Genomic DNA, 144179 nt, shown 5'->3' with positions numbered 1-144179 from the left:
ACAGAAGCCTCATGTAGGAGATGGACCTTGACAGTCAGCCTGGCTAGAGATTCTAAGTGTCCTTCAAATCTTTGCGCTTGTCCAAACTGCTGTCTTTGTTCTTAGTGTCCCTCAGGAGATTAGGGTGTTCCAAATATTGTCAGTTCCCCAAGACAGGAAAGATAGAAGCCAGTCTTTCAAGATGCAGTAGGAAAAGTTGTAGTGTTAGATGTGTGTTCCTTCTCTTTCTATCCTCAGGAAAAAGTTAGGATCTGCAGTTTACCTCCCTTTTGCTCTGCAGTAAGCTGGAGAGAGTATCTGTGGCAAATACCTATATACTCATTCAGTCCATACACTATCTCAACCTGTTGCTTTATTCTTTGCAATAAGCTGGAGAGAGTATCCGTGACAAATACCTATATACTCATTCAGACCACACACTATCTCAACCTGTTGCTTTGTTATTTGCTGTCCCTCAGGGCTTAGTGAATGCCAACACCCATCTGCTCTCAGAGACTGGTCAATGAGCTGTAGGGTTGGCTTTATCTCTGGAGTGGTTCAGCAGAGGAGATATGGAAGGTGCCCATGTACCAATTTAGGCTCTAAGTGGACTAACTGCCTACTCTTTCAGCTCCCAGATGCAGACTAATTAAGGGTAAGGCTCACAGGAAGCAGCTAGGAAAGTCAGGATGTTAGGTTTGTAGTCAAACCCCTTCCAGGGAGAAACCTGGAGCTGTGTGTTTTTACTTGCTTGGTCTGTGCTGAGCCAGGGGAAATAGCTACTGGAAGTGCTCATGCTCACATTTAAAATCATCTCTCTGTTCTCTGTGGTTCGTGAAGACTCATGAATGCAGAGCTCCCATCAACTCCCAGAGCTAGGTGAGTTAGGACCCTGTCTCTCAGGTGAGAGCTGTAAAATTTGGGGTGCTCAAAGTATGGACAAACTTCTTTCAGGAAGAAGTTGAAGACCTGGTTTTATCACTGGAGTGAGCTGGGATGGGGAGAAGGCATGGGAAGTGCCCATGTACCTATTCAGGCTCCAAGAGGTCTATCTTTTACCTGCCCCATTAACTCTCAGATGCCGGCTAGTCAGAAGCCTGATCTTCAGGCACCAGCTGGGAAAATGTTTAGACATACTCCCTTTCAGGGATAAACAGAGCTAGGCATTTTTGCCTGCTTGCTCTGCACTGAACCTGTGCCACTTTCATTTGATTCCTTTTCTATGTGTTTCCTTTGTTATTTGCCTGTCATTTATCTGTCCCTGCCACAGTGTTAGCAAGTACCGCTAATCTGTTTTTTATGTCTTCTCAGAAGAGAGAGAAAATATTAAATGTGTTTTTGTACAGCAGGTGACTAAACAGCATGATATATAAAAACATACACAAGAATATTAAACAAAATGCTAATGCAGCTGTTTAAAACATTTAGGTCGAATTCCATATATGTATATATGCATATAAAATATATCTGAATAGTTAAACATCATAGAATTAGCAATTAGCAATGGATTATGGATATTTTTATTATGACTATGGATGTTATGGATGTTTTCATTACTACTTTATTACTTTATATTTTCTGTAATAATCATGCACTGTATTGATAGTATAAAATTTAGTAATTAAATACTAAGAGAATAATTTTTTAAAACAAGTAGGCTGAACTCTGTTAAATAATATGGAATTATGACATGTTACATAAAATAATTTAATTGCAGAAATGTATATGTGGAACGAATCTTTTGTACAAAAAAAATCACAACTGTAAAATAGCATCATTCCTTAATTTAAATATACATTGCTTCTCATCTTTAACTAAGGGTAACAGAACATCTCGTGCACTTAAGAAAGTCTGCATAGAGACATAGTAAGTATAGAGTGATGATGCAGAACTTAAATTCTTGTCTGCTAGGAATACAGGCTGCAGTTCTTTCTTTCACACGCAGTTGTATTCTCTACTGTTTTTGAAGGAAAATTGTGTGAGAGAGGTTTAATATTTAAAATGCTTCTCTTTGAACAGTATGGAGCATGATTTATAGCCTCTGACCTGATTCTGAATCCATGAAGCAATGGTGACTGGTGGAGAGAGTACACTCACCAGATGTGAAGGCAAACAAACCTGCATTCTGATTTTGATTTCACAGCTTCCCAGTCATGTGGCTCATTTCCTCATACCCTTGCAAACACTCTGTTGTATCCTTTATCTTTTACTCTGCAACTCTGAATAGATGGAAAAGGGAAATATAATTGTTTATATTTGCCCTTTATTATTATTGAAGAGGAATACCATTTTATTACTATGAGTGTGTTGAGGATATGAGTGGGCCCAATGAACACCATTTCATCCTCACTATGGTCATGAACAAATTTAGATATAGCACAATGTGAAATATTAGAGGCTACAATATTTCATCTAATGTGCCAATAAACCATGCGCATTTATGGATCCTCTGAGGTAAATTTTGATTTCTGTGTTTCTATCTCCCCTCTTTTCTATGTCTCCATGTTACCTCTTGCTATAAACTAAAGCTGGTACCAAATTCTTTTATTGGTGATAGCTCTATAATATATCTTAACGTATTGTGGTGCTGGTTTTCTCACTTTAAATACATTATTGCTGGTCTATTTTCCCACATTTACATTTCCAGATGAGCTACAGTATTGCATGTGCTTGTTCCTTTTATAACCTATGAGGAAGGCTCTACTACTACTACCCTTATTTGACATTTGAGGAAACTTATGACACAGAAGGCTTAGAAACGTTCTTAGACTCATACAATAAGTAAGTGGCAAGACTTGGACTCAAAACCGCACATCTTTCTGAATTTCTATCTGAATAGAAAGCTCAAATATGAAAATGCTCCAAATTATTTCTCCATGACAAACTATGAGAGATTTAGACTTATTTCTTGAGATATGACTCTCACCACTCCCCACTAGGAAAAGGATGGAAGGCTTTGTTCAGAGTTATAACAAGAATGATTCCACTTAATCCTGGCCCTTTTTCCATGGATCTCTTGAGATTTGTGGTTGTTTTATCTTGCTTTACAGTAATGCAATTGGACCATAGAGAGTGACTTACTCTGCTTATTAATCCCTGGATAAGCATCTCTGTTCTCTGACTTTATTATCATGGGTGTGTAATGTGGTGATGTGTTTGGGAGGTCCTCTTCACCCTTTTAAAAAAATTATTGTTTAATCTTAGCTTTATACCATCCTAAAAGTCTAATTCCTAGCGTCCTTTTGGAAGATGTATCAATTTAGCATTGCATTTCATATCGGTTACATATTGCCATAATAATGGTGCATTAAAAAGACCTCAGTAGCCATTTAGACCATAAGTCTGTAGCAGAGTATTTTAGTCTGGATTCAGTGGGGCAATTTTTCTGATTGTGGCTGGATTCACCTGGATGTATGTGTGTCATTTGGTTGTTGGCTGACCTGGGCAGGATTCCTTCAAGAGGCCTGGGGTAACTTGATGATGGTCCAGTTGACTTTTGTACTTCAGGAGGTTAGTCTGGGCCCATTGAAAGGGTTCTCTGACCTGATAATTTCTACAATGGGGAAATGAGAACTCAAGGCAGATTTATAGATTCCCCTACATTTTGGGGAAATTCCTGGTGGGGTGTGGGGAGCAGTTTTGTCTCACCTTTTGAAGAACACTGGGGATATCTTTAGGGTTAGACAACCTGGGGTCAGCTAGAAACAAAGAAGGAAAGCGGGGCTCAGAGTGACCAGCACACAAATCTTAGTTCTGACACCAGGCTCTTGCTAGCAAAGAGCCCAGCCAGCAGCTGTACCTACCTACAAAGCTGAGCCAGTGGCCCTATCTGACCAAGGAGCACAACTGGCAGTTTTTCCCAGCTTGAGTTTCTACCCAGAGGTCTGGCCTGGCCACAGAACCCATTGCATAGACTTACACAGGCAGAGAGGCAAGTAAAAGACCCTGCTTAACTACAGAGCATAGCCTCCAGCCTACCTGACCAAGAAGGATGAACAAGAGCACTGCCCAGACTCAGAGCTGAGTGTATGGCCCACATGGGCAGAGTCAAGCTGGCAATACCACCTAAATGGGGAGCATAGCCTATAGCCATATTTAACCATGGAGCCAGAACAGTGAGCCTGCCTAGCTGCAGAGCCTCTCCTATGGCCCTACCCTTTCCAGAAGCCAAGCCAGCAGTCCTATCCAACTGAGGAACATAGCATGGCTCCATTCAACCATAGAGGCTGGCCAGCAGCCCCAGCCAGCCACAGAGCCCAGCTTACAGCACCACCCAGTCATGAAACCTAGTCTATAGTCTTGCCCAGTGATGAAGCCCATTCTACACCCCTGTCTGATTGTTGAACACAGCCTGTGGCCATGCCCAAGCAAGGATTCCATTCAGTGATGATTTCGCCTAATTGCATACAAATCCCTGTACAACCAGGGAGCCCAGTCAGTGATCTCAATCAAATACAGAGCCCAGTCTGCACCCCTGCCTTATTGCAGATACCAGCATTTAGCCCAACTCAACTGACGGGTACAACTGGTGGTCTTAACTGACCATGCAGCCTTTTCAGCATCCCTGCCCAACTGCGGAGCCCAACCAGCAGTCCCATGTGATTGTGGAGTGCAGCCTGCAGCCCTGCCCAGCTGTGAAGTATAGCCTATGGCCTTGTCCTGACCAATCTGATGCCTGGTAGCAACCTAAACCAACTGTGGAGCATAGCCAGAACATTTCCAGCATAGGGAAACCAGCCAGTGAACTTGCCCAACTGTGGGGCACAGCCTACAGCCCTGCCCAAATGTAGAGCTCAGCCTGTGTCTTTGCCTAACTGCAGAGCGCAGACTGAGGCCCTTTCTGAATGATGTGTCTATCCAGGGGTATCATCTGATAGGGAGTACAGTCTCAGGCCTTTCCCAGATACTGGTATTGTGAATCCCAGCCTGCAGCTCTATCTAATCACAAAATTCAGTCAATGAGAACACCTGGCCAAGGAGCACTGCCTTGACTTCAGAGCCCATCTAGCAAGTTTATTTGACTACAGAGCCTAGCAAGTGGCCCCCACCTAACCTCAGACATTGGTCAGCAGCCACACCAAACTAAACAACCCAAGAGCAAGGCCTGTCTACCCACAGACTCTATCAGCTGGATTATCCGAAAACTTAGACTAGACTGACTAGTGAAGGTCTTTCCCTGCCAATGAAAACCTTTAAAGAATGGAAGAAGTGACTGTTCCCAAAAATGCACAGACACAAATGTAAGGATAAAAGGATCATAAAGAATCAGGTAGACATGACACCATCAAGAGAAACAAATAAATCTTTAATAACTGACACTAAAGAAATGTAGTTCTATGACCTGATTTAGAATAATCGTCTTAGAAAAATTCAGTGAACTGCAAGAAGATATAGATAAACAACTAAACAAAATTAAGATATAAATACACAGATGAAATGAAAAGCTCAAAAAGAGACAAATCATAGCAAAACCAAATAATTCAAATGCTGCCATTTCATTTTATTGATTTTTTTCCTCTGGCTGTACATTTACACATTACTTTTCCACTCATTTGGGTAAATACCAAGGAGCACTACTGTTGGATCACATGATATGAGTACATTTAGCTTTGTAAGAAACTGCCAACTGTCTTCCAAAATGGCTTTCTCAATTTGCACTTACCAGCAAGTAAGGGGAATTCCTATTGCTTTACATTCTCATCAGCTTTTGGTGTTTTCAGTGTTTTGAATTTTGGCCATTATAATAAGAGCGTAGTGATAACTCACTGTTGTTTTACTTTGCAATTCCCTAATGACATGGTGATGTTGAGCATCTTTTCATATGCTTATTTTCCATCTGTATTTCTTCTTTGGTGAGGTATCTGTTTAGGTCTTTTGCCGATTTTTTAATCAGCTTGCTCATTTTCTTATTGTTGAGCTTTAAGAGTTGGTTATTTTGGAGAACAGTCTTTTCTCACATGTCTTTTGCAAACATATTTTGCCAGTCTGTTCCGAGATTTTTCTTCTTATTCTATTGACAGTGTCATTCACAAAGCAGATTTTTTAAATTTTAATGAAGTCCAGTTTATCAATTATTTCTTTCATAGATTGTGCCTTTAGTATCTGTATAGTAGTTTCCACACCCCAGTCACTTTTATTTTCTCCTGTTATCTTCCAGGAGTTGTAGTTTTGTGATTTACATTTAGGTCTTCATGCATTTTGAGTTAACTTTTGTGAAAGGTATAAGGTTTCAATTTAAATTCTTTTTTTTTTTTTTTTTTTTTTGTATTTGGTTGTCTAGTTATTGTAGCATCAGTTGTTCTCTCAATTGTATTGCCTTTGCTTCTCTGTCAAAATTCAGTTGATTACATTTATGTGGGTCTATTTCTGGGCTCTCTACTGTGTTCTGTTGATCTATTTATCTGTTCTTTCACCAATACCACACTGTTTTGATTATTGTAGCTTTATAGTGAGTCTTGGAGTCAGGTAGAGTAAGTCCTTTCACTTTGTTGTCTCCTTCAATACTGTATTGGCTATTCAGAGGCCTTTTGCTTCTCCATATAAACTTTAGAGTCAGTTTATCAATAACCACACAATTATTTACTGGGATTTTTATTTAGGATCTCATGTGTTTTTTAATCTCAAACATGGTAATTTTCATCTCTAGCACTACAAGATATTTTTGAAATAGCCTTCTGTACTGCTGTATTACTGTTTGGACATATGGAATGTAGTTATAATAACTCTTCTAATGTCAGTTGTAAGTCAGTTTTGATTGATTGAATATTCTCCCTATTATGGATTATGTTTTTCTTGTACAATAAATGCCTATTAATTATTAAAGGGATGTGTCAGTTGTCGTGAATTTTGCTTCTTTGGGTGCTGGATATTTTTGTATTTTCATGCATATTCTTGATTTTGTTCTGAGATGCATTTAAGTTACTTAAAAATAGTTTGATTCTTTTAGGTATTGCTTTGTTGATTGTGTTAGGCAGGTTTGGATTTATATTCCATCTAGAGTTAATTATTCTGTTATTGAGGCAAGACCATCCTGTGTATTCAACCAAATATTCAGTGAATTATGAGTTTTTCCAGTCTGGCTAGTGGGAATAAGCATAAATTTTATTCTTAATATTTGAGGGAACTCTAACGACCTAGGAGGTTTTCTTTAGTGTTCTGTCCTACAAGCTCTAGCCACCTTGATTTTTCTCAGATTCTTAGTTCCAACTTTTCTACTCATGTAGTCTGCTAGGCTTCACCTCAATGTTTCTTCTTGCACCATGACCAGAATATTCTGTATAACTGCCAAGTTGGAACAATATAGGACTCACCTTGTTGGTTTATATGCTGTAAGTTACCACTGCCCTTTGTTGCTTTTCTAAAGTGTATTAAATAATAATAATTCATATTTTTCTGATTATTATGGTTGTTTCACAGGAAATTGACGTAGGATGAGTTATGAACAATCCTTCCCAAATCTCCACATCCTAATGCTAGAATCTGTGAATATGTTACCTTATAAAGATTCCTTATAAAAGGAACTTTACAGTTGTGATTAACTTAAGGGTCTTGAGTGAGGAAATTATCCTGCAATATCTTTATTGACCCAGTGTAATTTCAAATATTCTTGGAATAGAGAAGGGAGAGAGATTTGAAGACGCCACCTTGCTGGCTTTGATGATGGAAGAAGGAGCCATGAGCCAATGGATGAAAAGTATTAAGCTGTAGATGCTGGACAAGACATGGAAATGTATTCTCTCTTAGAGCTTCTAAAGAAACGTGATCCTGCTGATATCTTGTTTCTTTCCCAGTGAAATACATTTCAGACTTCTGAATTCCAGAACTGTGGCATGATAAATATGCATTGTTTTAAACCACTACATTTGTGGTTATTTGTTGCAGCAGCAATAGGACACCAATACACAAGGTAAATTTTTTTCTTGTTACTCCATCATAGGTGAAAACAAAAAACAATACTGTTCACTGTATGTAAATTATTCCTTAGGAAAAAAGGAACAATTCTCTACTAATTAATGGAGCCAGCATTACCCTGAAATAAAAAAAAAATAATAATAATCACATGAAATGAAAACTACAGCTCAATATGCCTCACTATTTTAAAAATATTTTAGCAGATTAAACCAGCAATATATAAGAAGAATAATACAGTGTTATCAAATGGAGTTCATCTCAGGAATGGACATATGGTAGACTTACTTCCCTTCCTCCAGATATACGTCTCCCTCTGACACTTCCTATAAACACAATATAACAAAGAACCAGTTGGCAAAGCAAAAGAGTTAGCAGAGATAAAGCTTAAGTGTCACAGAGCACAAGGAGGAATCTGAGGCTTAGAGACTTAGATATAATTTATTTACCAACTACTTACTGAAACATATTTCCTACATAGTAAACAATAATAAAGACTAATGAGTGAATAAGAAAACTATTACATCAATAAAAATCACAACTAAAATTCAACCCCTGAGACCGGAAGTTTTATTAAGGAGCTTGTATTTTATGCTTATAGTAAAGGGGAGCCACTTACAGATTTTAATTAGTGATGTAATAAGTTGAAAGTTTTCCTTTGGAGCAGCAATTTTCAAAGTGGAGTTCTGATACCTAGGAAGCACTCAAATGATTCATGGAGTCCGGAAAAAAGGTATTAGTATTCCCATTATATCCATTACATTTCACAACGTATTTGTTTCAAAATTTATGCATAGCCAGAGCAACAAAGTAAGACCCCATATCTACATTTTTTTTTAAAAAAATTAGTCAAGCATGGTGGCATGCACCTGTAATCATAAATACTCAGGAGGCTAGGGAGGGAGGATCACTTAAGCCTTGGAGGTTGAGGCTGCAATGAGACACAACCACGCCACTGCACTCCAGCCTGGGCAATAGAGCAAAACCCTATCTCAAAAATTTTGCACATTCATAATTTACCCTCCTCACATTTCCATATATATATATATATATATATACATATATATATATATATATGTGTGTGTGTAGTATAAATGAACATATATGTTTTAGCGATTCAGCAAAAAATATTTCTTGAGAGAGATGCATACTCAAAAAGTATGCAAACTTCCACTTTACAGGTTCAAAGATTACAGAGCTTGCACACTACAGGTGTCATCTGAGGACACAGAAACAATGAAGGAAATGGAATAACTGATGACTCAGCCACTTTAGTTTCTTTGCAGCAGTAGCTGCCAGCCTCCCTTTATCATTGAAGTAATCAGCCCCTAGATTTGCAACCATATATTCAATTATTAACTTCCCCCTCATATGCACATACATTCATAGTGATGGTAGACATCCAAATAATCTTATTTTAATGCATTTATCATACACTTTCTGCCTGTAGACATTCAAGTTCAATATTTTGCCTCCCAGGATAAGATGACATAGTTCAGTTGTTATAGAAACCAGAAGTACATCATGTTATTATGGTTAACGGCAGTTTTCTATGGCAACTGGATAGTGCAAATTCATTCTCAGAGGTCAAATTCTAATCTCTGCCTCGGAAACTTGAACCCCTCAATCCAATAAATGAGTGAATACTAGAAACTCACCAAGTGATATGCCTTAAAGGAAAAATCTTTCTACACAGTGGTTTAGAGAATCAGTTTAGATAGAAGGATTGACAATTCTGGCTTTCTTGTCAGACAAATATCTGTGTTCCAGTCCCAGCATGGCATATTCTTGTATGATGTCCGTAATACATGCTGGTCTGAAAGAGGTCTCAGAAGTCACTCAGTCCTGATTCTGCCCTCACTTCCACATGGCATCTAACAACACAAATTCTCAAAGAGAGAGGGAAAATGAAGGTATGTCTGAAATACTCCACTTCCCTTCAGTAAGTGCCTCAGATGTGAATCATAGAAGAAGTTAGAACTCTTCTGTCTACCTGCAACCAGCAACTCACAAACTCACAAAGACAAGGGTCATTTAGAATGCCAGATACAGAAGCTGGTTTTCAGAAGCACCTGTCAGCACGTGCCTTTGCTGAAGATCTCTCTGTGCAATATGTAGTGCATCTCAGTCATCACAGAAATTGTACTTTCACCTAAGTCATAAGGTAACCTTCTCCTTCCTATGGTACTCTAAAATTATCTGTAGAGCCAGAGTCAGAAACCATACTTCTGTCATTCAAAAAAGTTCATAGTCTTAAGGAAATAATTACAAGATTTGTTATTACATTAAATTATGTTATGACAAATTGCCTGACAAAATCAAAGCTACCAAAAGTAGGGGGGAATAACAAAATAGACAAAAATGATCTATTCAAAAATTAAATATTTCTCTTGAGAATGTTTTAATCTACATTCAATAGGGACATTGTTCTGTAGTTTCCCTTTCTGATTTTGCTTGTGTGCATGTTTCGTATTATGGTAATCCTGGCCTATTAAAATGAATTGGGAAATGATTCTTTCTCTTCTCTTTTTTGAAAGTGTATGTGAAAAATTTATATTAATTGCTCATTAAAAATTGGTAGACTGCATCAGTGACACCATCTGGATCTGGAAGATTCTTTGCATAAAGATTTTTAATTAATTTAATATCTTTAATTGTTCTAAGTTTATTAATTTATTTATTTTTGAGTTGATTTTAACAATTTTTGTCCGTATATAAATTTGCTTGTAATTTGTAGTATTTCATGTTTCCAAATTGCCATGGCAACTGACATATAAAAATAGTGTGGAAGAATAAAGCTTTGAAGCAATCTATTATTAAAAAACAAAATTAAATGCTATGTATCCATTATTAAAATGAAGCAAATTTAAATATATTAACATAGAAAAATAGTAAAATAAAATCAAGTAATGGGCCAATAAGTAACAAATTGTGCCATGCACTATAAAACAGGCATATTGAAAAAGATGCTATATTTCTTCTTAAGACATAATTACAGACAAATACATAGGTAAAAGGACTTGAATGATGTACACCAAACTGTTGAAATCATTGCATATGAAGTTAGGGGAGTAGCATTATGAGAGATTTGCTGAAATAAAGTTTTAGAATTCCTTTAATTTTAAAATTTTTACAAGGAAAACCAATTGTTATTTTTACCTATGCACTAAATATTAAATTTAATAATACTATACAGATACAGGAAATGATAAATCTAGCATGAGTGAAAAAAGTAACCAGACAAATATAGCAATTTTAACATTAGATAAAGCAAAATTCTAAGACACTAGCTTGAAGAAAACTTAAAGGGATACTTTATAAATACAATGCTAGAATAATCAAGAAAATTGGCTGAGGTGACACTGAGGAAAAAATAAAAACACACGGAATGGAAGAAACTTCCAACCCCTCTGTCAGACTTCCATTCGCCTCACAACTGCTAATGTCACAGACAGGGAGCCCTCTGGAAAAGGAAAGATGTAGACACAATATCAAAATGCAAAGAACAGAATGTTGAAGGTTTCATGAGCAACACAGTTCACTTTTTGCCTGCTAAGACCATACACACACACACACACACACACACACACACTCACACACATGTCCATGCATTTTAATGAATTTTTAAATTTCCATACATCAGTAAAACCTAATTACTACTTACGCCTAAGAAAATAAGTGTCCTTTATACAAAAAAAAAAAAAAAAAAAAAAAAAAAAAAAAAAAAAACAGTCTCACCATCTTCCCTCATCCACTCCCCACCAAAAGAGACAAAGTCCCAACAGTAATCCTATCCAAATATGGATACCAGTCATTTTTTGAATGAATGTTACTCCTCAAATTCATTCACTGTGCAAGCTGAATATTTCGTACGATAAAGTTTATACGGCAAGTTTAACCAATCAGCTTCTAAAACAATGGGAAGTATTATAAAAGCGATAGAAGAGAAAAGTAATTTTTATATACAAATATATATAAATAAGAAAGAAAGAAAATATATATATTGCTGATAAACTCCTCATTTCTTTAACTATCCACAGAGTTATAGTTAATATTTATATAACTATTTATAACTATCTTATTGTACAGACTATTCCCCATTTCCTTTGCCTTCAGGCAGGACTTCATATCATCAGAGTTCTACATCTCATGGTCTAACCCATTCATTCCTGAAGGGTCAGAATCTTGCTTTTTATTTTGGTTATTACAGCTTTGCATTAGTGTTTGCTGCTACATATGGAATTACTAAAATTATTCCCAGAGAAACCCCTAATTTATACACATGCCTCCATTATGAAACTGCAACATGATCTCTCCTTGGTACAGTACAGTGATACCATTATTTTCCTGTTGTTTCAGTGGCATGAAAAACTTACAAGAGCCAGGAGCCAGAGTCTACTTCCAATATAATTAATATCAGCATAAAACAGTATCTTCAAGAAAAAAGCAGTGAGACATCAACAGCTTCTTGAAACAAAAAAAAAAAGTGAAATTGGAAACAATGGACTGATCTCTTAAAGTTTCTGAAAAAATATTATTGGAAGCTTAGAATTTTATGCATAGTGAGCCTAACCTTCAAAATTGAAGGCAGATTTTAGAGTCTGTCTATAAGAAGCTGAGCAACTGGCATAAAACTATCCCCCTTTTCATAAGCAACCATAAACCTAGACAAAATAAATCAGAGACATTTGGAGAAAACCATATGCAAGAAATGCAAAATTCATATTTCTTTCGAGTATATATGGAATATTTACAAAACATACCATGTGCTAGCCATAAAACAAAAACAACATGTTTATATTTTATGGCCATAAAACAAAAACCATTTCAAAATATTTGAATACCAGATAGTTTGCTATCCAAACAAAAATGAACCTAGAAATCAAATACAAGAAGAAATCTGAAAATTTCCAAAATTTATGTGTATATATATATATGCTCTCTCTCTCGCTCGCTTTCTCTCTCTCTCTCTCTCTCTCTCTTTAAATACCCTGTTGGTCAACAATAATCTACAAGGGTGATAACAAAGGGCTTCAAACCGATGAAAATTAAAAGATGCTACATAAAAATGTGTGAAATTCAGCTTTTAGAAAAATGTATAGGCATAAATAGCTACATTAAGAAAAAACAAATATTCAACAACCTACGTTTTTACTCGAATAGAAAAATTGAGCCAATTTAAGCACAGTTTATGGAGAAATAAAGAAATAATGGGGTCAATACCATAGAAGACAAACTATAGAGGAAATTAACAAAGGCAAAATTAAGAAAATATTTATAAAATTGACGAATTACATGCCGGAATAATCAAGAAAGAGGGAAAACACAATAAGCCAATACCAGAAAACAAAGAAAGTCTATCACTAGAGATTCTATAGACATTAAAATAATTTTTAAAATTTATAAAACTTATATGCCAATGCATTTCAAAACAGATGAAATTGGCAAAGTTATTTGAAAGGACAATATACCAACACTACAACAAGGAGAAACAGAAAATTTGGATAGCTTGATAACTATGGAAGAAATTCAACTCAAAATAAAAAAAATTTCCCAGAGGATGGGAGGAAGCCTCAGACCCAAATGATCGCAATATGAAATCTATCAAACATTGAAGTAAGAAATAAGACCAATCTTCCACGGAAAACTCTGTTAACAAAGGAGAAAAATGCTTTCAAATCATTTCATGAGACCAGCATAATAATTGGCACCACGATTATTGTCTATTTTTCCCTGCAATTAAGAAAAAGACACAAGTAAAGAAATATGAAGGCAATGAAGGCAAGTATCCTTCATGAATATAGACATAAAAATCTTCACCATGATATTTGCAAATCTATACATATATAAAAATAATTATACATCTTGATGAAGTGAGGTTCATCTCAAGAATGGAAGGTTGTTTCAACATTCAAAAATCAATAATTGTAAGTCACCACATGTTAAGTCAAAAGGAGATAAACATGAAGACATATGATAATTTCAATAGATATCAAAAAATTTGAGAAATTCATCACCAGCTTCATGATTTTTTTATTACATTTTAGGTTTTGGGGTACATGTGAAGAACATGCAAGATTGTTGCATAGGTACACACATGGCAGTGTGATTTGCTGCCTTCCTTCCCCTCAGCTATATCTGTCATTTCTCCCCATGCTATCTCTCCCCACCTCCCCACCCCCCGTCCCTCCCCCATTTCCCCCCAATGGACCCCAGTGTGTAGTGCTCCCCTCCCCTTTACAAAAGAAGACATACAGGAGGCCAACAAACCTATGAAAAAATGCTCATCATCACTGGTCATTAGAGAAATGCAAATCAAATCAAAACTACATTGAGATACCATCTCACACCAGTTAGAATGGCGATCATTAAAAAATCTGGAGACAACAGATGCTGGAGAGGATGTGGAGAAATAGGAACATTTTACACTGTTGGTGGGAGTGTAAATTAGTTCAACCATTGTGGAAGACAGTGTGGCAATTCCTCAATGACTTAAAAATAGAAATCCCATTTGACCCAGCGATCCCATTACTGGGTATATATCCAAAGGATTATAAATCATTCTACTATAAGGACACATGCACACGAATGTTCATTGCAGCTTCATGATTTTTAAGAAAACCCTCTTCGCAAACGATGTAAAAAAGAATCTATTGCAAAATGATAAAGAATATCCACAAAAATTTCACAGCTAACACTGTATTTAATGTTGAAATAGTAAATGCTTTATCCTAAGACGAGGATTAAGGCAGGATACCCAATTTTATCACTTCTATGAAATATTGTAGTAGACATTCTAGCCATTACACAAAAAGAAAACATTAATCTTTCTTGATTAATATGATATATGACATAATTGTTGCTGTAGAAAAATTTAAAACTATAAAAGAACCAGTAGAATTAATACCTGAAGTTAGCAAAGATGAAGGATATAGAGTTAGTATAAAAATCAGATTTATTTTTAATAGTAACAATAAATAATTCAAAAAAATATGTTTAAAAATACCATGCAAAACAAGCTGGGCATGGTGGCTCATGCTGGTAATCCCAGCACTTTGGAAGGCTGAAGTGGGTAGATCACCTGAGGTCAGGAGTTCAAAACCAGCCTAGCCAACATGGTGAAATTACGTCTCTATTAAAAATGCAAAAATTAGTCAGGTACAGTGGTATGCACCTATAATCCCAGCTGCTTGGGAGGCTGAGGCAGGAGAGATACTTGAATCCAGTATACAGAGATTGCAGTGAACAGAGAGAATGCCCCTGCACTCCAGTCTGGGCTACAGAGTGAGACTCTGTCTCAAAAAAAAAAAAAAAAAAAAAAAAAAAAAAAAATATATATATATATATATATATATATATATGTGTGTGTGTGTGTGTGTGTGTGTATTATGTGTGTGTATATATGTCTGTATATATGTGTATATATGTCTGTATATGTGTGTGTGTATATATACATACCATACAAAACAATCAATATAATACAATGCTTAGAAATAAATTTAATAAAATATAGTTAAGACCACATCATTGAAAACTACAAAACATAACTGGAAGAATGTTTAAAAGGTCTATATATTAAATGGAAAAATATCCCATGTGCATGGATTGGAAGACTCACTACTTTTGTTTTGTTTGGTGTGGTTTTCTTTTGTTTTGCTTGAGACAGGGTCTCATTCTGTCGCCGGAGTGCAGTGGCGAGATCGTGCCTCACTGCAGCCTCAACCTCCTGGTCTCAGGTGATCCTCCCGCCCCTGCCTCCCAAGTACCTGGGATTACAGGTATGCACCATCATGCTGGCTAATTTTTTTATTTATTTATTTATTGTAGAGACGGAGTTTTGGCATATTGCCCATACTGGTCTTGAACTCCTAAGCTCAAGGGATATGCCTGTCTCAGCCTCTTAAAATGCTAGGATTACAGGTGTGAGTCGCCATGCCCAGCCTCAATACTTTTAAAATAGCCATGTGCAGAAAGCAGAAACTGGACCCCTTCCTTAAACCTTACACTAAAATTAACTCCAGATAGATTAAAGACTTAAACATAAGACCTAACACCATAAAAACCCTAGGAGAAAACCTAGGCAAAACCATTCAGGACATAGGCATAGGCAAGGACTTTATGACTAAAACACCAAAAGCATTGGCAACAAAAGCCAAAATAGACAAATGAGACCTAATTAAACTCCAGAACTTCTGTACAGCAAAAGAAACGATCATTAGAGTGAACCAGCAATTGACAGAACGGGAAAAAATTTTTGCACTCTACCCATTGGACAAAGGGCTAATATCCAGAATCTACAAAGAACTAAAACAGAATTACGAGACAAACAAACAAACAAACCCATTCAAAAGTGGGCAAAGGATACGAACAGACACTTTTCAAAAGAAGACATACAGGAAGCCAACAAACATATGAAAAAATGCTCATCATCACTGGTTATTAAAGAAATGCAAATCAAAACCACATTGAGATACCACCTCACACCAGTTAGAATGGCAGTAATTAAAAAATCTGGAGACAACAGATGCTGGAGAGGATGTGGAGAAATAGGAACATTTTTACACTGTTGGTGGGCGTGTAAATTAGTTCAACCATTGTGGAAGACAGTGTGGCGCTTCCTCAAGGACCTAGAAATAGAAATTCCATTTGACCCAGCAATCCCATTACTGGATGTATCCCCAAAGGATTATAAATCATTCTATTATAAAGAACGCATGCACATGTATGTCATTGTAGTACTGTTTACAATAGCAAAGACTCGCAACCAACCCAAATGCCCATCGACGATAGACTCGACAAGGAAAATGTGGCACTTATACACCATGGAATACTATGCAGCCATAAAAAACAATGAGTTTGTGTTGTTTGTAGGGACATAGATGAACCTGGAAACCATCATTCTCAGCAAACCGACACAAGAACAGAAAATCAAACACCACATGTTCTCACTCATAGGTGGATGTTGAACAATGAGAACACATGGACACAGGGAGGGGAGCTTCACACACTGGGGTCTGTTGGGAGGGGCCGGAGAGGGACAGTTGGGGGATGGGGAGGTTGGGGAGGGATAACATGGGGAGAAATGCCAGATATAGGTATCGGGGGAATGGAGGCAGCAAACCACATTGCCATTTATGTACCCGTGTAACAATCCTGCGTATTCTGCACATGCACCACCGAACCTAAAGTACAATTTAGAAAAAGAGAAGAAAAAAAAAGAGTCAAGGTTAGAAAATTTAAAAAAAAAAAAGATGTTAATTATCTTTAAAGTGTTCTACAGAATCAGTGCAATCTCAGTCAAAATCACAGAAAGCTTTTTTGAAAAATTGAAGCACTGCTTCTAACATGCATATGTAAATACAAACTTTGCATAACAAAACAATTACAAAGTTCGAGGACTTACTCAATCTTAAATTGTAAGGCTTACCACAAAGCTGCAGTGATCAGTACAGTGCTTAAAGAAAGATGCACAGATTAAAAAAGGCAGAATAGAGTCCAGAAACAGACCTGCACTTTGATGATCAATTGATTTTTAGGCAAAGGAATGAATACAATTCAATGAAAGGATAGTCTTCTCAACAAATGGTATCAGGAGAACTAGGTATCCATATGAAAAGTGAATCTCAAACCCTAAATCACATCATTCACAAAAATTAATTAGAATTATAAACCTAAATGCAAGAGATATTTTTTTTTCTAGGAAACAGCATAGGAGAAAATTTTCATCAACTTGGGTTAGGTAAGGATTTCTGAAAGATAACACAAAATTCGCCAATAATAGAAAAAATATTTTAAAATTGGACTTCACTTATATTAAACCTTTCTTTAATGTCTTTAATAGACATTAAAAATTAAAAGGCAAGCCAATTCAATGAGATAAAATATTTGCAATAAATTAATCTGACAATTGACTAGACCCCAGGATATATAAATAACTCTTTCATGCTGGGTACAGTGACTCACACCTGTAATCCCAGCACTTTGGGAGGCCAAGGCAGGCAAATCCCTTGAGGTCAACCTGGCCAACATGGTGAAACCCCGTTTCTACTAAAAATATAAAAATTAGCCTTATGTGGTGGGGGGCACCTGTAGTCCCAACTACTTAGGAGGGTCAGGCATGAGAATTGCCTGAACCCAGGAGGGGAATGGCAGTGAGCTGAGATCCCACCACTGCACTCCAGTCTGGGTGACAGAGCAAGACTCCTCTGTTTCAATAAATAAATAGATTGATAAATAACTCTTTCAACACAATAATGGAAATACAACCCAATAAAAAAATAGACACAAAGCTTGAACAGAAGCTCAGAGAAAACATATGAAAGGTCAATAAATGTATAAAAGGTTGCCCAACATAATTAGTCCTCAGAGTAACAGAAACCACAAAAAAGTACTACTAATGAACTATTAGAATTACTAAAATAATTTTTAATATCATAATGCAAAGTTCTGAAAACTAGAAAATATTTTGGACTGAATGATAATTAAAATACAATACATAAAGTTTGTTGGATACAACTCAAGTAGTGAATAGAGGGAAATGTATAGCTACAAATGCATATTTTAGAAAATAAAATTTTAAAACAATATTCTAAGATTCCACTTGAAGAAATTAGAAAAAGAAAAGCAAGGAGAGTAGAGAAGGAGGGAAATAATAAAAATAATGGCAGATACCATTAAAATAGTCTACAACCGTTAAAATAGGGAAAATCAACAAAGCCAACAGTTAGTTCTCTGAATATCTTAATAAAATTGATAAGCCACAAGGAAAACTAATTATAATAAATTAAATTAAACATATCATTAAAATATATCACAACAGAGTCTATAGACATTAAAATAATAATAATAGAATATTATGGCGATCATGTAAATAAATGTGACAAATTAAATGCACACAATCCTTGAAAAATATGAATTAGAAAATAAGAGCTAGATAATCTCTGTAATCCTATGTTTGCTAAATAAAACAGTTCCATAATTAAAAACCTACCCCCCAAAAACAAAACACTTCAGATCCAGATGGCTTCCCTGATGTATTGCTGCAGATACTGTATCAACCTCAAACTGACAATAGAAAAAGGAAAAACAACTCCAGACTTTTTTGATGAGGCCAGAATAACCTTGAAAGCAAGTCCTGACAGGTATATACCAAGAAAATTCAATTACAAAGCAATGAACCTCATGAAAATAAACATACAGATACAAAAGTTAAAAGAGCCAAATAAGATCCAAAATTATATTCATCTTCACTCATCATCAAAGAAATACAAATATAAATAGCAAAGAAATTCTATGCCTTAATCTATTAGAATTTGCAAAATAGAAAAAGAATAACACTATACACTGTTAGTAAGGGTGTGAGAAGATGGGCAACCTCAGACACAAGCTCCAGGTCACACAGTTGAGAAGTGACGGAGACCGAATCTGAACCTGGGTCTTTCTGTGTCCTTAACAGATGAATGTGCTCTTTCTCCCTCTTATCACCCACCCTTGTGTTTGGAATCCTATCTTGGTAATGTTATATGTTACATTTTTAAAATGAAACAGCATTTTGAGATACTTGTAGATTTACATGTCGTCATAGGAAATAATACAAAGAGATCTCTTGTGCCGTTTCCCCAGTTTCCCTGTTGCTAAATAGTAGCTCATGGTATGGATGTACCAAAGTTTGTTTAACCATTGCTCACTGAAAGATATTTGAATTAACTCAAGGTTTGGGCTATTATGAATAAAGCTGCTATAAACTTTAAAGTACAGGTATTTGTGTGTGTATATGTAAAGTCTTTTTCTCTGAGATAAATGCCCAGGAATACAATTGGTAGATAGTACAATAGTTGCATGTTTAGTTTTATAAGAAACTGCCAAACTATTTTCCATAGTGGAAGTAACATTTTACATTCCCTGAGCAAAATATGAGCAATCCAGTTTTTCTGCATCATTGTCAGCATTTGATATTGTCACTCTTTTTTATTTAGGAATTCTTATAGGTTTGTAGTGGTATCTCAATGGGGCTTTAACTCTCTAAAAGCTAATGATGTTGAACATCTTTTCATGCATGGGCTTGTCATTTGTATATCCAGTTTTGAAAAAAAGGTCTCTTTATGTACTTTGTCCATTTCCCATTATATTGTCTTGATTTAACTGTTGAGATTTGAGAGTTCCTTATATATTCTTATACTAGTCAGTTGTCATACATACGGTTTACAAATATTTTCTTACCCTCTGTAGCATATTTTAAAATTCTCTTTACAGGATGTTTTTCAGAGCAAAAGTTTTTAATTTTGAGGAGGTCTAATTTGTCAGTTTTTCCTTGTATAGATCATACTTTTATGTCAAGTCTAAGAACTCTTTGCCTAGACATAGCTAGGCCAAAAAAAAAAAAATTCCTGTTTTCTTCTAAAATGTTTAAAATTGTACATGTCACATTTGAGTCTGTGGTCCAAAATGGCTAATTTTTTATAAAGTATAATAATTGGACCAAGCTTCATTTGGTGACCTATGTATATTCAATTGCTCTAGCATCAGTTGTTTACAAAGCTATATTTACTCTATTAAATTGCTTTTGCAACTGTGTTAAAAATCAGTTGGGCATATTTCAGCAGTTATATTTCTGGATTCTCTGTTGTATTCCATTGATCTATGTATCTGATTACTGTCGTTACATAGTAAGTCTTGAGATCATGTAGACTGATTTCCTTCCACTTTATTCTTTCTCAAAATGTATTTATCTACATTTGTGAGTTTCTCCCACTTACTATATGAATTTTTAAAACTATTCATATATATCTACAAAATATTTCTGATATTTTGATAGAAAGTGAATTAAATCCACATAATAATTTGGATAGAATTGAAAGTTTTTCTATGCTGATTCTTTCAATCCATCAACACAATTTGCTTTTCCATCTATGGGTGGGTCTTCTTTCATTTCTTTCATCAGTGTTGTGTAGTTTGTAGTATACAACGCCTATACGTGTTTTAATACATTTACATGCAAGTATTTCATTTTCAAGCAATTGTAAGCGATATAGTATTTTTAATTTTGGGATCCATATGTTCATTGTGAATACATAGAAACTCAATGTATTTTGGTAGAGGTTTTTTTTTTTTTTTTTTTTTTTTTGCCTCTCAGCTTTATTGGGGTATACTTAACAAATAAAAATTGTATACATCTACCATAATTTAAAAGTTGTGTATAGCTAAGTTGTACAATGTGATGTTTTGATATACATAGACATTGTGAAATGATTATCACAATCAAGCAAATTAACATGCTTATCACATCACATAGTTACGTTGTGTGTGTGTGTGTGTGTGTGTGTGTGTGCGTGCGTGTGTGTGGTGAAAACACTTGAGATCAACTCTCTTAGCAAATTTCAAGTACCTAGTACAGTGTTAGCTATAATCACAATGCTGCACATTAGAGCTCCCAAATTTATTCATCCCACATAGCTGAACCTTTGTGCTGTTTGACCAACACCTCCTAATTTCTTGCACACCCCAGCCCCTGGCCACTGCCATTATACTCTGCTTTTATGAGTTTGACTTTTTTAGACTCCACATATAAGTGAGATCGTGCAGTATTTGTTTTTCTGTGTCTGACTTATTTCACTTAACATAATGTCCTCCAGATTCATCCATGTTGTTGCAAATCGCAGGTTTCCTTCTTTTTTAAGAGTGAATAATATAACATTGTCTGGATGCATCACTGTTTATTAATCCATTAACCTACTGAAAGACAGGGCGATGGATGCAACAAACCGCCACCATGGCACGTGTATACCTATGTAACAAACATGTACCCCAGAACTTAAAGTATAATAAATAATTTTTTTAAAAGACAGCCTTAGTTGCTTCCAAGCTTTAGCAATTATGAATAAAGCTGCTAAAAATATCCATGTGCAGGTTTTTGTACGAATGTTAGTTTTGAATTCACTTGGTTAAATACCAAGGAACACTATTGCTGGATCATATAGGAAGAATATGTTTAGCCTTGTAAGAAACTGCCAAACTGTTTTCCAACTTGGCTGTACCATTTTGCCTTTCCACCAGCAGTGAGTGAGAGTTTCTGTTGCTCGATATCCTTGCCTGCATTTGGTGTTTTGGTGTTCTGGATTTTGGTCTTTCTAATAGATGTAGTGGTATCTCATAATTGTTTTAATTTTCACATCCCTGATGGCCTATGAGGAGAAGCATCTTTTCACATGCTTATAAGCCTTTGGTGAGGTGTCTGCCTAAATCTTTTGCCCGTTTTTTTTTTTTTTTTTTTTTTTTTTTGAGACGGAGTTTCGCTCTTGTTACCCAGGCTGGAGTGCAATGGCGCGATCTCGGCGCACCGTAACCTCCACCTCCTGGGCTCAGGCAATTCTCCTGCCTCAGCCTCCTAAGTAGCTGGGATTACAGGCACGCTAGTTTTTTGTATTTTTAGTATAGACGGGGTTTCACCATGTTGACCAGGATGGTCTCGATCTGTGGACCTCGTGATCCACCTGCCTCGGCCTCCCAAAGTGCTGGGATTACAGGCTTGAGCCACTGCGCCCGACCTCTTTTGCCCGTTTTTAATTGAGTTTTTTCTTTTCTTATTGTTGAATTTTAAGAGATCTTTGTATATTTTGGATAACAGTCCTTTCTCAGGTATGTTTCTTGCAAACATTTTCTCCTAGTCTGTGGCTTGTTTTATTCTCATGGCAATGTCTTTCACAGAGCACAAGTATTTAATTCTAATGAAGCTTAGATTATCAATTGTTTCCTTCCTGGACCATGCCTTTGGTGTTGTATCAAAAAAGCTATTGTGAAACCCAAGATCATCTAGATTTTCTTCTGTTATCCTCTAGAATTGTTTTATAGTTTGTAATTTTACATTTAGGTCTATCATCTACTTTAATTTTTCTGAAGGTTATAAAGTCTGTGTTTAGGTTTATTATTTTGCACATGGATGCCTAGTAGTTCCAGCACCATTTGTTGAAAAGATTATCTTCTCTCCATTGTAACACCTTTGTTAAAGATCAACTGACTATGTTCTCATGGTATCTTTTTCCCCTTTGAAGTATAATTTCATAGAGTATAACACTCTAGGTTGGTGGATTTTTCTTTCAACATTTTATGAATTTCACTCTACTATTATATAGCTTACATGGTATCTGGTGAGAAGTCTGCTAAGATTTATATCCTTTTTCCTCTATAGGTAAGCTATTTTTCCCTCTTGTTTCTTTCAAGATTTTTACTTTGTCTTTTCTGCAATTTATGTTATCATATTTATCCTGATTGGTTTTTCTCTGGGATTCCTAGGTCTCTGATTTGTTGTCTAGCACAAATTGTGTAAATTTGTTCATTGTTATTTCTGTTATGTCTTCCTTTCCATTCTCTCCTCTGGTATTCCAATTACATATATGTTACACCTTTTGAAATTATCCCACGGTACTTGGATATTCTGTTTTTTTTTTTTAATTTATTTTTTTCTCTTAATATTTCAATTTGGGATGTTTCTACTAACCTATCTTCAAGCTCACTGACTTTCCTTGTCCTCATCATCTATTAATGAGCCCATGAAAAGTATTCTTCATTTCTGTTATACTGTTTTTTTTTTCTAGCATTTTAAAAAATTCTTGCTTAGAGTTTCCAACTCTGCTTACATTACCCTTCTGTTCTTGCATGGGATCTACATATTTCCCTCTAGAGCCCTTAACATATTAATGATATTTATTTTATTTTTCCTGACTGATCATTCCAAAATCTGTGTCATATCTGAGTATATTTGTAATACTTGCTTGCTTGTTTTATATTTTTTTGCTGACTTTCAGCTAGCATGACTTACCATTTTTTGCTGAAGCCAGACATGACATACACAATATGAACGGAAATAAGTATGACATTAGCATGAGTTTTTATATTAGTTTAACTAGGAGTTAGGTTGTATTTAATGTTTGCTGTTTTTGTAGGTGCCAGAGCTTCAAATTCCTCTAGTGCCCTTAGTTTTGTCTTCCCTGTTGCTTAGAGATTTCCGAAGAACTCTTCCTTAGATAGAGACAGCTCTTTCATTTGTAATCCACTGTTATTATATCGGAGCCCTGTTTAAGTGGTGGTAAGGGGTCGGGGAGTGAAAGTATTCTATAATGATAACAATAATTGTATTAATAATTATTATATTCTCAATAATAGTCATTATTATTAGCAAGATCATTATTATTAAATCATAGCCTTTTATTGGGTCTCTGTCCCTAGGTTATTTTCTTCACAAGTGTTTCTTAATTTTTTTCTTTTGTTTAGTTGCAACAGGAAGGATAAACGTGGCTGGAGTTCCGTGACTGTTTTTCCCTGTAAGTTGGATAAGTTTGTGGTAAAGTCTTATCACTTATCAAGTATGCCTTTGTTAAACAGAAGTTCCAAATGTATTTCAAAATTATTACTTTCCACTCCTCTGTCAGAAACAAGAGGGGATATTTCTTGGCTCTTCACCATGAGAATATGGTAACAATTCTAGAGGTAAAACCCAGGAAACTTTGCTCTTCCACAGGATTTGAACCCTAAGAGCTGTGTTTCATTGGAAAGCTAGTCCACATTCAGCCTTCATTAATGTGTCAAAGTTACTATTTCAGTGTTCCCAGGAGCTTATTGCCCCAGCAGCTTCTGTACCAGATAAAGTGATCTTGGCTATTTTTCTCTGTATTAGCCTATTTCTTCAGATCTCAGGGTTGTGGCCTTAATTCTCTGGTGGAACTAAGAAAGGCCACAGATTTTCAGTTTGTTCAGCTTTTTTCTTGTTGTGATGATGAGAATAATCACTGCCAAGTTCTTTATGTATTAGACTTTCCTATTCGACTATCTTGGTGACTTCACCCCAATAACATTCTCTTTTAAAACAAATTTGGAGGCCGGGCGTGGTGGCTCAAGCCTGTAATCCCAGCACTTTGGGAGGCCGAGGTGGGTGGATCACGAGGTCAAGAGATCGAGACCATCCTGGTCAACATGGTGAAACCCCGCCTCTACTAAAAATACAAAAAATTAGCTGGGCGTGGTGGCGCGTGCCTGTAATCCCAGCTACTCAGGAGGCTGAGGCAGGAGAATTGCCTGAACCCAGGAGGCGGAGGTTGCGGTGAGCCGAAATCGCACCATTGCACTCCAGCCTGGGTAACAAGAGTGAAACTCCGTCTCAAAAAAAAAAAAACAAAAAACAAATTTGGTTGCTCTGGCTAGGACTTTGGTACTATGTTGAATACAAGAAGTGAAAGGGGGTATCCTTCTATTGTTCCAGTCCTAGCCAGAGCAATCAGAAAAGAGAAAGAAATAAAGGGAATCCAAAATGATAAAGAAGAACTCAAACTCTCACTGTTTGCTGATGACATGATTGTATACCTAGAAAACCCTAAAGACTCATGAGAAAAGCTCATAGAACCGGTAAATAAATTGAGCAAAGTTTCAGGATACAAAATTAAGGTACACAAATCAAATCAGTAGCCCTGCTATGCACCAACAGCAACCAAGTTGCGAATCAAATCGAGACCTCAACCCCTTTTATAACAGCCGTTAAAAAAAAAAATACTTAGGAATATACTTCACCACTGAGGTGAAAGACCTCTACAATGAAAACCACAAGACACTGCTGAAAAAAATCACAAACAACAGAAACAAATGGAAACATATCCCATGCTCATGTAGTGGTAGAATCAATATTGTGAAAATGACCATACTGTCAAAAGCAATCTACAAATTCAGTGCAATTCCCATCAAAATACAACCGCCATTCTTCACAGAACTAAAGAAAACAATTTTAAAATTCATGTGGAACAAAAAAGGGCCCACACAGGCAAAGCAAGACTAAGCAAAAAGAGCAAACCTGGAGGCATGACATTTTCCAACTTCAAACTGTGCTATAAGGCCATAGTCACCAAAACAGAATGGTACTGGTATAAAAACAGGCATATAAACCAATGGAACATGACAGAGAACCCAGAAATAAAGCCAAATACTTTCAGTCAACTGATCTTTGACAAAGCAAACAAAAACATAAAGTGGGGAAAGGGCACCCTATTAAACAAATGGTGGTTAAAACATTGAAAAGCCACAGAAAGAAGAATGAAACTGGATCTTCATCTCTCACCTTATACAAAAATCAAATCGAGATGGATCAAAGGTTTAAATCTAAGACCTGAAACCATAAAAATTCTGGAAGATAACATTGAAAAACCCTTCTAGACGCTGGCTTAGGCAAAGACTTCATGACCAAGAATCCAAAAGCAAACATAACAAAAACAAAGATAAATAGATGGGACTTAACTAAACTAAAAAGCTTCTGCACAGCAAAAATAATAGTAATAATAATCAGCAGAGTAAACAGACAACCCACAGAGTTGGAGAAAAGCTTTGCAATCTATACCTCCAACAAAGGACTAATATCCAGAATCTACAAGGAACTCAAATAAGTCAGCAAGAAAAAAACAATCTCATCAAAAAGTGGGCTAAGGGCATGAATAGACAATTCTTAAAAGAGGATATGTAAATGGCCAATGAACATAGGAAAAAATGCTTACCATCACTGATGATCAGGGAAATGCAAATCAAAACAACAATGTGATACCACCTTAGTCCTGTAAAAATGGCCATAATCAAAAAAAATTTTTAAAAAATAGATGTTGGTGTGGATGTGGTGAAAAAGGAATACTTTTACACTCAGTGTGAGGATTCCTTAAAGAACTAAAAATGGATCTACCATTTTTGTTCCAGCAATCTCACTCCTGGGTATCTACCCAGAGGAAAAGAAGTCATTATACACAAAAGATACTTGCACATGTATGTTTATAGCAGCACAATTAGCAATCACAAAAATGTGAAACCAACACAAACGCCCACCAATCAACAAGTGGTTAAAGAAAATGTGATATGTATATCATGGAATAATATTCAGCCATAAAAAGGAATGAAATGATGGCATTTACAGCAACGTGGATGTAATTGGAGACCATTATTCTAAGTGGAGTAACTCAGGAATAGAAAACTAAATATCATATGTTCTCACTCATCAGTGGGAGCTAAGATATGAATATGTAGAGGCATAAGAATGTTACAATGGACTTTTGGGGACTCATGGAAAATGGTGGGGGAGGTGAAGGACAAAAGGCTACACATGGGGTGTAGTGTACACTGCTTGAGTGATGGGTGCACCAAAATCTCAGAAATCACCACTGAAGAACTTTTTCATGTAACCAAACACCATCTGTTCCCCCCAAACCTATTGATCAATAAATAAGTCAACTGAAAATACAAAACACAAAAAGATAATAACAGAAAACTTTCCAAAACTTGAGAAAGACAGAAATGTTCTGATGCAGGAAGATCTGAGCACACAAGGCATATAATAATTAAATTCTCAAAGGTCAAGACCAAAGAGAGGATTCTAAAAACAGTAGGGAAAAGAAACAAATAACACATAAAGTAGCTCCGATTTATCTGGAAACAGACTTCTCAAAGGAAACCATACAGGCCAGGAGAGGGTGGAATGGTGTTTCAGATTGCTTGAAGAGAAATAAACAAAACAAAAAAACCCTGCCATCCAAGATTATTTTATCTGACAAAATTATTATTCAAATATAAGGGAGAGATACAATCTTTCCCAGACAAACAAAAGCTCAGATAATTCACTAAGACTAGATACATCTTGCAAGAAATGCTAAAAGCAGTTATTGAATCTAAAAGAAAAACACCAATGAGCAAATGAAAGCTTTACAAAGTATAAAACCCAGTGGTGGCTGGGTGTGCTGGCTCCCTCACCTTAGGGAGGCTAAGGCGGGTGGATGACCTGAGGTCACCACTTCAAGAACAGCCATGGTGAAACCTTGTCTCTACTAAAAAAAACAAAAATTAGCTGGGCACGGTGACGCATGCCTGTAATCCCAGCTACTTGGGAGGCTGAGGCAGGAAAATCATTTGAGCCCTGGAAGTGGAGATTGCAGTGAGCCAAGATTGTGTTGTTGTACTCCAGCCTGAGTGACAGAGTGAGACTTCATTTCACACACAAACACATAAAAAAAAGAAAAAGAAAAAGAAAGAAAAGAAAGAAAATTTTAAAACCCAGTGGTAAAATCAAGTACATGGACAAACTCAAAATACTCTATACTGTATTTTGGGTATGCAATCTACTCATAACTCTAGTATGATGCTCAAAACACATGAGCCAATGATTGCAAAGAGTCTCAAGAGGCTAGAAAGGAAAGAAAATGGATTTGCCCGAGAAATTCCAAAAGGGAATGCAACCCTCCTGATATGGATTGGCTGTGTCCCCACCCAAATCTCACCTTGAAATGTGATAGTCACCATGTGTCAAGGGTGGAGCAGGTGGAGATAATTGAATCAAGGGGGTGGTTTCCCCCATACTGTTGTCGTGGTAGTGAATAAATTTTATGAGATCTGATAGTTTTAAAGATGGGAGTTCCCATGCTCAAGCTCTCTTGCCTGCTGCCATATAAGACATACTTTTGCTTCTCCTTTGCCTTCTGCCATGATTGTGAGGCCTCCATAGCCATGTGGAACTGTGAGTCCATTAAACCTCTTTTCTTTATAAATAACCCAGTCTCAGATACGTCTTTATTACCACCATGAGAACAGACTAATACACCTCCCAACACCTTGACTTTAGCCTAGTGAGACCTTCATCAGACTTCTAACCTGTAGAATTGTGCAATAATAAATTTTTATTGTTTAAGCTGCTAAAAAAAGATTTGGGGATCTTTATTGGTATTCCATTGAATATACAGATTATTTGGGGGAGAATGCATATGTTTATAGGTTTTCTTTTCTCATGTCCTTCATCATATCTTCATAATTTTATTGATAATACTTAAATGGCAATTATTTTAACCTTAAAAATTGTGAAACTGCCCTCTCATTTCTTAAAGGAATGGAACAGTTTAGTCTTATTCCTTATGTTCTAAATATAAATCTATCAACAAATATAAGCAACTAACCCAATTAGCAAGCTGTTCACAACTGAAGCCCAATTTTCCCATCCTTCCTTTAAAAATAAATTATTACAGAGTTTTCCAAGTAGCCCCCCTCATCCCAGGACGAGCCTCTTACAACTGAAATCTCAGGATGTAACAGAATAACAACAACAAAAATAGACACTGAAAGAAAGAAAGAGACAGAAGAAAGAGAGAAAGAAAGAAAGAGGAAAAGAAAGAAAGAAAGAGGGAAAGGAAGGAAGGCAGGCTGCAAAAAGACCTCCAGTCTTGAAGAACAACACAACAGTGAATTTTAAGGGTTTTCTTATTGCCTCCCATTTATCCTGTACAGGGCAAGGCAGAAGATTTCAAAACTACTAAGTGGCATACTATAAAAAGTTCAACGAAATGCTTGTTCTGCCTAGTGAAGGGACTAGGAAAATAGTGGCGTAAAAATATAAGACCTTTTGGGCAATACTTACCCTATTTTAACCAAACACCAATGGCAAAACAACACCCCTCCCCTCTTGGTTTCAGTTAGAATAAGAAGCTGATCTTCCATTCTACCCTGCCTCTGCCCACAGAAGCAGGCATCAATACTCCAGTTTTCCCACCTGTTTCTGACACTATCAGAGAGTCACATCAGAGAGCTAGTCTTCCATCCCCAACCTAGCAGAAGCAGGCAGTGCTTTGATTCTCTTGCCACGATAATGTCAGCAGGTTCCTGCAGTGATCTAAGCCTCCACCCTACTCAACATCAATGAGACTGGACAAAGTGGTACAAGTTGAGACTACTTGGCTCACCACTTTACTCCTTCACCCCATGTCAGTGGGACCCAGTAGGGAGCTGAGCATTTACCCTTATCCCTTCAATCACATCTAGCATCACCAAGACTGCATGAAGTTAGGTGATGAAAGATGTGGCTAGTAAGTATTCTTCCATCATCTGTTAGTATCAGGGAGACCTGTCAAGAACTGAGCTCCACCCCCAGCAACATCAATGCAGCAGGCTGAGAAAAAATGAACAGAGCCCCAGAAGCCTGTGTGACAATAAGAAAATTAAAATGCATAAACAATAATCATTATAAGAGTATATGGATAAGAACACAATTTATCAATATATAATTTGTTTTAATAACATAAAGAGGGAGACATATAAATATATAGTAGCAGAGTTTTATATTCTGTTGCAGCTAAATTGGTATTAATTCAATATATGTAGTTATAAGTTTAAAATGTTAAATGCAGTATCCAAAGTAACCATTAAGAAAATAACTTTAAAAATACACAAAAGAGAAGGGTGTCAAAATGTTACACTACAAAAAAAATCAAGTACTCAAGAAGGCAGTAATTAAGGAACTGAGGAATAAATGAGACATAAGACATATTAAAAACTAATAGTAAAATGGCTGAAGTAACTCACCCATTGTCAGTAATTAGTATATATATAACAGATTGAACTCTCCAATTAAAAGACTGAGATTACCAAATAGATTTTTTGAAACTGATCCCCAGAGCAAGATGGCAGAATAGAAGGCTTCACCAATCATCCCCAATAAGGACACCAATTTAAAAACTAACTACACAATAAAAGCACCTTCATAAGAACCAAAAATCAGGTGAGTCCTTATGGTACCTGATTTTATCTTAGTATCACTGAAGGAAGGATTGAAGACAGAAAAAACAGCCTTTCTTTTTTTTTAAGCTTTAGTTATTTTCATTGCTGTATGGTATTCCATTTTATTTAAAGTACCACAATGTTTTTTATCCATTTTTCTATTTACGGTTACATTCAAGTTTTCAATATGACAAACAACATTCTTTTCCATGTTTCCATGTTTCTTTATAAACACATCAGTTACTTTATGGTATACTTACTAACTAAGCCCTATAAGCACGCCTTACATTTTAGAAGGCTTTGACAAATGTTCCTCAAATGTGGTTATATCAATTTACAATGTAGAGTAATGGGAGCACCAATACATTGTAATAAACAGTCTCGAATCATTGACATCACCCCTCCCCAACCCCTGGAAGCAATGGTCTGGTGAGAAGAGCATCTCTAGGCAATTGGGGAGGGAGAACACGGCAATTATGAAGCATTGAACACATTGCTGTCCTGCTGCAGTAGAAAAGAACACCTGACCAAACTCAGTTGATGCCAACCCACAGAGCATTTAAACCAGCCCTAGCCAGAAGGGAATCACGGATCCCAGTGGTCCAAACTTGAGTTCCCACAAACGTCAACTGAGGGCTAAACGGCTCTGTGTCTCTAAGTAAAAACTTGAAAAGAAATCTAGGCCATAAGGACTGGAAATCTTAGGTCAGTCCTAGTGTTGATCTGGGCCCAGAGACAGTGGACTGGAGGAACACATGACCCACTGAGACACCAGCCAGGGAGACCTAGTGGAATCCTGGCATCACACCTCCCCTCACTGCAGGCTGCACAGCTCATGCCTCAAAAAGAGACCCCTTCCTTCTGCTTGAAGAGTGGAGAGGGAAGAGCAGGGTGGATTTTGTCTTAGATCTTGGATACCAGCTAGGCTACAGAAGGATAGGGCACCTGTCAAAGGCACAAAGCCCCTTTCCAGGCCCTTGCTCATGGACAAAGTTTCTAGACACACCCTAGACCAGAAAGAAACCCATAGCCATGAAGGGAAGGACCCAGTTCTGGAAGCATTCATCATCTGCTAACTGAAGAGCTCCTGGGCCCTGAAAAACTAGTAGTGATACCCAGGTACTAAATCAAGAGCCTTGTGTGAGCCTCTGAGATTTGCTGGCTTCAGGTAGAACACCAACAAGACTCTTAGGTTCCCCAGTTCTAGGACCTGACTCTTAGACAACATTTCTGGACCTGCCCTGGGCCAGAGAAGAGCCCACTGTTCTGAAGAGTGAGTCTCAGGTCCTTAATTTTGATGCTCAAACAATATTCGCAAAACTTTTGGTGCTCAAAAATTCCAAAGATGATGAAATCTTTCCAAGACGTACTGAGGAGCTGCAATTTCTTTTTTCCATGAAGATTTTGCCAATTCTGGCAGAGGGTAGCTGATGGGGAATAAACAAACCAGATGAGATTTCGGTGGCTACAGGAAAACAGAGTGACACATTTGAAAATTTGAGAGGACTCACACACATAATCAGAACCCCTCTCAAGACATTTGCTAAATTCCAAAACTGAAAAAAAGGAGCCTAAAATGCTAAGTTGAAATCCCTCTGGAAAGTAGAATGGAATTTCCAATCGTTTCTCAAGACCTAGGAGACAAAAACACCCCAAGTGGAGTGATGCTGAGAATATTTCACCATATTCAAGGGGTAGGAGTTGGACACAGAGAATAATTGACTTTAATAACGTGCAAGAGCTTTTCCTGGAGATACCTGTCAATATGAATCAGCAATCTGCTGACAATTAAGGTTCTGGCCTAGGCAGAAGGATGCCTCTGGAAACTGATTATATGCACATGCGATGTCCCAGCAATTTCACTCCTCTTTTTATATACAACAGAAAAGTATATACTTACTCACCAAAAAACCTGTACAATAATGTTCAGAGAGGCCCTATTCATAATAGCCCAAAACTGAAAATTACCCAAATGTCCATCAGCAGTAGAATGGATCAATAAAATGTGGTATTATTATACAACAAAATACCATACAATGATGAGACTGAACAATCTATAACTACATGCAAAAATATAAATGAATATCATAAACATAGTGCTGAGTGGAAAGATAAAGCCAGACACCAAATAGTATAAACTGTATGATTCTATTTATGTAAGTTTTAAAACACCACAGATAAAGCTAATTTGTGGTGTTAGAAGTCAAGACAATGGTTTTTGGGTGATGATAGTAAGGGGACATAAATGTGGCCTCTAGGGTATAGATAATATCCTCTTGCTGCTGGTTACATCAGTATGTGCCCTTCATTAAAATTTGTTGATCCAAATATTTATGATTTGTGTACTTTTAATATGTGTGTTTTACTGCAATTTAAAAAATAAAAAGTTTAATATAAGAAAAGCAAAAAAAAAAAAAAATGTGCACACAGGTCCCACCTCAAGGGATTTGTTTTTTATAAAGCTGTGATAGGTCCTGGAACAGCATTTTTCATACATAAGATTACTGGACAATCTTTTTTCTCCTTACCAGATACAGGAGAGAATGTGGAGAAATAGGAACACTTTTACACTGTTGGTGGGAGTGTAAATTAGTTCAACCATTGTGGAAGACAGTGTGAAAATTGATTTTTTTAAAAAAAATTTGCCTCCTTTATGGATTATATGTCATTGTCTTCTAACTTTGTAGACATTATTATGTCATTGTGTCTGGTGGTATATTTATTGCAAATAACTTATTCCTATCTATTATTTTATTTTCACTTTGCTTAAGATGTACTTTTTCAATCATAAGACTTTATTCTTGTGGTCAAATTTTCTAATATATTCCTGTATGTATTTAATGTTATTATTTCAAAAATCCTTCCCATCTCTTGTAGCATAAAATATCCTGCTTTTAAGGTTTTCAGGGTTTTTTACACTTTAATCTTTAGTCTAACTGGAATTTTTTTATATTGTGAAATGTAGGGTTCTTGTAGTTTTTTTTTTTTTTTTTCCACATGGTGAGTGTATTGTCCCACCTCCAGTACTGATGCAATCATCATTTCCCCTTATATTTACTATTCCACCTATCAAATACCAAATTCTCATTCATGTTTGGTTTGTTTCTGAGGTTTCTACTTGACTACACTAATACATATGTATACTAATATTTCACTTCTCTAATTTCTATAACTTTATCATAAATTCCCATTTTTTATCTTGCTTTTTCCCCAAATTTTCTTGTCTCCTAATGCATTTTTATTTTATCCGTGTGGATTTTAGAATCATTTTATTTGGTCTACTAGAATTCCTACTAGGAGTTTGATTGAAATTACACTAGATTTATGGATAGATTTAGAGAGAAGTGATACTTTATAATATCAATCTTTTAATCCAAAAAACGTGGTATAGCTCTCCATTTATTTCAGTTTTATTTTAATTATCTCAATTTTTAAATTCCTTCCATAAATATCTTGACATCTGTTTTAGATATTTATGTATTTGCTGCTATTGTAAATTAACATATGGTGTAAAAACACTATTAGTATTTGTACGTTTATTTGTATCTAACAATTTTACCAAACTCTCATTTTAGTTATATTAATGTATCTGTAGATTTACTGGATTTTCAATGTAGTCAGTGACGTTGAACACAGGCATACCTCAGAGATACTGTGGTTCAGTTCCTGACCACTGAAATAAAGCAAATACTACAGTCAAGAAAATCACATAATTTTGGGCAGTTCCCAGTGCATATAAAAGTTATGTTTATGGCTGGACATGGTGGCTCACACCTGTAATTGCAGCACTTAGGGAAGTTGAGGTGAGTAGATCACCTGAGGTCAGTTCAAGACCAGCCTGGCCAACATGGCAAAACCTCATCTCTACTAAAAATACAAAAGATAGCCTGGCGTGGTTGTGGGCACCTGTAACCCCAACTGCTCTGGAGGCTGAAAGGGGAGAATTGCTTGAACCTGGGAGGCAGAGGTTTCAGTGAGGCGAGATTGCACTATTGTACTCCAGCCTGGGTGACAGAGTGAGACTCTGCCTAAAAAAAAAAAAAAAAAAAAAAGTTATGTTTACACTATACTGTAATTTATTAAGTGTGAAATACCATTACATCTTTAAAAAGTATAAACCTTAATTTAAAATATTTCACTTAAAATGTTAACAATCATCTGAGCCTTCATCAAGTTGTAATATTTTTGCCACTAGAAGGTTTTGTCTTGATGTCGATAGTTACTAACTGATCAGGCTGGTGGTTGCTGAAGCTTGGAGTGACTGTGGCAGTTTCTTAAAATAACACAACAATGAAGTTTACTGTATAGATTTTCTCTTCCTTTCATGAAAAATCTCTCTGTAGCATGAAATGTTGTTTGATATTATAGCATTTTACTCACAGCAGAACTTCTTTCTAAATTGGAGACAATCCTCTCAAACCCTTCTGTTGCTTTATTAACTAAGTTTATGTAATATTCTAAATCCTTTGTTGTCATTTCAACACTGTTCACAGCATCTTTACCAGGAATAGATTCCATCTCAAGAAACCACTTTCTTTTCTCATTCACAAGAAGCAACTCCTCATTTGTTCAAGTTTTATCATGAGATTGCAGCAATTCAGTCACATCTTCAGGCTCCACTTCTAATTCTAGTTCTCTCGCTATTCCTACTACATCTGAAATTACTTCCTGTCCTGAACTTTTCAACCCCTCAAAGTCATCCATGATGGTTGGAATCAACTTCTTCCAAACTCCTGTTACTGTTGATATTTTGGCCTCCTCCCATGAGTCACAAATGTTCTTAATGGTATCTAGGATGGTGAATCTTTTCCAGAAATTTCTCTGTTTGCCTTGCCCAGATGCATCAGTAGACTCACAACCTATGATAGCTATATCCTTATTAAATGTATTTCATAAGAAATAAGACTTGAAAGTAGAAATTACCCCTTGATAAATGGGCTGCAGAATGGATGTTGTATTAGCAGGCATGAAAAAAGATGGCACAATTCCTTGAAGAGAATAACTGGCCACCTCGAGGCAAGCTGACTACTTTGAATCTTTCCACTCTAGAAACAACAGTGATTTCTCTCTGACATGAATAGATATATATTTTGCTTTTTGTGCATGTAGAGCCTTAACTAATACTACTATTGAAAGGCTATTCATAGGACCTCACATAATATTGTGTCAAAACATGGGACCCATTTTACATCAAAAGTATTATGAAAGTGGGCCAATGACTATGAAATTCACTAATCACAAGACATATAGTAGCACTTGGAAGCTTCTGTCATGAAAGAGCATTGGGAAAGCCTGCTTAAGGCTTACTGAAGTGCCAATTCAAAGGTGAAACTTTAGAGAATGTGTTGCTTCCTCCAGGACGGTATACACTTGACCCTTTGTATCCATGAATCTTGCATCCATGGAATCAACCAGCCATGGACCGAAAATATTCAGAAAAAAACTCATCTTTACTGAACACATATAGACTTTTTTCTTGTCATGATTCCCTACACAACACAGTAAAGCAACTATTTACATAGAATTTTATTGTATCAGGTATTATAAGTAATCTAGAGATGATTTAAAGTATACAGAAGGATGTGTATAGGTTATATGCAAATAGTATGCCATTTTATATAAGGGACTTGAATATCCATAAATTTTGGTATCTGCGGGAGGTCATGGAATCAATACTCCATGGATACCAAGGGATGACTGCACTACCTTGAATCAGAGACCTTTATGTAGTGGTGTGTCCCTCAATAGGATGAAATCATGGGTCGAGGAAACAATGGATGGAATTCGGAGTAGCCCCAATCATATTATTCCCAATGACACAGTGGAGAATGTTTTAATTCCTGTCCATCTGAGAACAGTGGAGTTGTGGGTTAGGATCCCAAAAGGGCAAAGACTTCTGCCATGAAAATCAGAAAGAATCACATTAAACTGTAAGTCGTGGAAGCTGCCTGGAAACTTCATGATCTTCATGTTCAGGGCATAGTAGGTAAGAAGAGGAATTACCATCTGTTTTGGACTTCCTGCAGACATTAGATGGAAGTCACCCAAAATTTGATTCAGACAACAAAGCTGGATGACATCACACATACATGAAGATGGTTACTTACATAATGAGGCTTTCTAGACCAGGGCTGGCCTGCCAAATTGATCAAAAAAAAAAGAAAAAAAATAGCTTGAGAGAATAGGTGAAGGAGATTGGCTTGGGGTTCTTGCAATGGCTAGGGGGTGGAGCTAGGGTGAAGATCTCTTTGCATAAACAAGGGCTTGTGTGGTTTGAACCTCCCAACGGTGCCACAGATGGGGAGACTTTGGTTTTCTTACCCATTAGCCCATGTGTCAAGCATAAGGGACAGAGGGAGAAGTGAGGATTAAAAGATGTCAGCAGTCAAACATCAATGTCAGACTCTACTACACATTGTAGAGAGGGGCAACTGACCCTGATCATTAGGAGTAGGAAGGCATGTTTTTAAACAATGAGAGCAAGCAGAATATGCTTAATACCCAGTGATTAAATGGGCGCCTTTTGGTACTTCCTTGCCAAATTTTGATGATAAATGGACAAGAGCAATGACTTTGGCCAAAGATAAACGTAGTAGCCAATGGTTTAAGGCTCATCAGGAATGTCATCAAGTAAATTACAGAGACCATGTGAGGGGAAGGAAAATCTCAAATGAATAGTGGAAGAGGGAAATTATCAGTATGAGTTATCATCATGAGACCAGCCTCTGCAGCGAAAGCTGTAGTACATTCCACAAATTTTCTTTCTCTGTTTTCCCCCCACAAAGAAAGATGCACCAGAACCCTGGAGGAGCTATTTCCCAGACTTACATGAAGAAGTTAATTTGATCAGCAAAAGGGGTGAACAGTGTTGGACATGGAGGTGCCCCATACAGATTCTTTTCAAGAAAGGATGTATTGTCTGAGATATCAGGAGTCCTGTCAGCAGACAGTGTTCAGCTTTTAGCCCATCAAAGACAGCCTCAGTTGCAGGAAACATCTCACTCTGATACAGTGAGTGATCAAGGAGTGTGTGTGGAGGCCCAGACATTTTGACTTGATGCAAGACAACTCGGGCCACTTTTACTCCAGATCTCTTCATGCAGTCAGCCAAGAGACTGTTGCTATTTGGGCCTGCATTTCACCTGGACTTCTGCCCCTGCCTAATTCTGCTTTCTTCCATTTTTTCCCCACAGGTATCTATCTCAAGAGCTCTCCCACATAAACATCCTGTACGATAAACACTGTTTCAGAGTCTGCTTTCAGAAGAGGGGATGGCATATACAGACAAAAGGAGGTTGTCAAAGGATATGTGCAGAGAGAGGTAACACACTTCAGTAACAATACAGACAAAAATACAGACTAACCAGGCAATTCCTACTTGAACAAGTGGAACATGGGTGCAACATTTAGAAAAGAGTGAGTCTGATTAGAATACAGAAAAAGAAGAGTATACAAAATATTGTGTGAATAAATGACACTAACAATCTGAAAAGGAAATTAAGAAAATAATTCTATTTACAAAAGCATCATAAAAAGTAAAATCCTTAGGACTGAAATAAGAAGGAAAAATATTTATACACTGGAAAATATGAAGTGTTGCTGAAAAAGTAACAAATACACAAATAAAGGAAAAGACATCCCTTTCTCATAGATAGGAAGACAATATTGTTAAGATGTACACACTACATAAACAATTTACAGATTCAATGCTATCCTTACCAAATCATAACAATATTTTTTGCAGATATACAGAAACTTATCTTAAAATTCATACATATTTTCAAAGGCCCCCAAATATTCAAAATAATATTGAAAAAGAACAAGGTTCAAGGTTTCACATTTTCTGATTTCAAAACATACAACAAAGCTGCAGTAATCAAAACAATATGTTACTGACATAAGGACAGACATACTAAAACAATAAAATAGGACAGAAAGCCCCGAAATAAACCCTCACATACATGGTCAAATGATTTTCAACAGATGTGCCAAGACAATTCAATGGGGAAAGGACACACTTTTCAACAAATTATATTACAAAACAATGGGTATCCAAAAGCAAAGGAATTAAGATGGACCAATATCTTCCTCCACACTAAAAAAAATCAACTGAAAAAGGATCAGAGTCCTAAATGTAAGAGCTAGAATCATCAAACTCTTAGAAGAAAACATAATAATAAATTTTCATGACATTAAATTTGTCAATGATTTATTGGATATGACATCAAAAGTCTAGGGAACAGAAAAATAAAGTGGACTACATCAAAATTAAAATTTTTGTGCATAGTACATGTATTATGAACTGAATTATGTTTCCTCAAGCTTCACACATTGAAGCTCCAACTCCCAATGTGACTGTATTTGGAAAGAGGGTTTTTAGGAGATAGTATAAAAAAAAATTAAACAATAAGGGCAGAGATCTAATCTGATAGGATCCAGGGACTTATTAGAAGTGGAGGAGAGGGAAAGATTTCTCCCTTCACATGCAAGGATCCAAGCCAAGCCCGTGTGAGGATACAGCAAAAAGGCAGCCATGAGCAATCAAGGAAGAGAGTCTTCACTGGAAGCTAAATGAGTTGGTACCTTGCCTCCAGAACTGTAAGAAATTAATTTATATTGTTTAAGCCACTCAGTCAATATTTGTATGACAGACTGAGAAAACTAATGCAACTTGATAGAAGAATGTATGTAATTTGCTTCAGAGTGCACAAAAAGTGATGGTCATGTGGGAGTCTAAGCCCAAGTCTGAGACCTGCCAAATGCAGGCTTTTCCCATTTCACCAAATTTCTTTAGAAAAGCTTATGCTCTAAAGAGGTGTGAGAAGAATATTTATGACATTGTCACCTATCTCTCTGAAAGTACCCTCTCCATTGAAATTTCCTGCAATAACTCACAGGTATGACCCATACCTCCCCCATCAGAGATGTCCTTGCAATATGCAGCAGTGGCGAGGGGGAGCATGTCATTGTGGTATGAGGAGACCTGTTTATGCCAGTGAGAAGAGAGCCTGAGCTTCCTCTTCTATTTTCAAATGATCTTAACATTGATCTTTAAATTGACACTAGGGCTTTACCTTTAAAGCAAATCTACTTCACTGAAACCTTGCTGAAGCTCAGTTTGAGGGTGTGGATAAGGCATACAACTTTTCCTTTGACTCATCTTTCCATATTACCTTTCATCTCCTACTGGAGTGCAGAAACCCTGAGGAAGCAGGTCTCAGAAAGGATTTTGACAAATGTTTACATCACCCAATAACTTTGCCAGTGGTTCCAGCCATTTTCCAATGAAGAGAATATTTCCCGTTTGCAACTCTAGCTGCTTCTTTGGTAAATTCAGTGAATAGATAAGGTGCTGGAAGCCATGCAAGATCTCTATCATTGACGTGTCTGTGAGGTGGAATCCCAAGCACTCCAGGATCTGAGTTTGGGTTCTGGGGTAGGCCACAAGGGAAAGCATTGCCCAAACTCTAAAAATGCTCACACGAGAAAAGATGGTGTTTCTATGTGGGGTATCCACAATGAACTTCCAATACAGGCTGATTGCAAAGTCAGAATTAATGAATGACATCTTATATAGAGCAGCATTTTGTTGGGACAAATGGTAGGTGGTTACTTCGCCTTCAGAGCTGTTATGTGATGTACAGTGAATTGTAGCATGAAGCTCAATTACCATGAGAACCAGATAGAGGGACAATGACATTTTGGAAAAAAAGGTATACTCTATAAGAGATGAAATAAGAGAATCATTAGGAGAGCTTTGTTGGATGAAACACTCCTAGCCAGCGAAACAAAATTATCTCCTACCTTGATTTTAAAAAGAATAGCAAATTTTGATGGTGCATTCATCAGGGGCTCGGTGGAGGTCTCTCTTCCTTGAAAAACTGATGATTCATCTAATGTGGGCAAGGCGTAGAAGTGGCTTGCTAGGGCACAGAAATAATGCCATGGCCTCTCATTTAGATGTAATAGCGAAATTATGAAAATGCTGTGAGTAAATTAAATTCATGGTAATTGAAACACTTTTTATTTAAATCAGAGGCAGCCTTTTGAAGAAAAAGGAATCTTTGAGTAAAACTAGTATTTCCTCGGCATATACTATTATCTGTAGATTAGAATGTTGGATTGTGTTTTTCTTTAATTTGGCTTTTTCTTAAGACAAAATCTATAAGAGATGAGATGAGAGAACATTCATACTTTCTCTGACTAAAAGAAAATGGAGAATAATTTTTGCATTATATGTTTTGTTGGGAAGGAAGGGTGTGAGTTTGTGGAGCCATGTGCAAGATCACGTGTTGAAATCCATGCATTTGTGCAATGCATGGAAGCCACAGAAGTATTTTTGAACAAAAATAACATAAAGATGTAACTGTTTACATTTTACATTGTTTTTATCATCATTATCATCTAAAGAGTCATTTTAAGTTGCAAGGCATTTAACACTATTAACCTTAATATCTATGTGTATTATTTCTAAATTGCTAGAGAGGAAGCCAGAATATGGTCTTACATACTCTGAACTTGGAAGAGTACAAGGCAATGGAATAAGGGGGTCAGCTGTGGAATCACCAATGATCACAGACATGAGCGGTCAGAGGGAAGAAATTCATGGAGTCAGTACAGGGCTCCTTCCTTAGACCTCCATCCTGCTACTGGGTGATATAATCCACTGCCAGAAACTCAGCTTCTACCTCACAAAATTACATATCTCTAACCCAGATTGCCCTCCTGTGTTCCTAGCTATTTATCCAGCTGCCTATTAGATATATCTACCAGGATGGTCCACACATATCTCAGTCTCAAAGTTTCCAAAAGCAAACTCATCATACCCTCAAGTCTTCTGGTTCTCCTTCATTCCACATTTTAAATCTATCATATCACTCTCTACTGAAACCCCCATGCCAAAAATCTGGGCATTGCCCTAGGGGTTTCCTTCATTCTTATTGCCCACATTTAATAAGTCTTGATTTCCTGTGAATGTTATCTTCCAAATACCTCTCAAAACTTCTCACTTCTTTGCATTCCTGCTGCCATTGCATCAAGTCCAAGGCCTGAACTACTGCATCAGCTCCAAACAAGCCACACTGCCTTCCATCTCCTCTATCTCAACCTCTCTTCTTTCATGCTTTATTAAATCTCTATATTGTAATAATAGTCCTCTTTCTGTAAAAGTCTCTGAGATAGGTAAGAAGCCAGTGATCAGATGGTCACACTTAGACCTTGGCTCCTGGAGCTAGCAGTTCAGATCTCACAGTGATTTGGAACTCTGACTTGCTAATAGAGATTTTAAAAGTTCCCCAAAAGAAAAAAAGTACTTATAAAGCATGTCCAAGAAGCCATTTGCATGTCTTGGAAAGAAAAATCTTTTCAGCTCTATAATATATTCTGTATTGCAAAACTAGGTATTCCTAGCTACTCATTAACCCCAGCATTAATGGCAAAATGATATTTTCAAAGCCAATTATCAAAACCAAGGCCAAAAGGAACAGAGTGAAAAATGATAAGGATGGAAATTTGTGTGATGGTTTTGACTGCCAGATCCCTCATGTAAAGCAAAAGAGAAAGAGGATTGTCAGAGCTGGAAAGCAGCAGTCCCTGCTAGGAAAGTGTCTTTTCATTACGCAGAATGAGGCAAAAGCATCAAAAGGCACCAGGAGAAAGTTCTCACTATTGGGCTAAACAATGCTGGGACTGGTAGCCTTTTTTTGTTTGTTTGTTTTTTTGAGACGGAGTTTTGCTCTTGTTACCCAGGCTGAAGTGCAATGGTGCCATCTCGGCTCACCGGAACCTCCGCCTCCTGGGTTCAGGCAATTCTCCTGCCTCAGCCTCCTGAGTAGCTGACATTACAGGCACGTGCCACCATGCCCAGCTAATTTTTTGTATTTTTAGTAGAGACGGGGTTTCACCATGTTGACCAGGACGGTCTCGATCTCCTGACCTTGTGATCCACCTGCCTCGGCCTCCCAAAGTGCTGGGATTACAGACCTGAGCCACCGCGTGGTGGGACTGGCAGCCTTTTGAGGGAGAAAGTTGTATATACGCAGAGGCTGGGTGAGGCTCCTAACGGTGCTGTAGAAATTATTTTGCAGAGGAAATGATGTCAAAGGTAGCTTCCCATACTAGACTTCTGGTGCTGCATACATATAGGTCTGCTGAGGGTAAAAATCAGTCCTGTCTTTTGCTCACTAAAATCCCCTATGCCCTCCCTTGGCCATGTTACTCCAAAAGAGGATGCAGAAGGAGGCAAAGATAGTGGAATAAAATATTCCACTGTCCACTATTAACTAGGTACTTATTATATGCAAAGAAGCAATGGGAACAAAGAGAACTGGGCTCAGTCAGGAGACCTGAGCTCAACCTTGCCTCCAACGATTTCTAGCTCTAGTAGTAGTATTAGTAGCAGGAGTAGTAGGAGGAATAGCAGTAACAATAGCAGCAGCAGTAGTAGAAGTAGTAACAGAAATTCCTGTATTTGAATATTTACCACGTGCATGGCATTTTGTGAAGCATCTGTTTACTGCCAGCTTCTGTACTACACTAAAAATGTATATGGGTTTCTCATTGCAGCCAGAGCTCCAGGTCTCATCTTCACTGCTCTGTGTCTTCTGCTCCTAGAGGTCTAGCCTCTGTGGCCCTGTGTCCTGCAGGCACTGTTGACATTCAGGGATGTGGCCATATAATTTTCTCTGGAGGAGTGGCAATGCCTGGACTCTGCTCAGCAGAATTTGTATAGGCATGTCATGTTAGAGAACTTCAGAAACCTTATCTCCCTGAATCTCTCCAAAATGGCTGACTAGACACAGCAAGGAGGAATATTGGCCACCAAGGGACTGAGACATCAGGACGACTGGCACACGCCTAGCAGATTTTCAGAGGGAAGACATTAAGAGCAAATGGTGGGAAGCCACAAATGCTGGACTAAAGAGGAAGAAAGCTGGGAACACTGCATGGGGCTACTATGCACAGGGACTCATTCCTGGCCCCAAACGACTCTTGCAGAAGGGGAGAGTTGAACAGGCAAGGAGAAACCTACTCTTGCCATAGGCCTCAAGAATCCTGGCAGAACCCTTGGCCACCACAGACACTTGAGTCGGCAGAGGGAGTTGCTTAGAGAAATAATAGGGGCAGAATTCCAGCCAGCGCAAAAGTCCAGAGTATTTAATACCAGAGCATCTGTAGTAAAGTACAGCCAGGGACAACCATCCCACTAGGCTCAATTTGCTCCCATAGGAGACTTCAGCCCTAGAAGAAGTATTGGTCCTGAATTCTGCAGGGTGGTCTTGCCTATGAGATGGACCCAGTCTGACCTAAGCACATCTCAGACTGCTGGCCTCTGTTGGGGCACAAGCCTGGCCATGCCTGCCTACAGTGCAGCCCCCAAGACCCTCCTGGGGGCCGAAATCATAGCTCCTCCACTAATGGACTGTGCTTGACTGGTAGAGTGCTCCAGCAAAGTGGCCTCTGCAGACATGCACCAGCCCCCTCCACTCTACCCTCTCACTACTGCATCCTCCCCTGTGCTACCTTACCTGAACGTGCTCACCCACAGCCACCCCCATGTAGCTTTGCCAGCATCTGTGTGCACAATTGGACCTTGCCTTGCCTTCCGTGACAGTGCACATGTGCATATGCACCTTGCTGTGCCACTGTTGCTAGAGTCATTGCATCCTGTACCACTTCCCGGCCACACCATCATTGTCATCCGGAGCCTGCCAACCTCACCCCTGCTAGAGCCCTGCCCTGTGCCAACACTGCCTTCACTGAGAATCAAGGCATGGAGAATAGTGGATCCTTTCTCATCCTAAGTGGCCACTGCTTCCTGAATGAATGAGCATAGAGGGTCCACAAAGTCCTAGGCCCAAGAGCACCCTACTCCCATGTTAACACCACCACCAATGTGCATGCATTCACAGTCACTAGCGAAAGCCACCTGCCTCCCCAAGCTGTGTTGCCACTGCCACTGCTCCGAATGCCCACATGGATATCAGTACCCCAGCACCCACTAGCACCCTGCAGCAGCCAAGGAGCATGCACCTTGTCACACTGCTGCTGCTGCTGACACATACAAACAAGGATGAATTCCACTGTCACTGCCCTACAAATTGCTTTGGCTGGCACCACCCATTGGAGTGTTGTGACCAACAGTCCAGGAGCACCTTGGCCTCTCCAGTGCAGCAGATTCCTACTCACAAGGAGCCAGACAACAAAGCTAGTGTCTGGTACCAGTCTACCAGAGTTAGAATACGCAGTCCAGGAGTTCTGAGCTAAGCATTGGCCCCCTAAAATCTTCCAGAAAAGAAGCCAGTCGACTGAGTCCATGAAATACCACAATCAAACCCCAAAGGTCATCAAATAAGATAAAAGAAAAAAATACCCATCCAAAGGAGAGTAACTTCAATGATTGAAGTACAATCAGTTCACAAAGATGACAAAGAACCAGTGCAAGAACTCTGACAACTCAAAAACCCAGAGTGACTTCTTTCCCCTCAACAACCACACTAATTCTCCAGCATGGGTTCTTAAGTAGGCTGAGATAGCTGAAATGACAGAAGCAGAATAAAGAATATGGGTAGGAATTAAGATCATCCAGATGCAGGAGAACATTGAAATTCAATCCAAGGAAGCTAAGAATTACAATAAAATGATATAGGAGCTAACACGCAAAATAGGCAGTATAGAAAAGAATGTAACTGACCTGATAGAGCTTAAAAACACACTACAAGAATTTGATAATGCAATTGCAAGCATTAATAGATCAAAGTGAGGAAAAAATCTCAGAATTTGACGTCTGGCTTTCTGAAATATAACAGTTAAATGAGAATAAAGAAAAAAGATGAAAAAGGAATAAACAAAATGGCCAATAATTATTGTAACATGTAAAAAGACCAAATATGTGACTGATCAATGGTCCTGAAAGAGATGGGGTGAAAGGAAGCAACTTGGAAAACATATTTCGGGGTATCATCCATAAGAACAGCCCCAACCTAGCTAGCCAGGCCAACATTCAATTAAGAAAATGCAGAGAACCCCTACAAGGTATTTCCCAAGATAATCATCCCCAGGACATATAATCATATTTTCCAAGGTCAAAATAAAAAAAATAAATAAATAAAGGCAGCTAGAGAGAAAGGACAGGTGACCTACAAGGAGAAGTCCATCAGACTAAGACAGATCTCTCAGCAGAAAACCTACAAGCCAGAAGAGACTGGGGGCTAATATTCAACATTGTTAAAGAAGAGAAATTCCAACCAAGAATTTCGTATCTGGCCAAACTAAGCTTCATAAGTGAAGGAGAAATAAGATCCTTTTCAAACAAGCAAATGCTAAGGGAATTCATTACCACTAGACCTGCCTTACAAAAGCTCCTGCAAGAAGCACTAATTATGGAAAGAAAAGAGTATTATCAGCCACTATAAAAACACAGTTAAGTACACAGACCAGTAATACTATAAAGCAACCACACAAACAAGTCTTCAAAATAACCAACTAATGACATGATGACAGGATCAAACCCACACATATCACTACTAACCTTGAAGGTAAACAGGCTATATGCCCCAATTAAAAGCAGAGTGGCAAGCTGGATAAATAATTAAGACCCAAATGTATACTGTCTTCAAGAGAACCATCTCACATGCAATGACACATATTGGCTCAAAATGAAGGGATGAAGAAAAATCTACCGAGCAAATGGAAAACAGAAGAAAAGCAGAGATTACAATCCTAACTTCAGACAAAACGGACTTTAAACCAACAAAGATCAAAAAAGGTCATTACATAATGGTAAAGGGTTCAATTCAACAAGAAGACATAACTATCCTAAATATATATGCACCCAATACAGGAGTGCCCAGATTCATAAAGCAAATTCTTAGAGACCTTCAAAGAGACTTAGACTCTCACACAATAATAATGAGAAGCTTCAACACCCACTGACAGTACTAGACATATCATTGATGCAGAAAATTGACAAAGATATTCAGGACCTAAACTAAACACTGGACCAAATGGATCTGATAGACATCTACAGAACTCTGCAACCCCAAACAACAGAATATACATTCTTCTCATTGCCACATGGCACATAAAATTGACCACACAATTGGACATGAAACAATCCTTGACAAATGCAAAAGAGCTGGAATCATAGCAGCTACAGTGTCAGATCACAGCAGAATAAAAATAGAATTTGGACTAACAAAATCGTACAAAGCATGGAAATTAACCTGTTTCTGAATGACTTTTGGGTAAATTATGAAATTAAGGAAGAAATTAGGAAGTTTTTTTTTTTAATTAATGAACAGAAATTAGGAAGGTTTTTTTTTTTCTTTGTGTGTGTGTGTGTGTGTGTGTGTGTGTGTGTGTGTGTGTGTTAATGAGAGCAAAGATAATACCATACCATTATCTCTGGGACACAGGTAAAGTAGTGTTAAAAGGGAAATTTAAAGCAGTAAATGCCCACATAAAAAAGTTAGAAAGATCCCAAATTAAAGACCCAACATCACAACTGAAAGAACTAGAGAAGCAAGAGAAGACCAACCCCAAAGCTAGCAGAAGACAAGAAATTACCAAAATCAGAGCTGAACTGAAGGAGATTGAGACACAGAGAAATATTAAAAAGATAAACAAATCCAGGAGTTTATTTTTTTTAAATAATAAGATAGACCATTAGCTAGACTAATGAAGAAAAGAGAGAAGATCCAAATAAAGATAATTGGAAACAGCAGAGGGGACATTAGCACTTACCTCACAGAAATACAAATAATCATCAGAGAATGTTATGAATCCCTCTATGTACACAATCTAGAAGATTTAGAATAAGTGGATAAATTTCTGGACACATACACTCTCTGAAGACTGAAACACAGGAAGAAAGTTAATCCCCGAACAGACCAATAATGACCTCTGAAACTGAATCAGTAATAAACAGTTCATCAACCGAAAAAGTTCAGGACCAGAAGGATTCACATTTGAATTCCACCAGATGTACAAAGAAGAGCTTGTACCATTCCTACTGAAACTATTCCAAGAAATTGAGGAAGAGGGACCCCTCTCCATCTCATTCTTTGAAGCCAGCATCATCCTGATAACAAAACCTGGAAGAGACACAACAAAAAAAGAAAACCTCAGGCCAATATTCTTGATGAAAATTGATGCACGAATCCTCAACACAAACTGAGTCCAGCAGCACATCAAAAAGCTTACCCGCCATAATCAAGTAGGCTTTATTCCTGGGGTGCAGGGTCAGTTTAACATATACCAATCAACAAATGTGATTCATCTCATAAACAGAACTAAAGACAAAAACCACATGATTATCTCAATAGATGCAGAAAAGCTTTTTGATAAAATTCAACATCCCTTTATGTTAAAAACTCTCAATAAACTAGGTATTGAAGGAACATAACTCAAAATAATAAGAGCTATCTATGGCAAATCCACAGCAAACATCATACCGAAGGGGAGAAAGATGGAAAAATTCCCTTTTAAACTTGGCACAAGGCAAGGATGCCCTCTCTCACTACTCCTGTTAAACACAGTATTGGAAGTTTTGTCCAGAGAAATCAGGCAAAAGAAAGAAATAAAGACCATCTAAATACAAAGAGAGGAATTCAAACTATTCCTGTTTGTAAGCAACATGATCCTACATCTAGAAAATGCCATTGGGTTGGCCGAAAAGCTCTTTAAGCTGATAAACAACTTCAGCAAAGTTTCGGGTATAAAATAAATATACAAAAATTACTAGATTTCTGTATACCAACAACAATCAAGCCAAGAGCCAAATCAGAAATACAGTCCCATTCACAATTGCTACAAAAAGCACAAAATACCAAGGAATTCAGCTAACCAGGGAGGTGAAAGATCTCTGCAAGAACTACAAAACACTGCACGAATAAATCAGAGTTAACACACACAAAAAAATGGAAAACCTTTCCATGCTCAGGGATAGAAAGAAACAATATTATTAAAATGGCCATATTGCCCAAAGCAATTTTTAGATTCAATGCTCTTCCTATCAAACTACCTATGACATTCTTCATATAACTAGAAAAAGTATTTTAAAATTCATATGGAACAAAAAAGGAGCCTGAATTGCCAAGGTAATACTAAGGAAAAAAAAAAAAACTGCTGATGGCATCACATTACCTGACTTTGACTTATACTACAGGGGTATAGTAACCAAAACAGCATGATACTGATACAAAAACAGACACATAGACTAATGAAACAGAATAAAGAGACCAGAAATAAGGCCACACACCTATAACCATCTGATCTTCAACAAAGCTGACAAAAACAAGCAATGGGCAATGGACCCTCTATTCAATACATGGGACTGGAATAACTTGCTAGCTGTATGCAGAAGATTGAAGCTAGAGCCCTTCCTTACACAATATACAAAAATAAACTCAAGATGGATTCACGACTTAAGTGTGAAACCCAAAACTATAAAAACCCTGAAAGACAACCTGGGTAATACCATCCTGGATATAGGAACTGGCAAAGATTTCATGTCAAAGACATGAAAGCATGTAGCAAACGCAAAAATTGACAAATGGTATCTAAGTAAACTAAAGAGCTTCTTTACAGCAAAAGAAACTATCAACAATGTAAACAGACAAACTACAGAATGGGAGAAATTTATTGCAAACTATGCATCTGAGAAAGGTCTAACGTCCAGCATGTATAAGGAACTTTAAACAAATTTACAAGATAAAAACGACCCCATTAAAAAGTGAGCAAAGGACATGAACAGACATTTTTCAAAAGAAGACATACATGCACCCAAAAAACATGTGAAAAAAAAGCTCAACATCACCAATCATTGGAGAAATACAAATCAAAACAACAATGAAATACCATCTTACATCCATCAGAATGGCTATTATTAAAAAGGCAATAAATGATAGATGCTGGTGAGGTTGTGAAGAAAAGCAAATGCCTATACACTGTTAGTGGGAGTGTAAATTATTTTAACTCTTGTGGAAAGCAGTGTGGCTATTCTTCCAAGAGCTAAAAATTGAAATATCATTTGACCCAGCAATCCAGTAACTATATATTTATCCAAAGAAATATAAATCATTTTATCATAAAGACATATGCACACTTATGTTCACTGAAGCACTATTCACAACAGCAAAGACATGGAATATACATAAATGCCCATCAATGGTAGACTGGATAAAGAAAATGTGGCACAAGGCCTGGGGTGCAGTGGCTCATGCCTATGACTTCAGCACTTTGGGAGGTGAAGGGTGTTCAAGATCAGCCTGGCAAAACTCTGTCTCTACAAAAATTAGCCAGACATGGTGGTGGATGCCTGTAGTCCCAGCTACTTGGGAGGCTGAGGCAGGAGGATCATTTGAGCCTAGAATACAGAGGTTGCAGTGAGTTGAGATCACACCCAGCCTGGGTGACAGAGTGATACCCTGTCTCAAAAAAAGAAAAAGAAAAGAAAAGAAAGGAAGAAAGGAAAGAAGGAAGCAAAGAAGGAAGGAAGAAAGGAAGGAAAGAAGGAAGGAAGAAAAGAGAGAAAATGTGGTACATATACACCATGGAATACTGTACAGCCATTGAAAGAACAAGATCATGTTCTTTGCTGGAACATGAATGAAGCTGGAGGCCATTATCCTTAGCAAACTAACAAAGAAACAGAAAAACAAATACTGCATGTTCTCACTTATAAGTGGAAGCTGAAAGATGAGAACACATAGACACAAAGAGGGAAACCACAGACACTGGGGCCTACCTGAGGGTAGAGGGTAGGGAAAATAACTATTGGGTACTAGGTTTAAAACCTGGGTGATGAAATTATTTACAACAAAACCCTATGGCATTAGTTTATCTATATAACAAACCTGCACATGTACCTCTGAACTTAAAATACAAGATTTTTTAAAAAGAAAGAGCAGACCAAGAAATAAGACACTTGTAGACGACATATAGTCTAAAGAAATTCATTTTAAAATATAAAAATACATATAGATTAAAAGTACATAGATGGAAGAAGATACATCATGCCAACAGTAATTAAAAAAAACAACTTATGTTAATGTCATATAGAGCTGACTTTAGACCAAAGAAAATTATCAGGGATAAAGATGGGTATAACATAATGATGAAGAGATCAAGTTTGAAAATAGATGAAGTGGGTCAATTCCTTGAAAGACACAATCTGCCCAAACTCACACAAGAAGAAATAGACAATCTGAATAGGCTTATATCTATTAAATAAGTTGAATCAATAATTAATAATCTTCTAAAACAGAAAGCACCAGGCCCAGATGGGTTCACTAGAGAATCCTACCAAACATTTAATTACCAATTATACTAATTCTTTATAATCGCCATTAAAAGATAAAAGCAGGGGACATACTTCTTAAGTCTTTCTACAAAGCCAACCTCATCCTAATACGAAGGCAAACACAGACAATATTAGAAAACAACTACACAGCGACATGTCTCTTAGACACTGTGGCAAAATATTCAACAAAATATTAGCAAATCAAACCCAAAAATGTATAAAAAGAAGTATACACCACCACCAAGTGGGATTTACCCAGTTATGCAAAGCTGGTTCAACATTTGAAAATCACTTCAGTATAATGTATCACATCAATAAGATGCAGTAAAGAAGAAAAATCATGTGATCACATCAATAGATGCAGTAAAAGCATTTGACAAATGTTTTTCATAATAAAAACTCTCACTAAACTAGGAACAGAGGGGAATTTTCAACTTGATAAAGAATATGTACAAAAATCTACAGCTAACATTATACTTAATGGTAAAATACTAGAAGGTTTCCCACTAAGTTTAGGAACAAAGCAAGGATAGCTCCTCTTGGCACTCCTTGTCAACATCATACTGGAAGCTCTAGCCAATGCAATAAGACAAGAAAAGGAAATTAAGATATGCTGATTAGGAAGTAAGAAATAAAACTATATTTATTCATAGATGACATTATTGTCTATGGTTAAAACCTGAAATGCTCAACAAAAATCTCCTGGAACTAACAAGCAATTATAGTGAAATTCCAAGGCACAGGGTTAATATATAATACAAAAATAAATCAGTTTTTTATATACCAGTGATAAACAAGTGGAATTTGAAATTAAAAATACAATACTACTTACATTAGCACCCCCAAAATAAAATAGTTATAAAACTAACAAAATATGTATAAGCTCTATATGAGGAAAACTCTTAAATGAAATTAAATAACTAAATAAATGGAGCAATATTCTATGCTCATGGATAGGCACACTCAATATTGTTTTGATGTCAGTTTTTCCCAGCTTGATCTACAGATTCAATGCAATCACATTCAAGATTCTAGGAAGTTATTTTGTATATTTTGACAGACTGATTCCAACATTTATAGAGAGAAACAAAAGATCCAGGGTAGCCAACACAATATTAAAAGAGAAGAACAAAGGTGGAGAACTAACACTAACCAACTTCAAGATGCATTATAAAGCTGCAGCAATCAACACAGTGTGGTATTGGTGGAAGAATAAACAAACAGAACAATGGAGCAGAATAGAGAGCCCAGAAATAGACTCACATAAATATATTAATAATAAACTAATCTTTGACAAAGGAACAAAGGCAATACAAATGGAGGGGGAAAAGATAGTCTTTTCAACAAATAATGCTGGAAGAACTGGATACTCAAATACAAAATAAATAAATTCAGACATAGACCTTAAACCTTTCACAAAAACTGACTCAAAATGGATCATAGATTTAAATGCAAAATGAACAACTATAAAATTCCTAAAAATGTACAAGAAAAAATCAAGATAACCTTAGGCTTGGCAATGGCTTTTTGGATTTGGAGAGCTCTAATGCAAAGTATGGACTCTGGGCAATAATAATGCATTAAAGTCAGTTTGTCAATTTAACAAATATGCCACTCTGGTGGAAGATGTTGATAAAAAGGGAGGTTATACGTGTATAGGGAATGGGGTATATGGGAATCTTCTGTACTTTCCACTCAGTTTTTCTATGAATCTTTAACTGCTCTTAAAAATAGTTTAATTTTAAAAAATTTAAACACTACTGTTCCATAACCAAATGTACAGTCCATGAAAGAAAGAATTGATAAGGTAGAATTTATTAAAATTGAAATTTTCTGCTCTGTGAATAATACTGTCGAGAATGAAAAGCAAGCCAGAGGCTGGGAAAAATATTTGCAAAAGACATCTGAGAAAATACTGCTCTCCAAAATATTCAAAGAACCCTTAAAACTCAACAATAAGAAAATGAACAGCCCAATTTAAAAATCGGCTAAAGACTTACACAGACACCTCACCAAAGAAGCTATACAGATGGAAAGAAGTATATGAAAAGACACTCCCCATGATATGTCATCAAGGAAATCCCAATTAAAACAACAATGCGGTATCACCATATAACTATTAATGTGGCCAAAATCCAGAAACACCAAATGCTGGTGAGGATGTGGAGCAACAGGAAGTTTCATACATTTCTGGCAGGAATGCAAAATGGTATAGTCACTTTGGAAAGCAGTTTAGCAGTTTCTTATAAAACTCAAAATACTCTTAGCATACAGTTCAGCAGTCGTGCTCCTTGGTATTTATCCAAAGGAGTTGAAAACTTGTGTCCACACAAAAACCTGTCCATGGATGCTTTTAGCAGGTTTATTTATAATTGTCAAATCTTGGAAGCAACCAAGATGGTTTCGAATAGGTGAAAAGACAAATTGGGACACATCCAGACAAGGGATTTTTATTCAGTGTTAAAAAAGCTATGAAGCCATGAAAAAACATGGAATAAGCTTAAATTCATATGTAAGTGAAATAAGCCAATTATGAAAAGGCTACATACTGTATGATTCCACTTATATGATGTTCTACGTGAGGCAAAACTATGAAGACAGTAAAAAAAAAAAAAAAAAAAAAAAAAAAAAAAAAAAAAAATCAGTGGTTGCCAGGTGTTAAGCTAGAGAAAGGGGTGTATAGGTGGAGTACACAGGAATTTTATGGCAGTAAAAATACTCTGTATGATATTATAGTGATAAATACATGTCATTATACATTTGTCCAAGCCCATAGAATGTATGGAGAAAACCCTGATGTAAACTATGGCCTATGGGAAATAATGATGCATTAATGTAGATTTGTCAAGGTAAAAAATGTACCCTCTGATGGAGGATGTTGATAATGGGGGAGGTTATATATGTGTGGGGATGGGTGTATATGAAAACCTCTGCAACTTTCACTCAACTTTTCTGTAAATCTTAAACTGCTTTTAAAAATAAAGTCTAGTTTTTAAAATTTTTTAAAAATCACTATTCTATACCCCAAGCTTAGTGATTTGAGTGGAATACATGAGGCTGCCACAGACCCATTGTATCAACTGGCAGCAAAGTTGCTCCAGTTACTGCAACTGATGTTTGTTTACCTAGGCAATATTTAGTTAGGCTCAACATGAACTACTACTTTTAAACTTCTAGATATTTACTGCTCAAAGGAGGCTACTAAGGAGCACTAGCAGACACCACAGCACATAGTTGCTCCGTCATACATGCTTTTAAAAACTAAGGCATTGGCTAAAGACATGATGAAGAGCACAATGGAGTAAAATAAACACATAAAATTCTGTTAGACAAATTTGAAATCTCACATTAAAAAATCAAGATTCCAATGAGCAGCAATTCACTCTTCCCACAAGTAATTATTTAGGGTTTCCAGAGGTTCAGTTTAAAATCAACTACCTATACACATGTATAACTACGTATCTGTCTAGCAATATATACATATTGGCATGGGTGTCTGTCTATAAAGTGTTCTGAAGAGTAAACTGGTTTCATAGTCAAGGACAAAGAATGTTCTAATGATGAAATATGAAAATAAATTAATATGACAATATTAATAAACTAAACTACCCCATTCCTTGCATTACAGTGGAATCTTAACATGTGTGTATTTTTCTTTGTATACGACATACATATTTGAATGACACCCCTGCAGCTGATACTAGGAGTAAAATGGGATGTGCATGAAAAGCTATGGAGTGGGAAATTATTAAATGCTATATTATCAGCAGTGCATTAAAATTGTATTACTTCAATCAGTGGGAAAAGGATTCTCTATTCAATAAATTGGGTGGGATAACTAGCTAGTCATATACAGAAGAATAAAACTGGAACCCTAGCTCTCACCATAAATAAAAATCAACTCAAGATGGATTAAAAATTTAAAGGTAAGACTTCACACTAGAAAAATCCTAGCAGAAAACCTAGGAAGTATCCTTCCCAACATAAGCTTTGGCAAAGAATTTGTGGCTAAGTCCCCAGAATCAATTGCAGCAAAAATAAAAATTGACAAGTGGGCCTAATTAAACTAAAGAGCTTCTGCACAGCAAAATAAATTACTAACAGAGTAAACAGACAGCCTACGTAATGGAAGAAAATATTTGCAAACTATGCTCCTAACAGAGGTCTAAAATACAGAATCTACTAAAAGGTTAAACAATCAAGAAAAACCCAGAAATCTAATTTAAAAATTGAGATACTTCTCAAAAGAAGGCATCGAAGTGGCCAAGAATCATATAAAAATGCTCAACATCACTCATCATCAGAGAAATGCAAATCAAAACCACAACAAGATACCATCTCACACCAGTCAGAATTGCTATTATTAAAAAATAAAAAAACAGCAGATGCTGACAAGGCTGTGGAGAAAAAGGAACACTTATATGCTGTTGGTATATAAGTTCAGCCATTGTGGAAAGCAGTTTGGAGATTTCTCAAAGAACTTAAAATAGAACTACCATTCCACCTGGCAATCCCACTACTGGGTACATACTCAAAGGAAAATAATTGAGTCTATGAAAAAGACACATGCACCTATATGTTCAACGCAGCACTGTTCACAATAGCAAAGACATAGAATTAACCCAGATGCCCATCAACAGTGGATTGGATAAAGAAAATGTGGTACATAGACACCATAGAATACAACGCAGCCATAAAAAAGAATAATATCATGTCCTTTGCAGCAACATGGATGGAACTGAAGGTGATTATCCTAAGTGAACTAACACAAGAACAGAAAACCAAATACTGCGTGTTCTCACTGAAAAGTGGGAGCTAAACATTGAATACACACAAGTGTAAAGATAGGAACACTACACACTAGGGACCATTAAGATGGTAGAGGAAGGCAGGGATGTGGGCTGAAGAACCAACTGTTGGGTAACAGAATTGTTGATACCCCAAGCCTCAGTGCCATACATATACCCACATAACAAACCTGCACATGTACCATCTCATCTATAATAAACTGAAATTATTTTTAAAATCTGGATTATTTCAAAATGCTTAAGCAAAGAAAACATGCTTTTTCTATAAAAATATAAATAGAAAATTGTGTTTTCCTAAATCACTTTCTATGGAATATTAGCAAATCTTTTGGCTCCTATAAACCCCCAAAATTGCCACAAATGAAAACATAATAGAATTTTGTCTTAGTAATACTAAGAAATATAGGCGGAGCGTGGTTGCTCGCATCTGAAATCCCAGCACTTTGGAGGGCCGAGGCAAGAGGATCACTTGAGTGCAGGAGTTTGAGATTATCCTGGGCAACATAAAAAGACTCCATCTTTACAAATAATAATAATAATAAATTAGCCAAGTGTAGTGGCACTTGCCTGTAATTCTATACTTAGGAGGTTGAGATGGGAGGATTACTTGAACCTAGGAGGTTGAGGCTGCAGTGATCTGTGATCATGCCACTACACAGCAGCCTGGGCAACAGAGAAAAGCCCTGTCTCAAAAAAAAAAAAAAAAGAAAGAAAGAAAGAAAAGAAAAAAAAAAGAAATTCAGCAGCAATATTAGTAGTAGTAAGATAATTTTCTAAAAGAAATTACCTTTGCAATATGCTTAGCTATCTGAAAGGCAATATACTTAAGACTGTAATGAGAATTATCTCATTTGAACCTCACAAAAATCCTGTGCCATAAAAATTTTATTAATTTAAAAGCACAGATTTGTTATAAAGATGAAATGATGAATTTAACAATGGTTAATAAAGAGGTATGGAATTGATATATTTGAATATTGAATGTATTTGCTCATGTGCCTTAGTTATGATGAGAAGACAGTTACATTTATCATTAAAAATTAAAAAAACAAATTCATATAAATATTAAACAATGTATATCATTTTATTTCTGTGGGAATTGCAGAATTTTTCTACAGTCACCAGTGATTTCCTTTTCTAAATGAACAATCACAGTTGTTTAATTTTATGAATAAAATAATAAATATATTACTCAATGCTTACTCAGTCAATCAGATTACTTAGTATACATTTCAAGATCATTTTATTTGAGCCAGGCAAAACCCATAACATATGAAAATCACTCTTACCTTTGCATCTCAGGTTTACTAGGAGGTTTAAATGTGAAAACTTGTCTAAAATACTTATGTAACCTAAAATACAACATAGCCACATCACTAACATCACAATGTCCATTATTACAGCTATCAAGGCAAAATTTTAATGCCATAATTACTTCCAAATTAGAGACTACTTATATATACACAAGATATTAACCTAGAAAATGTTACCGTCATTAGTAAAGATTAACACTATTTCCTTTGGCTATGTTTAGATTCCAGGGTTCTCTCTATTTTCTGAAGTCCAAGTGGGTTATCAAGGTCCAACTGTATCAACGGGTAGCAAAGTTGTTCCAGTTACCATAAATCATCATTTTGCTATTTGACAACTTCGAGTCGAGCCCTATGTGCAGGGCTATCTCAGTGCCAAGAACAAGCTCAAAACAGAAAACTCCTAAGAAACATTAGTGATAACATGCAACAAAATATTTAAAATCTGCAATACCATTATTAAAACTATGAGGGTTGGCTATGGGATATTAGCAAGTTAAAGAATGTAGGTGCTTATAAAATTATTGTAATAGCAATGTAGCTGCCACTACATTGCTAAATTCAGGGGAAGCTACTACTCTTGCCACCCACAACTAATTCCTACGCCCATGAAGCTAGGAACTAAACAATTGGATGCTAATCTGGCCTCTGCAATTGCCTTTACATATTGATAAAACTGGTGGCCAGACTCTGGATTACTGAGTCCAGCCACAGCTGCCATTTTCTTATCCATGACCTTGCCAACAGCAATAGTAGCAGAAAGATGCCCTCCATCTCACTTCCACCTTACAAATATAAGACAAATCTAATTGGCAGAAACTAATTTGCTATCAGAACCCTAACTATAATCAGAAGGGCAGAATGGAGGTTAAGTTGGTCAATTCACAGTATTTGCTACATTTATTAAGGGTTTATCTACCTCTATTCATAAATGCAATTAGTCTATTTTTCTGAATTACCTTTATCAGGTTTGTGTTAAGGTTATACTACTTTATAAGAATAATTGAATATCTGTATACGTTTGTGTGTGTGCCTGCGTTATTTTGTAGAACATAAGAAATACCTATTTTTAGAAGTTGCTTAGGAAATATTTAACATTCTTTTCCATTTGCTTTTATAATTTTTTTTAGTTTTCAAAAAAACAATTGTTTCATATCTGTTTAGAAAAACAATAGAACAGGTGGTGATAACAACCCAAAAATCTCAGCATGGTCAATTGGCTCTATAGGGCAGTTCTCCTCCAACTGGTGACTCACAAACTAAGCTGCTTTGAGTTTTGGCACTATCTCAATCGAATATCTCACCTTTTGCCACAAAAAGGAAAGAAAGAACACAAAAGCAATTAAATGCTCCTGCCAAATAGTGAATGTCACACTGGTCATGTGGCTCTAAAAGAGATGATAAGTGTGATATTCTATATGCCCAGAAAGTATAGGAGAAATATATATTGGTGAACACAGTTATCTCTATCATATTCCACCAAATATTTGCTTCATTCTTCTTCCCACAGGGAAAACTCACTCACCTTTTCTCCAAGGAAGACACCACAAACCCCAGTCAGTCACAATTTAAAAGTCCAGAATCTTCCTGTGATTTACAGTACTCTCTATCAGGTGAAGTTGTGATTCCTGTTGGTCTTCAGACCTATAAACTAAAATGATAGGTCATTTGTCCCCACTCACCCAATATGCAATGGTGAAACAAGGATGGAGTAACTACAATGAAAACTCTCATTCACTGAAGCAAATTGTAGCAGGCATTGTGAATATCTCTTTTCCAGGGAGGTTGGAGATATTCCTTTATTAGGTCTTCATTCTTCTCTCTGTAGCAGTACTCCTGTTCATTGTTCTCTGTGGCCCCCCTGATTCACCCTCTTGGTAAGTTCTTCCTTTTCTATTATCTTCCTCAGCTGTAACTAAAGTGAGCATTACGGAATACGTCCTCTTGTGGGATAGGTATTTCTCTCAGCCTGTTTCTTGCCTACACAATTTTGATGGCCTAAGGATTGTTTTAAATCTTATGACCTACATTGTGTCTGATGGCCTAAATTGGTTTAATTCTGGCTGCCCAAATATTATTTTAAATCTTTGTCACAGGCTTTCTTAGTTTAGGCTCATGATTTGTTTAACAGGTCAATTGTCCCAACCTTAATAGGTTTGGTTTCAGTCAGTTCCATGTGTGAATAGCCACATCCAAAATTCTTTTGCAGGCATAGCTCTCAGATTTGTAGCCCATTTTTTTTCATTTGTTTGCTTTCCTGCCACCCCCTATATCTCCCTGTAACTTCAGTGTGGATTAATCTGAGACTGTTAGTCTTCTATGAGAAGTATATATCCTTAAGATAATCTTGGCACCTAGTAATTTTATTTAACTAAAAGGTTTTATAGGATGTCACACCATTAGTCTAATTTTTCCCTGAAAGCACTCTAGTGTTTTGTTTTTTGTTTTTTTTTTTTACAGTTTGAGGTTGAAACTCAGTTGGTTTTTTCAAACATACATAATCTGAAGTTTCTGTACTCTCTATTCCCCTTTATTTCTCTATGCAAACCAGCTAATCATTTCTGATCTCACTTCATTCTTGTACCATCTCGCCAATCAAAGCCAGTAGCAATCAACAAGCACTACTATCACTCTGTTAACATTACTAACATGCTGTTTTCTAGACTCTTTCTACTAACATTTTTTCACAATTTTTTATTCTAGAATTACAGGTTCTCTAATTTTTTGTGTTGAGTTCATTGCAGGTGACCATTATATCAAATTTTTGCCACTGCAAAATCCTGCCACAAAACCACTTAGCTCATGTCATATTTCAGGTTTTTGTTACAATACTCCACTTTCAGTATCAATTTCTGTATTAATCAGAATAGGCTAGCCTATGCTATGGTAACAAATAGTCCTATCATCTCAGTAGTTTAACACAACAAAAGCATGTTTCTGACTCATACAAATTACACTGTGGATTCAGGCAACTCTCTTGAGTGTCTGCTCTCTAGATAGTGACTAAGTAATAAAGCTACTTCAAATTTAAAGCTACAACATCTCAACACAAGACCTCCTCTGCCACTGCAACCAGGAAAGATAAATGCTAAGAGAGTTTCACATTATCAATTAAATGTTGTGACCTGAAAACTAAACACATCATTTCTGTTCACACACCTTTGGCCAGAACCAGTTATATGACTCTGACTAATAACAAAAGGAATAGGAATTATAGCTTTCTAGTATCCATTAAATGAAGGAGAACCAGATACTTGTTGAACTCCAGGATTTAAACCTCAGATACTACTGGATGTAATATAGCTTGTAGTTAGAGTACACCTGGGGTTACAAACTAAATTCAAGCCCTAGCTCTTCCATTTGCTACCTGACAACTGGTTTATACCCTAAGGTCTCGTTTAAAGTGTGAGTAATAATATGCTTGTACAATGCTTAACACAGTTCCTGGCACACAGGAAACATTTACTTGATTATTTGATATGATGTATGGTACAGAAAAACATTATGACTCACTAAGCTGTGATCATGATCAATGAGAAGGCTGCTTCAGACAATCTCATGGACATATAATAGTACCACTTGTAACACATGCATTATGACAGTTCTCAAATCATTTACTAAGTCTTTAACAGACTGGAAAAATGTTGACACTGTTATAGTCCCCATGGCAAATTAAAGTGAAGACTGCGATGATAGCAGTGTGTTGACAGGAAGAAAATTACTGTGACAGAGGCTATTTTATTTGCTAAAATGTCATAAATTTTGTGGAACAATTACCATTTACTATAATCAGGACTTACTTCAAAATTACATGCTGAAACAGAAATCTGAAAAGGAAACATACAGCAAGAACAAGTAAATGACCCTGAAGAGCCCCTCAAAAGAGCTCTGTAGCATCCTTTTATTTGGTTTCTGCAAATGCTATTACAAACCTCCTGATAAATAATTTTACCCTAAATGGTATTACAAAGCCTCCTGATAAGTAATTTTACCCTATCTTTGTCTGTTATCAATGAGGATTTTTGAATAAATAAAATTTTATAATTTGTGCTATTGAATGATGATTGGGTCCTTTTAATGAAGGAAGTGTGTGTCACAAATAATTTTTTATAAGAGAACTCCTAAATTAAATGTATTTATTATGCTTATGACCCTAAATACCAAGGGCTTATGCAATACTTTATTTTTCATACTTTCATGTAAAATGTTCATTATAAGTTTAAAACATAATAAATGATAATGCTTGAAATATATTCTTCAACTTATATATCCATATTAAATAAAAGGTTTTCAAATTTGTGCATTTTTTCATTCTGTAATCGAATGTCCTTCCAGAATTATACAATTAATATGCGTTCACTGAAAGTGATGGAATAGAATAATATAATGATATTTTAAAAGAGAAATAAAATTACATACACGTAAACCTTGTCCTTTCTCATGTCCAGACTCTAGATAACCTAGTGTGTATTTTTGTGCACGTTTCTCAATATTCTTTGAGTGTGTGTACATTTCACTTAACAATACATCATGAATACTTCTAGTAATTAATATACCTATAACTCATTCTTTAATTGCTGAAGAAAATGGTCTATTATGAATGTAGCACAATTTATTCAAACATCCAGCTATTGGTGTACATACAATTAGTTTCTGGTATTTTGCCATTATAGACAATGCTTCAAATAAGCATTCTTATGCTAATAGAGTACATAAATTAACATATGCGGCTCTCATTGAGAGAGTAAGCAAAAGTAAAAGACAATTACATTTCTCTTGGTACCAAATCTGGGATAATGTATTTTAAAAACCTGCTTATAGAGAGTATCTTGGAAAGGAGCCTAGGTGTGGGGTCATAGGGCAACTAAATCTGACTTTACAGATTTTTCCTACTATTTGTTTATCCAAAACCTATACCAACTTTGTAGTCAGAAAAGTAAAAGACATAAAAAATATATTTGAAGATATGAAGAAATTATTTCTTCCGCAAGTGATTCACAAATTAATGAGATAGGTAGTATGGACATGGAAGGTTGTCAAATATGCTGTTAAGTTGTTTTTTTTTTTTTAATGATTTTCAAATAGTTTATTTAAATTGTATGAACAGTGACATCCTTAGGAATCAGTTTCCTAGGGGTACCATAACAAAACAACACAAACTAAGTAGCTTAAAACAAGATAAATTTATTTTCTAAGAATTATGAAACCTAGAAGTCCATAATCAAGGTGTTGGCAGGTCCATGCTCTCTCTGAAGTCTCTAGCAGGAGAATTCTTGCCTCTTCTGGCTTCTAGTGGTTGCTGGTCCTTGGCTTGAAGATACGTGACTCCAAATCCTGCTTCAGTCTTCAAATAGCCATCTCCCCACACATCTGTGTCTTCCCATAGCATTTTTCTCTCTTTCTTTCCATCTCTGTCTCTTCTTCCAGTATTGGTTTAGGGCCCACCCTAATTCAATATGATCTCATTTTAAACTTGATTACACCTGCAAATGCCTGATTTTCACATAAGGTCACATTCATAGGTAACAGAGATTAGAATTTCAACACATTATTTGGGGAGACACATTCAACTCACAACAAGCTGGATAAAAGTCTGGGAGTTTATAGACCTAAATGTTAACAACAAATGTTTCCGGTTGGTGAAATTACTGATAATACATATATCCTTTATAATCAAGGAACATTTATAAAATCGGAATAAAAATTGAAGCAGAAACAGGCCTATCCTATTTTGTTAAACTCACACGTGACTTATCTTTCGGTGGGAATAGAGTTCTCCAGAGAGCTGGAGAATACGGTGATGCATATGTATTTGACCTCAAGAGTTGCCTGACTTGCTTAGAGTGTGTTTCTCTTTCCATCTCACTCTTTGGGTTGCAGTATTATAATCAGAGAAAAAATAAGCTTAAAATGACATATCCCATTGTGTTACACATCACAACCTGTCACATATGAACACATACACATACATCCTTGTCTTTAGTTAAGAATGATATTTTCCATGGCTAAACAATTCAGCCCATAAATCCACTGTCTCTACTTGCCCAAATGCCCTGAGTGTGTTTTCCTTGTCATCTACCTATATAGATGACTAACTCTACTCAGTAGCTGATACCAGTATGTCTATGCTTTCCAAAGAGAGAGCTATGGATACAGACAGTCCTGCATTCTAATTTAAGCTTCCTCTCTTGGCAGCTGTGTGACCTGGGGCCCAAAAATGCTCATTTCGTTGTCCTACTGTCAACATGGAGCTTGGTCTTTTTCTAATTTGTATATCCAAATAGGTGAAAAATCAATTCAGTACTATTTATATTTGAATTTACTTTATTGTTTTGTTTATTGTTTGTTTACCTCATTGGTCATTTCTGTTTTGTTTGTGGATATGTCACTTCCACTCAAATTTTATTGGCCAAAGCTAGTTCATGACAATACCTAAATCCAAGGGAGCTGAGAAGAGCAATCCTACCACACACCTAGAGTAGAAACCAGCAATATTAAGCAAGCAATATTGCCTACCACAGATAGATTCCCAGAAGTGGAGTTGTTTGGTCAATGACAAGTATATTTTTAATTTTCATAAGTACAATTTTCAGTTCCAAAGGAATATAGTAGTAAAATTTTGGTTAAAATGTGCGAGAGTATCTATTTCGAACAGCTTGATTTTTTTTTTTTTTTTTCAAAATGAGCACACCCATGGAACCAACATCCAGATGTAAATATAGAACATCATCTGCATCCCAGAAGCCTCCTCCATACTGCTCAGTCATCGGCATCATGATATAAACCACTATTCTTACTTGTATTACTATAGGTGAGTTTTCACTATTTTTAAACTTGAATGGAATAATATGTGCAAATTCTTTGTATCTAGCTTCTTTTGCTAAATATTCTTTTTGTGAAATCTATCCTTGTTATTAGTGATTATACTCTTTTTCATTGTTGCTAAAATTCCATTGTATGAATATAACACAATTTATTCATTCTGCTGTTGATAGACATTTGGGTTATTTACTGGTTTTGCCTATTGCAATAATGTTGCTATCAATGTTCTCATGCATTTCTTTTGGTACACATATATAGGCATTTCTATTGTACTTATATACTTAGAATTGCTGGGTAATACCATAAGCTCTAAGATACACAGCCCATCAGTTTTCCAAAGTGGCTGTAACAATTAACATGCCCTCCAAAAATGTATTAGAATTCTCACATTCCACATCATTGATGACACCTGTCTGCTTGCTTTAAAAAAAAATAGCATTTGTGATGGACATATAGTATTATCAGATACTGATTTTAATTTGTATTTTCTTAACTAATAAAATTGAGTATCTTTTTTTTTATTATTGCACTGACCATTTGGATATCCTATTTTTGATATGGCTGTTCAAGATTTGTCACGTTAAAAAAAAAAAACAATTGGGTTGCTTTTTATTGATTTATAGTTCTGCATGTATTCTGAATACAAGTCATTTCTCAGATATAAGTATTGCAAATATTTTCTCCCACTCTGTGATTTGTCTTTTAACTCTCTTAATAGTGTATTAATTTTAATGAAGTTGAATTTATTTTTGTTGAGTTAGTGCTTTTTGTGTCTTTTTAAAGGAATGCTTGATTACATAAAGATCATTAAGATATTTTCCTATGTTATCTCCAGTAACATTTATTTGTTTCACCTTTGACATTTACTCTACAGTCCATTTGGAATTAAATGCTGTATGCAGTTTGAAATAGGTGCAAAGGTTCATTTGGATCCATTTGGATACCCAATAGATCAAGAACTACTTATTAAAATGATCATTCTTTCTCCCACTGCATTGCTATGAATTCTTTGTCATAAAGACTACATATATGATTCTCTTTTTAGACTCTTCTGGTCCATTGTTCCATTTTTCTATATTTACAACATAATATATTGGTTTAGCTATTGTGGCTTTGTAAAATGTCTTGATTTCTGTAAATCATTAAACTTTGTTTTTTCTCAAGGTTTTCAGTGCTGCTGCTCTACATTTGCAATTCTATTTAAAATTTGGAATTCACTTGCCAATTTCCTCAAAAAAATAAGCCTACTGGAATTATTGTTTTGAATCAGAGATCGAATTAGGAAAAAACATCTTTAAAATATAAAGTCTTCCAATCATGATCAAAGTTTAATTTTCTTTTTATTTATGTCTATGTTAATTACTTTCGGTGTTTTGAAGTCTTCTGTGTAGAGATCTGGCACACACTTTGTTAATTTTAATCCTCAATATTTGATGATTTTGAACTAATGAAAATGCTATTAATGCTTTTTATTGTATTTTCTGCTTCCTACTAATATATATAAACACAATAATTTTTTGTGTATGACCTTACTTCTGGCAAACTTGCAAAATTTACTTCTTAATTCTAAGTTATTTGTAAATATTTTTGAAATTTCAAAACACATAGTTATGTCATCTGTGAATAATGAAAGATTTATGTCTTCCTTTTCAATCTTTGTAAAGTTCATTTATCTTTCTTACCTTATTTTACTGGCTAAAATATGGAGTACAATGTTCATTAGAAATGGTGATACAGACAAGCAGGTTGATTTCTGATCTCAGAAGGAAAGCTTTCAATATTTCACCATTAATATGCCATGTGTTGTACTTTTTAAAGACTCTAACAAATTAAGACATTTTTCTTCTATTCCTAGTTTTCTAAAATTGTTTTATATGAACAAGTGTTGAATTTTATTAAAGGTTTTTTCTGCCTCTATTGTAATAATTATGTATTTTTTGTTGTTAATGTGATTAATTACATTATTGCTTTATAAATGTTAAACCATTCTTTCATTCCTGGAGTAAATTCAACTTGGTTGTGATACATTAACCTTAAAAATCCCTGGATTCATGTTGATAATATTTTATGTAAGATTTTTGCGTCTATATTCACAAGTTATTGGTTTATGGCTTTCCTTTCTTATAAGGGCTTTCATAGGTTTTTAGTATTAAGGTTATAATAGCATCACAAAACAAGTATGGAAATGTGTTGCTCCCTCTTTTCTAGTTTCTGAAAGGATTTATGTAAGATTGGTGGGTTTTTTCCCTTAAATATTAGGGAGATTCACCATAAAAGCACCTGAATTCAGTATTTTCTTTGCAGGATGGTATTTACTATGGAATCTATTTCACCAATGCTTATGAGACTATTTGGATTTTGTAGATCTTGAAATCAGTTTTGGTAAAATGTATTTTTCAAGTAATTTGTGCACTTTATGCAAATTATCAAATTTGTCGTTCATTATATGTTCTCATCTTTTCAATATTTATAGATTTTGTAGTGACGTCCCCTTTCCATTACTGATACTTATAATTTAGGCCTTCTGTTTTTCTTCATTGATATTAATGCAGATTTATCAATTTAATTAATCTTTTTAAAAAAATGACTTTTGACTTTGTTGATCTTCTTTATTGTCTCCTTTGTATTTCTTTGATTTCTGCTCTTATTATTACTCTCCTTTCTTGGAATTTAACTGGTTATTTGTTTAACCTTTTTGATGTGAGTGTTTACATCATTATCTTTTCCTTTCCTCTTTGCTAATATATGTATATAAGGCTTTAAAGCTCTCTGTAAGCACAAGTTGTGATGTCATATTCTTATTGCAAGTCAGCACAAAATATTTTATAATTTCCATTTTCAGTCCTTCTTTGACTTGGTTTCTTTAGAAACATATTGCTTAATTTTTTTTAATATTTGGGGATTTCTATTATCTTTTAAATATCATTTGTGGCTTAATTCCACTGTAGTCAAATAACATATTCTGTGATTTCAGCCAATGAAAATTTATTGAGACTTGCTTTGTGGCCCAGCACATGGTCAATTTTGATAAATAGCTCATGCACGCTTGAATATGCTTTCTATATTTATTGCAGGCAATGTTCTAAATATGTTAGTTAGGACCTACCTGTTAGTCTTCTTATCCATTCTTCTACATCCACACTTTTTTGTCTGCTTCTTTTACCAGTTGCTGGGGGAAATGTGCTAAAATTTTAAACCATGCTTGTAGGTTTATCTATTTATATATAGAGTTCTGTCAGTTTCCACTGTTCATATTTTTTATCTACTTTATATATGTGTACCAATTAAGTTTAAACAAATAAAATAAAAACTTGTGACGAGGTGCAGTGTTTCACACCTGTAATCCCAGCATTTTGGGAGGCTGAGGCAGGTGGATCACCTGAGGTCAGGAGTTTGAGACCAGCCTGACCAACACGGCGAGACCCCATCTCTACTAAAATCACAAAAAATTAGCCTGGTGTGGTTGTGGGTGCCTGTAATCCCATCTACTCAAGAGGCGGAAGCAGGAGAATTGCTTGAACGTTGGAGGCATAGGTTGCAGTGAGGCGAGATCATGCCACTGCACTCTAGCCTGGGTGACAAGAGTGAAACTCTGTCTCAAAAAAAAAAAAAAAAACTTGTTAAATTGACCTTTTAATCATTGTGAAATGTCTCTCCAATATCTCTCATAATGCTTCCTGTCTTAAAATCTAATGTGCCTGATATTGCTATAACTACAGCAGCTTTACATTGGTTCATGTTTGTATGGTATATCTTTTTCAATACTTTTATTTTCAAATATTCTGTTTTATTTAAAGTATGGCTTTTATAAGCAGCACATAGTTGTAATTTTTTTTTTTTTTTTGAGATGGAGTCTCACTCTATTGCCCAGGTTGGAGTGCAGTGGCACGATCTCGGCTCACAACCTCCACTCCCCAAGATCAAGCAATTCTCCAGCCTCAGCCTTCCAAGCACCTGGGACTACAGGCACGTGCCACCACACCTAGCTAATTTTTTTTTTTTCTGTATTTTTAGTAGAGACAGGGTTCCATCATGTTGGGCCAGGCTGGTCACGAACTTCTGACCTCGTGATCTGCCCACTTCAGCCTCCTAAACTGCTGGTATTACAGGCATGAACCACCGCACCCAGCCTGTAATTTTTTAGTTGGAGTACTTAATCTATTGCTATTTAATTTGAGTCCTTGAAAGTGTGGGTTTTAATCTACCATTTTACTATTTGCTTTCTATTTGCTCGTCTTTATTCCTTTTTCAACTTTACTGCCTTCTTTTTAATTAATCAAGTTTTTTAAAATTTCATTTTAACACTCCTATAACTTGTCTGTAATATATTTTTTATTAATAGTTACCACAATACACCATTCCTTCTTGCCTTATTAAAATCTACCTTGAGACTATAGAAGAAAGTGAACATTTATGCAATATTGATGGGAATGTAAATTAGTACAGTCACTGTGGAAAGCAGTCTGACGATTTCTCAAAGAACTTAAAACAGAACTACCATTCAATCCAGCAGTCCCATAACTGGGCATATACCCAAAGGAAAATAAATAATTCTATAAAAAAGACATATGCACTTATATGTTCATCATTGCACTCTTCACAAGAGCAAAGACATAGAATCAACCCAGGTGTCCATCATGGTAGATTGAATAAAGAAAATGTGGTACATATACACCATGGAATACTACACAGCCATAAAAAGAATGAAAGCATGTCCTTGGCAGCAACATGGATGGAGCTGGAAGCCATAATCCTAAGTGAACTAATGCAGGAACAGAAAACAAAAATGGGAGTTAAGCATTAAACATGCATTAACATAAATATGGGAACAACAGACACTGGACTACTAGGGAGTGGAAGGGGAATGGGTTGAAAATCTACCTACCAGGTACTATGCTCACTACCTGGGTAATGGGATCCATACCTCAAACCTCAGCATCACACGGTATTCCCATGTAAAAAACCATGTAACCCATATATCTAAATTAAAAGTTGAAATTTTTAAAAAATCAAAAATAAATGGTCACATTTCAATTAAAAAATAAAAACAAAATCTACCTTAAGATAGTGCTTTTACTACTTCCCATATTAGGTAAGAACCTTAAAACACTTCAACTCCAGTTATAGTCTCCTACCTTTTGTGCTGTAATCACGTATTTCAATTGCATATATATTTTAAACCCCCAAAGATATCATTGTTGTTGTTTTAAGTAACTAATATTCATATAGATTTACCCATATTAATCCTTTCTAGTGTTCTTTATTCCTTCTTGAATTACTTTGCTTCCATCTACAATCATTTCCCTTTTGCCTAAATAACTCCCCTTAGTATTTTTTAGTGCATATCTTATAAATTCTCTCAAGTTTTGTTTATCTTAAAACACATTTGGTTCACTTTCATGTTGAAAGAATGTTTACTAGATAGGCTCTATTTCTTTCCAGCACTTGACGATGTCACAACATTGTCTTCTTTCACTATTTCTGCTGAACATTTTGTTTCCCAAGTTTGTTGTTTCTCCTTAAAGGATAACGGATTTTTTTTTTTTTTTTGTCTAGTTACTCTTAACATTTTATCTTTTTTTCTGATACCGATCAGCTCCACTTTGATGTGCCTAAGTACGGTTTTCTTTCTCAATATATTGGTTTTCTATTGTCATAAAAGTTTCTACAAATTTAGTAACTTAAAACAATGCAAATGTATTGCCTTAGAATTTCATAGGTCAGAAGTCCAGCAAATGTCTTACTGGGCTAAAATTAAGGTATCAGCAGGGATGAGTTCCCTTCTGTAGGCTCTAAGGGAAAATTCGTCTCCTTGCTTATTCAGATTGCTAACAGAACTCAGTTCTTTGCACTTGTATGACTGAATTCCCAGTTTTCTTCCTGGATATAAGTATCAGCATTTCCATCTTCTAGAGGTCACCTGCATTCCCTGACTCATGGACCCCTTCCTCCTTCTTTAAAACCAGCAACAGTTGATCAAATCCTTCTCATGCCACAGCTTTCCCTAACCAATATTGCTACCTTCCGTGTCCATGTTTAAGGGCTCATCTTAATTAAACCAGGATAATCTCCTCATCTAACACTCATCTAATTAACAACCTTAATTCCATCTGCAACCTTAAACCTTTTTTGCTATGTAACATAACATATTCACAGATTCTTCGAATAAGGATCATTATGCTGCTTCACAGTTACATAGCCTTTTGAACATGTAGCCTGATGCCTTCCTTCAGTTTGTGGGAAATCCTCAGCAAGTGTTAGTTTAAATATTGCTTTTGTCATTATCCTTGGCAAACTAATGCAGGAACAGAAAACCAAACGCCACATGCTCTCACTTGTAAGTGGGAGCTGAACAGTGAGAACACATGGACACAGGAAGGGAACAACACTCACTGAAGCCTGTCAGGGGAGGGTAGTCGGGGAGAGCATTAGGGAAAAAAGCTAATGCATGCTGGGCTTAATACCTAGGTGAAGGGTTGATAGGCGCAGCAAATAACCATGGCACACATTTACCTATGTAACAAACCTGCACATCCTGCACATGCACCCCAGAACTTTAAAAAATATATTTTAAAAAAATTCGAAAGAAAAAATACATATTGCTTTTGCCCTATTTTCTCTCTCTTCTGTTACTGGATTCCAATTCCACATATGTCAGACCTTTTTGTCATGTTGTCTATGTCCATGTTTCTTATTCTTTTTCCTGTATCATTTTCATCCTGTTAGCTATGTTTCTTATCCTCTTTCTGTGTTCTTCCATCTTTTTCTCTGCTGCTCTATTCAAGGAGAAATTTCATGCAGAATGTTGATGACACTTCTCTGTAGCTGTGTCTTAATCTGCTCAGCCTGCTATGACAAATTATTATAGATTGGATGGCTTTAAAAACAAATTTGTTTCTCAAAGATCTAGAGGCTGGGAAGTTAAAAATCAAGGTGCCAGTATGGTTAGGTTCTAGCAGAGGCCCTCTTTCTGGTTTACAGACAGCTGTCTTCTTAGATCTTCACATACTGGCAAGAGAGACTGTCTTATGTCTCTTCTTAAAAACCCACTAATCCCATTCATGAGAGCTCCACCTTCATGAACTAATTACCTACCAAACACTGTGTCTCCTAATACTATCTTTTGGGGGGTTAGAATTTCAATATATGAATGTGAGTGCAACATAAACGTTCAGTTCATAACAGCCTCCTTCTTTCCCCCAGGGACCTTGGTTATTCAAGTCCCAGCCACTTGGTAGGTGTGACCTTCAGTTTTGGTCTTCGTGGCCCATTAAGAGTGCTGTAATCTCTAATTGCTGCTTTCTGTTTTGCCTTTATATCAAACACTCTGTAAATTGGGCAATTCTTCGAAGGGAGAAAGCATCAGCAAATACAAAACTCATCTCAATGTTTTTCCCTTCACTATAACTTGTCCTGTCAGGTCCTAGCTGCCTTGGTTGGTCTGTAGTGTCTTCAAACAGCTTTGTAAAATATTTGTCAAGGTCTACAGTTATTGTCAATAATAGAGCTAGCTTGATATTAGCCACTCCATGCTAACTGAAAGTAAAAGTCTGATGCATAATTTTCAAGTTATAAATTTCATATTCTAAAATATATCTCTGCCGTAGAGGCATCTCCGGTAATATAGGAAAGAAAAGAGATGTCTTCTGGCCTTAACATGATGTCTAGAGTTTGTATCAGTCCACAGTATGAAAGGAGAAAGCATGGAATATCCATAAGCAGACCAAGTGCCTTCTGTACAGTTTGGTTAACAAGTCCTACTTCTCTTTGTTGCTCTCGCCTCACTAAGATCCAACCACCTTGAGATGAGACAAAATGGCTACCACACAATAACCCATTATCATTTTTTAAAAATTTTCTAGCAATTTACTATATAATTGTAATTGGCATTTCTCTGACTACTAAAGAGTTTAGGATACTTTTGCAATGTTTGTTGGCCATTTAGATTTCATACACACAAACACAATTCAAACTCATGTTTTTCTTACCACATCTCTGGCATATAATAAATATTATACCTTACATTATGAAACATCTTTTTATGGACTACTGCTCTTAGGAATTGCTATTAACACCATGTAAATAGTGTTAACTTTCAAACAGTCAACGTTCTGGACCTTCTAACTACAGTAGAATTCAAATCTCATAACAAGCTTATGAGGCAGGTGATCCACTCCACTTTCAAAAGGAGGAAACAGGCCTAGAGAGTTTGGATAACTTAGTCAAGGTCAAACAACTAGTACATGGAATAAGAATTTGTATTCGTACTAGTTGAATTAAATGTTAGCTTTCCAGTTCTAGTAGTGAAAATAGAAACAAACTATGGATAAAACACAGATAGGTTGTTGTCAATGCCTGTCTTCTATGATCCAGTGAGGAAGAAAGCAGGAGATGCTCAACCAAAGAGAAGTTATGAGTTACAACGTCTCATCATTCTTCAGAATATAAGGTACACTGATAAAGGAGAAGAATGGATAAAATTATTTCAAGAGCCTGAGGGTACTCCAAAGAAACCTAGTCATCCAGAAAACTGTGTCTGGTCAAAGAAGAAATAGTACATTTTAAAGTATGTGTCAGAGATTATAGTATTACCAACACAAACTAGTAATATGAATTGTTTCCAGGCTATTTTAAAAATTAAAGCGTTAGGCCTTCTATCTTATGAAGCCATCTAAGTCCTGATTTTTATGAAAATTAGCAAACATTCAAGATTTAAGCTGTCCAATCACATGGAGGATCAACAGATATCCAGAGTCTGACCAATTTAATTATATCAAAGGTTGCCAGTAGCCAGACATTCAGAGACTTGGTTGCTTAGGCATAGTAATCATATAGCTAAAAGGCAATCACACATTTTTATTTCAAAAATATTGGTGCCTCAATTCAGAATGTTGTATTATAATCAACTTGCATCAACCAGCATTATATCTAAATCCTATAGGTTTCATATATTTTAGGGGATAGTCTGGTGTGGTGATTAAAGGGGCAAAATCTCATTACTATACCACATTTTTCTGGCAGAGTCCCTACTAAAGGACAGGGCTCATTTCCAAATCACAGTACTTTTCGAACTAGTATATTTTTACAGACTGGAAAACTAGCTAAATAAGACAGATTATTTTGCTCTTATATTACAAAGCCTGGCCATAGGCAATTGAGGGCTGGTATGCTGATATCATGAGGGCATCAAGTTATTCCATTGTGTGATTACAGCACAATTTATTCAGTCTGCCATTATGGACATTTGGGCTATTTCCAGTTAAGAGCTATTGTGAGCATTCTTTTACACATCTATTAGTGCAGTTATTCAGATTTCTTTAGGCCAGTAGGTCTCACCTGAGAAGGGCTGATTTTCACAGTGATTGGGGAGTACAACTGACATTCTGAGGGTCAGGACCAGGGATGTTAAACACCCTAAAATGTCTGGTACTTTCCAGCACAAGGAAAAATCATTTCCCTTGAAATGTTAATATCACCCTCCACTTTGACAAACACTATTCTTGGAGATACACACACACACACTCTCTCTCTCTCTCTCTCTCTCTCTCTCTCTCTCTCCCCCATGAAATGTTAATATTACCCTCCACTTTGACAAACACTATTCTTGGAGATACACACACACACACACACACACACACACACAAAAAAAAAATAAAAAATTTATGGATCATAAAGACTGTGTGTGTTCAATTTAACAACTAGTTGAAACAATTTACACTCCCACTCTATGTTTATTGGTCAATGCCCTTTTTATTCCCAATCTAACACGTATACAATGACTCTTTATTTAATTGCTTTTGTCCCCTTGAAGTTCTTAGGCAATGATCTCTGGATGATGCTGCTGAAAAACTATCCTTGCTGCAGATAAAGTGGAGCACTTTTTCCAGGACTCCCAGGAGCAATATGACATCACTCAAAAGAAGGTGTCACAGATGATATTGATGCCCCTGATGAAGAGGTTCAAGATCCTAATAAAGATGGCAAAGAACCAGATGAGTAAAATTAAGAAGTAAGAAGAGGAGAAGCAGGAGGAGGATAACCAGACAGGATACAAATCAAGAGGATGCAATCCACAGTAATTGGGGTGTATACATCCTTAAGGCTAATCTATATTGGAAATAGTCTAAATATCTCTATTACTTTACTTAGAACATTTTTTTTATTGTTGGAGTTTTTTTATTTTAAAAATGGACTTACAATAATTTTGTTTTTTAAAGAAATGTAATAATATCCTTTTTTGTTTCATGTAGAATGCAGAAAATTCTCTAAAGTATATTCACTCATTATAAGATAGTTTCGTTCTGAAATCTTGCTGTCATATAGCTATTTTGGGGGTATCCTATCTTTCTCTTAAATTAATATTTTCAACTGAAGAGTCCACTCATTAGATTAACACTCTTGACCTCTCTTCCCACCCTTTAATTGCTCCTCCCCACAGGAGGAATAATGAAACTGATGACTTTGGGGGATATGATCTCAGCAGGCACAGCTTAGCCTCATCCTCCGGTTTCTGTGATCTCTGCTTGCTGCCAAGGGTACATTCTGCTCTATTCTTTCAACTACATGCTAAAACTGGTGGGACAAACTCTGCTCTTGTGAGATAAAAATGTAAGTTAGGAGGTAAGTTGGGTTCAATTCATGTACACCAACTACACCATTTGCCTATTATATCTACTGAGAAAGCTGAATTTTTAAAAATTTTTAAAAGGTCTTGAAAAAGAAATCTTCAGGCTCTGATGGTTTCACTGGAGACCTCTACCAAATTTTTTTAATAATAACAATTCTACACAATTTCTTCCAGAAAATAAGAGTGAAATTGCTTAACTCAGTTCATGAAGCCACTATTACCCTAATACCAAAACCAGACAGACAATACAAAAAACGAGAATTACAGACCAATATTCTTCATAAATGTAACATAAAACTTCTCAAAAATATTAGCCAAGCAAGTTCAGCAATGTATAAAAAGAACTATACATCATGACCAAGCAAAATTTATTCTAGGTATGCAAGACTTGTTCAATATTCAAAATTCACCCATTGTAATCCACCATATCAATGAACTAAAGAAAAAAATCAAATGACCATACTAATTGATGCAGAAAATGCATTTGGTGAAATCTAAAATCCATTCATGATGCTTTATAAAATTGCTGCAAAATAAAAACAGAAGGTAACTATCTCAATTTGATAATGAGCATTTGCAAAAACCGTATAATTAACACCATGCTTAATGGCGAAAGACTGAATGCTTTCTTCAAGACTGGGAACAAGGTAAAGCTGTCCACTGTCAATACTATTCAACACTATACTGGAGATCCTAAATAAATAAAAATTTCCCTATTTGTGGATGACATGGTAGCCTATGTCAAATATGCCAAAGAAGGTACCAAAATATTCTAGAACTAATACATAAATTCAGCAAGTTCGCAAGATACAATTTCAACATACAAAAAACAATTTATTTCCACACATTAACAATGAAGACACAGACACTGAAATTTAAAATACAGTATCATTTACAATTGCTCAAAAACTGAAATAGGTGTAAATCTCATAACACACGCATGAAACTTACATGCTAAAAATATGAAATGCCAATAATAAAATCTAAGTAAATGGAGTTCATGTATTGAAAGACTCAATATAGTAAGAATGTCAATCTCCTCAATATTATATAAAGGTTTAAAGAAATTACTATCAAAATCCTACGAAGATTTTTGTGGATATGGACAAAATACGTCTATAATTTCTATGGAAAGGTAAATAGAATAGCTAAAATAAATTTGATAAAAGGAGAAAGGAGAAATCTAATTTCAAGACAGGAACACGTACAATAATAAAAACTGTGGCTGGGCGTGGTGGCTGACGCCTGTAATCCCAGCACTTTGGGAGGCCAAGGGGGGTGGATCACAAGGTGATGATATCAAGACCATCCTGGCCTACATTCTGAAACCATGTCTCTACCCCAAAAAAACAAAAAATACAAAGAAATTAGCTGGATGTGGTGGTGGGTGCCTATAATCCCAGTTACTCAGGAGGCTGAGGAAGGAGAATCGCTTGAAGCAGGGAGTCGGAGGTTGCAGTGAGCTGAAATCACAACACCGCACTCCAGCCTGGTGACAGAGTGAGACTCTGTCTCAAAAAAAAAAAGACTGTGTGGTATTTCTGAAGGGATATACACATACATCTATGGAATTAAATTGGAACCTGGAAATATCTTCACACAAGGACTGGCCACTGATTTTTTGACAAAGGTCCAAAAACAATTCAATAGTGGAAGGTTGGTCTTCAACAAACGGTGCTGGGTTGGTTCCAGGTCTTTGCTATTGTAAACAGTGCTGCAATGAACATTCGTGTGCACGTGTCCTTGTAGTAGAATGATTTATAATCCTTTGGATATATACCCAGTAATGGGATTGCTGGGTCAAATGGGATTTCTATTTTTAGGTCCTTGAGGAATCGCCACACTGTCTTCCACAATGGTTGAATTAATTTACATTCCCACCAAAAAAAAAAAAAAAAAAACGGTGCTGAAATAATCAGACATCCATGGGTAAAAAAAAAAAAAAAAATGAATCTTGACCAAAGTCTCCCATCTTACACAAAAATAAACTCAAAATGGATCACGGACTTAAATGTAAAAATGTAAAAGGGTACAACTTCTAGAAAAAAAAAAACTCAGTAAGTTTATTTTTTAAATCTAGTGCAAGGCAAAGGGTTCTCAGACTTGATACTAAAAGGAAATATTAGATCCCACAAATAAGGGGTTGGGGGAAAATGGGGATGGTTAACGCATACAAAAATATAGTTAGAAAGAATGGGCCAGGCCTGGTGGCTTGTGCCTGTAATCCCAGCTCCTTGGGAGGCCGAGGCAGGCAGATCACTTGAGCCCAGGAGTTCAAGACCAGCCTGGGCAACATGGCAAAACCCAGGATCTACTAAAAATACAAAATTAGCCAGACACAGCGGCCTGCACATTTAATCCCAGCTACTCAGGAGGCTGAGGCAGGCAGATAACTTGGGCCCAGGAGGCAGAGGTTGCAGTGAGCCCTGATAGTTCCACTGCACTCCAGACTGGGCGACACAGCAAGACACTGTCTCAAAAAAAAAAAAAAAAAAAAAAAAAGAAGAAGAAGATCTAGAATCTGATAGCACAACACAATGAATGTAATCGATAATAATTTAATTGTATATTTTAAATAACTAAAAGAGCATAATTGGATTGTTTGTAACACAAAGGATAAATGCTTGAGGTGATGAACACCACATTTACCCTGATGTGATTGTTATGCCTTGCATGTCTGCATCAAAACAGCTTATGTACCACATAAATATATACACCTACTATTTATTCACAAAAATTCAAAATTAAAATATATGAAAATAAATTGGACTTCATCAAAATTAAAAACTGAAGAACTTTTGCTCTGTGAAGAGGATAACAAACAAGCTACAGACTAGAAGAATGTATTTGCAATATTTGACAAAATATCCCATTTCACACCCACAATGATGGCTATAATAATTAAAAAGGAAAAATAACAAGTGGCAAGGATGTGGGAAAGTGGAACTCATACATTGCCAGTAGGAATGTAAAATGATGCAACTCTTTGTCATACAGTTTGGCAGTCCCTCAAAAAGTTAAACATAGACTTGTTGTATGAGCCAGCAATTTTACACTTAGGTATCTACAAAATAGATTTGAAAACATATGTCCACACAAAATCTTATACACTAATATTCACAGCAGCTTTACTGATAATAGCCAAAAGTGGAAACAACCCAAATGTCCACCAGCTGATGAATGGATAAACATAATGTGGTGTATCCATACAATGAAATATTATTCAGTCATAAAAAGGAATGAAGTATACTACAACATGGATGAACCTTAAAATTATTATGCTAAGTGAAAGAAGGCAAGTACGATGTATATTTCCATTTATATGAAATGTCCAGAATAGGCAGATCCATAGTGACAGAAATTGGATTAGCAGTTGCCAGTGGCCAGTTGGAATTGGAAATGGCTGCTAATGTGTATAGGGTTTCTTTATAGGATAATAAAATGTTCTATAATTAGATTGTGGTGATGGTTGCACAAGTCTTTAAATATACCACAAACAACTTAATTTTCCACTTTAAATGGGTCCATTGTATGCTCTGTGAATTATATTTTAATAAGGCTGTTATATATCTATTTTTAAAAACTAACAAGGACATCTTTAGATAAATAGCCTGCTTTGAACCAACTTCCAGTCCGGTTGTATTTCAGGTACAGAAACACAAGGTAGACGCTGAAGTTCAGATTTCCAAAATATCATCAAATTTTAGTCACACATTTTAACAAACGAAATTCTGAAAGAAAGAATATAAGCACTGAAGCATGCTAGACACATCATGACAAATGAGGATGATAAGTGCGTATAAGAAAGACTAAGTGAATCTGTAGAATCCCAGTTTACTGGCAATACCACTTTCTCTAATAGTCAGAGAAAAGAAAGACCTAATAAACCTAAAACAGCAAATCTACATTATAAAATCCAAGTCGCTTACAGATATATAATATTAAGACTCAGAAGAAAATCTAACATGTCTAGGTCTTTATTAAAAATAGAAGTAAGATTTAGATGGAAGAAAGGATGGGGAACAATATCAATCATCCATTTATAGTATGTTTGATAGGTGCTCAGGTTAAGCAAAGGAAGGGAACAAATATGAACATTTGCTTGAGATACTGAAGGGCAAAAGGAGTCAAGAACCACTTTAATGGTAAGTCTGTGTTAAAAACTTCTGTTTGTATGCTTCAAATATATCAATCAAACTTCGTTCGACATCTGATAGAAAGATAACATGGGAATAACCTTGATTTCGATGAGCTATTATAAGCTATACAGATCGATCCTTGTATTATACAGATCGCTCCTTGTATATAGCGGCAATTTAGTTAATAAAATCATCAAGCACAGCCTTAAAAGGGAAAGATGTTGGAAAAGGGCAGCACTGCGCTGGAGGTTGTAGTGCTCTGGTTGCCAGGCAGCCACCCTCAGGCCCTCTCTTGTTACCGTGGTGATGTTTGGAGAGCTTACCTAAATACTCTTTGAGATAGCAGCCGAACTCTCCACATCCTTTTAGCACCAACTAGTCATGCCACTTCTTTTTCTTTCTCCCCCACAATTCCACCCACACTCTCATAATCTTATGAATTTGATGAACCTACATGTGTACCTCCTATGTCCAAGGCTGGAGAATGATGCTAATTTGCCTACCCAAGCAAATGAATGAAAGGATTATTAAGTGAATGTGAGGATAGGAAAAACAAGGTTCTTCAAACAAAAAAAAAATGATATATTTGGAAGATAATGCAGGATCTGCACTACCTACACTACCTAATGTCATGCAAAGCCTTTTTTTAAGGTTTGATGATCAGAAGGCTTGGCTAATAGTTCTTAAGCTCTGCCACTTATCACACTATTATCTTGTTCATATTCATCCCGCTTTCTAGCCTGAGTTTCTTCATTTATAATAAGAGATAGTTGAACTATAGAAGTTTATTTTAAACATTTTGGCCAAACCCATAATAAGAAATGCATCTTACATCATGACCCAGTATACACATATACATACATCAAATCTAACGCAAACATTTTACAAAGCAATTCTTACCTTTAATATATGTGATGCACTCTCAAAGTTTCTGTGCTATTTTTACATATTTTAATCGCTGTTTGTGACCTAATAAATTGACTTCACAACCTCATTAATGTTTCACAATTCACAGTTTGAAGAACACTGAACTAATAGGCATCTAATGGCTCCCTATACTTCTAGCATTCTATGATATGCGTTTATCTTCCTTTTAGAATAATAGTAACAATAGCTAACAATTATTGAGCTCTTACTACGTGCCAGGCATTCATTTAAGCACTTTGCCCATATGAACTAACTTAATTATTCAACAACTATGCCTACTTTTATTGGTTCAATTTTTAAAATGAGGAAAATCAATGTGACTTATAGCTGCACCAAATTTAGTGGACTACCAAAATACATTTCATAACCTATTTAAGGTGTTTTGAATATCTTTTATTATTCCCATTTTATACAATTTTGTCTTGCCTACCTTTATCGTTTTAAATTCTGGAAGGCACTATAATAAACCTTCGAGATCTCAGAAGAGAAAAAGATCAATAACCTTAATAATACTTATTACTGGCTTTGAAGTTCATATCCTTTACTTTTCTATTATTGTGAAATTGATCCTGAAACAGGTGCTTAGTAATGCCAAATTAGAGAGCATTCATGCTTTCATAGGTGTGACCACTACTCAAGTAGACACGATAATTCTTGGGGAGATGCACACTATTGTGTGATTGTTACAGTAGATTGTCAGTAGAGCAATACAAGTCTCCAAATGTATGCCCACAGTCACCATACATCTTTGTTAGTAGTAGTGCAAAACTAAAAATTAGTGCTATTTCTTCCCAATGCCAGTAATTATCCAAATACTAAGCACCACTGCGAATATCCATCTTTCATGAATTAGCTGGAAGGACCCAGAATGTGATGAGACAATACTATTATTCATAAATTTCACTGAGCATATATAGTTTAGGGGCTGTTGATGGAATAGGATTGAAAGATTTCAAACATGTTCTCTTTGGATAAACAACAGAGATAGTTGACATTTAATGACCCATATAATAAATGCAATACCAATCCATAATTTCATTTATTCATTCCACAATACTATTGAGTACCTACTATACGCTAGGCACTGATTTTGCCACCGGAGATTCAGCAGCGAACATAACAAAGTACCTACACTCAGGAAACTTATTTTATGGTTGCTAAGTTTGGATTTTTGTATATTGTATTTGTTTGTTTATGAAGAGTCGCACTTGTATATTCCCTTTGGTATAGAGACACTAGGAATAGTACGTTCTACTTATTTAAACTATTTGACTGTCTTTTATGCATAGCAGTAATGAAGGAACAACAGGAAGCAAAAAAGAACAAATCAATTTCTGCTTTTGAAAAGTTTAAGATCTAGTTAATGCAGATCGTAATCAGATGTTCCAACTTGGAGCAACTTTGCCCCCCAGGGGACATTCGCCAATGTCTGGAGATATTTCTGGTTGTCACAACTGGAGGGGGAGGTGATACAGGCATCTAACGGGTAGAGGCCAGAGATGCTGCTAAAAATCCTACAGTGCACAAGACAATCCACAATAAAAACCTTTCAGGCCCAAAGAATCAAGAGTGCCCATGTTGAGAAACTTTGAGTTATGCATACATAAATTAAACTTTTTTTTAACTGCAAGTATTAGATGATAAATATCAAAAGATTGATACAAAGTGATACAGAGAAGAGAAAGATTATTCTAGACTGAATTTGTTAGGGAAGGCATCATGAAGGAAATGGGGTTCAAGCTGAAGTGTCCTGTCACTCCTTTGCTCATAACAGAAGAAACCCTGCTACCTCTGTGACCTCACCTCTTGCCACTCTCCCCCTCGCCCCTCCACAGCTTTTTGGCTTTCGCATTTCCTTGACAATATCAAGTATGCCTCTATCTCATGGAATTTGTTCTCGTTTTCTCTGATTCAAGTGTCATTCCCCCAGATATCTATATAGCTCACTTCCTTACTTCCTGTATGTCTCTGTTCTGTTCAATCTCTTACTAGAGAACCTTTCTGTAATCATACATTTTATGAAACATTAATTCCTGTTCCCTCTTCTTTCTTTCCCTTTACTATGTTTTTTGGTCTCCCTAGCAAGGGTATACCCGGCCCAGACCAGACACTAAAGAATTCTGTATAGAATGAGTAAACTACTTAAATATCTTAATAACGGCAGGATTCTTTAGCCCAAGCAATGAGAAGAAACTTGAGAGTAGGACCCTGACTACAGTTATCCCTAGTGGCCTAAAACAGTGCCTACTTCATATAGAGACTTCATAAATAGTGAAAAAAGAATGATAAAATAGAGGGCCAAAGGAAATTAATATAAGCAAAATTAGCTCACAACAATCTTTCAAAGTATTCTTAGAACAGTTAGTTCCTTCTGTGTATAGTAGTACATCTCAGTACATCTGATAAATATTTTATCCTTAATTTTTACTATTCTTACCAGCTTTTTCACTTTACATTCATTCCCGATATATGCCTGGCATTAAACAAACGAAGTTTCTGAAATCTTTATATGAAAATTATGTGCATTTTAAGACGTCTCATCTAAAGGCAGCCCTTTACAATCCAATTCTAGTTCTCTATTTTCATTTGCACTTAAACACTAATTCGCCCACCCTACACTCAGGAACCACTACAGATAATTATGCTAATGCTAATCGCAATAGCAGCTAATGTTTATTGAGGACTTTTTGTGCTGGGAACCGTCCTGGAGGCTGCGCATACATTATCTGGTTTTGTTCATACTACAGGAAACCCATGTTATTACATTAATGTATATTAACCAACTCTAAATTACTTTCTGTTCCTGGCGCAAAGCCCAAACCCCCAAACTCCTGAGCACTGACTCTGCACCCCGATTCTTGCCACTTTCTCTTTTCCCTTGCCTCTAGGCATCCTCCTTTCCAGGGGAGCCGCAAGTGCTCCTCCCCCTCTCTCTTTGAGAACCATGACAACCACCGATTCCTCCTCCCCTTCCCCTGTCATCCCTCCCCAAGACTGCAACCCCGCCGGCACAAGGTCGGACGACCTGCTACGTAATTCGCGCGTGTGACTGCCTAGTAACAGTGTCTCGGGTCGGAAGCGCACCGAACCAGAGGCGGGGTGTTGAGAGCTGGCGCACGCACGCGTAAAGTCTCTGCAGCTTCGCTACGGGGGTGGAGCTTTGCCTGTCAGCAGGGGCAGAGTAGCGATCATCGCCAAAGCGCGCGGTTTTATTTCTCTCCGCTTTGGACGAGGCAAACTAGCTTTTGGTAGTGAAGCGGGTACGCAGTTACCCAACAATGTCTGGTGAGTCAGGACAGCCTGAAGCTGGTCCCTCCCATGCAGGGATAGGTTGGCCGAACCCTGAGAGAAATCGGGCTGGGGTCCCGGGAGGGGTGATCCGAAGAGCTGGTGGCCAAGGGCGCAGGTCCTGGATCCAAAAGGTTCTTGAACAGATTATGGACTCACCTCTCCAGTGTGTCACCCCCTCGGAGGTGGTGCCTGTCACTGTGCTGGCCGTCCAAAGGTACCTGTTAGAGGATGAGCCACGAGACACGGTGCCCAAGCCTCCCCTTTATTGCTATGATGTGACTATCTCAGACGGGGTGTACCAGGAGAAGTGCTATCTGGACCCCAGCTTGAACTCTCTCGTATATCAAAATATTCTTAAAGTTGGCATACAAATGAGAATTTCCAGAGTTTCATGTCTTTACAATGAGAAAAGGATAGGCCAGGGGATCCTGTGCTTAGGTAACGTCCACTGCGGGGAGACCTCAGACACTATTTCTTTAGAAACTCCCTTCAGAAATAGAGCGCACGAGGAGAAACCAGAGAGGCCTTTAAGAGGCGGGAAAAGTCATTACTTGGCCCTGTGGAATAACGAAGATCCGTACGGAGATATCTGGTTAACAGACAAGCAACCTGAGGAACTCAACTTTAGCGGTAAGTGTTTGGAAAGAATGGCAGAGGGTTTTTAAAAATAGTTTTTAGGAGCTTGCTTGAATGGGAAAGGAAACGAAAATGCTTTTGTATTGTTAATTGCAAGCCCGGAGTGACAGGTGGACAAGTTTTCTTGAATGACCCAGGGATGCTTAATAAAATTTGCACAGCCCGTGCTTTTTGTTGGTTTTTTGTTTGTTTCTTTGATTGCAAAAGTGGCCAATTCAGGAAGTGTCTGACTACATCTCAAAATTCAGTCTGGCATACGTACCGATGTGCGAGTCAGTATTCCTCATACGTTCTTTACATGTTTGATTGTGGTGGAATTAATCTTCGTTTTATTCCCAATCCAATTGTGGAAATAGTACCTTGTGACGGTTGAAGAGCTTATAGATTTTAGTTTAGCATAAAGGTTGTAAACATTTGTGGTTTTGCATGTTTTAATCTTCATTCGAAAAGGATGTTCCGTGATGTATTCCTTAGTACTTTACATTGATTTAAACGCTGTGTAACAACTATGTAAATATCAGGTTTTAAATGTGTGGTTTTATGGGAAGGCTTGGCGTTCTCATTTTCTTGTTTCTTATTACTCACCACAGACAGTACTGCTCTAAGAAGTTCAATTTTTCTGTATCGGAAGAAGTTAACCTGAAAACACTAGCTTGTCATCAGCAACTGCTTACGTTTCTTCTCTAAGAGATGAAATTAAGGAGAATGATAGTACTGTAGGCATGAACACATTTGAAATGTGGAAAGAAATAAAATGCAAAAAGTAAAATAAGAGAAAGTACTGGAAGGAGAAAGATTATAATTTTTGCATTAATGCTTTTCAGTCCCTTTTAAAATGTTGTTGTCACAATACTAAATCTTAGATAATCTTGCTGTGATGTGTAAGAGCAACAAACTTGAAAGTAAAAGGATAACTAGCCCAAAAAACATTATAGTCACATCCAGTTAAAGATGTTATAGCAATGTGTAGGCAAGGATGTCTTAAATAACTAAATTTTAAAAGCAAGATAACTATTTCTGGGATTCTAAAAAATGGAATGATTTTATCTCAAGTGTGAAATAAGACAGTAGTGCATTATTACTTTAAATGTTGATTAGTTTAATTTTTAGAATTGAATATGTAAATGAAAAATTTGTGTCCTAAAGAAGAGTTGAGGCGATTAATACTTTGTGTCTATTTTGTCATACTATCTATTCATTAAAACCATATTTATATTACAAAAAGTAATGTCTGTGTGCCAAAATAAAACCCAATCTGTATATTTAAAAGCATATTGTGTTAGAAATATATGACCCAAGTATAGTAAAATTTTAGTGATAAAATCTAGGAAGTGATCATATTGATGTTCACCGTAAAATTTGTTCAGTTTTGCTGTGTGTTTCAAATAGTCAATAATAAGATATTAGGGAGAAGTGAAAGACTACTTTTGCCTTCCCTGGTGCCTTCACTTTTCCTCTAAAAATCCCAAACTGTCAGTAGTTTGGTGTGTATCTTGGAAGAAAACACAAGGAATTAATGTCTCATTGTGTGATTTGCTATTTCCACCAAACACATCTCAGGCATCTTTCCTGTACATTTGTACATACAATATTTCATAGCATGGGTGTGTCGTAATTTCTGTAATCATGGCCATGTGAATAGGTAATTTGTAATTTTAGGCACTTAATAGTTTTTTAGTATTAAATACAATGCTAAGCATCATTAGAATGTACACATATTTTTGTTTACTATGTTCAAGTATTGCTGTTGAACGACTTCCTCTAGTGAAATTGCTGTCTTAAAAGGTATTTAATTTTTTTTTTTAATTTTGTGGATATAGACAAATCATCTCCTGAAAAGGTTGTACAAATTTACATTCACCGGCATACATACGAGAATGCCCATTTCTCCATATCTTACTATTTTAAAATATATCTTTTGTTATTTTTCTAATTAATTTATAGAATTTCTTTGCTAAGGGGTGTTAAAATTTTGTCTGCAAATTGTTTTCTTGCAATCTATTCTTTTTCTCTTAACTTTGTTTATGGTACACATTCACGCTTTTGAAACTCTTCATTAAGGTTTACTTTGTACACAGTAAAAAAAAAGTTTTAAAAATACAGCTTGATAAATTTTCATATACATATACACCTGTGTAACCACCACCCCCATCCCTTCAAGATATAGAATATTTCTATATCTTGTTACCCCAAAAGTCTCCCTCATGCCTCCTCCTGATCAGTACCCTATCTGAAATGTAACACATATTGTGACCTCAAAGACAGCTTTAAAAAGTAGAAGTTAGCCTGTGCCACACCCTCCTGCCTAAATCTCTCAGGTGGCTCCCTATGGCATTTAGAAAGCAATTCAAACTCTACCGGGGTCTGCAAGGCTGAACATCAGAGAATGGTGAACTTTCTGTAAAGAGCCAAATAGTAAATCTTTTTGTCTTTCGAAGACATATAATCTCTGCCGCAACCGTTCACTTTTGCCACTGTATATGGAAAGCAGCCTTACGCAGTACGTAAATGAATGGGTCTGGCTGCGTTGCAGTAGAACTTCATTTACAAAACCAAGCAACAAGCAGGATTTGGGTTTATAGGCTATATAGTTTGCAGACCCCCTGCCCTATAGAATCTTTTACTCACCTCTCTAATCTCTAACCCCTCTCCTCCACCGTTTTGTTCTAGCAACCAGCCTTCGTTTTGATCCTCAAACCTCCAGTCTTTTTCCTGCACCTGCTTCTTTCTCTTTCTGGAAAGTTTCTTTTCATCCTCCAGTTTCAGCTCAAATAAAAACATATTAAAAGTGTCTTTTTAAATAAATATGTCCTCCCCCATTTATTCTTATATCACCCTGAAAATGCTCTTCATAGCATTCTGAAATTATTTTCTTTAGCTGTTTTTCCTTCCCCCCCATCTTTTTATAAGATCCACAACTCTTTTTTTTTCCCCCTGTGGGCCATATCTTATAGCTAGAACAAGGTCTGGCACATAGTAGGCATTCAGTATTTGTTGAATAATGAAATGAATGAAATAAATTGGTGGTTTTACTAATGTTGAGCCACTTTTGAATTTCCACTTGGTCATGATTATTTTTACATCTGCTTACTTAAGTTAATTTGGTCTATAGGTTTCGTTTTAGTTTTTGTTGATTTTTGCTGGGAGAGTATTTTTTCAATGCAATTTTTATATTGAGTTAATATTAGCCTAGTAGAATGAGTTGGAAAGCTTGCCTGTCTTCCCATGCTTACAGAAATTATATGTTCATTAAAGGTTTAGTAAAATTCCCCTCTAAAACTATCTGAACCTCATGTCTTGGGCCAGGATTGGGGGTTGAGTGGGATGACTCTTGCAATTTCTTTCAGAGAAAATGATTAAGCTAATAATGCTTTCTCGAGAGCCCACTTTTGAAAGTTGGTAATTCGCTAGGGAATCTCATTTCACCTAGATCTAAAAGTTGTATCTAGTAATCTATGTTTTTTGACCTATCTTGTCAATTATGACTCCTTTCACAATCCTCGTTTGTGTGTTCACCTTTTCTTATGATCAGCCTTACCAGAAGTTTATCTATTTTATTGTTAGTTTTTTTAAAAGACACGTGGTTTTCCTAATAACAAAATTTATAGTGAGGAGATGTTTTCTACTTAATTTCTGCTATTATCTTTAATTTCTTCTATATACTTCCTATGTTCATATTTTTCTTGTACTACTTTTTTGAGTTGAATGCTTGGTGCATATATTTCCTTGTTTATTTCCTCCAAAAGCATTTTAAATTCTGAAATTTCCCATGGGTATTGCTTAGGCTGCATCCCCCAGGTTTGGAAGTACAGAGATTTTATATTTACTCATTATTTATACTTTCTTATTTTATCTTGTTCTATTCTTGTATTTTTGCATTGAATTATTGTAGTTATTTTTGAAATAATTACACTTCAGCCCAATCATCTTCTTTAGTGTTTTCCATCTTTCAAATCCATTTAAAAAATGACAGAAGTGATTTAAACAAGCATGTTGGAAACTAGCTGTTGTGATAACTTAATGTGCATCAATTCATTTTGATTATATACTTTCATTACCTTCCTGTAGTCTGTTTAGCTTTTTGGGGTCTAAATTTCACTGATACTTTCAAACTTTGGGGATCTTCTCTGCCATTTCAAGTGAGAATTTTACTGAGATGGTAATATCTTTAAACCCCTCTCTTTAATTTTCTTGGCATGCAATTAGCATTTCTTTTTTATTTTCTCCCTTCCTTCCTTCCTTCCTTTCATTCTTTCTTCTCTCTCTCTCTCTCTCTCTCTCTCTCTCTCTCTCTCTCTCTCTCTCTCTCTTTCCTTCTTTCTTTCTTTCTTTCTTCCTGACAGAGTCTCATTTGTCTCCCAGGGTGGATTGCTGGCACAGATCTTGGCTCACGGCAGCCTTCACCTCCTTGGTTCTCCAGCAACGATTCTCCTGCTTCAGCCACCTAAGTAGCTGGGATTACAGGCATACACCACCACACCAGCTAATTGTGTATTTTTAATAAAGATGAGGTTTTTCCACGTTGGCCGTGCTGGCCTCGAACTCCTGACCTCAGGTGATTCACCCACCTCAGCCTCCCAAAGTGATGGAATTACAGGCGTGAGCCATTGTGTCTGACTCCTTTTTGCTTCTTTAATCTCTAAACATTTAGAAAAAGCTTATTAGGCTTAAAGTTTATTATTATACCAGGTTTTTAAAAATGTAAAATTCGCGTATTCCAGAGTCTTATTTTTAATCTGTTTTATTTGCTCGTTTATCTGAGAGAAATATTGACTTCTATGATGATAGTTTTATTTCTCCTTATATTTCTAAAAGGTTTTGCTTACGTGTACAGTTTCATAACTGATTAATTAATATATTGTTGGTGAGTTTTACACTTATGAAATTTGCCTCTTTGTCTCTTTTGCCTTGAATTCTATTTTTCCTGATAGTAACGTTTGCCACTTCCACAGTCTTTCTGGTAGCATTTTAGGACAATGATTCTCAAACGTGAATAGGCATGCATATCACTTCAAGAGTGCCAGGCAGAAAAATAACTTAAATGCTACCTAACTCTAAGAATTCACAAATAACATCAAGAAACACTGCAAAGAATGAATGGGGCAAAAATCAGCAATTGGAATTGGAGACAAATAAGCATTCAGGTACTGACAGGTTCAAATTACACTTACGAAAATGAGAGAGAAAAAATTAAGCAGAAAAAAAAATATTTGGAAAAGGTTGCAAATATAAAGAATACACCAAAACTTAAATAAATTATTAAGGCAGTATGTTTGAAATATTGAAGCAATAAAGAAATGTCAAGAAAACAAAAGAAAAGGATTTAAAGATATTACTGTCTCCATAAAATTCTCACTTGAAATGGCAGAGAAAACTGCAAAAAGCTAAACGGAACACATGAAGGTCATGAAAGTATATAATCAAAATGAAGTGATGCACAATAAATTATCACAACATCAGTTTTCAACATGATTGTTTAAATCAGTTTTGCCTTTTTTTTTTTTAAATGGATTTGAAAGATGGAAGACACTAACAAAAGGCCATTAGGCTGGAGTGTAATTATTTCAAAAATGACTACTGTAATTCAATAATGCAAAAATACAAAAATGAAACAAGATAAAATACAGATTGCTCAGCACCATTCCCAGTGTATGATTTATTAGATCTGGGGTAGGGCCCTAGAATTTACATTTCTAACATGTTCACTGGTATTAATGATGCTGCTGGTACAGAGACCACACTTGGAGAACCACTGGCAAGCCGGATGCAGTGGCTCATGCCTATAATCCTAGCATTTTGGGAGACCCAAGCAGGCAGATTGCTTGAATACAGAGTCCATGTCGAGACCAGCCTAGATCCAGACCAGCCTGGATGAGCCAAGGCAACATGACAAAACTCCGTCTTTAATAAAAATACCATAGTCCAGGCGTGGTGATTTGTGCCTGTAATCCCAGCTACTTGGTAGGAGGGTGGTGAAGCGGGGAGCCTGAGTCCAGGAGGTTGAGGCTGCAGTGAGCCTTGATCATGCCACTGCACTCCAGCCTGGGCCAACAGAGTGAGATCCTGTCTCAAAAAAGTGAAAAAAAAAAAAAAAAATAGAGAACCACTGAACTTAGTGCATGATTGTCCACCCCTTTATTTCCATTTTGTTTTAGGGTTGCCTCTTTTAAAAAGTATATAGCTAAGACTCTGCCTTTTGAACAAAACCGATTATTTTTCTTCTAAAATATCAATTTAATTTATCTATATTTAATGTGAATAATGATGTTTGTACCTGTTCTTGAAATTCTTCTTTATGTATAAAATATACCATCTTATATGTTTTTTTTACTTTTGCAGGATTAAAATATTCTTTTTCTTCTAGTAGTTTGGAAGTTATACATTATATTTGTATTCTCCTGGACTCCTAGTGGTTACTCAATGTTTTTGAAAAAAATTATGGGTATATAATAGGTGTATATATTTATGGAGTACATGTATTAATATTTTAACAAAATTATTTAAACTTACATGTCTGTTTCAGTCTCCAGAATTATTCTGAATATATAATATACTGCGAATGAACAAGAGAAGACATTTAGGACTCTATTTGATCATGACACAGTTGTCTTTGAGCATGCTGCTATGTTAAATTTGAAGTATTGTATTTAGGATTTTTGCCATCATAACTGATTTTAGCTTTTAGTTTTCTTTCTTGTACTATTTCTGTTGGAATTTTTCAGGATTATTCTAAGTTTATAAAGTGAAGTGGTACAATTTCTACGCTTTATTGGGCTCTGGGACAATTTATAGCTCAGGGAAAGAACTATTTTTTGACATTTGTTAACATTTTCTTGTAAAACCACGTGAACCTGCTCCCAGTTTTGGAAGCCGTCATTAGTGAACTTTTTTTCATTTTCTTCCATGGGTAAAGACAGTTTAGTTTTCTTTTGCTTCTTATGGCAATACTGGTAATTCATATTTTTCTAAGAGATTAACTATGTCACTGATATTTAAAATTTACTGATATAAAATCATATATAATAATCTTTTAATAATTTTTCTTTGTATGTATAGTTGTTTACATTCTGAATATTATATTTCTTTTTCATGATTAGACTTGTCAAAGATTTACCTTTTCATTAATTTTTCCAGAGAATTCAATTGATCAATACTGTTTTTTTTTTATTGTGGTAGAGTGTTTTCTGATTCATTATTTTTAGCTTTAATATTCATTCCTTCTTCATTCCTTAAATTTATTCGTCTGCTATGATTTTTACAGTATGGTCCAGGGACCTCTAGTGGTGCCCCAAGACATTTTCAAGGGATTCATGAGGTCAAAGCTATTTTCACAATACTGTCTTTACTCACCTTTTTTCAGTCTTATTCTCTCACAAGTGTACTGTGTAGTTTTCCAGAGGCTAAATGATGTGTGACACCAAAGCCAACTGAATATCAAAGAAGATATGAGTATCCACCTGTCATTTATTAAGCTAGATACTAACAAGATTTGCAGAAATGTAAAACAATACCACGCTTCTCACTACATTATTTTTTGGGTTTGGAAAATACAGTCATTTTTTCAAAAAAATATGTTATTTGTAATTATACATATTAGTTTATTATCATTATTTTTAATGAACTGATCATTTAAAAAAATTCTTAGTCTGCTTTATAGTGCAGTAAAATGCTCTTCAGGCTGGGAGCAGTGGCTCACACCTGTAATCTCAACACTTTGGAAGGCTGAGGCAGGCGGATCACTTGAGGTCAGGAGTTGGAGACCAACCTGGCCAACATGGTGAAACCCCGTCTCTACTAAAAAATACAAAAATTAGCCGGGCATAGTGGTGCACGCCTGTAGTCCCAGCTACTTGGGAGACTGAATTGCTTGAACCCGGGAGGTGGAGGTTGCAGGTAGTCAAGATCACACCACTGCACTCCAGCCTGAGCAACAGATTGAGACTCCATCTCAATAAAAGAAAAAAAAAAAGCTATTCAAGATCTTCAATAATTTTTAAGAATGTATAGAGATCCTGAGACCAAAACGTTTTGAGAATCACTGTTCTATTGCATATTGAATATCCAGTTTATTTATTTTCATTATTTCTTTTTTGATAATGAACACATTTATTTCTATGAATTTACACAAATTCTTCCTTGTCTATAGACATCCTCTAATTCTTTTTGGGATTTGAGAAATAAAATGTGTATTGTATTAAGTTTGTTAGTTAAAAACCCAAAGTGGGAAAAATGTTAACCAGAAAGACATTTGCTTACACCTAACTCTCTGCACCTTATTATAACAGAAGCAGAGGGTCTTAGAACTCTAGTTTTACAACTATGTAGCTCTTGAATTTATTTCAGACAATAAAGGAGCCGGAAGTGCCTTCATTGATCAAGAGTATTCCGTTGATCAAGACAATTCAAAGCTCAACTGAGATTCATCTGACATTAAAATGAAATCACTTAATTATATCAGATCAAATGTTAGGACCTGTGATTCTGGGCTAGTAATTTATTGGGAGAATCTGGAAGGAAAGTTACAGAGAAAACTTGTGTGGTTTTTTTTTTTTTTTTTTTTTTTTTTTTTTTTTTTTTTTTTTGGTGTGGTATAGGCATAATGATATAATACCACTTAAATCCTTATTAAAAAGAAATTACAAGTATGATTTTCATGTCAAAAGTGTTGACTAGGTAAAACATTATGTTAAAAAAGACAGAAATGAAGGGAGCCTTAACAAAATAAGTATTGGTAATAATGCAAATTCAAGCCTTAATAGTTGAGACAGTGGGCTGTGAGAAAGAAAAATGTGGAGACAGTTGCAGATGGAACCTCTCTTAATCCAAGGAAGACTACATTGTGATTACAAATTAATTCTTTAAATTGATGAATAGCTTTTAAGCAGTTTTTTAGCTTGCCAGCAAGCTTGCTGATTAAAATGTTTCTAAGTAAATCATATGGCATATGAGAAGATAGTAAGTTCTATGTAGAAAAATAAAGTGGAAAGGAGGATAAGTAAAGGGGTCAGTTTTTAATAGGATAGTTAGGGATAATATCACTGAGAAGGTCACCTTTGAGCAAAACTTGGAGAGGAGGGAGAAAGTCACTTGCATATCTAAAGGGAAGACAACAAGTGTAAATGTCCTGATACAAGCTCATGTCTGGCATATTTTGGGGAGATGGAATTTATACGTATGAAACTGAGGTGAAGGCAAAACAAAAAAGTGTAATAAAACAAATATAGATATAGATATAGATTTTGAGACAGGCTTTCAATCGCTCAGGTTGAAATGCAGTGGTGTGATCATGGCTCATTGCAGCCTGGCTGAAGTGGTATGAGCACAGTTCTCTTCAGCCTTGCTGCAGTGAGTTCAGCTGCCTGGACTCAGGTGATCATCCCACTTCAGCCTCTAGAGTAGCTAGAGTTATAGGTACATGCCACCACGCCCAGCTACTTTTGTCTTTTTGGAGAAACGGGGTTTCATAATGTTGCCCAGGCTGGTCTCGAGCTTCTGAGCTCAAGCAAACCACCTGTCTCCGCCTCCCAAAGTGCTGAAATGATAGGCATTAGCCATTGTACTTGACTTAATTCTATAAATTAAATATATAAGTGCTTAGTAATGGGAAAAACATTCCATGACATTGAGGTCTTTTTTTCCACAAAATATCTTATGGTAGGTGAGTTTAGATCCAGGTTTTCCAGGAAGTTATTAAATGATTTGGTAAGATGGAGGGCATTCTAGATAGAACAATGTGTTAGTTAATATAGGTTTACCTATGTTCCAGGCACATAGTAAGCCTTATATATATTTCAGCTGTTAATATTAGGGATCAAATATAGTTTATGTAAGAGAGGTATATAGACTTAGCTGGCAGGGTTTCGCTGGCAAGAAGGAGTTGCTTTAGGTATGTTTGGGCTACTATTTTTAACCATTAAAATAGATCTTTGAAGTTACCATTACAAGTTAAACAGGATTTCTTTTCTCTTTTTTACATTCTAGATACCAAAATAATTTCCCTTTCTCACCTTGAAATGACCTGGGCTAACAGAAGAAATTTTCCTGCATTGCTTGTGAGGATCATACATAAATCAAAACTGCGATACTATGGGAAACCTGATAAAAAGATGATTGAACCATATCAGGTACAAGTAATGATAAGATATCATATGTTAATTTAAGGTTATAAATTATAACTTACACACTTAATAGTATGATAACCTGTTCGTTTAAATAGCATAAGTCACTTCAATGTAATTTTGAAATGTACATAAATATATATTGTGTTTTTCTGCATAATTTATTGTACATAAGAAATTATTTCTGTATTGGTGCCCTTTATTTCCCTGATCTAGGTGGTCTCCTTCCCACCTTTTTATTTTCCTTCGACTTTTTCTTCTCAGCTGTGCTTTCTGCACCACCATATAAACATACTCTAGCCTCCCATTTAAAAAAGAAAATAAAATAGTCTCCCTTGGCCTTATGACCCTTTTATTCCCTATCTCTTTCTCTTCAGGTAAGCTTCTTGAAGAAGTAGTCTACACTAGATGTTTTTACTTTCTTACCTCCCATTTCTCAACACAATTAGTTTGGCTTTTTTCCTTAGCTTATCATTCACTAGTAACTCTGTCAAATCTGTATGATACTTTTCTATTGTCTTGACTCTGGGCTGTATAATGCTCATGAGCTCTACTTTCTTGATACGTTTGTGTTCTGTTTTTTTCTTAATATTATATTGTATTTTCCCATGATATCAAGAACTATTTTACCTATTTCATTAAACTTTTATTCTAAAAGTATACATGCTTATTGTAGGGAATTTGGAAAATGTAGAAAGCTATTTGAAGATCTTACCACTCAGAGAGAGCCACTGTTAACATGGTGTGCTTTATTCCCTTTCTTGTGTGTGTGTAAATCACATATATACACAGACATAAGCATAAACTATATTTACATATACATATCTATTATATTTATATCATAAATATAACACGTGCATATGTCTAGGTAACATATTTTACGTAACTATGTATGTCATATATCATATTAAATTTTCTTAAAAAATGGGAACTATATTCTGAATACAATTCTGTATTATATCACATTTTCTTAAATATTTGCTCTTATCACTAAAAATTCTTCATTCATAACTGTTTACAGTTATGAAGTTTTAGCACATGATATCATAAATTATTCAGTCATTCCTTGATTTTTTTTGCCTTCTCATTGTTGCAATACTTTCCCCCCATTTTTTAAACTCCACTTATTTGTTGTCTCCCTGCCTCTTTGTGTCTTCATCATTTTGTCCCTGCTTGCCTCTCCAGTCTCATCTATTCCTGAGCTTCTATGCCTCATAATAACCAAATTGCCCTACCTGGAATTTTCTAATGGTAACCAATTATTTTCTACTTTTCATACCTCTACTCGTGTTACTTCTTCTGCCTGGAATGCTCTTCCTCTCAATTCTCATCAGATTGGCAAAGCCATCTTTAAGATTCAGTTCAGTGCTTACCTTTGATTTACATCTTTTCATATATACCCATATGCCTAGTCACTAAGGAGAATTAACTACATGCTATTCCGGACCCCACTATATGCCCTTACTTAGGTCTATCAGAGCATGTATAATCCAGTTACACATATCTGTTAATAGATTTGCTAACCTTACTCTACTGTGAGCTCCCTGACTGCAGGGAAGAAGTATTTTATAGTGCTTAAGAGTGTACTTCCTCTAGTCATATGAACTGAATTCAAGTTTCGGTTCTGTTTGCCGTTTCTTAACTTTATGATACAGGGAAAATTATCCTTTTAAAGCCTCAGTTTACTCATCTATAAAATATGAATACTAATTGTACTTACCTTACAGGTTTGATGTGAGGATTGAATTAGTTAATATAAGTAAAGGATTTACCTATGTTCCAGGCACATAAGTTCTATATATATATATATATATATATATATATATATATATATAGCCATTATTATTAGGGATAATGTTTGATTCATCTCTTCATTCCAGTGCCTAACACAATGTCTGGAATAGGGATCCAGTAAATGTTTAATGAATAAAGGAATGAATTACCCAAAATGTATATTCACCATTAAGAGAAAGGGTCTGAGAAAATAACATCATTATTTAAGAAGAAATTAAGAATTAGAAACCACTTTAATGACTGCCTTTAGGCAGAACTGAAGTTGTCTGTCACTGTATTTTAATACCGAGAAAAACTCCATCAAATACTTTCTACCTCAACAGATTTCTCTATTTTAACTATACTCAGAGTCAGCAATAATGTATACTTGTTCTAACATTCCCCTTTCTGATAGCATAATTTCTCAAATAGTATCTCAGAAATGACTTCCATGTCTTACGTACCAGCCTCGTGTATTGCTATAAATAAATTAATGTAACCAGGGCATTGATGGCATTGTGCCCACTCAATTATATGTTTATCTAAAGTTCTCAAATACGAATATCAAAGCCGTCCAACAGCTCAAATAACCAAGAATGATGTCAAAATTTTCACGTAAAATTTCTAACATGTGATTTGTCTCATTGATTTGACAAATGTATTGTGGGATCACTCTGTAAGGCACCATGCTAAATACTATGGAAGAAGCAAATATAAATAAGATTTGGCCTGTACCCTCAGAGTTTCAGTCACAGGGTAAGTTAGTAGTACATTTAGTACTCCCATGGATCTAGTGGCTGTCTCTTCTTTAGATTACCAATGTTAGCAGATTTGACAACTGAATCATTATTAATAAATAATTAAAATTTAAATGTTATTTTCCATCACTCTAAATGGTCACAGATAATATGCTATGTGCCATCTGTATACATAAAAATCACAGATATGTATGTGCTTTGACTCTTTTTTTCTAGACCTTTTTGGAGGTTGCTGACAGTTCAGGCACGGTGTCAGTGATTATGTGGAATGCCCTGTGTCCTGAGTGGTTTAAAAGTTTGCGGGTTGGTTTAGTTCTTCTGCTTCAAGATTATTCTGTTAAAAAGAGTTATCCATTCAGAATACAGCCTGTCCCTGTGGATCCACAGATCAAACTAATTTCTACAATGGGTTAAGTATTCAACGAATTTGTTGTCTTACGGCTGTTTTATTTATATAAATTTGCAATATACCATATTAGGAAGAAGACCATAAAAATTACTGAAACTGTTAGAACCTAACGAACCTTTCAATTTCTTTGTTCATAAAATTTTCAAGCAATCACATAACCTAATAAATATATCCATTATTTCATTTATTAAGAAAAATCATCTGAGATATTTATTGTTGATTGAAGAATGAGCTCCACTTAGGTTGTATGTATTTTGTTTTCTTTTACTTTTGGTCACATAATACTAAGTTAATAATGAATATATTTTGCAGTTACTACTAGGTGCTATCTCAAAAGGACTTCTGTTAACTTTTGTATTGAAGTAATTTCAAACTTACATAAAAGTTGAAACAATGGTATAGAGAACTCCCATATACCCTTTACCCATATTCAACAATTACTAACATTTACCTTTGCTTTATCATTATATCTCCTTCTTCATATATATACATATATATATATACACACACACACACACCCATACACACACACACACACCCATACACACACACACACACACACATACATACACACGTATGTATATATATTCCCTGTGATCCAGTAAGAGAAAGTGGCAGCCATCATACATACCCCTTTAAGCCTAAACACTTCACTAGTATTTCAGTGTATATTTCCTAATAACAAGAGTATTCTATTACATAATCTGAATACAATTACCAAAATCAGGAAATTTAAAATTGATACAATACTAATATCTACCCCATAATCAGTATCTTGAAAGGGCTTTTCCTAATTAGTACTGATATCTTGACATCTCAAATACTTTTGAACCATTAAAATTAATATATTAAATAATTTTTTTAGAGATGAACATGATTTTTTTCATTTTCATTTTTAAGAATTATAGATTACATCGCTTAAGTTTAAATACTGCTTTTGGTTTATAATAGTTTTATTCTGAACCTGAATTTCTGTGTATTCTAAATTTCCCAGCTAATGCATTCAGCTTAATTACTTAGAGAATATTCAGATAAAGGTAGCAATTGTTCATTGTTTTCTTAAATATGTGTTTATTTGCAAAAACCTTATATGATTATGTATTAAAATCTTAGGCATTTTGTAGACATTGGTCAGATCTCCCTAGATGAAGAAGTTATTACCTAGATAGTCCGGTACACATAGTCTATTACCTCATTAGTTTTTGCTGTAGAAAGGTGAGGAACTAAACTGATAGAGATATTGTGACTTACTAAGAAAACACAATAAAAGTTGGCGAGAGGATGCTAATTTACAACACGATGCCTCTGCTATATAGCATTATAGGACCAGATTTTCACAATGGAAACTCTCTAAGGTATGAGAAACAATTTATTCTTTCAACTAAGTAACTGCAGATACAGAAATTATTTTTTAAATGATAGCGTTGGTAAGAATATATTTTAAATGCACATTTTGGTATTTAAAACAGCTTTACTTCTTATTAATGTTAGCGGCAGTCTCTATTTTCTCCCTCATATTTTTGATAAGTAACAGGACTTTGTCCTATTTTTCAGGAAGCAATAGACTATTTGTGTAAAGCACCAAGTGGTAAATATTTTGGCTTTCCAGGCCATATGGTCTCTGTTTCAACTTCTCAGCTCTGCCTTTGTAGACTGAAGGCAGCCATATGTATGTAAAGGAATGGCTATGGCAATATTCCAATAAACATTTATTTATAAAAACAGGCAGCCATCTGCAGCCTGTAGTTTGCCTAGCCTACATGTATCAGTAGATTGCAACTCTGGCTGTATATTGGAATCACTTGGGGAGCTTTAAAGAACCACTGGTGCCTCACCCTCAAATATTCTGATTTAATTACTCTGAGAATAAGACCAAGGCATTGCTATGGGTTTAAAACTCCTCAGCTGATCCCAAAGGTATAGCCAAGGTTGAGAACTACGGCTTTATGATCTTTAAAAATTACCTATATGAAACTAATGAGTTTTTTGTCCTAGCATTTTCTTCATTTTTAATTGGCAAATAATAATTAAACATATTTATAGGATCTAGTGTAACGTTTTGATCTATGTATATACATTGTAGAAAAACTCAATCAACATATCCATCACCTTACCAACTTACCACTTTTCTGTGATGAGAACACTAAAAATCTACTAGCAGTTTTGAAATAATAATACATTATTATTAATTGTAGTCACCATCCAAGGCAATAGATCTCTAAGACTTATCCCTCCAATTTGACTGAAATTGTACCCTTTGATCAATGTCTAGCTTTTCCGTATCACTGCCCACTTGCTTCCCCACCCCCCACCCCGCCTCTGGTAACCACCTTTCTACTTTCTGTTTCTATGGGATTGACTTTTTTAGATTCTTGGAGAACATTACACTAATCGAAATAAGCCAGACACAGAAAGACAAATACTGTAAAATCTAACTCATAAGTGGAATCTAAAAAGCTGATCCTATAGAAACAGAGTAGAAAGGTGACTATCTTATTTATTTATTTATTTATTTATTTATTTATTTATTTATTTATTTACTGAGACAGAGTCTTGCTCTATCACCCAACCTTGGAGTGCAGTGGTGCAATCTCGGCTCACTGCAACCTCCACCTCCTGGGTTCCAGCGATTCTCCTGCCTCAGCCTCTCAGGTGGCTGGGATTACAGGCACACACAACCACGCCCAGCTAATTTTTATATTTTTGGAAGAGACAGGGTTTCACCATGTTGGCCAGGCTGGACTCAGTCTCCTCACCTCAAGTGATCTACCTGCCTCAGCCTCTCAAAATGCTAGGATTACAGGTATGAGCCACCACACCTGGCCAGAACGTGATTAATTATCTTTTAATGAGAATAAAGGGCAGTTCTATAAATCATGTCAGGCACAGGAGATGCAAAAAAGTAAGTAGTATACAGTTCTACCCTTAAAAATTAGTCTAATGGGGTGACACCTATGTAAGATAAACAAACTATAGTAAAATGAAATACTAATGACAGTAAACCATATTAAAAATGTAATAATGTAAAAAAGTAATAATGTAAAAAAAGGAAAAGGAAATGAATAAAAATGTAATTAAAGAAAGAATGAACAGTGAGGTAGGAAAATGTGTTGCATGGGAGAAAGTGTTAAGCAAGGATTAGGAAAAAATACCAGTGTAGTTTAAATGGTCTGAGCATTATAAATGAGAAACAGTAGTGGGAGGAGAGTTGGTCAGTAAATGAATAAGGATTTGTGGTACCATCACTCCCTTTTAGGTGTTCATGTTGAAGGAAAACTACTGGGATCATTTATCTTGGTTTCTTTTTCATATTTCCACACATAGTTCCAAGTTAGAAGAACAAAGATGTAATTTTTCTTTTTGAGACAGAGACTCACCATGTTACCCAGGCTGGAGTACAGTGACATGATGTGATCTCAGCTCATTGCAAACTTCACCTTCCAGGTTCAAGTGATTCTCTTGCCTCAACCTCCCGATTAGCTGGGATTACAGGCGCCCACCACCACATGAGGCTAAATTTTGTATTTTTAGTAGAGACAGGGTTTTGCATATTGGCTGGGCTGGTCTTGAACTCCTTACCTCAAGTAATTCACCCGCCTGGGTCTCCCAAAGTGCTGGGATTACAGGTGTGAGCCGTCATGCCTGGCCAATGCAATTTTTTTAAAAGACTTAATAAATAGAAGCCTATAAAGACGAAAATTCTATTGCAAAAGAAAGGATATATTATTTGTTGGATATGTATGGCTTTGCGTATTGCTATTTTGTATATTCTTCTGTATATCTTTTACAAAATAGTTCCTAGCTGGCATACAAAAATAATATACCCTTTAAAATCTTGAGATTTTTAGATTGTATTATATAATGCATATTGATTGAGATGATAGCATCAGGTATTTTTGGTTTTGGCAGGCAGGGGCTATTTCTTTAATTAGGAACCCTAGCATTTTAGAGTTGGAAAGGAGCTTGAATGTAATTAAGTGCTACTATGACAATGAAAGTACTTTGGAATATGCAAACTATGGTGCAGAGTAATATCATGTAATACAAACTTTGCTTGCTTATATATGAATAGATTAAAACTCATAAAGGTAAAGTGAATATTTTTTTATCGCATGACTAGTAATAGGCAGAACTAAAAATCAAATGTCTTTATCCTGGTTTAAGCCTTGTTTGCTACACAGAAAGTTCTTAGAAAAATATAATGGACCAAGAATCAAAAAACCCAAATAATTTTATAACTATTAAAAGAATTGAATCAGCGGTTTAAAATTTTCCCACGAAGAAAATATCAGGCACACATTATGTTATAGAGAAATTCTACCAAATATTTAGGGAATATATCATTCAAAAACTATTCCAGAGAATAGTCTAAGAAAGCATATTCTCAAACTCATTTTTTGCTACCAATATACCCTTGTAATCAAAATCAAACAAGAATAGTATGAAAGAGAAAAATTATAAGTCAGTTTCAGCCTTGCATATAGAGATATCCTGAATGAAATATTGGCAAACTGCATCATGTGAAAAAATTCACATACTATGATGAGGTTGCATTTTTCCTCAGAAATGCAAAATTGATTTTACATATAAAAATCTGTGTCGTCCACCACTTTAACAAATTAGATAATGAGCATCCTAATAGATACACAAAAAGCTTGTGTTAAAATTTTGCAACCATTCGTTAATTTCAAAAAGAAAATAATAAGAGAAGGAAACTTCTTTAAACTAAGTAGGGGGCTGAGCATGGTGGCTCATGCCTGTAATGCCAGCACTTTGGGAGGCCAAGGTGGGAAGATCACTTGAGGCGAGGCATTTGAGACCAGCCTGTACAACATAGTGAGACCCTGTCTCTACAAATAAAAACTAAAAATTAGCCAGGTGTGGTGGCATGCACCTGTAGTTCTAGCTACTCAGGAGGCTGAGGAGAGAGGATTGCTTGAGCCCAGGAGGTTGAGGCTTCAATGAGCCGTGATTGCACACCACTGCATTCCAGCCTGGGTGACAGAGCAATACCGTCTCAAAAAACAAACAAACAAAAACTAATAATGGGTATTTACAAAATCAAAACCAAACAGCAAACACAATTCTTAATGGGGAAAAGTTAGAAACATTCCTTTACAAATGGGGAAAATGGATGCCTCCTATTATTACTATTTCTATTTAATGCTGTACTGGCTGTCTAGCCAGTGTGAGAAGACAAAATGTGTTAAAAGTATAAAGATTTTAAAGAAAAACGCAAAACTTTTTATTACTCTCAAATTAAATTTTCTATAGAGAAAATCCAAATAACACAAAGTATTAAAAATAATAGGATTTATTATCCTTACCAAACTAATGCAGGAACAGAAAACCAAATACCACGTTCTCACTTATAAGTAGGAGCTAAATGATGAGAACACAAAGAGGGGAAGAGCACACACTGTGACCTACTCAAAAGTGGAGTATGAGAGAAGGCAGAGAATCAGAAAAAACAACTATCAAGTACTAGGCTTAGTACCTGGGTAACAAAATAATCTGTACAACAAACCCTTGTGTCATGAGTTCACCTATATAACAAACCTGCACATCTACCCCTGAACCTAAAATAGTTTTAAAAATTAAAATTAAAAATAAGAAGATATTGGCAAAGCTACAAAAGAAGCCAACTGATTTTGTATATTCCAATAATAGAGAGTTAGAAATTATAATTTAAAAACATCATTGACATTGTCAACAGTAAGTATAAGATGTCTAGAAATAAATATAAGAGATGTGTAAGACCTGTGCAGAGATGAATATGACATGTTATTGGAAGACATTAAGAAAGCCTTAAATAAGTAGAAATAAAGAAACTGGGTAAAGACTGCATTTGCCACTACATAATCAATGAAGAATTAATGTCCAACATATAAACAACTCTTGCAAATAAATTTTTTAAAGACAAACAATTTAATAAAACAATGGCCAAAGACCCAGGAGTTTCACAGAAGAGAATTTATGTATGAACCGTAAGTATATGAAGTGTTGTTCAATATGATTAGTAATAAGGGAAGTCTAAAACAGGACCACAACAAATTGTTCTATCACTAGACTGACCAAAAGTACTAAATTTGGCCAGGTGCATGGTCTTACAGAGCCCCTGAGACTCAAGTGCTTTGGGAGGCTTATTCTAGAGGATACCTTGAGGCCAGGAGTGCAAGATCAGCCTGGGCAACGTAAGGAGACCCCTGAACCATCTCTACTCTACCAAAAATTAAAAATAAATAGCTGGGCATGATGGTTCTAGCTACTCAGTAGGCTAAAGCAGGAGGATTGCTTAAACCCAGGAGTTCAAGGCTGCAGTGAGCCATGATTGTGCCACTACACTCCAGCCTGGGCAACAGAGTGAGACCCTGTCTCTAAAAAATAAAATTAAAAGAAAGAAAAATTTGACAATACCAAGGTTTGGAGAGGATGTGTATCAGTGGGAATTTTTACACATTGCTGGTAGAAACACAAATAGGTTCATTACTTAAAATGATTAGGGATTATGCTATAGAGCTGAATATTTACATATCATATAATCCAGTGTTTCTACACCTACCTATAATACTTTAGAAAAACACTTGCCTATGTGCACAGAGAGACATATAAAACAATTTTTTAATTGCATTTTAGGTTTTGAGGTACATGTGAAGAACATGCAAGATTGTTGCATAGGTACACACATGGCAGTGTGGTTTGCTGCCTTCCTTCCCCTCACCTGTATCTGTCATTTTTTAACAACCTTATGTATAATAGTAAAAACCTGGAAATAATCTAGATGTCCATTAACACAATAATGGATAAATAAATTTTAGTTAATAAATCGTAGTATGTTAACACACTGGAATATTATTGTTGAAATAACAAAAAAACTGCTACATGCAGCTAGGTGGATGCATTTTATTATTATAATGTTGAGTGAAAAAATTAGTCATAAAATACTGAATGTAATTCACTCACATAAAGTTAGAAAACAAGGCCCAATAGGATTTTGTTTGGGCAAAAACGTGTAAGTAATAAAACCTTTTTAAGTTAAAGAAATGATAGAACACAAAGTTCTCAAAGTGTGGTTAAACCGTTTAAACTGTGGTTTAAACAGAGATAAGTGGATATGATAATAGAAGTAGAATAACGTTGATAATAGTCTAGTTCTTGAGTTTAGCGGTGGGTTCAAAATGTTCAGTCTACTATTTTGCTGTTTAATATATGCACATGTATATTATAGTATGTATTAAACAGCATTCTAAAGTACTATATTTGTTTTTCAGAAATCTGCCTGAATCTTCGAGATCCCCCAACAAATATAATTATTGTTCCAGAAAAGCAGGTGAAACCAGAATGGAGACTGCCGAAGTTAAATCACAGATTTACCACAAGGTAAAATAGTTTCTTGTAAAATGTCTTAAATACTAATCTTCAGTCTTGGTTACTGAAAAACAATGCATTATAATTTGCTGAAAATCTACCCAGAACTAGGCCATAGCAATTATGTAGATATACATTTTCAAAATAATAATTGTAGAATGCTTTTTCCCTGTTAAAAAATAAAGTATCAATTTAATTATTTTACCTTTTTAGGTCAGAGCTGGATAATATGCCAGAAAATTGTATCTGTGACGTTATTGGCCTTTTAGTTTTTGTAGGAAGGGTCCAGAGGTCAAAGAAGAAAGGTAAGCTTTTAAAATTGAAAATCATAAAAAGGATTTCAGTAAATAATTTGTGTTCATATGTATATAACAGTTGCCTTCATTTATTTTAATATTCTATTCATATAGAAAACCGTGAAGATTTTTGGTCATATCGCTGGATTCACATTGCTGACGGGACTTCAGAGCAACCATTTATAGTGGAACTGTTTTCGACATCGCAGCCAGAAATCTTTGAAAATATTTACCCAAGTATGCCATTTTTAAGAGTTTTATTTTATGCTTGGAAGTAGTAGAATTAACTTTTCAACTGACAGCACGTTTCAATCTTTTCTGTATTAATATCGTATTTAGTATTACAGACATTAACAACCATTGGTTGTCTATTCAGAATTAACTTGGGATTGAAACCAGTTTTTTCAGAAAACAGGTCCTCTTATTAATTCTCACTGAAAAAAATTCAGACATTAAAAAAAACTTAAGTTTCAGTAAGATTAAAACACAGGCAGTCAATTCCATTTGTTTCCATTTGGAAATTGATTAAGTAGATCCCATTAAAGACATCAAACACTTATATGGCATTAATTGGTAGATGATTGGTGGACTTGTAATTACATAATGACAATGGTAAGTATGATTCCAGTTGAATATTAAATTAATATTAAGTTGGTGGTGTTATTTATACTAGCTGATGAGTATTTTACTTTGGCTTACTTTTAGCATTGACTTTCTCCCCCTGCATTCATTCAGATATAAAATTATTTTTCCCATTAGTTTTATTTACTTGAAAATATTATAGGTTTGTCCTATTACATATTACATATAACAGGTTAGTCTTCAGATCTATTATGATAAGGAAAAATTATATTTAATACTTTTCAACAGTTTCAGTGAATATTTCCTTATTTAAATTTAGAACATAAAGCCATTTAGATATGGCATGACATTTTATTATTTTCCAAATGATTACATGAATAAACACTAATTGTTACCTGTGTTAAGTGCTTGGCCAACATTGAAGAAATTTTCAATATTTACTACATCCAATTTTTTTTTTTTTTTTTTTGAGGTGGAGTCTCATTCTGTCACCCAGGCTAGAATGCAGTGCCACAATCATGACTCACTGCAACCTCCACTTCCCAGGTTCAAGAGATTCTCCTGTCTCAGCCTCCTGAATAGCTGGGACTACAGGCACACACCACCATGCCTGGCTAATTTTTTTTATTTTTACTAGAAACAGGGTTTCACCATGTTGGCCAGGCTGGTCTCGAACTCCTGACCTCAGGTGATCTGCCCACCTCAGCCTTCCAAAGTGCTGGGATTACAGGCGTGAGCCACCGCACCCATCCTACATCTATTTTTTTTTTTTTTAAACTAGCAATAAGATAGTCATTGTAAAACACCAGAAGACCTAGATACCATATGTAGGGCTGTTCTGCTGGCCCTTTATTCTCTATACAAAATAGTATTACACAACTCTGCTTTGTTAGATTACACCCTAGGTTTGTAAGATTAAATTTTAAAAATATATCTGAATAGAACCAAACCTGACCCCAACTTTTGGGGGATGGAACAGAAAGAGAGTGTGGCCAAACCAAGGCACAGATTTCCAAGACAAGTGTACTATAAACTCTGATATAACTTCCTTTAGGGCATAAGTAATTGACAGTGATGACTTCTGGTGATAATCCCATTGCCTAAATTTAGGTGTGTTTTATTGCCAGGTTCCTTTTTGTTTGTTTGTAACTTCTTTAAACAACAAGCTAACAAGAATTTTGGATAAAGATTTCTCACAGAAACTTTGCCAAGTATATATATTCTATTTCTTGTGATAATGTGAAATGTATCCCTCTAAGAAAGGTATATATGGACCTTGGTGAGATTTATTCTACTATAATAGTTGACAGTGGTCACGATTTATTTTCATCTTTTGGCCAAGAGTGAAGAGAAAAAGTCATTAAATTAATGTTGAGTATTAAGGGGGCTTTGGGGATATGAAGAAGAACATGGCCAAGAGTCTTCTGGAATAATACCCAAATTCTTTGGTAGTAAGACTTTTTTTTTTTTTTTTCATAAGAAAAGTGAAGAACTAAGGGTGACTAATATTGTGTGTTTACTGTGTATCAGATGCTTATAGATATTTTCTCATTTTGTGCTCTCAATTACCTTTTAAGGAGTTCATGTTGTTATAAATTTTCAAGTCAGAAAGCAAAGATCCAGAGGGAATAAGTAATTTCCTGGATTTAGAATTAGAAGTTTATTTTTTTCTAAATTTATTTTATTGTTGTAAGAACACATAACATGAGATCTACTGGCTTAACATATTTTAGAGGTTTCTTTAATATTCCTATATTAACACCTTTAGCCATTAATACTCTTATGTTCGTAGTTTTTGAAATAAAGGAAAAATTAAGATCATTCTTAATATAAATTAAGATAATTCTTACCATTTGAACAGATTTTCTTTCTTTTCGTTGCTACAGAATAAAGAACTTAGTAAATCTGAGACACAGCAAATGAATTTATAGTTGTGCTCTGGAGAAATTTTTATTCTCAAATAAGAACTTCTTTGTGTGATTATAAGAATTTACATTTATTTCTTCATTTCCTAGTTTGTAAAACCATAAGTGTTTTGGCATATAATGAGTTTTAAAAATTTTAAATGTTGGATTAATGAAACTGTAATAACTAAATATCCTGTTAGATAAAAGCAATTGATAACATTTGAAAGTAGTTTAAATCTGAAGACTTTATACCCTCATTTTTAGATATTCTTTTTAGCCTATGAAGTTAGCAAGGTGAAAAGAAAATAAATCGATGATATAAGCCCTGTCATTGACCTTAAAGTATAATTAAGATAAATACATGAAAGCTAAAAATGCTTGCATAAGCAAATACAAATCAATAATGTATAGCTCTATCTGGTGGAAGGGGTTAGAGTAATTCAGAGTTTATTTGTTAGCTAGAGTTAATCAGTGAAAGTATCATGGAGAAACTAAGCTTTTTTTCTCTGCAGGAATTAACTATTCACACTTTGTGTACCCAGTTAAAATGACTTGCACTCTTTATCTGTGCAACAAGCAAATGACTTTAGTTAGGTGCAATTGTTGTACTTTCTGAAAAAAGGGGACTCTGACAAAAAGCAGACTAGTGTTAAGTCCTTGTTGCTCCTAGTGTGGTCACAGGACTGGCAGCACTAATAAATGCCTGGGAGATTATTAGAAAGGCGGAATCTCAGGCCCCACCCTAAACCTACTGAATCTGAATTTGCATTTTAACAATGGTACCACGTGATGTATTTGTTCATTAAAGTTTGAGAAGCGCTGTGTCAGAGCCTGATCTTGTTATGTTCTTTCTGAAATGCGAAAGTAATTTCATAAGTATTTTTATTTTCCAGTGGCTAATTTTGTGTGTACACAGTTGAAAGTTGTCAGAAATGACAATCAAGTACCTAAACTGCTTTACCTCACCACTACAAATGAGAGTGGAGTGTTTATTACTGGTGAGTAATTTCTTTGTGTATATTATTAAAAATATTTTCTCTCTTCCCAAGAATCCTCAGTACATACTAACTTTCACATGATAACATTCAACTACAAGACAGCTTTCTTTTGACTTCCTTTGTTACTATAAGAATGCTTTAGCAAATAATTTTTGGCCTATCAATTACATTGCCTATGGATTACTTACGATTGAGGCAATGATTTTGTGACTCAGTGGAAAATTGTATTTATATCTTTCAGTCAACTTTAATTCCTATTTGGCATAGAATGTAGATGGTCATAAATTGCTTGATAGACTGAAGACCTGCTTAGGTCTGGTATCAAAATATGGATTCTGTTAACAATATTTTAAAATTCTAAATGAAAACAAAAATGAGTGGTGAATTTCAGCCCCAAGATACTATGTTTTATTTATATAGCAAAAGAAGTTTCATTACTTGTCTGCAAGTATATTATTTTTTCTATTCCTTCCAATAATAGGATCAAAACATTAAAGGAAAAAGTTTCCAAATGAGAGAGTGAGGAAATAGTTTGGGATGAGATGTTTACCAGACTGTTACCATGTTGGTAATTAAGAAATTTGTTAAAATTTCTTAGGAAAGGTGTAACATACATCTTTGTCAATGCATATCTTATTTTATAACTACTATCAGGTGTGAATATGGCACTTTTAAGTATGTTTTAAGAACATAAATTTAAATGCTAAGCCATATTCATAGCAAGTTTCATTTATACATGATGCCATAATTTCAAGTTAATTCATAGTTTAAAATCAGTTATTTCAGGAGATGACAACCATTTGGATATTTAGAAAAATTCAAATGGTTAGTTTTTCTTCTTCCTGTGATTTTTGGCATCCTATAGCTAGCTACAGTTTAGTCCACTTAAACTTTAATACACTGTGTGTCTGATTTCCTTCTTAGGATGTATTTACTGTCTTTGGATAAGTATCTGCTACATAGTGAATAAGTGAATTTGACTGTTTTTTCTTGATGATAAAAGAATGATTGTTTTAATATTATACTGTTTTTACACAAAAATATTCATGCAGAGTGTTACAGTGACATTTTTATTTCTCATTTTTTTATGATTTACCCTTCCCACAAAAAGGTCATAGAGGCCAGCCGTATACATATGATGCCAAGGTGAAAAACTTCATTCAATGGATTAAAACAAAGTCTGATTCTGGGGAACAGAGGAATATGGTTATTGGTGGATATTACCCCTATCCTCCAGTGCCAGAGACATTTTCCAAGTATAGTAGTTCTATCAAAGGTACTAATGTAATTGTCAGTCCTTCCAAATATATTTGTAATTTATATGTATGGCATATGCTGTTTCAATTAGTCATCTTTATTCTTTTCTTTTATGGGAGTGGACCAAAGTTTAGCAACATTCACTGATAATAGCTTTGTCTTAATGCATATCTAAAACTACTTGTCACATATTTTCTATATAGTTTTCCCTATATTTCACGTGGTAGTCTAAAGATTAATATTTTGATTTTATCAGACTGGAAGAAAACAGACAACATAGAAGATGACTAATTGGAGATATAGGTTAAGTATTCCTAATCAAAAAATCCGAAATCTGAAATGTTTCAAAATCTGAAACTTTTTTATCTTGTGTTTTATTCAAAGTGACACTCAAAGAACTACTCATTGGAGGAGTTCAGATTTTGGAATTTTGCATTATGGAAGCTGAACTGATAAGTATAACACAAATATTCTTGTTTGTGACACTCAAAAAACTACTCAAGAACTACTCATTGGAACAGTTCAGATTTTGGAATTTTGCTTTAGGAAACCTAAACTGATAAGTATAATACAAATATTCCAAAATCCAAAGAAAATCATAAATCTGAAATCTTCTGGACCTATATATTTCAAACAAGGGATCTTCAGCCTATAAATATCTTAATGTCACTGAGATCACATCTGACCTTGGTGTAGATCTCAACTCCTATGATTATACACAGAAAGACCAAAGATATCTAAAAGAGACACTGGCTGATTTGGTATTCAGATACTGACAACTGTATTATGATACTCCTGTGAAATGATATATATTGATATATATTGTGTTTAACAAAATTGAGTGCCACCTTTAAATTAAAAGTGATGCCAAAATAAATGAGATGCTGAATTTGGAATTGAAGTGCTGATGAGAAACCTACTATTAATATAAAATTTAGTAGAACTAACATATGACAGTTTATCACAAGCATGTTCTTTTTAAAAAAGCTATGAGATAATTGCATGGTTTTGGAAAAAAAAAAAAAGAAACTTTAAAATGCCGACATCATCATCTAAATAACGGCATCCTCTTATACATCATAATGCTAGCAATATGTAATAGTGGTTGAAATAATTAAAATGTGTTTTTCTATGCAGTGGCTAGATAACACTTCATAGTTTGAAATATAACATGTAAATTGAATTTACTATGCAAAATTTATTTTGCAAATGAAAAGTTGGAAGCCTGTATTCAAATTTAACTGATAAATATATTTTGCCTATTCCACAAAATTGTATCAGAGAATGCCATGTATAAGCACAGTGTCTCATTAAGTTAATGTAATGAGTTTATAATTTTGTGTTGTGAAATTATATTGCCAATCGAATTCTTATTTTTATCATTTCAGTTCTTTAAAACTTACCATTTACTCTTTTGCAGTTCAGTCGCTCTTGACAGCTATGAGTGAAGTCAGGAAGGAGATTGAAGACTTGCAGTATAGGGAACAAAAGCGCATTGCAATTCAGGGGATAATTACTGCTATAAAGTATATCCCCCACAGCAGTGCGACTGAAAGTGCCTCAGCATCAGATACACTTCGGGTACGGTGCCAGAGAATTAATAGTATTTTTCTAAAAGAACTGTGATCATGATTACAATTGGTACCTTTTACATTTTGTTGAGAACTCACGTGTATTGACTCTTAATGTAAGCCTAAGAGAGAACATTAGGTTGGTGCAAAAGGAATTGCGGGTTTTGCCTCTAAAAATAATGGCAAAAACTGAAATTCCTTTTGTATCAACCTGATATTTTTACTTTTTTGTTTGTTTTTTAGGGTTTTCTTTTTTGTATTTTTTTTTTTTTTTTGGTATCATTTATTTGGGGGCAGACTAGGCCAATAATGATTATAACCTCTGACATTTCCCAAGGTCTTCAAACTGTTTTTGCATTCTGTGTAATTTGAGGCTATCATGGGTGTTCTAAATTTCCAGGTGGTATCTATGACTATGTTAATTTCCTCCCTTTTGTCCAGGCCAGTACTATAGGAAAACTTCCATGGGAAGTTTTCTCTACATCTGGCACAGTAGTCTTACCCAAGTTCTATAACTTCTAGAATAAATGGTTTAGTATTATAGAAGTCGCCAGTTCTGGAATCTAGGCACAATCAAGACGAGTTAATTTCTCCCATTAGTTTATCTTTATAAACACTATGTCTAGGATTATTAATATTTATATGGAAATATGTGTTTAATCCAGCTTTCAGATAGTAGTATAAGAAGGACTTTTATCTTCCTTTTAACAAAGAATTTAATATCAGATGGGTTAGATTTAATCATTTGTATAAAAGCACTCTTATGATTTTAAAATTTTTGCCAGAACTCTTCATTATTAAAAATAAATAAACTAAAATGATAGTCTTTTATGAGGTGAGTAATTTTTGTGAATTAGTGTAAAATGTTTTCTCTAAATTATTGGTTTTAGAATGCTAACAGACCCTCGACGTCTCAAGCAGCTAGAGTAGAAAATCAAGAAAGAAATGCTAAACGGCAACACGATGATGAGCCAATGAGTTCGCAGTGTTTCCAAACTACATCTACAAATTTGAGTCTGAGCAATAAAATAAGAGTTCTTCAAGGCCCACATACTAATCCGTAAGTCATTTATACTAAGTAGATGTAAAATATATATTTTTTTCTTTTGGTTTATCTCTGTCTACCCTGTATAATAAGCATGTATCATAGAAGGTGTATTAATTTGTTAGGGCTCCCATAACAAAATACCACAATTGAGTGGCTTAAACACGGAAATTTGTTGTCTCAAAGTTCTGGAGGATAGAGTTCAAGATCAAGGTGTCAACAGCGTTGGTTCCCTCAGGGCTGAGGAGAGTAATCTGTTCAATGCCTCTCTCATAGCTTCTTACTCTGCTGGCAATCTTTGGATTCCTTGACTTGTAAAAGCATTACCTCTGACTTAATGTTCACATGGAGTTCTCTATGTATAGTGTCTGTGTTCAAATTTTACCATTTCTGTAAGGACACCAGTCATACTGGATTTGGGGGCCACCCTAATCCAGTATGACCTCATCTTTACCAATTACATCTGCTATGATCCTGTTTTCAAATAAGATCATATTCAGAAGTCCTGAGGGTTAGGACTTCATCATTTTCTTTATCCATTCACCTGTTGATGGACTCTTAGGTTGCTTCTGAATCATAGCTATTGTAAAAGCTGCTGCAACAAACATGAAATGCAGCTATCTCTTTGACATACTGATTTTCTTTCTTTTGGGTATATACCAAGCAGGGGGATTGCTGGATTATATGGTAGCTCTATTTTTGATGTTTTTAGAAACCTCCACACTATTCTCCATAGTGAATGTACTAATTTACATTCCCACCAACAGTATATAGGGTTTTCCCTTTCTCCACATTCTTGTCAGCATTTGTTATTGCCTGACTTTTGGATTTAAGCCATTTTTAGTGAGGTTAGATGATATCTTATTGTAGTTTTGATTTGCATTTCTCTGATGATCAGTGATGTTGAGTGCCTTTTCATATGCCTATTTGCCATTTGTATGTCTTTTTTGGAGAAATATCTATTAGAGAAATGTCATTCTCATACAAATGTTGAATCTTTTCCCCAGTTTTTTTTTTTAATCAAATTATTAGATTTTTTTCCTTTACAGCTTTGTTTGACCTCCTTGCATGTTCTGGTTATTAATCCCTTGTCAGATAAGAAATTTGCAAATATTTTCTCCCATTTTGTGGGTTGATCTCTTCACTTTGATTCATTTGCCATGCATTTACTAAATTTTAAATTTGTGTCAGAGAGAATAAAAATATTTTAATCTTCAATTAATATTCACTAACATTAAATGCTCCCTTTAATGGAATAATTCTTAAAAAAATTTTAAATCTATTGCAGCATTTGAGTTATATATGGATATTTTTCACAGTTATTAGTGTATTTTAATGCATTATTCAACAAACTTAACTTGTATGTTTTCTAAATTTATTGAATTAGAATAAATTCTGAATAGAATCAATTAATATGTTTTTCATTTGAGGCTCTTTTTATAATGATTGGCTATACTCTTCTTATCCTTTATAGAGTTGCTGTACCTCAACCAGGAACTTCTGTACAAGCAAAGGGAATTAAACCAGGCATGCCAACCATTTTCAACCGTATGTTGCTGTTTATTATTATTATTACTATTATTATTATTTATAAAAACTTTATGAAACATTATTGTATACAGATTACTATTTATTACTAAGCACAAGTAATACATGCTTAGAATGTATGCTTTACATATAGTAATATTAGCTTAGGTCACTGTCAAAAGTGTACTGATCAATTGGGTATCATCCTAAAAATGAAAGTAATTATAAACAAATTTATACTTATCAATTTGTTTCTTTAGTAATAGCATATCTCTTCTCAAATGTACTATTTTTAATAGAAGAATAAGTAGGAAGTTTAACTTTTAATTGACAACAAATATGGATATCTCTTAAAAGTAAATTCTATCTCTTTTCTTTGCTATTGGGTTGACTGGTTTGAACTTTGGCCTCATTTCTGAAGTGATTTTGTAACACAAATTTTTTCTGGTGGATTGTCCTTACAGTGGTCTGGTTTAAATCAGATCTTATCAGGTATTTTCTCTCTGGAGTAGACTTTTTAGCACTTTATCTCTTTGCTTTGTTTTTGGTGTTGATTTGTTTTCCCTGTTGTTTTGTTTTCATCCTCTACCTAGACAAAAGTGATACTGTCATTTTATTGCATAATGCCGTGTTAAATTTGATGTCTCAATGAACCTTTCCAAAGTATTTAAATATGATTTTTGTTGACTGTTACATGATATAAAATTGGGGCATTGTAAACATGTCCATTCTAAACATTTTAATTCTTTTTAAAAACATAATACCCATCTGTGCTCACCTATTAGATTTATGTGGGTTAGCTAATAATATGTTTTTATTCGTTTCTCATGTCATATTCTAAACAGATTATTCCTTACAAGTCTGAATACTTTGTCCAAAAGTTTCAGTGAGTGCTTTAGACGATTTCAGTAAAAAAATGTAGTCTTGGGACTTCTAGAGAAAAAGATTATTATTCCCAGCTAAGCATAATTTAAAATAAATAAAAAAAAAAAAAGTTCCGCAGACAATGGATCTTATCTGGACTCTAAATTTTAAAAGTGAAGGAGAAAACCATAATTGTTTCTGGGTTTTGTGATTCTCTGCTTAATATCCAAGAAAGCTTTATATTCTTCACCTTGTCAGCTTGGTGATTAAGCTTTATAAAGATTTTTATATTAGCATCTGCTAAGATTATCCCCTCTGTTTTACCTGCAGGAGATAACATGGTGCTTATCACTATTATATAATTATAGTACAAGCCATTTATTGAGCATTTATGTGTCAGGCACTGTGCTGAACTTTATGTCCACATTTTATCCCACAGGGAGTGGTTGTTTAAAATTAATCTCATCTTTTCCTTACTATTCCATGCTGTTTTGTAAAAAGCTTTTGTTTAACTGTTAGTTAATCGCTCACTTGCTAACTAAAATTGAAAGATAGAGTTGATTGAGTCTTAGGCTAGAGAAAGAAAGAAATCCAAGAATAGCCTGACAGACCAGTAGCAAAAGGAAGAATTGCCTTCTGGTAAACCTAGTCAATTGAAAACTCGCAAAAGAAAAACATTATAAGTATATAATCAAGTTCAAAGCAAGAATGAAAAATCACCAAGTGCCAGAAACAAAAAAGAAATTTAAATTTAATAGTGAGTAGGAGCCAAAATTAAAAGTGTTCATGGGCATTTCAGAACTACATAGAAGCCTTAATTTTCATGGGCTGAGGTATAATAACCACATGGTAAGGAGAGTCCAGACCGCAATCCTCCTACTTGTGGAGTAGTAGAACTAATGTAAAGTTGGAAGGTTGTGGAAAGCCAGAAAAATTGTAACCATCAGTATGAAGAAGTATCAAAGAGCTTCCTGTGTCTCCTGGGCAATGGATAAGAAAAAGTCATCTGAGAGAAAGTGGAATCCCAGACCTGTGCAGCATGGAAGTGTAGTTGCAGTTCACATGACTAAAACGGTGAGGCTGCTGAACTAAGGAGTAAACACTATTATCTGGTCCCAAATCAGTGAAATCAAGACCCCAAGGTCTAGATAAAGGCAGCTGTGAAACTTCCTGAAAGGGAGGTTTCTTGTAACCTAAGATGCTTGGGATTCCCTTGGAAAACGATGTCTACAGAAAATGGATTCATGGTTAAAAATTACTAACTTCCAAAGGAAATGAGCTACTACCGTAAGGCAATGTGATTAGATGTAACTCATGGAAGAATTTATACCCCAGAAACTAGAAACAATAGCCCAATCAGAAAGAGGCTTTTAAGCATATGGTTTTTATTTTTATAAATTTTTGTATAGAGATAGGATCTCACTATGTTTCCCAGGTTGATCTCAAACTCCTGGCCTCATCTGATCCTCCAGCCCTAGCCTTCCAAAGCACTGGGAATACAGGTGTGAGCCACCACACCCAGCTCTAAAATAAACATGTTTAAAAAGTTAAAGGAATAAATAAAAATCAGTAAGTCAGAAACAAATCAATATGAAGAAGGAACTGACATATGTGAAAAGGGTATCCACACACACTTATCAGTGGAGGATGAGCTGAAGAGTAGATAAACACATTGAAAAACTAATTTAGTGTATTTGGAGATACTGAGGAAATCACACAAGAGAGTGGTAAAGAGTTTAGAAAGGTAAAATAGAAGTTGAGAGACATAGTGGATAGGATGAGAAAGTCCAATTTATACCTAATAAAGTTTCGGGAGGACAGAACAGAGATCATTAAGAAGAAGCAGTATCTGAAGAGGGATTTTTTTTTTCAAAATTACATACATATATATATATATATGTGTGTGTGTGTGTGTATTATTAAATTGAAGGATCACAGTGAATTCTGAGTAGAATAAAAATAATCTCTATCTAGACAAACATATGATATGTGACAAAGATACAGACCATGGTAGTGAAGCTGCAGAGCATCAAAGATAAACATCCTTAAAAACTACCAAAGATAAAAGACAGATTTATCAACAACAACAAAAAAAAAAAAAAAAAAAAATAGATGGAAAATTTTCCCAACAACAATGAATGCTTTAGGTAGTGAAATAATGTCTTCAAAGTGTTGAGATAATCCCTAACCTGGAATTTTATGTCTACCTAAACAATCAAGCAAGAGTAAGGGTGAAATAAAGATATTTGCAGATAGAGACCAAAAGGGGTAGAACTTGTAGAGTTTCAATGAATGAATTACTGAAGAATTCTGAGAGATGGAAAATGAAACCAAAAGGATATATCAGAATGTAAGAAGCAATGGTAAGCAAATAAGTTGGTAACATATTGATAAATATTAATAAATATATGCAGTAGAAATTAATAACTATGGTAACAAATTATTTCATGGGATTTGAAACAAAGTAGAATGAAAATATAATTTAAAGTCAAATGGATAGATGACAATTAAGGCATTCTAAGATCATTGTATCTTTATGGAAAATAGTAGAGATTTATTTACTGCAGGCTTTGTAAATTTGAACATGTGAGTTAAAAATTTAAGATCAAGCTGAAAGAATAGGATAGAATGTATAACTTCTGAAGCAGTACAGAAAAGAAAGGGGGAAATCATGAAATTTTTTTCAGGGCAGTAATGGCAGAAAAAAGGGGAAAAAAGTAAAGAAAAAGCATGACAAATATATAAAACACAGGCTGAGCATGGTGGCTTATGTCTGTAATTCCTCTGTTTGTGGAGTCTGAGACAGGAGGATCACTTGAGGCCAGGAGTTCAAGACCAGCCTGGGCAACATAACGAGACTTCATCTCTATTTTTTTTTTTTAAGATAAAGCACAAAATAATATAGCTGAGATAATTCTGAATCATCAGCAATTTCAATAAATGTAAACATATTACATTTTCATATTTCAATCTTAAAAATTAATCCAGTTACATCCTACATATAAGAGACACACTTAAGCCTGGTGCAGTGTCATGCACCTATAGTCTCAGCTACTCAGGAAGATGAAGCAGGAGGATCATTTGACTCCAGGAGTTTCAGACTGTAGTGTGCTGTGATTGTGTCTATGAATAGCCACTGCACTTCAGCCTAGGCAACATAGTGAGAACCCATCTCAAAAAAATATATATTTTTTAAGAGAGAGACATACTTAAGCAAAATTATATGACAGGCTGAAAATAAAGGAATGGCAAAATATATACCTGATGTATACTAACCAAGAGAAAAGTGGTATAGCAATATTCTTGTGAAGTAAATAGGATTTAAGGTAAAAACTGTAAGTAAAGAGGGACTATATAGAATACATAGGATGATAAATGGACATTCCTCTAACACGATAATAACAATCATGAATGAATACAACATATAATACAATCTTAAAAAGGTAAATAACTTGGTAGATTTTAAAAGAGCAGTTGATGCACATATCAATCACGGTGCACTACTCTCAGAATAATAGAACAAAGAGACAAAAACATCATTAAATGCACACACATGCACACATGCTACTGAAAAGCAGGATAAAAGAAATTTTAAAAGAAGCCAGAGAAAAGAAAAAAAAAAAAAGACACATAAGTCACAAAGGAGCAAAGAGAAGCGTGACAGCAGATTTCACTTAAGAAAATGTATAATCATAGTGCACACTTGTAGTTCCAGCTACTTGGGAAGGTGAGGCTGGAGAATCACTTGAACTAGGGAGGTAGAGGTTACAATGAGCCCAAATCACACCACTGCACTCCAGCCTGGGTGACAGAGTAAGATTCTGTCTCAAAAAAACAAAAAACAAAAAAACAAAACAAAACAAACAAAACAAAACAAAACAAAACAAAACAAAAAAACCTGTAAACCTAGAATTCTATACACAGTGAATATAAGGCTATAAAAACAAAAGCTGAGATAATTCATCACCACAGTGAAAGATATTAAAGGAAGTTCTTCAACCAGAAAACATAACACCTGATAGAAATTTTGATCTAAATAAAGGAAGATAAAGCACTAGAAATAGTAAATATGTGGGTAAAATAAAATATATTTTCTTATTTTTCTTTTACATTGGAAATCATAAAAATTTATTGTGGAGTTTATAGTTTATGTAGAAATAAAGTGTTATAAAAAATAGCATGATGACTGGAGGGAATATGGAAATACACTTTTCTAAAATTCTTACACTGTATGCATGAAGTTGCATAACATCATTTGAAGGTTGATTATAGTAAATTAATGTTGTATATTATAGACTTTAGAGAAAACACTAAAAAAAATGTAGCTAGTCAATAGCAGGGTTTAATGAGATTGTTGTTTAACACATTCAATCCAAGAAAAGGCAGGAAAAGGTAAAAGTGATCTAAGGAATAGATGAGTCAAAGAGAAAGAACAGCAAAGTAGCAAATTTAAGCTCTTCCATGGTTAATTACAGGCATACCTCAGAGATATTGTGTGTTCAGTGCCAAACCATTAGAATAAAGTGGAAATTGCAATAGAGCAAATCACACAAATTGTTTTTTCAGTACATATAAAAGTTATATTTACATTCTAATAAGTAGGCAATATCATTGTGTCCAAAAATGTACATACCTTAATTTTAAAATATTGTATTGCTAATAAATGCTAACCATCATCTGAGCCTTCAGTGAGCAATAGTTTTTTGCTCCTGGAGGGTCTTGACTTATGTTGATGTCTGTGGCAGTTTCTTAAAATAAGAGAGCAATAAATTTTGCCACATCAGTTGACTTTTCCTTTCAGGAAAGACTTCTCTGTAGCATGTGATGCTGTTTGACAGCATTTTACCCACAGTAGAATTTCTTTCAAAATTGGGGTCACTCCTTTCAAACCTTGCCACTGCTTTACCTATTATAGTAAGTTTATGGAATGTTCTAAATCCTTTGTTTTCATTTTAACAATATTCATGACATCTTCATTAGGAATAGATTCAATCTCAAAAAACCACCTTTGTTCATCTGTAAGAAGCAACCCTTCATTCAAGTTTTATGATGAGATTGCAGCAATTCAGTAACGTCTTCAGACTCCACTTCTAATTCTAGTTCTTTTCGCCATTTCCACCGCTTCTGTTCTTATCCTAAAGTGTTGAACCCCTCAAAGTCATCCATGGGGGTTGGAATTAGTTTCTTCTAAACTCCTGTTAATGTTGATATTTTGGCCTCCTTTCATAAATTGCAAATATTTTAAATGGCATCTAGAATGGTGAATCCTTTCCAGAAGATTTTCAAATTTCCAGGTTTTCAGTTTTCACTTTTACCCAGGTCCATCAGAGGAATCACTATGGTAGCTATAGCCTTATGAAATGCACTTTTTAAGAAATAAGATTTGAAAGTCAGAATTGCTCCTTAATCCATGGGCTTCTGAGTGGTTGCTGTGTTTGCAGGCATGAAAACAACATTGAATTCCTTGTATACCTCATCAGAGCCCCTGAGTAACCAGGCACATTGTCAATGAGCAGTGATATTTTAAGGGGAGTCTTTTTATCTGAGCAGTAGGTCTCAATACTGGGCTTAAAATATTCAGTAAACCATACTATAAACAGATGTGTTATTGAGTCTTTGTTCCATTTCCACTGCACAAGCAGAGTAGATTTAACATAATTCTTAAGGGCCCTGGGATTTTTGGAATGGTAAATGAGCACTGGTTTCAGCTTAAAGTCATCAGCTGCATTAGGCCCTAAGCAGAGAGTCAGCCTGTCCTTTGAAGATTTAAAGCCAGGCATTGACTTTTCCTCTCTAACAATGACAGTCTTAGATGACATCTTCTTCCAATAGAAAGCTGTTTCATCTCCATTGAAAGTCTGTTGTTCAGTGTAGTCACAATCATCAGTTATCTCAGCTGGAATTTCTGGATAACTTGTTACAGCTTCTACATCAGAACTTGCTGCTTCACCTTGCACTTTCATATTATGGAAATAGCGTCTTTCTTAAACCTCATGAACCAATTTCTGCTAGCTTCCAACTTCTCTTCTGGGGTTTCCTCACTTCTCTTGGACTTCATAGAATTGAAGAGAATTAGGGCCTTGCTATGAATTAGGCTTTGGTCTTAGGGAATATCGTGGCTGGCATGATCTACTCAGACCACCAAAATTTTCTCCAGATCAGCAATAAGGCTGTTTCACTTTGTTATCATTCATGTGTCACTAGAATAGCACTTTTACTTTTCTTCCAGAACGTTTTCTTTGCATTCACAACTTCACTAATTGTTTGGCTCAGAAGGCCTAGTTTTTAGCCTATCTTGGTTTTTGACATGCCTTCCTCACTAAACTATTTCTAGCTTTTGATTTGAAATAAGAGATATGTGACTCTCCTTTGACTTGAACACTTAGCAGACATTGTAAGGTTATTAATTGGCATAATTTGAATATTATTTTGTCTTAGGGAATATGAAGACTTGAGGGAAAGAGGATAGACAGGGGAATGGCCAGTAGTTGGGGCAGTTAGAATACATATAGTATTTATCAATTAAGTTTGCTATCTTATATGGGTGTGGTTGGTGGCACCTCAAGACAATTACAATAGTAGCACCAAACATCACTAATCACAAATCACCATAATAGATATAATAATAATTTAAAAGTTTGAAATATTGTGATAATTACCAAAACATGACACTGAGACACAAAATGAACACATGCTGTTAGAAAAATATCACCAATAGACTTGCTCAACACAGGGTTCCCACAAACCTTCAATTTGCAAAAAGTACAGTATCTGTAAAGCACAATAAAGTGAAATAAAACAAGGTATGCCTGTATATTGAAATAAATAGTATAAACACCCCAATTAAAAAGCGGAGATTATCATATTGGATAAAAAAGTAAAACCCAACTATTACCATCTAAAAACCTCGCCGTTTCTTAGGCAAACATGCTGTAACTACCATTTGAGAATGATTTGGCAAAACCTAATTTGTTGGGAATGTGTTGTACTCTGTGACCTAGCAATTTCATTTATGTTGTTGACTACATAGGGAGACATATTCCAAGATGTTTATTGGAACATTATTTATAATAGGGAAAATTAAAAGCTAAATGTTAATTAACAGAGGATTATAAATACAGCCTATTAACATACTGTAATACTATATTGCAGTTTTAATGAGTGAATTAGATCTATATGTGTCAACATGGTCACTAATGTATTCCCAGATAGTTTCATGACAGCTTTGGCTTTTTCTTTTTCTATGCTTGAAATTCAAAAGTCATTCATTTTGTGAATATGCAATTAATATGTTTGCGTGGTTTGTTGGTGCTTATATCTAGTAACTCAGACATACATTTGAAAAGTTCAACAGTAACACAAGACATTACAGGTAGCCTCTGTCTTTCACGATTCTTTAAAAAGTCTGTTATATACTTGCTATGAAACATACTGACTGGAATACCTTGTTATTTTTCAGCCTTGTAGACCTTGCATCAAGGTGGGATTAGTGGAGGCAAGAAGGAGAGGCAAAGAAAATAGCTTCTTTCCCTCCCCCATGCCTCCATACACCCCACCACTTTTCTTTTCTTTTCTTTTCTTTTTTTGAGAAAGAGTCTTGCTCTGTCACCCAGGCAGGAGTGCAATGGCATGATCACGGCTCACTGCAGCCTTGGCCTCCCAGGCTCAAGGGATCCTCCTACCTCAGCTACTCAAGTATATGGGACCATCAGCATGTGTCACAGTGCCTGTTTTTGTTTGTTTGTTTGTTTTTGTTGTCATTTTGTTTATTTTTTGTAGAGATAGGGTCTTCTTATGTTGCCTAAGCTGATCTTGAACTCTTGGCCTCAAGCAGTTCTCCTGCCTCAGGCTAGGATTACAGGTGTGAGCCTGCCTCTACCTACCTATCACTCTTATCCACATAATGAAATGCTTGGAGTAGATTTTGTAAAAATAACAAATAAATTTTAAAAAATCACCATGCCTATGTACATACATTTTTTAACTTACAACCTAAATGTAAATGTTCCTCATTAAAACATTGAATCAGTCTCACCAGAAATAAGAGTAAAATAGATCATTGAAATAATAGAGTGAAAATTATAGTTGTAAAATATAAAAATATAATTTTGCTAAGTAATTAACCTATATTTAGCTATGCATTAGGATTAAAATATAACATGTTTCATGTAGTTATTTTATTAATATTCAAGAAAAAACTCTAGTTCCCAAACACCGGGGTCTGTTGTGGGGAGGTCAAGGAAGAGACAGTGGGGGGAGGGGCGTGGGGAGGTTGAGGAAGGATAACATGGGGAGAAATGCCAGATGTAGGTGACGAGGGGATGGAGGCAGCAAACCACATTGCCATGTATGTACTTATGCAACAATCCTGCATGATCTGCATATGTACCCCAGAACCTAAAGTACAATAAAAATCAATTAAAAATCTATTAAAAACTTTAAAAAAAACTCTAGTTCATGATTTTCCATCTTCTTTTTAGAAAAACCTGAGCTCTAGATATACTTTGTATCTTTCCTGTTTATTGCCTTTGATTTTTTGCTATTCATAATCAGTAACTGTCAATGTCTACTGTATTGATTTCATATTCATTCTTATTAATTATGAATATATAATTTGAGTAGGTAATTGTAGTCCCCAGTTACTAAAATAAAAATAATAAAACACATTTATTTAGAGGAATTTTTCATATAAACATTATTTGTACCTTGGCAGTTCTTAATTAACACTCAAATAAGAAAATATGCGTAGAAAATATCCTGGCTTCTTCCTAACAAATCAATCATGTAACTGTTTTCTATAAGGTAGATACAAGTACTTAATTTTAAAAAATTAGAATAACATCACTTTTTCTTTTGCATGGTGTATTCTAAAATAAGTCAGGCAGGAATGTTTAATATGGGTTAGATCATTGCAATAGCTACTAATTGTTCTTCTGATTATGTACTTTTATTGGTTTGAGAGAGATTTATTTCTAGAAGATAAAAAAGATGAAGTCATTTCCCAATCATCAGTTTACTCCTACTAACTCTTTTTCTCAGCTTTGATTTATTCCTTTTGATCTTTTCATGTGTGATTAAGTTTTTTATCCCTTTTGTTATCAAACATTATTATAGGAGGCTGTGTGTTCCTCAACTGAATTTTTAGTTTAAAAAACTCTTTTGTAATATTGCAGTATTTTAAATTCCTGGTGAGTAATAAGTATGTGTTCAACTTCTTCATCTTCCCTTACAACTCAAACTAATACTTTACCTTGTAATAAATTTTCAATAAGCCTCCAGCTAGGCTTAAGAAACCAAGCGAGTACTCTGGGAATATGTAATCAAGTCTGATAATCAGAAGTAGTATATTAGCCATACTGAAACCTTGCTACTGAAGCCACCTTCTGCCTCAGCAAGGTTTCTTATACTAGGATAAGAATACCATGGCAGAGCTAAGAAAGCAAGTCAGCAATGTTGGTAAACTCTGAAGCTGTCAGCCTATATCAGCTAGCAGAACTGTTGTTCCAAAATCAATTCTTTTCTGATTTTACTGTATTTCTGATTCTACCATGGTATATTATTTAATTAAAATATTACTTGTACCAAATTCCTTAACACAATGTCTGGCACATTATAGGTGCTCTGTAATTGTTGAATGGATGAACGAATGTCATAATGTGTACGTCTATTAGTCTGTTTTCACACTGCTATAAAGGACTGCCTGAGACTGGATAATTTATAAAGAAAAGGCATTTAATTGGCTCACAGCTCCACGTGGCTGAGGAGGCCTCAGGAAACCTGCAATTATGGCAGGCACGTCTTATATGACCCCAGGCAAGAGAGAGAATGTGTGTAGGAGGAAATGTCAAACACTTATAAAACCATCTCGAGGGAACTATCTAATTATCATGAGAACTGCCATCGGGGAACCAACCCTGTGATCCAATCACCTCTAATTAGGTCTGTCCCTCAACACCTGGGGATTACATTTCAAGATGAGATTTGGATGGGGAAACAAAGCCTAACCACATCAATAAGGGATAAATTAAATTCTGCCTTAGAAACTAAATGTGTTAGATTAATCATACATAAATGATCATTTGACTTGATAATAGAGAACAACAAAAATTGAAGGGGTCTTTCATTTCAATTTAGTTCCCTTTCTGTTTTCCTTATATTATTTATATCTGAAAGGAGTGTCATATATAATAAATAAATGGCCCCTTTGTTTTTTGGTTTTTGTTTTGTTTTAACTTTTTTTTTTTTAATAGATAGGTCTCTCTATGTTAACTAGGCTGGTCTTGTACTTCTGGCTACAAGTGATCCTCCTAACTCAGTCTCCCAAAATGCTGAGATTATAGGCAAGAGCAACCATGCCCAACCCCTAAACGGACCCTCTGAAGGAGCGAAATATCAAAGAAGGAAACTGTATTTGTTCAGGTTATTTTTAGCAGAGATTGACAAAATTTACTTTAGGCTCAAATTTCCACCAAGAGTGAGTGATCTCTAATCATAATTTTAATTTGTTGCTGAATATAAAAAGAACATATGTTTATTTAAGAGCATTTAGAACATTTAGAAAAAGTAGAAAGAAGATCTACGTAATTCCAACAACAGAGAAAATACTTCACTTTAGTATTTTAAAGTAAAAGTTTATTTTGAAAGTGAATTTAATTTCTCACTTTAATAAGAATTTTTTTCGTATATTCATTTTATATTTTGTAAGTGGTTGTTTTATTTTTAAAGTTACTTAAACTATTCCTCATTAATCTGTGTTGTTGTTGTTGTTTTTGCAGTGAATGACTTGATTAGTTTATAGATCAATTGTGTCTATCTCATTGTGTCTTTAACAGGTCGACCAAATACAAACCCCAGTTTGCAAGGGAAAGCCAGAAAAACTATAAGTGATAGGTGGGAGAGTCAGCTGTGGAGGGAGAAAAAGTTTGGCTTAATAGATCACCTACACTACAGCCGTGTTTATCCGGAAAGTATTCCACGGAAATTTACATTTGAACACAGAAAGTTTCTTAGTCAGCAGTATAATTCTCAGCCTTCTAAATATATACCACCAGAAGGAAGGCCCCCAAAACTTGATGATTTCAAGAGTGCCCGAAGCCTTGGACATTTTGAAGTAACCATCCTAGGTAAGTCTTTGGAATATCACTAATTTAACATATTTGAAATATACCTACTATTTTGCTTTAAAATTTTATGCCCTTCCCACAAAAACATTAAGCCCAAAGGGAGTTCTTGTTTGGCTCAAACAAAAAAAATGGAACACTAATTATGGAATAAATGAATCTCTAATTGTGTGCTTTTAAACTTTGGCAAGTCCTTGGAAAGTATCTGGGGAGAGAAGAATGGGAGAACTAAGGTAATATTCCTCATTCCTATCTGACTACTTCTAAGGCAGCTTCTGGTCTCCCTTACCCACTACTTTCTTGCCTATATTCTCTGCTTCTTCATTGCTCTGAACCACTAAAGGGTAAAGTGTAAGTAAAAGAGAAGAAAGGATACTAATCAAAAGAAGGCCCTACAAAAAAAGGCCTGTTTAGTCCCTCAAGATAATAAAATAATCAAGTAACTAAGGTTGACTAGAAATAAGTTATTGAAACGACTTCCCTTGTCCGATAAGAGAAAATAAGCTGATTTACCCAGGTTTTTCAAAACTTAGAGGTAGCTATGGAACTTACAGAAATTTAAAGAAGTCAAAACATTTTAAAACTTAGATTTTTGTTGTTGTTGCTTCTGAAAGATGAAAAATTTACACACACCAAGATTCAAAAGTAAAATTTTAGCTAAAATGACTCTCAGAGTCAAGGAAACAATGCATTTGTGTTTCACAGGAAGATCTTAGTACTAGGTCTTATTACCTTAAAATGAAGGAATGAGGAAACAAAAATTAGCAAATTAACTTAATGACTGAGCAATTTAGTTCATGGATTTTTGCATTTGTAGTACTGAACATCTTGGCCAGTTAGCCCAGTTGATGAGAGCGTGGTGCATATTTGTAGTCCTGGGATAAATTACCTTGACCTTTATCACGATTCTCTTTTCCCTTTTATTCTCTCCCAACCCCTCTTCCCCTAACTCCTCACATATGAATATGTACAGACATGTGAGTATGTATGCAATCTATGAAAAGTCTGAATTCCCACTGACTTCATTAGACAATCACAGACCTAAGTTTCAAATGCTTTTTCACTAGACTGCATTACTCGTTCTCTTCAAGTAGTTCATCAGCTTTAGTTTTCTACTTAGGAAACAAAAATTATGGCAAAATTTCCCATCCATCGAAAAAAGTAATCATGGTTAATGGATATTAAAAAATAGAAAGAATGCATTAAGACCTACAATTTGTTAGCACAATAACATGACTATTGTCAATCATGATTTAATTGCACATTTCAAAATAGCTTAAAGAGTGTAATTGGATTGTAACTCAAAGGATAAATGCTTGAAGGGATGGATACCCCATTTGCCCGGATGTGATTATTACATATTGCATGCCTATATCAAAATATCTCATGTACCCCATAAATATATACACCTATATACCCACAAAAATTACAAATTAAAAAAAGATAACCATGGAAATGATGAGTTCATCTAGAAACATAGAACTTGAATATTCTTCTTACTTTTAACATGCTACTGCTTTATGAAAATAGCTTGACTAATAATTCTCAGCTGTATTACATGTAATTATAAACTTGTGTAGCTTTGGCTATGAATCAGCTAAAAGCGGGAATCAAATGTGAAGAAGGAAATTTCATCATTATACCACTAGCTTTAATCTATGTTAGATGGATACTGTTTTTATATAAATTTTATATCCTACATTTTTCCAAGGATGGTTTACATAGTTAAAAGACAGTGGAGGCCAGGCGCGGCGGCTCAAGCCTGTAATCCCAGCACTTTGGGAGGCCGAGGCGGGTGGATCACGAGGTCGAGAGTTCGAGATCATCCTGGTCGACATGGTGAAACCCTGTCTCTACTAAAAATACAAAAAATTAGCTGGTCATGGTGGCTCGTGCCTGTAATCCCAGCTACTCAGGAGGCTGAGGCAGGAGAATTGCCTGAACCCAGGAGGCGGAGGTTGCGGTGAGCCGAGATCGCGCCATTGCACTCTAGCCTGGGTAACAAGAGCGCAACTCCGTCTCAAAAAAAAAAAAAGAGTGGAAAATAAGGCATTTATGAATGAAACAAAACAGAACATTTTAAAGGAAGCACAAAAGCTAAGTATTACTAGATATAAGCAAATAATGAAATTTCTACCATTAGCAATAATTTTCTCTGTGCTTTCTGACAGGAAGGCAGAAGGGTTTTTTTCAGTTGTTATTGTTTTTTTTTTTTCTTTTTTCCTGATGAGATATTTAATTTTAGAGCCAAAAGAAACTTGGGTATCTTCTCATCTTGCCCTTGGCTAGGTAAATGCCAGGCCATGATTAGAAATCAGATCTCCTTAGTCTCTAAACATATCATTTGTTGCAGAGAAAACAATTATATATGGGAACCCTGCTATTTTTCTCTCAAACAAAATTCAAGTCTGAATTAACTGTATGAAATTATTGCATAAGTAGCACAGGATAACAAATGGGTTATCTTCAACTGTAGTTTTTTTGAAAAATGCTCTTCAGATAGTTGCTTCATGCATCAACCTTTTAATATATCTAATCAGTATAATCATTAGTCGTATCTTAATAAAGCATTTCCATAAAGGAATATATTTTCACTTTATTATTATATAATCCAAGTACCTCACTCGCTAATAGTTTAACTTAATATAGGAGTAAAACCTAGACAGCTGGGATAAATGGTACTGGAGCCAATGATTCTCAAACAGTCTTCGTAGGAGGGGAAGCTTATCAAAGTCATCTACAAGAGGCCTACTCATACGTCTTAGAATTCTGATACACACAAGAGAAGCAGCCCAGTCTACTGCCATTCATGAGAAACTTATTGCCACAGAGAGAATGCCCCTGCCAAGAACACATCCTGTCCATCAGGTATAAAGGAGTAGATTAAAGGTTAAAAACTACTATGTTTTAAGTAGTACTTGAAGTATAGACATTATATACTTCATGTACTATCTGTATTCATGTCTGCAGTCATTCAAGTACTATCTACATCTATACTTCAGGTACTATTTAGAATGAGAGCTGAATATCAGATGTGAAAGTGCTGAATTTGTCATATATTTTAGGATCCTAGTATGAACCCAAATTGTATTATAAAACCAGACAAATGGTTTATATATATTTTAAACATGGACGTGAGCAATAAACTCAGAAGAGAGGAAGAAATCTCTTATTACTGTGCTATTTGTTAAAAGGTAAAATCCTAAAACTGGAGGATGAATTTAAGTATATCTTATACAAGGCAGAACACTTGGTCAGTAAAGGGCCAAGTAGTAATGTGTGAGGCTTTACAGACCATACAATTTCTCTTGCAACTACTCAATTCTGCTGCTTAGTGTGAAACCAGCCATTGACAATATGTAAATGAATGTTCATGGCTACTTGAAAAATGCTTTATATACACTAAAATTTGAATTTCATGTTTTTATGTATCATAAAATATTCTTTTGTTTTTTTTAACTATTTAGAAGTGTGAACAATGCCACAATAAACATACATGTGCATGTGTTTTTATAATAGAATGATGTATAATCCTTTGGATATATGCCCAGTAATGGGATTGCTAGATTATGGGCAAAACTGGAAACCGTCATTCTCAGTAAACTGACACAAGAACAGAAAACCAAACACCGCATGTTCTCAATCATAAGTGGGTGTTGAACAATAAGAACACATGGACACAGGGAGGGGAGCATCACACACCGGGGCCCGGGAGGTGGGAGGCTAGGGGAGGGATAGCACGGGGTCGGGGGACTGGTACCATGGCAATGTCAGAAGCCTATCCTAGAAGCACTAGTTCTTGTCTTTAAATTCTTGCTGTGCCATCTCACTTTCCTCAAATCAATAGATAGTAACCATTAAAACCTCAGTCCATTGCCTACCATGTAAGATCACACACTTTAAATAGAATATATTGAGATGAAGTAATGCTAGATTTTCAGTGCCCTTAGCCCAAGTACAAAATGTAAAATCTGTTGGTCAGTCTTTCCCAATTTTAAGAATTATTTCTCACCTTAAATATAAGAACACACGTTTCGAAAGTTTTAATTGCGCTTACAAATGTTATAGTGTATCATTGGCTCTACTAACACTAATTTGGTTACCCATGAAATCTGATGGGTCAATCAAAGATTAAAAGTCATCTCCTCAATTTTCATTTGACTTATTTAATTAGGAACATATTCCAGCCAGCCTTTCCAAGTCTCTGAAGGCTGCCTATTTGTCTTTTAGAAGTCAAAAGATACAAACCCCAATAATAGCATTAATTGGTGAGGGAACCAACATCGAGGGAACCCAGTGCTACTCAACTAATCTTTCAAATAGGCTTTCAGCAAGGAAAGTAGCATACCCTAGAGGTACAAATAATTGATCCTGAGCCCATAGGCTAATAACAAGAAGGGAAGAAATTGGTATTGGTATTGGCCTGCTTGGCTGTTTTAATAAAATAAAATATAAAGGTGAGTAAAGCCTTATTATTTCAGTGTAACTATAGCATATTAAATTACTTTGATGTCATAATTAATGCTATGAAAATTTGAAAATATCTTTTAAACGCATTTTACAGTAAAGGAAAAGAAAAAAGCATCTGACAATTTTTTCAAAAAATATTTTGACAAACAAAATCTAGAAAAGATTATTTTAACAACTCTCCTTACATCATAGTCATTTTTATTGGAGTGTGTACAGGATATTTGTGTTCATTTATTGGTAACGGGAATATGGATGAATTTATATTTGAATACTCTTCCACAAATGTCTTAAACTCTAGTATTGAAAAAATATAGATAAAATGCACAAATGTATATTGATTTACTCAATTTAAGAAATATTTACTGGGCATCTACTGTGTGCCTAGCACTGTTCTAAGTGCTAAAGTTACATTAGTGAACACAACATATGAAAACCCTGCTCTATGAGAGCTTGTAGTAGAGTGAGATGGTGACAAGTGCTAAGAAAAACAGAAGCTGGGAGTGTTGTAGTAGGAAAGGGTTAAATTTTAAATAGCAGAGTCTCCCGGAGAAAGGAACATTTCGGAAACCTGGTGGACATGTAGTTAGCTGGGGAAAAACCATTCTAGGCACAGAAGCAGCAAACAAAAGCCCTGAGGCCTATTGATTTATACATTTGTACTTTGAACTGTAGTGTTTTTTTTTAAATTGTTTGTTTGTTTGTTTGTTTTTGAGACAGGGTATCACTCTGTTGTCCAGGCTGGAGTGCAGTGGTACAATCTCAGCTTACTGCAACCTCTGCCTCCCGGGCAGAAGCAGTTCTCCCACCTCAGTCTCCAAAGTAGCTGGGACCACAGGCGCACACCACACCACATCCCGTTTTTTCCTTGTTTGTTTGTTTTTTGGTTTTTGGTTTTTTGTAATTTTTGGTAGAGACAAGGTTTCACCATGTTGCCCAGGCTGGTCTCAAACTCCTGAACTCAAGCAATCTGCCCACCTCAGCCTCCCAAAGTGCTGGAATTATAGGCAATAGTCACTGTGCCCAACCAGAACTCTAGTTTTAATCAAACAGCTCAGTAAAAAATTCACTGATAATGCTAAAGCTCAACTCCCAATATTTTATAATTTAGAAAGCAACTAAAAATAATATCAATGACACACTAATATGTCAACCTTCGTGAAAATATCATGATTTCCAAATTCTGATAGTTTCCCAGTTTCATCTGTCCTTTTTTGTTTGCAAGTTGGAATGGCCAATGGTACATTTAATGCAGTGTTTTCTTTTTATTTTTTTAAAAAAATAGGCTGGATGCGGTAGCTCATGCCTGTAATCCCAGCACTGTGGGAAGCAGAGGTGGGCAGATCACAAGATCAGGAGATTGAGACCATCCTGGCTAATATGGTGAAACCCCATCTCTACTAAAAATTAAAAAAAAAAATTAGTTGGATGTGGTTGCATGCGCCTGTAGTCCCAGCTACTTGGGAAGCTGAGGCAGGAAATCGCTTGAACCCAGGAGGTGGAGGTTGCAGTGAGCTGAGATCACACGGCTGCACTCCAGCTGGGGCAACAGAGCAAGAGTTTGTCTGGAATAAATAAATAAATAAATAATATCAATGATATATATCTGAGTTAAATTTAGTCTTAGAATCAAGGATATAAGATAACAGCATGTATACGTTTACATGAGTCTTGCAGCATTGCTAGTTGTGGGGTGGCTATGCTTCTTATAATACTGAATTAGAATTCTTGGATAATTCTAAATAATATGATTATTCCAGTTTATGGCTACCAAATTTTAGTAATCCTTAGAAAGCTCTAAATGGCCCTTATCTATATGCTAAGTTAAATATATGAGATTCAATGTCATTTCCCGGTAAAAAGCAAAGAAGTTGCATTTCTGAATTGGTTTGCAGCTTAATGAGAAGGATTTGCATTTCAATCATTGGCCTGTACTCAGTACTTAAGAATCACTATAAGAGATGAATCAGAGAAATATTAAGGTCATAGACTCTCGATGACTAAATATCTGGAAAAGACTGAAAAGGAGGAGTTAAAGGTAACTCTCAGGTTTCTGGTTTGGGTAACTGGATGGAATTCACAGTTTTAAAGCTGTGCTGTGTGTGTTTGTTTACCCTTACTCCAGTCAAGATGGTCTATTTAGTCTGGTCTACACCTTTGGCCTATGCTATTCCCTGCCATGCGTGAAATGCTGTCCTCTCTGTTTATTTAAATGATACTCATCCTTTAGTACATAGCTAGAACACTTTTCTTCTAGGAAATCTTTTTATCTATCCTAACTGACATTGCCCCACATAAAAAGATGACAGTCAAAGGTCAGGATTCCCCCTTAGTCCTTAGTTGTTCCCCCTTAGCCTTTTTTCTACCACCACCTTTTGTGGCCCTAATGGTGAGTGTGTGAACCTTGTCTTTTATATTTGAGGACAGATGGGACCTAGTTACTATGTCATCCCTGACCTTGCTTTAGTCAGATATCCTTGAGTCCAAATGACAATAATGGAACCAACAGCCATCTCCAAATTCCCCTGCCCCAGAATAGCACCAGTCCTAAATGACCAAGGAAACACTCTACATGTCTTCATTTATATGACCATGCTATCCCCTGTATAGTAAGATTCCAGTCTTCCATCAGTAGAGGAAAACTTTTGAACTGTTATTTCCAGCAGTGGTGAAAGGTTGCACTAAAGTGTCTACTCTTTCAACCAATGCCATGTATTCATAAATTGTAATGCTAAGAGTTTAGTCTACAGTTTTCAAACACAGTTTCTTTCATATCTGAAGCTATTTGGAACATGTTGGGATCAAACCAGCAAACTTGGTATCAGTACCACATGCTGACCCACTGAACTTTTAATAATGTACGAATTTTCTTTAATAGGTCTGAACCATGAGATAGCAATCGATGTTGCATTCCTACCCATGTATTGTCCAGACGATATTCGAACATCTCAAATAGACACACTGTTGACCTCCATGAATTACAGCTGTGCATATCCACAGGATGCAAATGCCAATGACCGATTGCCAGGTCCGAGAGCAGTTGCAGGTAAGACAATCTCAGTGTTCTTTTCGCTCAGAAAAAAAAAATAATAATAATTATAAACAGCCCTAACCTTAAGATTTTATTATGTAAACAGTTCTAGCCTTAACATTTAATGTAGTTTTAATTAAAGGGTTATTTGGTAAATGTTCCCCAAGACTTACAAATGAGAATATGTATTTTAAATAAATTGAATAGCTGTTTCTACTCTAGACCGGCATTAAGAATATTATCTTATAATTCCAAGTATAATTATTTCATCAGACATAAGTGGTATGCACATGGAGCAGTACAAATTCTACTCTTTCCTTTTTCTCAGGCAACACAATTTGTCATTTTGCCTTGTAATTGCCTGAAATTATAATATCTCCATAGTACAGTAGAGTAAAATTGTTTTCTCTTATAAATGTTTAATTATTCCAGTGCTATGCAATAAATTCCTTGAGAACTGCTAGGAGCATATGTATTCCCAATAGTGAAATTCTTCAACCAGCTAATTGTTTAGGTTGCTGCATAATATACTGAAATCTGAATTGTTTCTATGTACCTATAAAATTATCTGTCCAATTATAATTACCCCATTCACTTTTTTTTTGTTGTTATTTCTAATTCCTAAGCATGTGGTAAAGTTTCTAGCAGTTTTCATTGAGCTTATCAGGATATTACATTTAAAATAGCTTTTAAGAAAGGCCTTGTTATCTTGGAATTTTGTGGCAGGGCTTTCTAAGCTGATGAAACTCTTGAGTGTATGCTGTTTTTGGATAAGTCTTATGAGCTGTGTCTGATGATAAAGTAATTTTTGGCAGTAATAGTTGCCGCAAATTGAACTAGAGTACCTAATTTTATAAAAGATGATTTTTTTATTTTTCCCACAGTCCATTTTAGAGATGATGTGTTAGTTGACCTGCAGTATTACTTTCTAAATTGGAGTTCCTTAGACTTTCAGTAATTTCACATTTCTTAATTAGTGCCCTAACATGCAGCTTGAATATATGTGCACTCATGTATGCTCATGTTTCATATAATATCCACTTATGTCACATGTCTTCTGCTATATGTCTATAATACTATTGATATAAAATACCAGTTCAGCATTCTCAGCTAATTGCTTGGTGCTAGTGCCAGTATTCTTTCGGTAGTCACTAACATGGTTGTATGAAAAATAACTGGTACCCTTCTGCCAACGCAGGTACTATTTGATATGTGAAGGACAAAAATCACCAGAGAAGAACAGTTATTTGGTAATCACAAACAAAGTGGTTCATTTTGAGAGAAATACCATGATTTTTGTGACATAGCATTAATAATAATAATATATATAATATAATAATAATAATAGCATCCATTTAATTTTGTACCAAGCACTGTGCCTAGGCATTATGTAAGTTATAACTAATCCTAACAAGAACCTCACAAGGTAAGCCGTACTATCCCCTATTTATAGATAACTATACTGAAAATCAGATTCACTAGCATGAGTAACAAAGTTAGATTTTGAAACGTGATCTGATTCCAAACTTTTTCTTTCCTTTCATGATTCTAAACTGAAAGATAAAAATAGTTACAAAATGATGTAATGCATTGGCTCATGGCAGAATGCTAGTGTCATCTTTGAAAAATTCTTTGTAAAGTAGTTTTTTATCACAAAAGCCATACATATTAATAATTTAAAAATTCAAATAATACAGAAAGGTACCAGGTAAAAATGAAAGCTCCCCTCCTTGCCTTCCCAATCCAGCCCTTTCCACCCACCCACCCACCCACCTATTCTCAGGAGATAACCAGTATTATTTGAACCCTTCAAGAAATGATTTTTACAAATGAAAGTATGTATTCTATTGATCTCTCTCTCAAATAATTACGTAAAAATAGAATTAGTAAACATATGAATTCTATATCCAGTTTTTTCCCTTTGACAGTATATCTTTGACATATTTCATTTTAGTATATAGAAAGCTACCTCGTTCTTTTTAATAACTACAAAGTATTCCACTGTGTGGATGTGCCAAAATTTATTTAACAAGTCTCCTACTGGTAGACATTTAGATTGTTTCCAAATGTTTTTGCTATTAACAAACAGTACTGCATGAATATGTATGTGTGTCAATAAAATCTTTACACTTCGCTTAAGATAATGACCTTCAGTTCCACCCATGTTGCTGGAAAAGATATAATTTCATTCTTTTTATGGCTAAATAGTATTTCACAGGGCATACTTATATAAGAGATACGTAACTTTGGTAGATACTGTGAAATGGTTCTCCAAAATGGTTATACTAATTTTCACTTGAACCAAAAGCAAGAGTGCCATTTTACTCACACCCTTGTAAAAACTAGATATTGTTGGTCTTGCTAATCTATGACAGATAGATAGGCAAAAATAACATATTATTAATTTGATTTGCATTTATCAATTATTTCTGAGCTTTAAAATCTTAATACGTTTATTTTCCATTTATATATTTTTCTTTCTATAAGCTTTCTATGCTAGTCTTACCTTTCATTTGTCTCTATTCTTTCTTAATAATTGGTAAGTTCTCTCTGCATATTAAAGAAATTAACCTTTTATTATGTGTTACAAAGACTTTTACCCAGTTTGACATTGTTTCAATGGGATAGTTGTTTGGGTTGTTTAAGTAATTTTACTCATATGTACATTAGATTTTTTTATCTTGTGGCTGCTGGTTTTATGTCATCTTCAGACATCACTCTGGTCAAGAATATATTTTTTAAATTCACTGTCTTTTTCCAGTACTTTTAGAGCTTCACACATACATACTGATATATGTTTATTGTGATAAAACATATATATCAAAATTTACTATTTTAATCATTTTTATATGTACTATTCAATGACACTAAGTACATTTACAATGTTGTGCAATCATCATCACTATTCATTTCCAAAACATTTTTATCATCTCAAAGAGAAACTCTGCACCCTTTAAACATTAACTCCCCATTCTCCCCTCTTTCCAGTCTTGGGTAACAGCTATTCCACTTTCTGTCTCTAGGAATTTGCCTATTTTTAATTCCTTTTTATGGCTCTGGCTGAGTAATATTCCATTGTATGTGTATACCACATTTTAATTTTTGGTGCATACATTTGCCTTTTCTTTTAATTTTTATTTCTATAAATTTATGGGGTACAAGTGCAATTTTCTTGACATGCATAGATTGCGTAGTGGTCAAGGCGGAACTTTAAGATATCCATTACCTGAATAACATACATTGTACCCATAAAGTAATTTCTCATCATCCACTCCCTTCCCACCTGTCACCTTTCAGAGTCTCCATTGTTTATCATTCCACTTTCTACATCCATGTTGACACATTCTTTTAGCACCCACTTATGAGTGAGAACATGAGATATTTGATTTTCTGTGTCTGGCTTGATTCATTTAAGATAATGGCCTCCAGTTCCACCCATGTTGCTGGAAAAGACATAATTTCATTCATTTTATGGCTAAATAGTATTCCATAGGGCATATATACCACATTTTCTCTATGCATTTATCTGTTGATGGACATGTAGGTAGATTCCATATTTTTGATATTGTGAATAGTGCTTCAGTAAACATATGAGGGTAGGTATCTTTTTGATAAATTGATTTATTTAATTTTTAATTTTTTGATTAAATAGTAAGTATGTGTATTTATGGGATACATGAGATGTTTTGATACAGACATGCAATACATAACAATTACATCAGGGTAAAAGGAGTATCCATGCAATCAAGCATTTGTCTTTTGTATTACAAACCACCCAGTTGTAGTCTTTTCATTATTTTTAAATGTACAATTAAATTCTTATTGACTTTAGTCACCCTGTTGTGCTATCAAATAGTAGGGCTTATCCATTATTTGTAACTGTTTTTTGTGTGTGTGTCTGTTAACCATCCCCATGTCCTCCCCACCCCACCCCTACTACCCTTCACAACCTCTAGTAACCACCTTTCTACTCTTTATGTCAGTGAGTTGACTTATTTTGATTATTAGGTCTCACAAGTGAAAATATGTGTTGTTTGTCTTTCTATACCTGCCTTATTTCACTTAGCATAATGATCTCCAGTTAATCGTGCTGCAAATGACTGGATCTCATCTTTTATGACTGAATAGTACTCCACTGAGGATATGTACCATATTTTCTTTATCTATTCATCTATTGATGGACACAGGTTACTTCCAAATTTTGGCTATTGTGAACAGTGCTGCAGCAATCATGGGAAGGCAGATATCTCTTTGATTTATGGATTTTCTTTCTTTTAGGTATATACCTAGCAGGGGCATTGCTGGATCCTATCATAGTTCTATTTTTAGTTTTTTGAGGAACCTCCAAATTGTTCTCCATAGTGGTCATACTAATTTACGTTCCCACCAACACGAGAGTTTCCTTTAGCCCCATACTTGCCAACATTTTTTATTGCCTCTCTTTTGGATTTAAGCCACTTTAACTGGGGTGAGATGATATCTCATTGAAGATTTCATTTGCATTTCTCTGATGTTCAGTGATGTTAAGCACATCTTCATATGCCTGTTTACCATTTGTATGTCTTCTTTTGAGAAATGTCTATTTAAATCTTTTGCCAGTTTTTTAATTGGATGATTAGATTTATTCACATACAGTTCTTTGAGCTCCTTATATATTCTGGTTATTAATTCCTTGTCAGATGGGCAGTTTTGAAATATTTACTCCATTCTATAGGTTGTCTCTTCACTTTGTTGATTGTTTCCTTCACTGTGCAGAAGCTTTTTTTTTTTTTTTTTTTTTTTTTATTGCATTTTAGGTTTTGGGGTACATGTGATGAACATGCAAGATTGTTGCATAGGTACACACATGGCAGTGTGCTTTGCTGCCTTCCGTCCCCTCACCTGTATCTGTCATTTCTCCCCATGCTATCTCTTCCTACCTCCCCACCCCCCGCCCCTCCCCCATTTCCCCCCAACAGACCCCAGTGTGTAGTGCTCCCCTCCCTGTGTCCATGTGTTCTCATTGTTCAACACCCGCCTATGAGCGAGAATATACGGTGTTTGATTTTCTGCTCTTGTGTCAGTTTGCTGAGAATGATGGTTTCCAGGTTCATCCATGTCCCTATAAAGGACGTGGCGGAAAATCTCCATGACATTGGTCTGGGCAAAGATTTCTTGTGTAATACCCCACAAGCACAGAAAACCAAAGCAAAAATGGACAAATGGGATTACATCAAGTTAAAAAGCTTCTGCACAGTGAAGGAAACAATCAAGTTAAAAAGCTTCATAATATTCCATGTGGTACATATACACCATGGAATATTATGAAGCTTTTTAACTTGATTGTTTCCTTCACTGTGCAGAAGCTTTTTAACTTGATGTAATCCCATTTGTCCATTTTTGCTTTGGTTTTCTGTGCTTGTGGGGTATTACACAAGAAATCTTTGCCCAGACCAATGTCATGGAGATTTTCCGCAACATTTTCTTGTAGTAGTTTCATAGTCCAATGTTTTAGATTTAAGTCTTTAATCAATTTTGAGTTCATTTTTGTATATGGCAAGAGATAGGGGTCTTGTTTAATTCTTCTGCATATGGATATCCAGTTTTCCCAGTACCATTTATTGAAGAGACCCTCTTTACCCCAGTGTATGTTCTTGGCACCTTTGCTGAAAATAAATCCACTATAGGTGTGTGAATTTGTTTCTGGGTTCTCTATTCTGTTCCATTGGTCTTTGTGTCTGTTTCGATGCTAATACCATGTTGTTTTGGTTACTATAACTCTAGCATAATTTAAAGTCAGGTAAAATGATTCCTCCAGTTATGTTCTTTTTGGTTAGGATAGCTTTGGCTATTCTGGGTCTTTTGTGGTCCATATAAATTTTAGGATTTGGTTTTCTATTTCCCTGAAGAATGTCATTGGTATTTTGATAGGATTACATTGAATCTCCAGATTGCTTATAGTATACACATTTTAACAACATTAATTCTTTCAATCCATGAACATGGAATGTATATTCATTTTGTGGGGCTGTCCTCTCCAATTTCTTTCATGGTATTCTATAGTTTTTATTATAGAGAACTTTTACTTCTTTGGTTAATTTCTAGGTATTTAATTTTATCTGTGTTTATTGTAAATAGGGTTACTTTTTAATTTATTTTTTCAGATTGTTCACTTTTGGCATATAGAAACGCTACTGATTTGTGTATGTTAATTTTGTATCCTGCTACTTCACTTAATTTGTTTATCCATCTAATAGTTTTCTGGTGGAGTGTTTAGATTTTTCCAAATATAAGATCATATCATCTATAAACAAGGATAATTTGACTTCTGCCTTTCCAGTTTGGGCACCCTTTATTTCTTTCTGTCCAATTGCTCTAGGTAGAATTTCCAGTACTATGTTGAGTAACATTAGTGAAAGTGGGCATCCTTGTCTTGTTCCAGATCTTAGAGGAAAGGCTTTTGCTTTTTCCCCATTTAATATGATACTTGCTATGGGTCTGTTATATATGACTTTTATTACATTGGGGTGTGTTTGTTCTATCCCCAGTTCTTTAAGGGTTTTTATCATGAAAGGATGTTGAATTCATCAAAGGCTTTTTTCAGCATAGCATCAATTGAAATGTTCATATGGTTTTTGTCCTTCATTCTGTTGATATGAAGTACCACATTGATAGATTTATGTATGTTATTCTGTCCTTTCATCCTTGGGATAAAACATTGATAATTGAATTTCAAAATAGAATTTTATCTTCGCACTTCTTTGAAGTGTGCCAATAAGCTATTTATTTGGAATCTTCTAAATGACCTTGAAGATATGTAGATTTATTTTGCTCCACCAAGAACAAAATAAAAACCCAAAACTAAATATGGCTTTCAAATACTAGTTCATGCCTTGACATTGTTAGTGTATCTGTTTGATGCGTTCACCTTTATATGCAGAAGTTGCCATGTAATTTTGCCATGTAAATGCATATAATAAATTGGAGGAAAGAGGGAGAGGATGAGGCCCAGTGTTAATATTGTAAGAAAAATTTATCAGCTTATGTGATACTAAAGCCGAGTAAATATTTAACTATTTTACAGTACTTACCATCTGCTTTTTACTTTTAGGTGATATTATAAAAGCAGTAACTGAACTGGATAGAGTGCATATCGTCGGTATCTTGGACATCTGTAATTTGGGTAATAATAATGTGGAAGTCTATCTGCACAAAATTTATAGTCCAGAGAATACTTCTTAAAAGTTAGCAAATGAAATGATTACAGATTACAAGAGGGCACTGCTTTAAACATATTCTGTCATTTTGCTGGTAGTTTCGGTAAGTGTTTTCAGCAAGAATATTACATGAGCTATAAAGTTATTAAGCAGTGTCATGTTCATCTTGTATTTGGGGTGCTAAGACACTTCATTTTCAATTCATTATTGAGAAAGGTCATCGAAATAAGTTTGTGTACAAGGAAATTTACCTTACTTATCTTACTAATATGACTATGATCTTGACTTGTAATAATTTATGCCCTTAACACAAATTCCATTTGTGAAGTGTACTTTCATTCTAAAGCCTCAGTACAAGCCATCCTAACTTACAAGAGTAACTTTTCATGGAGATTTAACATCCTTCCAATTTTATTCACATATAATGGGAAATTTTGAATTGCTAGTTTGAAGACTATTCTAAAGTGGTCAACCTGCACTTCTCACAACTAAGGTAGTTTGTATCATTTTCAAAAGTACATATTATTAGGGATTATTTGCCCTGGTCTTTGGTTTGCTCAGCTGCAAAATGAGCGTGCTAAATTAAATTGTCTTAAGGATTTTCCACTTCATTTTGTGACTTTGTGTGGTTCGAATTTCTCAGTATTTTAACCAGCGTGTTGATGTTAAAACCAAAGGCTGCAGTATGCCTGTATTCTTCTTGTATTCATTTGTAGTTTCAGTATTTGTAATGTGAGTTTGAATAGTGAAATTTTATCTCATATTAACATTTCAAATGCTCATATTGAAAATGGAAGATAGTAAATATGGGAATTGATTTTATTCTGGTTGTCTATTATACCTCATCTTAAAGGTAAATGGCCCTCTGCATTTGCAAGGCCCTGTGGTTGACATTTGTGTGGTTTGTTAGATGAGACAAAATGACCATCATATGAGTTTCTAGATTATTCTGTATCAAGATAAATCTGATTCCAGTTAAGCTATAAACTTGTGGAATTTCCTTGTAGCCCTATAGTTCTGTGAGTTCATTTGCTATACGCTTTAAATGTGTTGGGCAGTGTATAAACCTAAAGATATACTGAAGTTTATTCATAAATGTGCTCAGTGTTTTTCTCTTTATAATTGTGTGTAAATGTTAAATAAAATAGTGGATTCTTCTCATGTTACAATGTTAAGTGAATTATTAAAGAAGTTAAAATGCAACAACTTTTTGGTCTCCTGTCTCATTTTGAATGCATTTGGTGTGTTTCCTTCATATTTTTGGCCTAAATATATACTTACTAAATGAGCCAAGATGCTTCTTCCATATGGATTTAAAGACTGTTGTCAAAACAAATCTGAAATATATTAGCTTTTCGAAAAATCATATGCACATTTTCAGTGAAAATCAAGCAATATCCTTAAAATAACACAAGTACCTCTGATGTTATTCTAAGGTTATTGTATCTGACTTCTAATAGCTTGAGATCTAAAAGTTGCCCCTAACAAGGTTTTAATATCTATTTTGTAGACGGGGAACTGAAAAAGAAAAAAACTATATTACTTATGTAAATTAGTAAAAACAAGTTAATGGTAAGGTCAAGCTTATATTTCAAAGTCTATTTCTTTAAACTCTAATTGGAGCACAAAGTAAAATGAGGCTGGGCATGATGGCTCATATCTGTAATCCCAGCACTTTGGGAGGCCAAGATGAGTGGATTGCTTGAGCTCAAGAATTTAAGACCAGCCTGAGCAACATGGTGAGATGCCTGCCTAAAAAAAAAAAAAAAAAAAAAAAAAAAAAAAAAAAATAGAAAAAGGCCAAGTACGGTGGCTCACGCCTGTAATCCCAGTACTTTGGGAGGCTGAGGCTGGTGGATCACGAGGTCAGAAGATCGAGACCATCCTGGCCAACATGGTGAAACCCCGTCTCTACTAAAATACAAAAAATTAGCCAGACATGGTGCACACCTGTAGTTTTAACTACTCAGAAGGCTAAGGTAGGGTAATTGCTTAAACCCAGGAGGCGGAGGTTGTAGTGAGCCAAGATCACACCACTGCACTCCACCATGATGACAGAGCAAGACTCTGTCTCAAAAAAAAAAAAAAAAAAAGAAAGAAAGAAAGAAAGAAAGAAAAAGTAAAATGTTACAGACACTTTACAAAAGAAGACATACACGAGGCCAACAAACATATGAAAAAATGCTCATCATCACTGGTCATTAGAGAAATGCAAATCGAAACTACATTGAGATACCATCTCACGCCAGTTAGAATGGCGATCATTAAAAAAATCTAGAGAGAACAGATGCTGGAGAGGATGTGGAGAAATAGGAACACTTTTACACTGTTGGTGGGAGTGTAAATTAGTTCAACCATTGTGGAAGACAGTGTGGCGATTCCTCAAGGACCTGGAAATAGAAATTCCATTGGACCCAGCAATCTCATTACTGGGTATATAACCAAAGGATTATAAATCATTCTACTACAAGGACACATGCACGCGAATGTTCATTGCAGCACTGTTTACAATAGCAAAGACCTGGAACTAACCCAAATGCCCATCGATGATAGACTGGACAGGGAAAATGTGGCACATATACACCATGGAATATTATGCAGCCATCAAAAACGATGAGTTCATTTCCTTTGTAGGGACATGGATGAATCTGAAAGCCATCATTCTCAGCAAACTGACACAGGAGCAGAAAATCAAACACCGTATATTCTCACTCATAGGTGGGTGTTCAACAATGAGAACACATGGACACAGGGAGGGGAGCACTACACACTGGGGTCTGTTGGAGGGAAATAGGGGAGGGACGGCAGGGGGTGGGGAGTTGGTGGAGGGATGGCATGGGGAGAAATGTCAGATATAGGTGAAGGGGAAGAAGGCAGCAAATCATACTGCCACATGTGTACCTATGCAACAATCTTGCGTGTTCTTCACATGTACCCCAAAACCTAAAATGCAATTTAAAAAATGTTTAAATAATAATATAATTTCTATTAGTATATTAGGTCACTACTAGATAAATTCTATGCCATGAGGCTCACGAAATAATGAGCTAAATTATTGCAGCTTATATCCAAATCTTCAAGTGTCTACTCCATGCCTAGCACTAGGAAAACAACACAATACAAGCAAAAATAAACATGGCCCCTATTATCATGGAACTTAATAGTCTCGTGAAGGAGAAACACATCCAAATAATTGCACAAATAAGTGAGGCAAATATATCAGTAGAAACATGTGATTTGTGTTAGAGTTTTTAACAAAGTGAAGGGCACTAGGAAAGTTTTTCCTGAGGAAGTGAACTTGAGGTATAAAGGATACGCAGCAAAAGTTGTGTTTGAGAATTTATAAGGATTGATATGGCTGAAGTGAGATACAAGATGAGACAGGCAAATGGACAAGGGCTCTTACAGACTATACTGTCTTATAAGCCATGGTAAAGGCTTTAGTTTAAGTTTGTATCTTTAAAGCACTGGGAAGCCATTGAAAGATTTGTGGCTAGTAATCCTGTTTTAGAATGGTCACTGTCTACTGGAAGGAAAACGGATTATAAGGAGGTTGGCAGAGACTGCTATAATAGTTGTACCCTAATACCTGTCCTCTTCTTCTATAGTAATAGATCTCCCAATATTTATCTGGGAGCATAGCTACCTAGAATAAAGAATACCTTGCTCTGCTTCCTGTGTAGCTAGGTAGGGCCTTATGACCAAGTCCTGACCAATGGAGTGAGCATGATATGTACAGTTTCAGAACCATTCCCTCAAAGGTTAAGAGGGAATGCTTTATTTCCTTCCATCTCCCACTTCCTGCTAGCTATAAAGTGAGCATAGTCATGAGACATTGTGGATCATGCAGAGAAGAGCAACACCCTAGGGACTGCAGAGCAACCAGTTATTAGGAGCCTAGGTGCCTGTCATTGTGGAACTGCCATGCCAGCTTTGTACACTGCTTATCTGTTTTGGCTGTTACATGAGAAAAATAAATAAATAAATAAACTTCTATTTTCTTTAAGTCACTATTATTTTGAGTCTCTGAACAGAAGTTTAACCTGTATTCTACAAATACAGGAGGCAAAGGTGAAAGCAAGGAGACCAGCTAGGTAACAAATGATATTAAGAGGTAGATGTATTCAATATAATTTTTCAAGGCAACATTAAAATGCAGATTTTATGCTTATGGTTAAAATACAGATATATTTTGAGACAGAGACTTGCTCTGTCACACAGGCGAGAGTGCAGTGGCGTGATCTTGGCTCACTGCAACCTCCACCTTCCAGGTTCAAGCAATTGTCTGCCTCAGCCTCCCGAGTAACTGGGATTACAGGTGCTTGCCACCACGCCCAGCTAATTTTTATATTTTTGGTAGAGACGGGGTTTCACCATCTTGGCCAGGCAGGTCTTGAACTCTTGACCTCATGATCCACCAGCCTCGGCCTCCCAAAGTGCTGGGATTACAGTTGTGAGCCACCTCATCCAGCTAAAATACATAATTTAAAGATAATAAGTACTTTCACTAAGGTACTTAATATTAAGTACAAGTAGTTGAAAAAGTCTAGTAATGTTAAATTTTCACAGTACTGTATAGCAGTGATTCTCAA

General features: G+C 35.4%; 1 protein-coding gene across 1 annotated transcript; it reads left to right on the top strand.

Moving 5' to 3' along the window:
- Positions 1–82510: 82510 nt before the first annotated feature.
- Positions 82511–140823, top strand: RADX (RPA1 related single stranded DNA binding protein, X-linked). Its single transcript, XM_003935888.3, has 14 exons — positions 82511–83294; positions 93282–93424; positions 96166–96358; positions 103630–103738; positions 103940–104031; positions 104137–104259; positions 107405–107509; positions 108621–108785; positions 110187–110347; positions 111228–111397; positions 112857–112930; positions 124606–124896; positions 132239–132406; positions 139482–140823. Exons 1-14 carry the CDS (start codon positions 82652–82654, stop codon positions 139610–139612), a joined length of 2568 nt encoding a protein of 855 aa, XP_003935937.1. The 5' UTR covers positions 82511–82651; the 3' UTR covers positions 139613–140823.
- Positions 140824–144179: the final 3356 nt, after the last annotated feature.

Source organism: Saimiri boliviensis, chromosome X (genome assembly GCF_048565385.1).
Source record: "Saimiri boliviensis isolate mSaiBol1 chromosome X, mSaiBol1.pri, whole genome shotgun sequence".
Classification (NCBI taxonomy): domain Eukaryota; kingdom Metazoa; phylum Chordata; class Mammalia; order Primates; family Cebidae; genus Saimiri; species Saimiri boliviensis.
This window is presented reverse-complemented; position numbering and strand designations above follow the sequence as displayed.

Coding starts and splice junctions, on each gene's coding strand:
- RADX (XM_003935888.3), top strand. CDS start 82,652: ATGTCTGGTGAGTCAGGACAGCCTGAAGCTGGTCCCTCCCATGCAGGG. Junction 103,739..103,939: donor AATCACAGATTTACCACAAG/GTAAAATAGTTT, acceptor TTACCTTTTTAG/GTCAGAGCTGGATAATATGC. Junction 104,260..107,404: donor CTTTGAAAATATTTACCCAA/GTATGCCATTTT, acceptor TTTATTTTCCAG/TGGCTAATTTTGTGTGTACA.